General features: G+C 44.5%; 1 protein-coding gene across 2 annotated transcripts; it reads left to right on the top strand.

Moving 5' to 3' along the window:
• Nucleotides 1-1,205: 1,205 nt before the first annotated feature.
• Nucleotides 1,206-118,876, top strand: DOP1B (DOP1 leucine zipper like protein B). Of its 2 annotated transcripts, none has more exons than XM_073584644.1 (37): nucleotides 1,206-1,526; nucleotides 11,354-11,516; nucleotides 38,157-38,338; nucleotides 41,298-41,468; nucleotides 41,825-42,014; nucleotides 43,304-43,402; nucleotides 46,478-46,601; nucleotides 48,369-48,478; nucleotides 49,158-49,272; nucleotides 49,784-49,904; nucleotides 54,000-54,119; nucleotides 54,249-54,348; nucleotides 54,937-55,128; nucleotides 55,408-56,062; nucleotides 58,090-58,361; nucleotides 58,630-58,782; nucleotides 59,663-59,763; nucleotides 59,852-60,042; nucleotides 60,905-62,504; nucleotides 74,346-74,460; nucleotides 75,386-75,571; nucleotides 84,217-84,342; nucleotides 84,985-85,119; nucleotides 85,206-85,261; nucleotides 87,291-87,395; nucleotides 95,934-96,000; nucleotides 96,226-96,370; nucleotides 97,132-97,217; nucleotides 97,347-97,456; nucleotides 98,407-98,553; nucleotides 99,960-100,021; nucleotides 100,418-100,546; nucleotides 100,764-100,900; nucleotides 103,800-103,855; nucleotides 103,956-104,114; nucleotides 116,911-117,043; nucleotides 117,252-118,876. In XM_073584644.1, the coding sequence occupies exons 2-37, from the start codon at nucleotides 11,379-11,381 to the stop codon at nucleotides 117,504-117,506; spliced, it is 6,843 nt and encodes a 2,280-aa protein (XP_073440745.1). In that variant the 5' UTR covers nucleotides 1,206-1,526; nucleotides 11,354-11,378; the 3' UTR covers nucleotides 117,507-118,876. The 2 variants fall into 2 exon arrangements, with proteins under 2 accessions (XP_073440745.1, XP_073440746.1); XM_073584645.1 differs by having other exon boundaries at nucleotides 74,349-74,460.
• Nucleotides 118,877-144,179: the final 25,303 nt, after the last annotated feature.

Below are 144,179 nucleotides of genomic sequence, written 5' to 3' on the forward strand. Positions count from 1 at the left end.
GTGGAATAGCTTTGTAAGAAAAAAAAAATGATGACCGGGATACAAAAGAAATCATATATCTGTTACTGGCATTGAAATGGCTGACATAATAAAAGAGTAATACCCGATGGGTGCGGCCATACTGCTGAAAACATCTAGAAAACCAATACCCGGCACTCAAAAATAAACATTTACAAAAAAGTGAACACATATAAAATAGACAAATTAAAAAAAAATTAGAATAAAAACAATCAAAGCACTTTATGTAGAGTACATGACATGATCTTGTCATTTCTATGTATAAACACTAGGTGGCAGCATTGTACTTAGATTTTCAGGAATTCTCCCAGATGATGGGATTATATATATTCTAACCCCAGAAATTGCCTATTAATAAGTATAAAATAATGAACCTGAGTTTAGAAGGAGGCGAGGGGGATATCCCAATGCTTCTTACAGGGATTATGGAGCAAAAAAATCTCTAATTGCAATAATAGTGTTCACATAACCCTACAGCGCCTTCCTATATGTGTTTGTAATGTATGGAGGAGGCTCTGCTATATACAAAGCCCCAGGATGATAAATGGCACCTGGTAATTGGGGGAATATCTGGCATCGCCGCATGCGATATATATGTAAATATAAATTTATAGTATTTATTCTGAAAACATCATATAAAGAAAAAAAAAAAAAAAAAATATATATATATATATATATATAAATTGCTTTTGCTGCACCTCCCCCCCCCAAAAAAAATGCAATAAAAAAAAAAAAAGTTGTCACGCCGCTCCATCGACGGGAAAAAAATAAAAATGGATCTTGAAAAATGGTGACAAAAATAAATATATAAATAAAATATAATAATAATAAAAAATAATAAAAGTAATAAAAAATCTATAAAAAAAAAAAAGAAAAATCCTGGCTCATGGGAGAAGGGGAGGAAAAAGAAACCCTGAAAGCGCGGAAATTAAAATTTGCTCTGTCGTGGAGGGGTTAATCGATGATATTAAACTGAGTTTCCTGCAATGATTGGCTCTTCCAATCCTGATTCTGTAGCATGGCTTTATATGATTCTGGGCTCTCACCATTACAGCTGAGACTTGTAGTTCCCCAGCAGAAATGACAGTCGTGCCTGTGTGCCATCTGCAGGTCGCAAAACTTGCGGACAGGATGGAGTTAATAGAGGCGGGGTGACGTCACCAGCAGCCGCAGAACCTGAAGAACTCGCTGAGCTGTGCGACCGTACCAAGTGCTGAGTGGGGGGGAGAGCCGGGGACCTGCCTGCTCTATTCTGAGGACTGATATGTTTATTATTGTGGAGTATTAGGAGTCGCTAAATTGTAGAGAAGAAGTGAAGAGCTGAAGAGTCCAGGGGTGCGGCCCGGAGGAGACGGGGCAGGGTGTGGAGTGCGGGGCTCCCCCCTGGCGGGAGTGGTCGGGCCCGCTGGCTGCCAGCCCTGCACTGTCTGTCACAGGAGCGGTGGCCGCAGCTCCAGCACCAGGTGCCCGGAGAGGAGTTGATGCCGGAGGAGGAGCGGCCGAGACAGGTGGGCAGAGGCGGGAGAGCTCACTGTGGGGAGGGGGGACCCCCGCCATCACTGCCTGCATCCACCTGCCCTGCTACATGGTACAACTCGAGTATATGGGCGATATATAGAGACCCCCACATCTGTATCCCCCTCTATAGAGACCCCCCACATCTGTATCCCCCCTCTGTAGAGACCGCCCACATCTGTATCACCCTCTGTAGAGACCCCCCACATCTGTATCACCCTCTGTAGAGACCCCCCACATCTGTATCACCCTATGTAGAGACCCCCCACATCTGTATCCCCCTCTGTAGAGACCCCCCACATCTGTATCCCCCTCTGTAGAGACCCCCCACATCTGTATCCCCCTCTATAGAGACCCCCCCACATCTGTATCACCCTCGATAGAGACCCCCCCACATCTGTATCGCCCTCGATAGAGACCCCCCCACATCTGTGTCGCCCTCGATAGAGACCCCCACATCTGTATCACCATCTATAGTGACCCCATATCTGTATCACCCTCAATAGTGACCCCCACATCTGTATCACCCTCTATAGAGACCTCCCAAATCTGTATCGCCCTCTATACTGTAGTGATCCTTACATCTGTGCATTATCACCTCTATAGTGATCTCTACATCTGTGCATTATCACCTCTATACTGATCTCTACATCTGTGTATTATCACCTCTATACTGATCTCTACATCTGTGCATTATCACCTCTATAGTGATCTCTACATCTGTGCATTATCACCTCTATAGTGATCTCTACATCTGTGCATTATCACCTCTATAGTGATCTCTACATCTGTGCATTATCACCTCTATAGTGATCTCTACATCTGTGCATTATCACCTCTATACTGATCTCTACATCTGTGTATTATCACCTCTATACTGATCTCTACATCTGTGTATTATCACCTCTATACTGATCTCTACATCTGTGTATTATCACCTCTATACTGATCTCTACATCTGTGTATTATCACCTCTACGGTGATCTCTACATCTGTGCATTATCACCTCTACAGTGATCTCTACATCTGTGCATTATCACCTCTATAGTGATCTCTACATCTGTGCATTATCACCTCTATAGTGATCTCTACATCTGTGCATTATCACCTCTATAGTGATCTCTACATCTGTGCATTATCACCTCTATAGTGATCTCTACATCTGTGCATTATCACCTCTATAGTGATCTCTACATCTGTGCATTATCACCTCTATAGTGATCTCTACATCTGTGCATTATCACCTCTATAGTGATCTCTACATCTGTGCATTATCACCTCTATAGTGATCTCTACATCTGTGTATTATCACCTCTATACTGATCTCTACATCTGTGTATTATCACCTCTATACTGATCTCTACATCTGTGTATTATCACCTCTATACTGATCTCTACATCTGTGTATTATCACCTCTACGGTGATCTCTACATCTGTGTATTATCACCTCTACGGTGATCTCTACATCTGTGTATTATCACCTCTACGGTGATCTCTACATTTGTGCATTATCACCTCTACGGTGATCTCTACATTTGTGCATTATCACCTCTACGGTGATCTCTACATCTGTGCATTATCACCTCTACGGTGATCTCTACATCTATGCATTATCACCTCTACAGTGATCTCTACATCTGTGCATATCACCTCTATAGTCATCTCTACATCTGTGCATTATCACCTCTATAGTGATCTCTTCATCTTTGTATTATCACCTCTATACAGATCTCTACATCTATGCATTATCACCTCTATAGTGATCTCTACATCTGTGCATTATCACCTCTATAGTGATCTCTACATCTGTGTATTATCACCTCTATACTGATCTCTACATCTGTGTATTATCACCTCTACGGTGATCTCTACATCTGTGTATTATCACCTCTATAGTGATCTCTACATCTGTGTATTATCACCCTCTATAGTGATCTCTACATCTCTGCATTATCACCTCTATAGTGATCTCTACATCTGTGCATTATCACCTCTATAGTGATCTCTACATCTGTGCATTATCACCTCTATAGTGATCTCTACATCTGTGCATTATCACCTCTATAGTGATCTCTACATCTGTGCATTATCACCTCTATAGTGATCTCTACATCTGTGCATTATCACCTCTATAGTGATCTCTACATCTGTGCATTATCACCTCTATAGTGATCTCTACATCTGTGCATTATCACCACTATAGTGATCTCTACATCTGTGCATTATCACCTCTATAGTGATCTCTACATCTGTGCATTATCACCTCTATAGTGATCTCTACATCTGTGTATTATCACCTCTATACTGATCTCTACATCTGTGTATTATCACCTCTACGGTGATCTCTACATCTGTGTATTATCACCTCTATAGTGATCTCTACATCTGTGCATTATCACCTCTATAGTGATCTCTACATCTGTGCATTATCACCTCTATAGTGATCTCTACATCTGTTTATTATCACCTCTATAGTGATCTCTACATCTGTTTATTATCACCTCTATAGTGATCTCTACATCTCTGCATTATCACCTCTATAGTGATCTCTACATCTCTGCATTATCACCTCTATAGTGATCTCTACATCTGTGCATTATCACCTCTACGGTGATCTCTACATCTGTGCATTATCACCTCTACGGTGATCTCTACATCTATGCATTATCACCTCTATAGTGATCTCTACATCTGTGCATTATCACCTCTACGGTGATCTCTACATCTGTGCATTATCACCTCTATAGTCATCTCTACATCTGTGCATTATCACCTCTATAGTGATCTCTTCATCTTTGTATTATCACCTCTATACTGATCTCTACATCTGTGTATTATCACCTCTACGGTGATCTATACATCTGTGTATTATCACCTCTATAGTGATCTCTACATCTGTGTATTATCACCCTCTATAGTGATCTCTACATCTCTGCATTATCACCTCTATAGTGATCTCTACATCTCTGCATTATCACCTCTATAGTGATCTCTACATCTGTGCATTATCACCTCTATAGTGATCTCTACATCTGTGCATTATCACCTCTATAGTGATCTCTACATCTGTGCATTATCACCTCTATAGTGATCTCTACATCTGTGCATTATCACCTCTATAGTGATCTCTACATCTGTGCATTATCACCTCTATAGTGATCTCTACATCTGTGCATTATCACCTCTATAGTGATCTCTACATCTGTGCATTATCACCTCTATAGTGATCTCTACATCTGTGCATTATCACCTCTATAGTGATCTCTACATCTGTGCATTATCACCTCTATAGTGATCTCTACATCTGTGCATTATCACCTCTATAGTGATCTCTACATCTGTGCATTATCACCTCTATAGTGATCTCTACATCTGTGCATTATCACCTCTATAGTGATCTCTACATCTGTGCATTATCACCTCTATAGTGATCTCTACATCTGTGCATTATCACCTCTATAGTGATCTCTACATCTGTGTATTATCACCTCTATACTGATCTCTACATCTGTGTATTATCACCTCTATACTGATCTCTACATCTGTGTATTATCACCTCTATACTGATCTCTACATCTGTGTATTATCACCTCTACGGTGATCTCTACATCTGTGTATTATCACCTCTACGGTGATCTCTACATTTGTGCATTATCACCTCTACGGTGATCTCTACATTTGTGCATTATCACCTCTACGGTGATCTCTACATCTGTGCATTATCACCTCTACGGTGATCTCTACATCTATGCATTATCACCTCTACAGTGATCTCTACATCTGTGCATTATCACCTCTATAGTCATCTCTACATCTGTGCATTATCACCTCTATAGTGATCTCTTCATCTTTGTATTATCACCTCTATACAGATCTCTACATCTATGCATTATCACCTCTATAGTGATCTCTACATCTGTGCATTATCACCTCTATAGTGATCTCTACATCTGTGTATTATCACCTCTATACTGATCTCTACATCTGTGTATTATCACCTCTACGGTGATCTCTACATCTGTGTATTATCACCTCTATAGTGATCTCTACATCTGTGTATTATCACCCTCTATAGTGATCTCTACATCTCTGCATTATCACCTCTATAGTGATCTCTACATCTGTGCATTATCACCTCTATAGTGATCTCTACATCTGTGCATTATCACCTCTATAGTGATCTCTACATCTGTGCATTATCACCTCTATAGTGATCTCTACATCTGTGCATTATCACCTCTATAGTGATCTCTACATCTGTGCATTATCACCTCTATAGTGATCTCTACATCTGTGCATTATCACCTCTATAGTGATCTCTACATCTGTGCATTATCACCACTATAGTGATCTCTACATCTGTGCATTATCACCTCTATAGTGATCTCTACATCTGTGCATTATCACCTCTATAGTGATCTCTACATCTGTGTATTATCACCTCTATACTGATCTCTACATCTGTGTATTATCACCTCTACGGTGATCTCTACATCTGTGTATTATCACCTCTATAGTGATCTCTACATCTGTGCATTATCACCTCTATAGTGATCTCTACATCTGTGCATTATCACCTCTATAGTGATCTCTACATCTGTTTATTATCACCTCTATAGTGATCTCTACATCTGTTTATTATCACCTCTATAGTGATCTCTACATCTCTGCATTATCACCTCTATAGTGATCTCTACATCTCTGCATTATCACCTCTATAGTGATCTCTACATCTGTGCATTATCACCTCTACGGTGATCTCTACATCTGTGCATTATCACCTCTACGGTGATCTCTACATCTATGCATTATCACCTCTATAGTGATCTCTACATCTGTGCATTATCACCTCTACGGTGATCTCTACATCTGTGCATTATCACCTCTATAGTCATCTCTACATCTGTGCATTATCACCTCTATAGTGATCTCTTCATCTTTGTATTATCACCTCTATACAGATCTCTACATCTATGCATTATCACCTCTATAGTGATCTCTACATCTGTGCATTATCACCTCTATAGTGATCTCTACATCTGTGTATTATCACCTCTATACTGATCTCTACATCTGTGTATTATCACCTCTACGGTGATCTCTACATCTGTGTATTATCACCTCTATAGTGATCTCTACATCTGTGTATTATCACCCTCTATAGTGATCTCTACATCTCTGCATTATCACCTCTATAGTGATCTCTACATCTGTGCATTATCACCTCTATAGTGATCTCTACATCTGTGCATTATCACCTCTATAGTGATCTCTACATCTGTGCATTATCACCTCTATAGTGATCTCTACATCTGTGCATTATCACCTCTATACTGATCTCTACATCTGTGTATTATCACCTCTACGGTGATCTCTACATCTGTGCATTATCACCTCTATAGTGATCTCTTCATCTTTGTATTATCACCTCTATACAGATCTCTACATCTATGCATTATCACCTCTATAGTGATCTCTACATCTGTGCATTATCACCTCTATAGTGATCTCTACATCTGTGTATTATCACCTCTATACTGATCTCTACATCTGTGTATTATCACCTCTATACTGATCTCTACATCTGTGTATTATCACCTCTACGGTGATCTCTACATCTGTGTATTATCACCTCTATAGTGATCTCTACATCTGTGTATTATCACCCTCTATAGTGATCTCTACATCTCTGCATTATCACCTCTATAGTGATCTCTACATCTGTGCATTATCACCTCTATAGTGATCTCTACATCTGTGCATTATCACCTCTATAGTGATCTCTACATCTGTGTATTATCACCTCTATACTGATCTCTACATCTGTGTATTATCACCTCTACGGTGATCTCTACATCTGTGTATTATCACCTCTATAGTGATCTCTACATCTGTGCATTATCACCTCTATAGTGATCTCTACATCTGTGCATTATCACCTCTATAGTGATCTCTACATCTGTGCATTATCACCTCTATAGTGATCTCTACATCTGTGCATTATCACCTCTATAGTGATCTCTACATCTGTGCATTATCACCTCTATAGTGATCTCTACATCTGTGCATTATCACCTCTATAGTGATCTCTACATCTGTGCATTATCACCTCTATAGTTATTTTTTCCGTCTGTGGGTGTAGATTGTTTTTTTTTCTAGTTGTGCATTTGTTTGGATTTTTTGCGGTCGCTGCAATAATACTCACTGCAGTCGTAAGGTGTGATTGCAGCCCTACACAGGTTTCTGTTGAGTAGACTGGGAAAGCTGGGTGAGCTCTGTCATACAGGTCATCACTCAGCTTTCCCAGTTTCGGCCTGACACAGGAGGGCGGCTCAGTAGCCCGCATCTAGCGGTGATTATTTTGGACGCTGCGGCATTGTACGAGTGGAATGTCACGCATACAATCGATTGGCAGTGGTTTCAAAAGATGAACTCTCTGCATTATGTCCCCGCACATTACTGCTGTGCAGAGCTGAGCTTCTGCTGCTCTGTGTGTTTTTGCAGTCATTGAATTGGAAGTCTGTAAATATTTGTGCCCCGGCTCTCCTCTGTTTGTGCTTCACCTGGAGGATGTGGAAAATATAAATATACAGAAAGTCTATGTGAGCTAACCCTATGACAAACATTCCTGTCACTAGTAAAAAATGATGGAATGAGTTGTAGAAACCTACAGACGTTGTATTATACATATATAAAGTGTAAAGAGGTTTAGTGGCTGCACTGTCCGCTATTAAAATGCTTCCACGCCCCTATGACAACTCTTCCCCTTTAGTGATGGGAGAACCCCTGGATGTTTGGGTTTAGCAGAACAGTTTAAAAAAAAAAAAAGTTTGGGTTCCAGAGCAGTACCTGAACCCTGGACCCATATCCAGTGTTTGACATGCTGCCATGAGCCTGACAGCGCTGCAAACGCCACTTCTGATCGGCAGTAAGATCATTACCGCCGGTTAGAAAGCCGCTGTTTCCATGCTGTCATGGACAGAGTAAGCTTGCAGCTGTGACCGGAGGTAAAAAGTTTACCTCTGGTCACTGGCATCATCTGATGTGACTACTACTCCCATCAGCCTGCTGCTGCTAATAACAGTGAGAGCAGGCGGCGGCTGATGGGAGTATTCATCAGCCGGCGCCTGCACTCTAAATAAATAATTAAAAAATGGCGTGGGCTTCCCTGTGTTTTTGATAACCAGCCAGGCAAAACGCACAGCTGGGGGGCTACATCCCTCTGCTGTCAGCTTTAGCAAGACTGGTTTTCAAGAATAGAGGGGTCCGCACGCCGTTTATTTTTTTAAAAATTATTTATTTATAGCTCAATCGCTGGCTGATGAATACTCCCATCAGCCTCCGCCTGCCCTTGCTGTTATTAGCGGCAGCAGGCTTAGGCGCTGATGGGAGTAGTAGTCCCATCAGATGACGCCAGTGACCGGAGGTAAGCTTTTTACCTCCTGTCACAGCTGCGGGCTCACGCTGTCATTTGACAGTGTGAGAACTACAGCACTCTGACCGGTGGTATTACTCTTACCGCCAGTCAGAGTTGCGAGTGCACATGACAGCGCGATAAACTCACGGTGTTTGGGGGACTGAACCTGAACAGTAAAACGATCTTGCTGGTGAAGTCCGTATTCGGGGTCCGTGCCCAAACAGTAGTTGTTCGGTACGGACCCCATCTTTATTCCTGTTAACAGAATTAGTATTAGACGGCTTTTTAATGTATATTCAGCTGCTCTGACAACGCAGGAAATGAATATTCTAATGCTTTTATGTCCCTATGACAACTCTTCCTGTGTCATATACACAATAATGATATGGAGGTTATGCCGATCACCGTATTAGTCAGTCACTTCTGTGTCAGTAGAAGTAAGTAATTACCAATGTAATAAATGTCAAAGTCCGTTACATCTGCGTAGATTAGGGATTAGGACTTTACATCCTGCGGCCCGGAATTAGTCTCCTGCAATTACTACGTGAGCGACTGTGTTCTGTTATCTGCAGCGTCTGGCATCCTGGGAATTGTAGTGCGAGGAGTCATCCAGCAAATGGTTATGGGTGGTTTCACATGCAGCATTTTTGTGGTTTAAACATTTTTTTTTTTCCAATTATCATTTTTTTCCTTAAAAATATAAAAGAAAAAGCGGCCAGACGTTGCTTGGTCTGCACGTATAAATAAGTGTAATAATAAAAATATTAGCAAATACTTCCATTTACAAATGTATAGTTATTCTGATTAGCGATGTCGGTTACCCCATGTGCAGGACATTGCATTAGGCTAGGTATCCACAGTTACGACCACACATATCGTTACCGTAGTTATTTGTTAGTGGTCGTAACCATGGATACCTAAGCTACTGCATGCCCTACGTAAGCTAATCAGAAGAACTATACTACATTTCTAATTGGAGGTATTTGCTGATATTATTATTATACCTACTACATATTGGGATAGGATCTTGGAGATGGAATACCCTTTTACGTTCTGATGCAGTTTTTATTCCAAGCGTCATTTTTTGTTTATTTATGTTTTTTCAGTAAATACTTGCTTTTTTTGTGCTTCCTTCACTTTTTTATTTTTTTAACATCTTGTTTGGCTTAATAAAAAAAAAATTATATATATATATATTTGCACTTTTTTTTTTTTTTCTCCCAAGTTTCTTTAACTTTATTCATTGTTTTTTTGGCGCTTTTTCAGGTGGATTCAAGGCAGAATCCACCTGAAAAAAAAATGTCATGCGCACATACCCTTCAAAATGCCGACCAAATTGCCATGTGTGAATCTATTTTAACATGATAGGTTCATGAGAAAAATGGCAGAATATAAAAAAACTATAATATATTAGGCTATTTTTTTTTACAATATTAAATATAAAAAAAAATGATTTTTATATATCTATTATTCCATTTTATCTTTGCATAAAATAAATATATATCTATGGGAAAAATTGACCCACAAGAAATGTTGCCCGTCCCTTTGGGCCCTTACCGCTCGGCTGCTGTGTATCTGCTGCCATGACGAGACATATCCAATATTTATATCCGAGGCAGTGCATTGTGGGAGCTCAGATGAGAGATCACGTGACTTAAATAAGGGGTGGAGTTTGAAACATTTGTCTGTTCCGATGGGAAATGACCAATGACCTTTTCGAATCAATGTTTGTATACGATTCGAGAAAGCAGCATAAGAGAACCATAAAATAATAAAAAGGTCCATCAAAAAACTCCTAAAGTGATTTTTCTTTTTATATTTAATTTTTTTTTTTTTTTAAACACTTGATAGAAAAACTTTTATGGCCTTTTATTGCCGTTTCCGAAAATTCTTTACATTTGTAAGAAAATCCCTAAATTTTTGAATGATGGGCATGTCTAATTTTTTTTTTTCCAAGTGTCCTAATAAACCTAAAACAAAGACTGAAGCAACTTTCCAATAGATTTTAATTAAAAACGTCCTAACGTTCCGTGTATACGGCTCCTGCACTGACTGTGTATCTCCTTGGTAACAGACTACAACTGAGCCTTACGTAGTCTGTTACTATGGCGATACATAGTCTGCATTGGAGCTGCCGACTCAAAACGAAAGGAAATTGGAATTTTTTGGAAAGTTGCATCATTTTTTATCCATGTAAGGAATGTAGACGAGGCTGCGTACATCCACGACTCTCCCCCACTCAGTTTTATGGGGGGCACAATGCAGACGATCAGCTGCGTACCCGTTATTGGCATCGTGAGTAGTCGCTGACCAATGATAATAATGGCTGGCCTGATATATGGATGCGACCTTGGATTGCTTGTTTTGTTGGAGGCCGGCCTCACCTTGTATCTGTGTTGTAGGGCATCCCTCCGGAAAGGATGAAAAATGGACCCCGAAGAGCAAGAGCTGCTGGGAGATTACAGGTACAGGAATTATTCCTCCGTCATCGAGAAGGCGTTGCGAAACTTTGAGTCCTCCACCGAATGGGCCGATCTCATCTCATCCCTCGGGAAGCTCAATAAGGTAAGAAATGGCGCGGAACATCGTATCTGTATACCGGGACTATGGATTTCGACATTGGTGCCACTTTTCGAATGTATGAATGTCTTTGAAAATTTGACTTATTTATGGCAAACGTGTAGTCACTTTAATGCCCCCACTCATCAGTGATTCTGCCCTCGTTCGTCCGTGGCACAACATGATCGCCACAGTATGAAACTTCCCGGAAGACAGGGACACGCCCCTCTCCACTGGCCAATGGTGGACCAGCTCTTGATTTATCCCGCGGGAGTGGGCGTGTCTCAGACCGCCTTTGAGCACTTGGAATAGAGAAATCCTGCGCTCTGACGGCCACACAAGTAGTGATTATAGGGGGGAAAAAAGGTACAGTGACAGGAATCGGAGATATGAAAAATGGTATAAAAAAATGTTTTTCTCTCTCATCTTTCTGTTTTCACTGGTGGCCTTGGGCCCCCCCCCCAAAAAAAAAAAGTTTCAAGCTTTTGATCTCTTGCAGAGATGAGGTCCTTTTTATTTAGTGATTTCTGTACCATGTGGGCGTGGCTCACGGCGTAATAATGCAGAACAGCCTAAAGACCCGCCCCCGAGGAGCTCGCTGAACCACACCCCCTTGAGCGATAAAATTTGTACTACATGAAAAGGCCTCTATTTCTGGAGTCGTATGGCAGGTAAAAATAAAGCAAAAACTGGACATTTTGGCACCTGGTGACTGGTCCTAAAAGCCGATGTTCCACTTTCTGATATACGTTATGGTTTGGGAATGATTGCTGCCCGTTTCCATCCCGAGGTTGGAGCCCTGTATACTTGATGCATTGTTATCCAGTTTATTACAATTCTACCTTCCATCTGTATAAGTCAGATGTATCAGTCAGATTGCTCCCTGTGCCAGGACTTTTTTGGCCCGGTGCCTCCTGCATATTTGGGCTCCGTAGTAATTCGTACTGGAGAGGGGGGAAGCGTCCTGTAACGATGCGGAGACGCCTCTCGGGATCCTGTTTGCTCGCTGTCCCTTCCTGCTCACACTGTTTGTGTTTCCAGCCGTTTTTGCTCTGACCCCTTCCATCGTTATTCCTCGTGTAGGTTTTGTCTCTCTCCATTTCTTCTCATTATTATGCATTTTATGTAAATGTATGCTGTGATGTCACATAAGATTACGAGCTGCAGTCAGAATCCTGCAGTCTTGCAGCAACCCCATTGCAGTTGCTGGAGGCGGCGAGTCACAATAGCAGTAATTAGTTGGAATGACGGCGACACATGGCGGCGTGTGGCCCTGGCCTGACGCTTCGCACCGCGCCCGAATGACACATTTCTCTCCTGCTCCCTCCTGACATGTACGACGTATCCTAATAATAAACTGTAAATGTCTACATCCATGGTTTTTACCTAGGACTGCCTGGTTTATTATAAATCTGACCTATGTACAAAAAAAAACCACGCTGGTAAAACCTTTAGCTAATATTGATGCAGAATTACAAACTTCTGCAAATTTTGACTTCATGAACCATCACTTCTGCTACTCCTATTCCTTCAGCCAATGTGCCGAGAACACACGAGACTGAAAATGAGATTAAATGCTGGATCCGTTCCCAATATTCCCTGTAATCTGATGAAGGAAAAGCATTATATCATCTTATGTGTGTGCCAGCAGAATAGTGAGTGCAGCTCTGGGGAATAATACAGGATGTAACTCAGGATCAGTAATGTAATGTATGTACACAGTGACTGCACCAGCAGAATAGTGAGTGCAGCTCTGGGGTATAATACAAGATGTAACTCGGGATCAGTAATGTAATGTATGTACACAGTGACTGCACCAGCAGAATAGTGAGTGCAGCTCTGGAGTATAATACAGGAGGTAACTCAGGATCAGTAATGTAATGTATGTACACAGTGACTGCACCAGCCGAATAGTGAGTGCAGCTCTGGAGTATAATACAGGAGGTAACTCAGGATCAGTAATGTAATGTATGTACACAGTGACTGCACCAGCAGAATAGTGAGTGCAGCTCTGGGGTATAATACAGGATGTAACTCAGGATCAGTAATGTAATGTATGTACACAGTGACTGTGCCAGCAGAATAGAGAGTGCAGCTCTGGGGTATAATACAGGATGTAACTCAGGATCAGTAATGTATGTACACAGTGACTGTGCCAGCAGAATAGAGAGTGCAGCTCTGGGGTATAATACAGGATGTAACTCAGGATCAGTAATGTAATGTATGTACACAGTGACTGCACCAGCAGAATAGTGAGTGCAGCTCTGGGGTATAATACAGGATGTAACTCGGGATCAGTAATGTAATGTATGTACACAGTGACTGCACCAGCCGAATAGTGAGTGCAGCTCTGGAGTATAATACAGGAGGTAACTCAGGATCAGTAATGTAATGTATGTACACAGTGACTGCACCAGCAGAATAGTGAGTGCAGCTCTGGAGTATAATACAGGAGGTAACTCAGGATCAGTAATGTAATGTATGTACACAGTGACTGCACCAGCAGAATAGTGAGTGCAGCTCTGGAGTATAATACAGGAGGTAACTCAGGATCAGTAATGTAATGTATGTACACAGTGACTGCACCAGCAGAATAGTGAGTGCAGCTCTGGAGTATAATACAGGAGGTAACTCAGGATCAGTAATGTAATGTATGTACACAGTGACTGCACCAGCAGAATAGTGAGTGCAGCTCTGGGGTATAATACAGGATGTAACTCAGGATCAGTAATGTAATGTATGTACACAGTGACTGTGCCAGCAGAATAGAGAGTGCAGCTCTGGGGTATAATACAGGATGTAACTCAGGATCAGTAATGTATGTACACAGTGACTGTGCCAGCAGAATAGAGAGTGCAGCTCTGGAGTATAATGCAGGATGTAACTCAGGATCAGTAATGTAATGTATGTACACAGTGACTGCACCAGCAGAATAGTGAGTGCAGCTCTGGGGTATAATACAGGATGTAACTCAGGATCAGTAATGTAATGTATGCACATAGTGACTGCACCAGCAGAATAGTGATTGCAGCTCTGGAGTATAATACAAGATGTAACTCAGGATCAGTAATGTAATGTATGTACACAGTGACTGCACCATTAGAATAGTGAGTGCAGCTCTAAGGTATAATACAGGATGTAACTCAGGCTCAGTAATGTAATCTGTGTACACAGTGACTCCACCAGCAGAATAGTGAGTGCAGCTCTGGGGTATAAAACAGGATGTAGCTCAGTAATGTAATGTATGTACACAGTGACTGCACCAGCAGAATAGTGAGTGCAGCTCTAAGGTATAATACAGGATGTAACTCAGGCTTAGTAATGTAATCTGTGTACACAGTGACTCCACCAGCAGAATAGTGAGTGCAGCTCTGGGGTATAAAACAGGATGTAACTCAGTAATGTAATGTATGTACACAGTGACGGCACCAGCAGAATAGTGAGTGCAGCTCTGGAGAATCATACAGCTTGCAAACTTAGGCTCTTGAAAAAAAATGCAAAAAATTCTAGTTTCCCCAATAAAACTATTTTAATTTGGGGAAAAATAAGTGCCCCCAAAAAGCGAAACATATGTTGTGGCATTAAAACCAAACATATTAAAAGAAAGTTAAACAGAAATTTCTCTAATAATGACTGTCGTCCTGCACATCTTGTGTTCGGGGCTTCACCTGCGGTTCTTTACATGATGAGATCTCTTTAGATCCAGTGTATGTGAGCCACACGTGACACACATCATCCAGGAGGGCAGGCGCTTCTGCCCGGATCCAGTGACGGGAATAACTAGATTTGACCTCAAGGACTTTCTCACTCGCTGATTCACTGCTCGCTTTGTCCTCTCTTCTAGAGAGAGATTGATGCTGGCGGCTGTGCATGAACGCATCAGTGCCAGCGCAGGGAGAGGCTCGGGCTACATCTGCCAGTTCCCACTGCACGGCTGACTGATGCCCGCTGCATCCTGGATGTGGTCTGAACTGGTACATGGCACCTAAAATGTGTATCCTCCTGTAATGTCATTCCTGCTAAAGCCTGTATGGAAAGGCTGCTTGTCTGCATTACGGCTCATCACACCCTACACCGCAAATTCTGAGTGCATATACAGATGTAGCAGAGCTGGATGCGTCACTTCGCTGCAGTCCTATGTAAATCCACAGATTGTGAGATCTCAGTTAGTTTTTAATTTTTTTCTTTATTTTTTTAATTTTTGGATTCTATAAATTATGTTTGACATGCCCGTTCTATCATTTCATACACCTGGTATGTATCATTGTGTTTGCATCTTTTTTTTTTTTTTTTTTTTTTTAGTAAATTAATAGAAATATCTGATCGGTGGTTTTGGAGTGTATATGCAATCTGATCACCCGGCGATCAGCAGAGAAGCCTTACATTTGCCTCTTCTTTAACCAGACACAGCGCCATACCTCCCATAGTGGCTATACCTGGTACTGCAGCTGAGGAACATTGCTGTTCTAGGCTACAAAAATTACAGGACCGTGCTTTGAGGATGCAGGGATGCAGTACTTGGAGAACCGCCGCAGATCGCTGGTGGTGCTGACAGTCATACATACCCCCCCCCAACTAAATCCTACAGAAAGTTCTTCAATTTTATAGCTCTGGAAAACCCCTTTAATGATTGAGACCAAATGCTAGTAAATGAGCTAGTGTGAAACTAGCCTAACACACCTCTTCAACCTTTCAGTTACAAATGGTGTCTTTCCCTCATCCTTCAAACATGCCTCAATCACACCCATCCTCAAAAAGCCCTCCCTTGACCAATCCTCTGTGTCTAGCTATCGCCCAATATCTCTTCTCCCTTACGCCTCAAAACTACTGGAACAGCATGTATATCTTGAACTGTCCTCCCACCTCTCCTCCTGTTCCCTCTTTGACCGGTTACATTCTGGCTTCCGACCGCATCACTCAACTGAAACTGCCCTAACTAAAGTCACTAACGACTTACTAACCGCCAAGAGCAAGCGACACTACTCTGTCCTCCTCCTTCTGGACCTGTCCTCTGCCTTCGACACCGTAGACCATTCCCTCCTGCTACAGACTCTCTCATCTCTTGGCATCATAGACCTGGCCCTATCCTGGATCTCATCATACCTAACAGACCGAACATTTAGTGTCTCCCTCTCACACACCACCTCCTCACCTCGCCCCCTGTCTGTCGGTGTTCCCCAAGGCTCTGTCCTAGGACCCCTACTATTCTCCATCTACACCTTCGGCTAGGGACAGTTCATAGAATCCCACGGTTTGCAGTATCACCTCTACGCCGATGAAACGCAGATCTACCTATCTGGACCCGACCTCGCCTCCTTACTGACTGAAATCCCACAATGTCTGTCTGCTATCTCAGCCTTCTTCTCTGCTCGCTTTCTCAAACTGAACATGGACAAAACAGAATTCATCATCTTTCCCCCATCTCACTCTACCCCTCCACCAGACCTATCCATTAATGGCAACGGCTGCTCTCTTTCCCCAGTCCCGCATGCTTGGTGCCTTGGGGTGATCCTCGACTCTGCCCTCTCTTTCAAACCACATATCCAAGCCCTCGCCTCCTCCTGCCGCCTCAAACTCAAAAATATTTCCCGGATCCGCTCATTCCTCAACCACAAAAACACTAGTGCATGCTCTTATCTCCCGAAACAACTACTGCAACCTCCTACTCTCTGGCCTCCCCTCTAGCACTCTGACTCTGCTGCCCGACTAATCCACCTGTCTCCCCGCTATTCCCCAGCCTCCCCCCTATGCCAGGCCCTTCACTGGCTTCCTATCGCCCAGAGGCTCCAATTCAAAACCCTGACCATGACATACAAAGCCATCCACAACCGGTCTCCTCCATACATCTGTGACATGGTCTCCCGGTACCTACCCGCACGCAACCTTCGATCATCTCAAGATCTCCTTCTCTACTCCCCCCTTATCTCTTCTTCCCACAACCGCATACAAGACTTCTCCCGTGCTTCCCCCATACTCTGGAACTCCCTGCTGCAACACATCAGACTCTCACCATCAACGGAAACCTTCATGAAGAACCTGAAGACCCATCTGTTCCGACAAGCCTACAGCCTGCAATGATCCTCGGTCTACAGAACCACAGCACGACCTGCTCTACCCTCTCCTACTGTATCCTCACCCATCCCTGTAGACTGTGATCCCTCGCTGGCAGGGTCCCCTCTCCTTATGTACTTGTGTGTCCCTTGTCTTACACATGTTTACTATACTTGTCTATATTGCCCCTTTTCACATGTAAAGCGCCATGGAATAAATGGCGCTATATAAATGCATAATAATAAAATGCTGAGCCCATCATAACTGGCTGGATCTCCGTTGGATTGCATATTAACATGCCAGTATACGGAGTGTTATATTAGTTAGAAAAGCCCTTCAAAAATTGAAGCTACGCTTTCCCAGGGAAAACCAATGAATAGTGTGAGGAGCGGTCACAAAGAGCGTCTCCACTGCTGGAGGTCTCGACCTGTCCAGCCAATTCCAGTGATGTGAATGGACAGTGTGTAATACTTAGTTTCTCCTGTGGTGGTGCTGCAGGGAAATGCAACACTTATTCCAGCTGATCGCTGGAGGTCCCAGCCAAGGGAAACCTGAATCTGCCAAGTGGCACAGGACCTCTCTAACAAGTAGGGTTGTCCACGGGCTGAAGTTACCTGCAGTCACTATATTTTGCTTTGGGTGCCATGTGATATTTACTTTCTTCCACAGCTTTTGGAGAATAATGCTCGTCACTTGATTTCCAGGGTGTTTTGTCGTATCCTCTGTGTGCAGATTTAGCGTCAAAACGACCGTTCTTACTATTGCTGCCTTCTACGAGCTAGGGACAAGGTGTACAGGACATTGGCGGCCTCTCTGGGCACAGCTCAATCAGTGATCGAGGGTGGTGGGACAAATCCTGACATACTCCTCCTGCCCCTGTTTTTAGGGTACTAGGAAATCTTGGCTTGGAAACCTCCAAAAGGTTTTGGCTCAAAAGGGGGACATACCCTCAAAAATAGGGGTGCACTTATTTTTTTAGTCCATGGAATTACACAGTAATAAAGATCTGTCACACAATTTGATAATAGAAACTGTATATGGTATCAATGGATGTCTTTGACCTGATGAGGCTAGTGTACTTACATTTCAGGATGGCTAGGAAAAACTCTGATACTAAATTGAGCATTTTATGAGTCCAGCTATAGAATGAGTAAGCTCCCAAGTGTATTTAGTGTCCGCCCTCCAACCATAACTTACAGCTTCTGCTTGTATTGAGCAGTGTGAGATCTCTGCAGCAGCTGGGAGGAGGGACACTATGGAGCTGTCCATCAGGCAAGGAGGGTAGAGAGTCAGCAGCAACAAAGGAGCAGGGGAAATGAGGATCTGAGGACCAGTCCATCAGGCAAAGAGGATGGCGATTCAGCAGCAACAAAGGAGGGGGGACACTGAGGAGCTGTTCAGATGAGGAGGATGGCGATTCAGCAGCAACAGAAGAGGGGGGACCCTGAGGGGCTGTCAAGTAGGCGAGGAAGGTGACAATTCTGCAGCAACAGAAGAAGAGGAACACTGAGGAGCTGTCAATCAGGTGAGGAGGGTGGCGATTCTGCAGCAGCAGAGGAGGAGGGACACGGAGGAGCTGTCAATCAGATGAGGAGGATGGCGATTCAGCAGCAACAGAGAAGCTGTTCATCAGATGAGAAGGATGGCGATTCAGCAGCAACAGAGGAGGGGGGACCCTGAGGAGCTGTCAAGTAGGGGAGGAGGGTGACAATTCTGCAGCAACAGAAGAAGAGGAACACTGAGGAGCTGTCCATCAGGTGAGGAGGGTGGCGATTTCAGCAGCAACAGAGGAGGGGGGACACTGAGAAGCTGTTCATCAGATGGAGGATGGCGATTCAGCAGCAACAGAGGAGGGGGGACACTGAGAAGCTGTTCATCAGATGAGGAGGATGGCGATTCAGCAGCAACAGAGGAGGGGGGACACTGAGAAGCTGTTCATCAGATGAGGAGGATGGCGATTTCAGCAGCAACAGAGGAGAGGGGACCCTGAGGAGCTGTCAAGTAGGCGAGGAAGGTGACAATTCTGCAGCAACAGAAGAAGAGGAACACTGAGGAGCTGTCCATCAGGTGAGGAGGGTGGCGATTCTGCAGCAGCAGAGGAGGAGGGACACGGAGGAGCTATCCGGCTTAGTGAGCGTAGCTTCAGAAGCAAAGGAGAGGGGCGAGACTTTGAGCCTCTGTCAATCAGACTCGTATGGTGGAAATGAAGCAGCAGCATGAGAGGGTGCAGATTTTTTACGTCCTTCATGTGTCAGACAGACTAAGAGGGATTCAGATTCAGCAGCAAAGAAGAAATCACATTGGGGAGCCGTCAATCAGACTAGGTGGGTGGTGATTGATTTACACTTATAGAAAAGATTATACAGCCATTCTAATATGGATTTTCAAAATAAGTACACCACTCTCATCAGGTCTAAGATAATTTTAGTAATGTCTTCAGTTTGTACAGTGAAATCTGATGACAGATATGCTTCTTAGATGGCTGAAATAAAAGAAAAGTGGCATGAACTCACAGATATAATGTAATGTCCGATGTTTGCCCCCAACTAAAATCGTGCATCTGTTATTGAAGTTTGGCGCTCACACAAATGGTGAAGAATCAGATGGGCGGCCATTTGTCAGGAGCACTTAAAGAGGACTTGTCACGAGTGACCAGCTTTTACTGTTTTTTGATTCCTACTCGTCCCCTGAGTATTTTGTTTCTAAAAAGTCTCCATAGATATGGGTCTTTTTATTTAGTGCTAATTGTCAAGGTCTTTATTAAGAGGGTGTAGCTCGAGGGATCCTCAGGGGCGTGTCTTAAGGCTGACCTGCATAATTACACAATGAGCCTCACCCCCTCTTGGTAAACACTAAAAAAAAAATAGCACTAAATAAAAAGGCCCTTAACTCTGAAACCGTACGGTTGATTTAAGAAAAAAAAAACCTGACTACTCTAGGGGCAGAAAGCAAAAACTACCCATTTGGTCTGGTGACTGCAACACTCACGTAAATTTAGGATAATGAATTCTTTATGAAGGTTCGGCAGTCATACTTATGTGTTTCCGTTCAGACGGCCCTGAGTCACAGGTATTGATTAGATATTTTACATCTGACTACATCCAAATTGGAGAGACTCATCGTTTTTCTAAATGCATAAAATCAATAAAAGGTTAAATAGTTTTTTGGTTTTGTTTTGGGCCATGCGATAAAAAAAAATCTGATTCCTTAGAGTCTCCATTTTCAATTAATGGTGAATAAAAAAAAAGAGAAAAAATTACACCCACATAATTTTTGCATCCCCCACTTTTCCCAAAATGTAAAAAAAGTATTCATTTTACTCACTTTTTTATATATTATATTCCACAGCACTTTACAGACATTTACATAATTGTCCGCAGTAATAAAATATCAAAATATTTATCGCATATGGCGAATGTCGATATCACTAAGAAAAATAAACAAATTAGCGGAATTGCAGTTATTTTTGTCACATCACACCACCCCAACCTCCCCGAAAAGAAAAAAAAATGGGACAAATGGAGATCAGAAATTCATATAAACCACAAAATGGTAACAATAAAAACTACCACTCATACCTAAAAAAAAAAAAAAAAATGCAGTGATACCGATCAATTGACGGTAAACAAAAAAAACCTCTTGGAATACGGCGACTGAAGCCCAGTTTAGTTTTATTTTTATGGGTTTTTTTTGCTAGCTTATGGCTGTTTCACACGTTAGTGTGTCCGGTACGTGTTGTGACAGTTTTCACACGTACTGGAGAAACTTACACATGTAGACCCATGAGTTTGTTCACATGTCAGTGTGTTTCCACGAACCGTGTGTCCATGGGCAAAATAAACTGACATGTTCGTTGTTTAACAGCAGCACAGTACGCAAAACGTCCTGCACACGTGCACATTGATGACACACAGATAACATCCGTGTGTCATCATTACCGGCGCCTGGGAAGCAGTGGTACAGTAAGCGCTGTTCCCCAGCGCGGGGTGCTGAAAATGTCTCTCTTCATTCTCTGATCTCAGCGCGAGCAGAGGAGAATGTTGATAGTTGTAGTCAGCTGATAACAGCGAGAGCAGGTGGTGGCTGATGGGACTGCTACTTCCATCAGCCTGCATCTTCTGCTGCTAATAACAGTGAGAGCAGGCTGCAGCTGATGGGGAGTATTCAACAGTCGCCACCTGCGCCATAAATAAAACGGTGTGCGTTCCCCTGTATTTTTCATAAGCAGCCATGCAAAATTGACAGCTGCGGGCTGCAACTCTCAGCTGTCAGTTTCAGCAAGGCTGGTTATCAAGAATAGAGGGGTCCCCACGCTGTTTTTTTTATTTTTTAGTTATTTAAGTAAATCATTTAAAAAAACGGTGTTGGGTACCCCCTATTTTTGACAACCAGCCTTGCTAAAGCAGAGAGCTGGGGGCTGGTATTCTCAGGCTGGTAACGGGCCATGGATATTGCCCCCCACACCCAGCCTAAAAATAGCAGCGTGCAGCTGCCCAGAAAAGGCACATCTTTTAAATGCGCCAATTCTGGCGCTTTGCCCAGCTCTTCCCACTTGGCCTGTGGCGGTGGTAGGTGGGGTTCATATTTGTGGGGTTGATGTCACCTTTGTGTTTTCCGGTGACATCAAGCCCATGGATTAGTAATGGACAGGTGTCTATAAGACACCTATCCATTACTAATCCTATAGTTATATTGTAAATAAAGACAGCCAGAATAAAGTCTTTTATTTGAAATAAAAGCAAAACACACTTTTCGTTTTTTATTTAAAAATAACAAACAGGTATACTCATCTAAAGCCTAATTCCACCGAAGCCCTCATCTCCTGTAATAAAACAAAAATAAAAAAACAATATCCCTCACCTGTCCTTTGTTCTGTCCCACGCCCTAATTCATGTCTGGGGGATAAACAGTTTTCAACCTGGAGGGTGCCAAGATTCAATCATCCAGGCTGAGAACCACTGAGGAATGACCTGCTGCGAGCACACTGCTGGTCACTGAGGCCGCTTTCCCAGCCAGGCTGAACTGCGGTGACCTGAGCACCGTGAGAAAGAGTCACTGAGTTGACCGCAGTTCAGCTCAGTGAGTTCACCGCAGATCTTTGATCTGCGACATCTAATGGATGTGGCTTTTCTGCGTGCTGCTATTTTAATGGCTGGGGGGGTCCAGTATCCATGGTCTCTTTACCTGCCTGAGGAGAATATCAGCCCCCAGCGGTCTGCTTTAGTGAGGCTGGTTGTCACAAATAGGGGGGACACAACACCATTTTTAAAATCTATTTAAATAATTAAAAATATGGCATGGAGACCCCTGTATTTTTGATAACCAGTCTTGGTAAAGCTGACAGCTGAGGGTTGCAGCCTGCAGCTGTCAGTTTTGCCTGGCTGGTTATCAATAATATAGGGGAACCCACTCTGTTTTTCTTTTGTTTATTTATAGCGCTGGTGGCTGATAAATACTGTCATCAGCTGCCTGCTCTCGCTGTTATCTCAACATTCTGCCCTGCTAGTCCTGATCGCAGCGTGAGCAGGGGAGAATGATGTGAGCCGTCTTCAGCACCGCTGATCCCACGTGTCATCAGTGTGCAGGATGTTTTGCAGAATGTGCTGCTGTAAAAAAATGGACATGTCAGCGTATTTTGCTTGTGGAAACACACTGACATGTGCACAGACCCATGCACTTTAATGGGTCTACATGTGTGACTCCGGTATGTGTGAAAACTGTCACCACAGGTGCGGGACACACTGACATGTGAAAGAGCCCTAAAATGGGGCTGTTCCTGCAGTGGGTGTGTGGATTTCTGCAAGGAATTTACAAATGAATCGAACAGTCACATACATTTCTGCTACGAATCTGTGGATTCACTTAGAAGGGTGTGTTCACATTTTTGCTGCATATTTTATACAACATACAGGACCAGCAAAATCAATGTTATTTCTGAAATCTCGTGCTCATGCCTTTTTTTGGAGCCCTGCTGTGTCTTTGCCAAATATTTCAGCGTTTTTGTAGCACTTTTTACCCATTCAAATTAATGTTCCAAAAGATGTTGCAAAAAAAAAGTGTGTATTGCACAGCAGCATTTTTCTCGCCGAAAAATCCTCACCAGAAATCCTATGCGTAGTTTTTTTTTCTTTTTTTTTGTTTAGGCTTTGGAGCAGTAACTGAGCGGAAACTCTAAAGATCATCCTCAAAAATGCAAAACTCCACAAAAACTTAGAGGTTCTGCTCTGTGGCTATGTGTGCACAGAGATCTTTTATCGGAAACTCTCCAAATCCTCCTCCAAAAAAAAACAAAACATCAAAAATGTGGGATTTCTGCTCCAAAAACCCATGAGTAATATATATACAGTTAGGTCCATATATATTTGGACAGAGACAACATTTTTCTAATTTTGGTTCTAGACATTACCACAATGAATTTTAAACAAAACAATTCAGATGCAGTTGAAGTTCAGACTTTCAGCTTTCATTTTGAGGGTATCCACATTAAAATTGGATGAAGGGTTTAGGCGTTTCAGCTCCTTAACATGTGACACCCTGTTTTTAAAGGGACCAAAAGTAATTGGACAGATTAAATAATTGTAAATAAAATGTTCATTTCTAGTACTTGGTTGAAAACCCTTTGTTGGCAATGACTGCCTGAAGTCTTGAACTCATAGACATCACCAGACGCTGTGTTCCCTCCTTTTTGATGCTCTGCCAGGCCATCACTGCGGTGGTTTTCAGTTGCTGTTTGTTTGTGGGCCTTTCTGTCTAAAGTTTAGTCTTTAGCAAGTGAAATGCATGCTCAGTTGGGTTGAGATCAGGTGACTGACTTGGCCATTCAAGAATATTCCACTTCTTTGCTTTAAAAAACTCCAGGGTTGCTTTGGCTTTATGTTTTGGGTCATTGGTCGTCGTTTCATAGTACAGATAGACAAGCAGTTTGGCTGCATTTGGCTGGATCTGAGCACACAGTATGGCTCTGAATACCTCAGAATTAATTCGGCTGCTTCTGTCCTGTGTCACATCATCAATAAACACTAGTGACCCAGTGCCCCTGGCAGCCATGCATGCCCAAGCCATCACACTGCCTCCGCCGTGTTTTACAGATGATGTGGTATGCTTTGGATCATGAGCTGTACCACGCCTTCACCATACTTTTCTCTTTCCATCATTCTGGTAGAGGTTGACCTTGGTTTCATCTGTCCAAAGAATGTTCTTCCAGAACTGTGCTGGCTTTTTTAGATGTTTTTTAGCAAAGTCCAGTCTAGCCTTTTGATTCTTGATGCTTATGAGTGGCTTGCACCGTGCAGTGAACCCTCTGTATTTACTTTCATGCAGTCTTCTCTTTATGGTAGATTTGGATATTGATACGCCTACCTCCTGGAGAGTGTTGGTCACTTGGTTGGCTGTTGTGAAGGGGTTTCTCTTCACCATGGAGATTGTTCTGCGATCATCCACCACTGTTGTCTTCCGTGGGCGCCCAGGTCTTTTTGCATTGATGAGTTCACCAGTGCTTTCTTTCTTTCTTTTTCAGGATGTACCAAACTGTAGATTTTGCCACTCCTAATGTTGTAGCAATTTCTCGGATGGGTTTTTTCTGTTTTTGCAGCTTAAGGATGGCTTGTTTCACCTGCATGGAGAGCTCCTTTGACCGTATGTTTCCTTCACAGCAAAACCTTCCAAATGGAAGCACCACACCTCAAATCAACTCCAGGCCTTTTATCTACTTAATTGAGAATGACATAAAGGGATTGCCCACACCTGTCCATGAAATAGCCTTGGAGTCAATTGTCCAATTACTTTTGGTCCCTTTAAAAACAGGGTGGCACATGTTAAGGAGCTGAAACTCCTAAACCCTTCTTCCAATTTTAATGTGGATACCCTCAAATGAAATCTGAAAGTCTGAACTTCAACTGCATCTGAATTGTTTTATTTAAAATTCATTGTGATATGTCTAGAACCAAAATTAGAAAAATGTTGTCTCTGTCCAAATATATATGGACCTAACTGTATAGGCACGGTTAATGATCATGGGATGACTACATGGATTAGATCCAGTGGGTATGACGTGGCCTGATAACATAACACTCGGGGAAGTTACAGAAGTGAATGTTGACATAACATAAAAATGACTAAATGTGAAATTTTCCATCTTAACTCCTTAATGACCAGACCTGAAATCCGCTGGAAAGGTGATAACTTATTGAACAGTATCCGACCGCCTTCACATGCGCCATTTGGCAGAACTGGGCAGTTTGATGAAGCGACTTTGCAACCGCCTGACCACCGCTCCTTTCATTGCCTATCGGGCTGCCATAAGGAATTAATGGAGCTGCGGTCGGACATCCGTCTCTATTTTGTAACTGGATATAAGTTCCCCGTCGGAGGTAAAAATTAACCTTTCTGGCCATCGGCGCGGCTCACAGCAGTCAGACTCTCACCGATCATTAAGATACCACCCATCCTTTGAATATGTGATAATTTGATTTCACCGGACAATCCCTTTAATAAAAAAAAATCTTCCCAAAATTGTAATTTTTCAACAATTTTTTTGAAAACTTTTTCTAAGCAATACATTACTACTTGTACTGTTTTTGTATCAGCCCATACACCATGCAAGTCATACGAACCCCTCTAAATAATGGCCTAAAAATCAAAGTATACATTGGTGTTTCAACCCAACCTAGAGGAATAGAAGGATCAGACATGTTGATTTTCAACATGCCCCATCTTTGTTATTCGCCCTGTCGGAGTTCGGAGGAATAGCTGCTGGCTGAGTGAACCATACATGAACAGTTTGCATTAGTCTGCAGGCCCCTGTGACTTTCCGCCGGTCACAAATGTCTTCATGTATTGTTTCTTTTCCTGCGGACAATCCTCTAGTGCGGGTGTGTCAGTAAACATTGCCGAACAGGATGTGGACGGATCTAGTAATTACTAATGTGGCAGCTGTCGCAGGATGGCGTTATTATAGCTTTCTGCACGACCCCAACACGGGGGCAGCCGTTATCAGTACCATGACCAGTCATACGTATTAAAGGGGAACTCCAGCCCCTGGAAGCAACTGGTATTCTTTGAATAATGTAAAATTATATACAGTTTGCTGCATGTATCAATTCAAGATCTCTGCTTGCTGTCAGTTCTGTATAGTAATGAGTCGTAGATCGGTGTGTACTCTGTGTACTGAACGTTCTGGGTACCCTGATTATTGGAGGTGCAAAGTGCTGGACCCCCATCGATCTGGTATGGATGATTCTAGAACTCCTGGTCAATGATTTTAGACTTTATTTAAATTTTATATATAATAATAATAATAATAATAATAATAATAAAAGATAATTTTAATAAAAATAAGGTTCCAAAAAGTCACTAAAATATATATATATATATCTGTCTATCTATTGGTGACTTTTTGGAACCTTTTTTCATTTTAAAATTATCTCTTATGTGGGGCGGTTTGCTCTCCCAGCCATATAGGACCCAGTATAATTACTCAATGGTGCCATGATCAGATGGATGGTCCATTCCATTATTTTTTTTTTTTGCCCACAAATAATGCAGATTAGAACTAAATTGATCTGTTCTTATCAATTAATTATTTTTTTCAGGGATTTTGGAAATGAATTAACTTATGTAAACCCTCCAGTGATTGTAGTGACATGCACTTGTGCTCTTGGTAGGACGGTGCATTGCATTTTCCATTCTCTTATCAGTTAAGTATCTCACTTTGGCATCTACATTCTGGCAGCGTCCTTGCTTCTGTTCGGATGACGTAGCCGAGGAATAATTCCTTATTAAAGGGATTATCTAGTTATAGAACTCCTTTTTACATCCCGTACAAGGTATTTCTGAGTTGTAGGGGTTATCCTATCTTTTGTACAGGAGCGCACTGCTCCCCTGCATTTCAGCTTCCTCCTTGCAATGGTGACAGTGCACTCCTGGAGATTGACAGTTCGGGTTGGCGACATTTTGGAGCCGCCAGCCAGATCTATGAGTTCTTCTAATGCTCCAAATAGAGCCAGAACTTTCTCATGCTAGCGGTGACATCAGTGAGGTGAACAGAGTTTATTAGATATGAAACCCGCTCACTTTTTTCCCATCACTATATGACCCTGAGATGCGCAAATACACAAAGCTCATTGTCTCTGCTGCCTTGGCATGCTGAACACTGGTATGATGTATGTGTTTAGCATCCAAGTATATGTAGCAGTGGTAGAGTCCGTCTATGGACAAATGGATTATTATCTTCTCATCGGAAAGGTGAGGAGTATGGTTGTTTATTTTTTTAAACTCTTTTACAGAGGACATAGGCATTGGAGGATTATCTTAATGTCGGGGACAGGTGAGGATTATGTTGCTTTATTATTTTACTATTTTTAAAGGTGACATGGGCTTCAATAGATTGGGCGTAAAGGTGAAAATATATATATATATATAAAAAAAATTTATTTTTTTCTAATTCAATAAAGGTGTCGTTTCATTATTTCAAATAAAGGACTTTATTCATGATGCTTTTTATTTACTATATGACCATGGGGTTAGTAACGGAGGGGTGTCATAGATGCCTCTCCATTGCTAACCCCTGGGTTTGATTTCAGCTGCCAATACAAAGCTGACATCAAACCCTCTCCCCCCCAATTATACCCCACTTGCCACCACACCAAGGCAAGTGGGAAGAGCAAGGCTATGTGCCAGAATTTGCGCATCTTATGGATGTGCCATTTCTGGGGTGGCTGAGAGCGGATTTATTTTTTTTTCTAGTCTGGGAGTGGGCCAATATTCATGGCCCCTTACTAGCCTATTAATATCAGCCTGCAGCTGTCTGCCTAGCCTTTACTGGTTATTAATTATAGAAGGATCCCACGTCATTTTATTTCGGGGTCCCCCATTTTAATAACCAACAAAAAGCAAGTATACAGCTGTGAGCTGATATTAATAGCCTGGGAAGCTCCTTGGGTATTACCCGCTTCCCAGGCTATAAACATCTGCCCTCAGCTATCTGCTTTCCCTCTTCTGGTTAATAAAATGTCAGGGGATCCCACGCTATTTTTTTTTTTTAAAGAATTATTAATTTATTAATAAAAAACATGTACAGTAAGCTACACGCGCACTGTACTAATTATAGGTCACTGACATTTATCTATTTTATGTGTAAATATCTATTCTATTTTATTCTGACTTGTCAAGCTGTGATTTTACTGTACACGACAGATGAAATATCTGGTTCTCAAGATCATGGGTGTGTAAAATTCGGACGGCGCTCGCATGGTATGAGTGCTGTGCGATGTTTGTTGTTTTTTTTTTTAATAATTTTTTTTATCACACCCACTGTCATGCATTTACGACTCTCGTCTGAGATACAAGTACAATCGCAGCATGCCGCAATTTTTTTTTCGCAGATGAGCAGGGCTCGTAGATTAACATTGGTCAGAGTTCAATACGTTTTTTTTATCGGATTGCACTCATCCGCTTTTCTCGCAGATGAGTATGAGCCCTAAGGGTACCGTTACACTTAGCGATGCACCAGCGATCCCGACAACGATATTACCCTGTCAGGATCGCTAGTGCATCGCTAAGTGGTCGCTAATGAGCTGCCAAAAGGCAGATCGCACCAGCAACACAGCAGCGGTCGGCGGTCGCTATTTACCTGTCAGACGAGGCGATGAAGACGTCCTCCCGCCCGTGTCCACGCGTCGCTCGTCTCCACAGCAGGAAGCGGCCAACGAGAAATGGGCCAGGACGTTCTCGCGCGATCAGCGGGGGAGCCGGTCGGAGGTAAGTAAGTATCACATGTAGCGATATCGCTAGCAATATCGCTGCTGCGTCACAAAACCAGTGACGTTATAGCAATGTTGCTAGCGATATCGCTGTGTGTAACGGGCCCTTAACTCATTCAATACCATGAACCATCAGGGATGCATAAATTAAAACTTTATTTGCTCTAGGCCAACAGGGATTCTGGCCTTAACCCCGTCACTGCTTCTTTGATAATAGATTGTGCCAAAACCCCATTATCATACTTTTAACTAATTTTGGCAAAGAATTTGGCTCTTCACAGCAATAATTTCCAGTGTGTGGACCAATTTAGAAGAAACACCACCCAGGTCTTTACCTTCTTCCCTCATTACCTACAAGGAATTTGAGTGTTCATCCACTAGTTTGCACCTTTTATGTTCTTTAGAAGCTCCATGAGGAATGCAGGAATTTATAGATTTTTTTTTTTTTGTGCTGGTTTAACCCCTTGAGGTGCTCCGTGTATTTTTAGTTAATGTGTTAGACAGCAGGGTTGGACGGCCTTACCCTGTGTAGAGCTATGGTCATTTTGGAATGTAGATGTGACCATGGGCACAAAGTATTGTGTAAGCCAAGTGAAAAATTCCTCCGAGAGCTGTGAATCTTTGTGCACAAAACCTGGTGGGGGGGACATGTTACAGAGACGGATGAGAAGGTGGTAGGCTTTTTGGGCTATCCGTGCACCAGAAACCAATATCCATGATGGCTATGAGAATTTTTTTTTTTTTTTGCCATAAATTATAGTAATTAGGTTAGGACACTGTTGGCCACGCACCCATATTTTAGAAAATGTGCTGGGCTGGTGTGAAAAAAAAAAAAATGCAAAAAAGTTGCAAAAAGTTTTGCACAACTACTTGTTTGCAACCTTTTAAAGCCAGAAAAGTTGCAAGAAATGGGTTTCAGGTTCCTTTTAACCTTTTTAGGGTAAGTTCACATTAGGCGTTTTTCTAGGCGTTTTTTTGCTGCGGTTTTGACATGCTAGATTTGTCTCTTGTGCATGCTGATTAAAAGTGTAGTGTTGAAAAAATTAAAAAGTCCTGTTCCATAGAATCAGGTTTTGGGACAAAAAATGCAGCAAAACCTGATACCTGCATTTTTACTGCATTTTTTTTTCACCACCCATTCAAGTCAATGGGTGAAAAACGCTGAAAGAAGTGACATGCTGTATGTCCAAATAAAAAAACAAAACCAAGCAATGTACAAAATACTGATGACAAAAAGAAAACAATGCGTGCACGAGATTTCTGAAATCTCATAGGCTTTGTTGGTACTGAAAAATGCAGCTGATAATTAGCATAAAAAAGCAGCAGAAAAAAAAAACACAGCAAAAACGCCCAGTGTGAACTTAGCCGTAAGTTTTCAGCAACCGAAATTTGGAAGACCCTTTTACCACGGTCTTGACGCAAGCCAGTTTATACCAGCCGCACCCACTATCAAGGCAAGTAACATGACTTTGTTGCCAGAGTTGCTCACTAATTAACAGTACCAGCAATGTGACCACTATACTAGTGACACTAAAGGACCCCATGTGACATGTCAGAGTAGAGTTGCCCCAATGCTAAATGCTGCCTGCAGAGTGCCCCTTGATAAACCGTTCCACTGTAATGTCCCCTCACCCAGATGTAGAATGAAATGATAACGTTCTGCCAGCATTCTGCATCCACTAGGGGGCGCTCACTGCATACATCAGTATACAGTTTTTATTGAAGGCAACAGGAGCTATATTGGTACGTAAAAGCAGCAAGCTTCTCAAAGCTGGTGCCAGCAGCTGGCGAACCTTGGACATATGCCGGTGCCCGCTGCGCCGCAGGTTCCACTCTGCCCTACGTGCCCTTGCAAGTGTGGAGCGGGATCAGGAACTGAGCTTGCACCAATTGCAGCAGTTTAACCCCTTGGATGCCGCTGTCTTTTGTAACAGCGGCTTTTAAGAGGTTGGAAATAGGGCGCCTAAGCCACTGTACTGGCCACCTCAAGGCACCTGTGACTGCCATGTTTGCAGAGGTTTGAAGCTCAGGCTATGGCTGGCCTTCCTAGGAGATCGATGATTTTGTAATTTCCTGCAATAATGTAGTGTTTTGTACAAGTGTTCGCATTCGCAGGTTCAAGAGTGCTAGAAAGGAAAAAAAATAGTTAAAATCAGCTCAAATTTTCCCAGAATATAAATTAAATCTAAAAAAAAATAACATATTTTATATTGCCGAATGCGCAACTGTACGAACTAGAATTTTTTTTTTAATATTTATCCAATACACTGAATACTGAAGCAAAGTAAAAAAAAATAAAATGGCAGAATCGCTGTTGTTTGCTCACCTTGCCTCCCTTGAACAAGAATAACATGAGATCAGAAATTCGTATAGACCCCAAAATGGTCCCGCTAAAAACCACAAGCCAACGCTATAAGAAGTTGGAAGCCGAGGAGCCATTTATCCAGGAAATCACACTAGGCCTCAAGCGGTTACCCCTAGCAACCAATTAGATTTTAGCTTTCATCTCTCTGGTGCAAGTTTCCAAATGTAAGGAGTGACCTGATTGGTTGCTCTGGGCATCAGCTCCATTTGTATTTTCTTTGCAGGAGGTTGTGTATGTGAGACACCTGCCCTGTGGGACATGTAGAACGGGATGTGTCGACGGTGCTGACGGTCATGTGCCGTGTGATCTGTGTGACTTGTTTACATTGCACTGACACGTCGGCATTCTAAGTCATGTGGTGGAGCTCGGATTAAAGAGCTGCACCCTGCTCTACGCCATTGTCCAGTGTTGTCCTGCAGCACTCGCCCCCTCTTTTCTTTCCTGTCAATGTCCTCATTCATGATTTTTTTAGCAGGTCTTTTATATGATAAATGTTATTTCATTACGATGTTTGTAATAATAAATATAATTTTTGTTTATTAAAACTCTGTTCACACTGTGGTGTAGTGACCACTGTGTCCGCTAGGGGGCGCTGTGTGGGTGTCCCAGGACGGGTCTACAGTCATATCCATTGTGGTAATGGGTATAGGATGCTGAAGGATTGTTATGTATCTCAAGGTGGGTGGCCTTGAGATGAAGGCTTGCTTATGTGTTGATCAGCAGAGCTGATCTGTCGTTCCAATGTGTCAGGGAGAAGCCTTCAGATGATTGATGAGACGGGCGGGATCAGTCGTCTACAAATCCACCCAGGGGTGTGTTTAAGAGTGTCATAATAAAGTATATGTGTATGAATGCTTGAAGGCCCTGTGATGAGGTCATAGCCATGTGACCCGCTGGGCGTGGCTACGGACCATATAAGGTAACCAGAGTAGGTCACATGAGAGAGCGCATGGATCTGATTGGGCCATGTGGAAGGTCCCGGCAGGCCTATGTGGTGGAAGGTGTGCTACCCTCCTGAAGACCACGTGCTGAGGCTGCTGACCCGGGGAGGCCTATGGATATTGGCTGTATGTGAGGACAGATAAGCCTCCTGTGTTTTGCTGAGGCTCCAGGACTGCGCCTGAAATCATGGACGCTTATGCTTGCTTTCGCCTGAGCTAAAGGCTATTCCTTGTGTGTTATGTGCTGCTTTATGGGTTATGAAGCAATAAACCCTGTGAACTTTTAAAAGGAACGTGCCTCCTGGTTGTCTCCCGTCGCACCTAAGCGAGTAGAATCCCTACAACACCTAGCTGTTTTTTTCCATTGGGGATTTTACCATTTGCGATGCCTCTTATGAAGGGTTATGTTAGTTTCAGCATAAAAATGCTATTTGTCCCCACATAGTGTAAACGTTGCTTTTTGGGGGTTTTTTGTGTGCAAAAAAAATCTGCTTTGTTCAATATTTAAGCAAAGTGGTTGTGATTTTATGAAAACTCGTGCCCATCGTGCGTATAGAGGCTGATGGACTGTGCATTTTCTTTTTAATTTTTTTTTTCCAGTTCAGACCCACATCAACAAAAAAAGGTGCTTCAAATCTGCACCAAAAACACATCTAAAAAAAAAAAGCCCTGAAATAATCAGAACAGATTGCTATTGCAACAAGGTTTGATGCGGACACATCACAGCAGGAAAAAAAAACCTGTGGCACATACGCTGCTGAGGACACGATCTTAGGGGAACACATTGAGTTTTTAAAGCCTTGATTCATCAAGGTTTTTTTTTTTTGTCTACAAATCTGTTGTAAAATTGTTTTGCAATGATGCAAATCTTTGCGCAAAAAAAAATAACTACTGCCGCTGTTTTTACTCTAATCCCGGCCAACTCCGATAACTTTTTGAAAAGGGAGAAGAGCTGAACCTGGAAGGGCTCGGGTTGTGTGCAGCCAACAAATTCATCATATTTTACAGTAATAAATTGCAATTGGCGCTGTTTACTTCACGACTAGTTTGCAAAACGCCACTCCTGGTTAATTGGGTCCTAAGGCTGTGTGCACATGTTGCGGATCCGCAGCGTTTTTTTTTTTTTTAGTGCACGGAATTGCACCAAAAACGCAAAGGATTCCTAAAGCAAGGTTAATCAAGGAGAATCCAGAATTGTTGTGCACATGATGCGGAAATTTCCATCCTGATTTGCAGCGTTTTATTTTCCGCAGCACGTCAATTCTTTTTTGCGGACCTGCAGCGTTGATCACCCATTGATTTCCATTGAGTCACTCAAATCTGCAGCAAAAACACAGGTGTAAGGCTATGTGCACACGCTGCGGATTCCAGCGTTTTTGGCCCTGCGGAACTGCAGCAGTTCCGCAGACATGGTACAGTACCATGTTACCCTATGGGTTTTAAAAACCGCTGTGCTCACGCTGCGTTTTTTTCCGCGCGGTTTTGCTGCGGTTTATAAACCGCAAAATGTCAATTGTTTCTGCGGATTCCACTGCGGTTTCACACCTTTAACATAGTAGAGGTGGAAAACCGCAGGCCACTTTACATGCGGTTCCGCCCGGAAAAACCTGCAGGTGAATCCGCAGTGTGTGCACATAGCCTAAAAAGGTTTGCGGATTTGTAAAAGGGCACGATGTCAGAAGGAGGAATAGTGTATGGGCGGAGAATCTAGAATAGAGCCTATCTTGGTTGAAGCACATCCACAATGGAGGTTGGACTTGAAAATTACATTTTTTTTAATTTATTTTTTAAATTCTAATCTTTATTTCGCTTACAAATCCACAAACAAATCCAAATACAAATCCGCATGTAAATCCGCATCAAAAAGGCATGAAATCCGTACAAAAAGCGCACAGAATTTCCCCTGCATTTTCTGCCAAGAGATGCAGAAATTTCCGGAAGCAAATCCACAACGTGAGTCGTCACAGGACTGAAATTATGCAAAAAAAAAAAAAAAAATCTGCATGAGTTGCACTTAGATTCCTTCACTGATTTTTCTGCAGATTTGCCATGGGTTTATCTATGTATTACAAAGGGTGAAATCTGCTGTGAAAATCTGCAGCACAAACTGACGCACCGAGAATTAGAAACAGTTTTTTTTTTCCTGAGATTTTGTAAGATCACATCCACATTTCTGCTATTGAAATACACTGCAGATTTTCTTCCTGCCAATCCACAGTGCCTCTGTCCCATGTGAAAATACCCTAAAGCGTGTGTTTTACGTTATGTACTGCAATATTTGCAATTTAATGTAGGGGATAATTGAACTATGAAATGCTGAGATAGGAGATGCCACAGACATTTGGGGAAGTTGCACAATTACGTAATGTTATGAAACAGCAATTATCGTGACCACAATACATCTACACAGAGGGTTTACAGGCAGAAATAATATGGAGGCTGAAAGGGGTTTTCCAGGGAAAATGCAGGGTGGTTGATAATTGATTGGTGGGGCTCCAACCACTTTCACTTAGATCCAGAAGTATTTGGACTGTGACCGAATCGTCGTGATTTCAGCTCTGCAGCACTCTTTTTTGTTTAAAATGAAAGAACTGAGATGTAATTGAAGTGGAGACTTTCAGGTTTAATTAAAGAGATTAAACAAAAATATCCTGTGAAACATTTAGGAATTGCAACCCTTTTTTTTTTTTTTTTTTTTTACAAAGCCTCCTCATTTCTGGGGTTCAAAAGTAATTGGATAAATTAACTTCACCACAAATAAAATGTTGATTTTGAACACTTTGTAGAGAGTCCTTTGCAGCAATGACGGCCTGTAGTCTGGCGCCATGGACGTCAGCAGGCGCTGGGCCTCCTCCTATATCAGGCTTTGCCACCTTTACTGCAGTGACTTCAGTTGTTTGTGGCTCTTTCTGCCTTAAGCCTGTGAGATGTTGCTCAATGGGCTGAGATCTGGAAATGACTCGGCCATTGCAGAATATCCCACTTCTTTGCTTTCCCAGGATGTTTTGGGTCTTTGTCCATCTGTTTTGTGAAGCTCCATCCAATCAACCTTGCTGGTTGAATCTGAGCAGAAAGTCTGGCCCTGCACACACAGGATTCATCCGGCTGCTTCTGTCAGTCACATCAATAAACACTAGTGGCCCAGTGGCCATTGGAAGCCATGCATGCCCGCACCATCACACCGCTTCCGCCATGTGTCACAGAGTTTGTGGTGTAGTGAGGATCAAGAGCCGTTCCAAGCCTTCTCCAGACTTTCCTCTTCATTCTGGTCCAGGTTGATCTTAGTTTTGCTTGGTCGGCTTCCTTAGATGATTTTTGGCAAAGTCTAATCTGGCCGTTTTGTTTTACAGGCTAATGAATGGTTGGCACCTTGTGGTGAACAATCTGTATTTGTTCTTATGAAGTCTTCTCTTTGTGGTAGACTTAGATAATGTTGATTGGCCGCTCCTAACATTTCTGCTATCTCTGTGGTGGTTTTCTGCTTTTTTTCTCATCTTAAGGGGAATATCCAGGACTTCGTAAAAAAAAAAAAAAAAATGTGTCTAAGCACTAACAGTCAGATAGTTGCTACCTACAAGCCTATTGTGCTCGGCGTCATTCTTACCCGGCACAGAGGTGTCACAGACCGCTCCTGCTGGCAATTCAGCTGTTCCTGTCACTTTTCTTTTCCTTTCTCTTCTGTTGACAGGGCTGCACTGCCAATGTCATGCTACCTAACTGTGGGAGCTGGCTGTCAGTCAGCATGACGGCGGCAGTCATGCCTCGTCGACAGAGCAGCCTGGAGAAAGAAGAGCTGAGCTGTTGACATCGAGCAGCTGAATTACCAGCAGGAGCGGTCAATGACCACTCTGTGCCAGCTCCAGGTACAACCGGCAGGTAGTTGCCTCTGCTAGCAACTACCTTCTTGGTTTTTGTTTTTTTGTGTCAAAAAACGAAGTCCTGGACCACCCCTTTATTGATGGTCTGTTTCTCTTCCATTGAGAACTCCTTTGAGTTCATAGCAACTTCTCCCAAATGCAAACGCCACACCAGGAATCTGCTCCAGACCTTTTACCTGCTTAATTGATCACGACTTAATGAGGGAAAAGCCCATACGGTCCATTAAAGAGCTTTTGAGATGATTGTCCAATTACATATCTCCCTATGTCTCATATGTTGCTATTTCTTTTTTAAAAAGGGGCAGCTACATATTAAAGAGCTGTAATTCTTAAATCCGTACTCCAATTAGGATGTGACTACCCTCAAATTAAAGTTGACACTCAGCACTGTAAGCCCATATTAATTATATAACTGTATTTTGAATATGTTTTGGTAAACATCTAAATTGGCAAAACTTATGTCACTGTCCAAATATTTATGAACGTATTTGCAGAATGGGCAAGTTTTATCCCCAACGGGACACTTTTATTTTATCCCTAATTAGTGTGGCGCGGAAGGACAGAAACACCGGATCGTTGCTCCATTCATTCTCTATGGGACTACCGGAAAAAGCCGATCACAGCTCTCGGCAGTCCCATAGGGAATTGATGCCACCGAGGTCAAGCTTAGTCACTGCCACTCCATTTTTAATGGGGATAAAAGTGCCCCGTTCTGCCGATTGCTATTGGAGACAGTGGATGGACTCCCACCGATCAGTAAGTTAGATAACTCGTTTTCACCAGAGAACACTCTCAATTTCTTGAGCCGTGAAAAATCTGTTTTCCCCATCGAAGCCAAAAATGAACATCTCATAGTCCTCTTATGGGAACCTAGTGGTAGTGCGCATGGGTAACAACCTTTCCGTAAGGCCAATAGAAGTGAATGAAGCAATGCTCATGCATGCGCATTACCGCTTCATTCACACATGGGACTTTGGGTTCCTTGTTCTCAGAACCACTGGGATTGTACATTTAGTGGGAAAACACCTTTGAATTAAAGAAGCCCTCCTCGAATCACAGTATTCATCCTCTTAATTTATTGAGTCATCCTATTATACAGCACTGTGCACTTACAATTGCTCATTTTGCCTTTCTACCCAGGTATGTTCTTCTATTTTCCCTTCTCTATGTAGAAACAGGAAGTGTCTTGTCCCTGCATTTATCATTCCCCTCTCCAACTATTGACCCAGCTGCTCCCTCCTGCCTTTGACTTTTGCAGTGACTCATGAGTTATACAGGGAAAATTGATCTCCTGTTTCTGCACAGAACTTAGAAGGATTCAGCTGATCAGTTTTAATCACGTGATGTCATAGACCTAATGGAAAAGAGAAGAATTAGCTGGGTAGAAAGGCAAAATTAGCAATTGTAAGCACACAGTGCTGTAAGAAATAAAAACGAATCTACATGAATCTAGAAAACAGTCAATGCGGCAGAGAGTGATTGGCCGCAGCTGTGACAGGCCAACAGTCCTGGAAATGAAAAGATCAACAGCAGGACTGTAGGGACAGTATTTGGTGTTTCTTATTTGTTACCAGCTCTCTATATAACCAGCCCCTTCGCTGAGGACATCTGGTCAGTGTCGTATCACTAACATTAATTCTTATTTATTCCAGGCTCTGCAGAGTAATCTCAAGTACTGCTTATTACCAAGGAGACTGATCATTAGTAAGAGACTGGCACAATGCCTACACCCAGCTCTGCCAAGTGGGGTTCATTTAAAAGCTCTCGAAACGTATGAAATCATATTTAAGATCATTGGAACAAAATGGCTGTCCAGAGACCTTTTCTTATACAGGTAACCTATTGTTTTTGCCTTTGATGAAACTATAACGTTTTTTAATTAAACAAATTATCAGAGGTTCTAGAAAATATACTATACCTGTATGCGTCATGCCATCACGGCTCAGAAGTAACCATGTTTCACTTTCATTTTCTTGCTTAGACCTGTGCAGCACCTTTGTTTTCATGCTGCCCTCTGTGCAGCACCTTTACTTTAATGCTGCCTTCTGTGCAGCACCTTTGTCTTCATGCTGCCCTCTGTGCAGCACCTTTACTTTCATGCTGCCCTCTGTGCAGCACCTTTGTTTTCATGCTGCCCTCTGTGCAGCACCTTTGTTTTCATGCTGTCCTCTGTGCAGCACCTTTGTTTTCATGCTGCCCTCTGTGCAGCACCTTTGTTTTCATGCTGCCCTCTGTGCAGCACCTTTACTTTAATGCTGCCTTCTGTGCAGCACCTTTGTCTTCATGCTGCCCTCTGTGCAGCACCTTTGTCTTCATGCTGCCCTCTGTGCAGCACCTTTGTTTTCATGCTGCCCTCTGTGCAGCACCTTTGTTTTCATGCTGCCCTCTGTGCAGCACCTTTGTTTTCATGCTGCCCTCTGTGCAGCACCTTTTGTTTTCATGCTGCCCTCTGTGCAGCACCTTTTGTTTTCATGCTGCCCTCTGTTCAGCACCTTTTGTTTTCATGCTGCCCTCTGTGCAGCACCTTTTGTTTTCATGCTGCCCTCTGTGCAGCACCTTTTGTTTTCATGCTGCCCTCTGTGCAGCACCTTTGTTTTCATGCTACCCTCTGTGCAGCACCTTTTGTTTTCATGCTGCCCTCTGTGCAGCACCTTTGTTTTCATGCTGCCCTCTGTGCAGCACCTTTGTTTTCATGCTGCCCTCTGTGCAGCACCTTTGTTTTCATGCTGCCCTCTGTGCAGCACCTTTGTTTTCATGCTGCCCTCTGTGCAGCACCTTTACTTTAATGCTGCCTTCTGTGCAGCACCTTTGTTTTCATGCTGCCCTCTGTGCAGCACCTTTGTTTTCATGCTGCCCTCTGTGCAGCACCTTTTGTTTTCATGCTGCCCTCTGTGCAGCACCTTTTGTTTTCATGCTGCCCTCTGTGCAGCACCTTTTGTTTTCATGCTGCCCTCTGTGCAGCACCTTTTGTTTTCATGCTGCCCTCTGTGCAGCACCTTTTGTTTTCATGCTGCCCTCTGTGCAGCACCTTTTGTTTTCATGCTGCCCTCTGTGCAGCACCTTTGTTTTCATGCTACCCTCTGTGCAGCACCTTTTGTTTTCATGCTGCCCTCTGTGCAGCACCTTTTGTTTTCATGCTGCCCTCTGTGCAGCACCTTTGTTTTCATGCTGCCCTCTGTGCAGCACCTTTGTTTTCATGCTACCCTCTGTGCAGCACCTTTTGTTTTCATGCTGCCCTCTGTGCAGCACCTTTGTTTTCATGCTGCCCTCTGCATGGCAGCTGTGGATCGATTACTAATATAAATCAAGGTCTATAGTTCATATGATTATTTTTATAATTACTCACAGACAGATTTGTTCCTTAGACTTTGTTCTATTGTTCTGCTCAGTCCAGCATGTAACACCCACCCTCCCGACATGGGGAGGCAGGGCAGAGAGCAGTGGACCTATGTGATATGTGACCTTATTTAATTAAAAAAAAAAAAAAAAACGTGTTAAAATTACTGGCATTACAGATATGGGAGATAAACGCCCGGGGCCGTGCATGGTTATGTGACTGCATGTATAAGGTCGGTCATACCCCTTAGATGGCTGTCGGCTAAACGGTACTTCGGCCGATTGTTCATCGGACAACCGTCTCTGCCAACTCTCCCATACACTGGCTGCCATGAGAAAGCCGCCACCTGATACATCGCCTGGCGACTTATCTCCGATCGGCAGTCCGAAATCAAACATGTCCAATCGAGATGCCGCCTGATGAATCGAGCGGTGCCCCCTTACTCATTAGGCAGTCGGCTGAATGTGCATGGGGACCTTAAGACTTAAATTGGGTAAGCAGTAAAAACAAGTTATTACCTACCCGCAGTAAACATGATAAATTACTGTTTGGTTGGGGTCTGTCCACTTGGATCCACACTGATCGGCAGAACGGAGAGTTTTTATGGTCGGCAGGGCACTTTTATTCCCCTTAGAGTGAAGTGGCCTCTACATCCATTCTCTATGGGGCTGGCGATAAAAGCCGTGTTCAGTGCCAGGTAGTCAATAGAGCCCCATTCTGCTGATCGGTGTAGGTCCCAGCGGTCAGACCCTCAGCGATCCGTAACTTATTACCTATCCTGTGTATAGGTAATAGCTTAGACAACCCCTTTATTTTGTAAGCATCAAGTCCTCATCTTCCCTTTACAGAGCCATAGACTTAAAGGAACACTAAACCTAGGAATGAATGTGCCAGTTGTACAAGACAAATAGTCGTCTTTATTGTTAGTCTGCATCATTTCCTGCATGACCCTGAAAGTAGAGAACTCGGGGGTTAATCTGCGGCTCTGTTCCTTCTTCATCTGCTGGCTGATGTAAACCCAATTAGGGGGGGCTTAATCAGCTTTTGTCTTACTGTGCATAGGGCAGAGGGGGGAGGCATGTGCTGCAGCCACTTGTCTTACTGCCACTCACAGGACATTGATGTGGAGGGAGGAGGGTGAGAGGACATGTAGTTCAGCCTCTGATACACACAGACATTTTCTTGTTAAGTTTTTCAGTTTTAGTAAAGAAGGATATTGAGGGAGAAAGTACATGATTATTTTTTTAATATTCACTCTGAAGTTTGTGTTCCTTAATCGTTAAGATTCAGATTGCTGCAGCCACCACTAGGGGGAGCTCAATGTACACAGATTTTAGTATTGAGCTCAATGGCACCTGTTTAAATGCACCTTCCATTTGTTGCCCTCCATCTGGTAAATGGGGGTCTCTGATTCCTTTATACAATATATGATGTATATATATTTTTCTGTGTACAGTTCAGGTCTGTTCCCGCTGTTGTCACATGCAGCGATGTCAGTGAAGCCGCTGCTCCTAGGTCTGTACGAAACGTACTTCCTACCTCTCCAGAGGTCGCTGCTGCCCAGTCTCCAGGCGTTCATCACTGGATTACTACCGGGCCTGGAAGAAGGATCTGAGATTTACGACAGGTACAAAGAGAAACACATGTTTTTTTTTTTCTATCGTTTTGTGTATACAGCTTTCCTGCAGAGCGATGTGTTGTCATGATAAAAAAAAAGTATCGGGCAAGTGTATGACCGCAGGAGTTTTTTTTTTTCTTTGTCGGTTACAATGGAGATACATAGGTCTGCATTGGGGCTGCGTACACAGAGAGGTAGAGGACTTTTATCAAACCTATTTGCAAAGTTGCTTCTTTTTTTTCCACAATGGAGACTTTAAAGAAAAAAAAATTGCTTATCCCCACTCTTGTATTGTAAGATAAGAAGGCAGATTTGCTGTTCAGGATTCTGGGAAAGCTGAATGTTGTCCCTTTGTTTCTCCCCAGGACGGACGCTTTACTTCAGAAGCTGTCCATGGTGATCGGGCAGGAGGTCTTCTACAGCTCCCTGTGGGGCAGCGTCCTGGTCAGCAGCTCCGTCCGGCTCCCTGCTTCTCTGTTTGTCGTCAGTCACATCAACAGAGACGTCTCCGCTAAAGCGCAGAGCGCCATGCTCGGGAACGACAAGCAGTTGGCTGTGAGTATTTTTTTTTCAGCAAGGCCATGATGAGAGTTGTAGTTTCCACTAGTCGAAGACCACAAATCTATTAAGAATCATTTCCAATAACGTGCCATAACCGGGAGCACGTGGCGTCACCACTGCGGGTATATCCAGGCTTCATGGAGTCAAAGGGGTTCTCTCACGGAAAGGGTTTCCGAAAACCTCAGAGTATTGAGCCTTACTCACACTCCCCAGGTCCAGCGACTCTATTGCCTTCACATCAACAACGCTGCAGTCAGTCGATGAGCTCAGCAGCTCTTCTACTGCAGTCAACTAGGGCACAGCTTGAGGACTGGCTGCAGCGCTGTTAACGTGGCATTAACACCGCAGACAATAACAGACACCGGTAGAAGCAGTGGACACTTAGCGCTAGACCAGGGGAGGGTGACTACAGCCCTTTTTTCTGTTTTAAATAAATAGCAGCACAGGGAGAGGTTTTCCAAAACTGAAAAGCCCCTTTAAGACAGTCCCTTCCCATGTCGTGACTGCAGGCGAAAAAACCTGCTTGTCAGCATCTTCCGGCTGATTACGCTGGGGGTGGCGGAGGCCAGACATGGGGCAACCAGGGTCACTTTTTCAAAGACTGAGACAACTCCTCTGATGCCCAGGATTAGAGAAAACGGCTCGACTCTTGTATATGGGCTGTATACAGTATGGCATCACTTGAGTACATGGGGCCAAGCTGCAATACCGGACACGGCCTATGGACAAAGTGGCGCTGTTTCTTCTTAAAAAAAACAAACAATTATTTTCAGCTCCCTCACTGGTTGTCAGACAGCTTTCCCGGACATTTCAGTGTCAGGTCTGACTATGATCTTATGACCCATGTGCTGCCAGAACCCTCAACGGTGTCTAATAGCTGCGTGATTGGTAAAGATTTTTCCCCACAGTATCATGCAGTCATTGGTCACTGCGGGGGGCAGGGTGTCGACAGCCGGTCCATGGGGTCTTTCCCTTTAAATAGTTGTTCAGGATTGAGAATACATAGCAGCACACAACGCCGCACCTGTCTGCCGATTGGGTCCGGTATTTTTGATCGGCTATTTTGCAGTGAATAGAACTGAGTTGCAATACCACACACAACCTGTGGACGGGGGTGGAGCTGTTTTTGGAAGAAATGTTTTCCAATCTCGTTCTAATCTGCCCGGATGTGAACGCCACAGCTCTTTGGAGAATCAGGAACCGATCATTCATTTCTTGTCATTTTGCTGGCATCAGTTTACTCCGACCGGGTCACATTTCTCTTTTTTCTTTTTTCTCCGCAGATAAAATCTCTCTGCGTCTCAGTAATGGACTCAAATGTTCTCGTTCAGAGGAACACACTGGAAATTCTGCTTTTTTTCTTCCCCTTTCACAATTGTTTGGTAAGAATTAATGTACCTGGTATAGGAAAGGATGTGTCCACTGTAGATGAGAGATATAAGGCAGGATCAGATATGGTAGTGAGTGCAGCTCTGGAGTATAATGCAGGACGTAACTCAGGATCAGTAATGTATGTACACAGTGACTGCACCAGCAGAATAGTGAGTGCAGCTCTGGAGTATAATACAGGATGTAACTCAGGATCAGTAATGTAATGTATGTACACAGTGACTGCACCAGCAGAATAGTGAGTGCAGCTCTGGGGTATAATACAGGATGTAACTCAGGATCAGTAATGTAATGTATGTACACAGTGACAGCACCAGCAGAATAGTGAGTGCAGCTCTGGGGTATAATACAGGATATAAGTCAGGATCAGTAATGTATGTACACAGTGACTGCACCAGCAGAATAGTGAGTGCAGCTCTGGGGTATAATACAGGATGTAACTCAGGATCAGTAATGTAATGTATGTACACAGTGACTGCACCAGCAGAATAGTGAGTGCAGATCTGGAGTATAATACAGGATGTAACTCAGGATCAGTAATGTATGTACACAGTGACTGCACCAGCAGAATAGTGAGTGCAGCTCTGGGTTATAATACAGGATGTAACTCAGGATCAGTAATGTAATGTATGTACACAGTGACTGCACCAGCAGAATAGTGAGTGCAGCTCAGGAGTATAATACAGGATGTAACTCAGGATCAGTATTGTAATGTATGTACACAGTGACTACACCAGCAGAATAGTGAGTGCAGCTCTGGAGTATAATACAGGATGTAACTCAGGATCAGTAATGTAATGTATGTACACAGTGACTCCACCAGCAGAATAGTGAGTTCAGCTCTGGAGTATAATACAGGATGTAACTCAGGATCAGTAATGTAATATATGTACACAGTGACTCCACCAGCAGAATAGTGAGTGCAGCTCTGGAGTATAATACAGGATGTAACTCAGGATCAGTATTGTAATGTATGTACACAGTGACTGCACCAGCAGAATAGTGAGTGCAGCTCTGGAGTATAATACAGGATGTAACTCAGGATCAGTAATGTAATGTATGTACACAGTGACTCCACCAGCAGAATAGTGAGTGCAGCTCTGGGTTATAATACAGGATGTAACTCAGGATCAGTAATGTATGTACACAGTGACTGCACCAGCAGAATAGTGAGTATAGCTCTGGGTTATAATACAGGATGTAACTCAGGATCAGTAATGTAATGTATGTACACAGTGACTGCACCAGTAGAATAGCGAGTGCAGCTCTGGGTTATAATACAGGATGTAACTCAGGATCAGTATTGTAATGTATGTACACAGTGACTGCACCAGCAGAATAGTGAGTGCAGCTCTGGGTTATAATACAGGATGTAACTCAGGATCAGTAATGTATGTACACAGTGACTGCACCAGCAGAATAGTGAGTGCAGCTCTGGAGTATAATACAGGATGTAACTCGGGATCAGTAATGTAATGTATGTACACAGTGACTGCACCAGCAGAATAGTGAGTGCAGCTCTGGAGTATAATACAGGATGTAACTCAGGATCAGTAATGTAATGTATGTACACAGTGACTACACCAGCAGAATAGTGAGTGCAGCTCTGGAGTATAATACAGGATGTAACTCAGGATCAGTATTGTAATGTATGTACACAGTGACTACACCAGCAGAATAGTGAGTGCAGCTCTGGAGTATAATACAGGATGTAACTCAGGATCAGTAATGTAATGTATGTACACAGTGACTCCACCAGCAGAATAGTGAGTGCAGCTCTGGAGTATAATACAGGATGTAACTCAGGATCAGTAATGTAATATATGTACACAGTGACTACACCAGCAGAATAGTGAGTGCAGCTCTGGAGTATGATACAGGATGTAACTCAGGATCAGTAATGTAATGTATGTACACAGTGACTCCACCAGCAGAATAGTGAGTGCAGCTCTGGGGTATAATACAGGATGTAACTCAGGATCAGTAATGTAATGTATGTACACAGTGACTCCACCAGCAGAATAGTGAGTGCAGCTCTGGGTTATAATACAGGATGTAACTCAGGATCAGTAATGTATGTACACAGTGACTGCACCAGCAGAATAGTGAGTGCAGCTCTGGAGTATAATACAGGATGTAACTCAGGATCAGTAATCTAATGTATGTACACAGTGACTCCACCAGCAGAATAGTGAGTGCAGCTCTGGAGTATAATACAGGATGTAACTCAGGATCAGTAATGTAATGTATGTACACAGTGACTGCACCAGCAGAATAGTGAGTGCAGCTCTGGAGTATAATACAGGATGTAACTCAGGATCAGTATTGTAATGTATGTACACAGTGACTGCACCAGAAGAATAGTGAGTGCAGCTCTGGAGTATAATACAGGATGTAACTCAGGATCAGTATTGTAATGTATGTACACAGTGACTGCACCAGCAGAATAGTGAGTGCAGCTCTGGAGTATAATACAGGATGTAACTCAGGATCAGTAATGTAATGTATGTACACAGTGACTGCACCAGCAGAATAGTGAGTGCAGCTCTGGAGTATAATACAGGATGTAACTCAGGATCAGTATTGTAATGTATGTACACAGTGACTGCACCAGCAGAATAGTGAGTGCAGCTCTGGGGTATAATACAGGATGTAACTCTGGATCAGTAATGTAATGTATGTACACAGTGACTGCACCAGCAGAATAGTTGGTGCAGCTCTGGAGTATAATACAGGATGTAACTCAGGATCAGTATTGTAATGTATGTACACAGTGACTGCACCAGCAGAATAGTGAGTGCAGCTCTGGAGTATAATACAGGATGTAACTCAGGATCAGTAATGTAATGTATGTACACAGTGACTGCACCAGCAGAATAGTGAGTGCAGCTCTGGAGTATAATACAGGATGTAACTCAGGATCAGTATTGTAATGTATGTACACAGTGACTGCACCAGCAGAATAGTGAGTGCAGCTCTGGAGACTAATACAAGATTGACAAGTCTATATATGAAAAAAAAATCACATTTTCTGTACTTTGTTGTTGTTTTGTGACATTTCTGTGCAGAATCCTGGGGACTGCCCCATGTCGCTGCTTCGGACAGACGTCATTCACATCCTCTCCTGCGCCATCCAGACTGTGCTGAGGCGAGACATGTCGCTGAACAGAAGGTTATACGCCTGGTTACTCGGTAGGTTACAGCATTTGCATGGCTGAGATGTGCTGAAACCAAAATATCCCCAAAATAATGCAAAAAGGAGAAGCGTAAGCGAAACATGAGGTGGAGGATGCGCAGCCCCTGAGGATTGCAGGGGGCTTCTTCTTTCGCTGTTCCTAGTTTGGCCGGATGCGGCGTCCGTCACTGATTATTGGGGTTTACGTGGAATCTTCGCCATTGAGCCCGTTGTCCGGATTACGTTGGATTCTCACCGTACTGGCTTCTGTGTAATCCCTTCCTGCTCTGCTCCCTCCTCCTATTCCTCTTTCTAGTGTTTGTCATACATTTGTAATAACTTTGTGTCCGACTAATCGTGGGTAGAAATGAGTTTTGTATTATTTTGTGTTCTGTTTCCGTCCGTCTGGGCCATGGCGGTGTAGGTCAGTTGCATCCCTTATTCTGTATCACATATTTTTCCTTTCTTTTGGTCGTCCCTCCGGTTGTAGACCCTGATGCCAAAAGACATAGTATAAATGGTAATCACTGGGTGAGCTGCAGTACCGCACACAGCCTGTAAATAGGAGGGGGGCGCTGGAAGAAAGCAGCCATGTTCTTCTAACCCACCGTAGGAATTAGATGTTGCACTGTAGCTATAATGCATGTCTTATCTTAAAGGGTTTTTCCAATTTCGGGAAAAAAAAAAAAACTTTACTGAATCTGGGCCGCTGCTCCCGATGTGTGTAATTGTCTGCAGCGCAGATTCCACATCCACAACGCTGCAGCCAATCCAGGAGCTCAGCCTGTGCCGTCAACTTTGTCAGCAAAGCAGACAATAACAGAGACTGGGAGCAGCGGCGGAGACTCAGGGATGGACCCGGGGAGGGTGAGGAAGGCACATTTTGAGCAATACTGGTATAGACTGCAGCGGTCTAGTTTACACTTCTAATTAACCTTGTAACTTTATTGTCCCCCCCCACCCTATATACAAACATTCCAGTTCCCTACCCTCTTAACCCCTTCCTGACATCCGCTCTACATGTCTGTGGACTGGGTTTAATAGTGAAGTATGAAAATATGGTATTTTTTAAGTGACGGCACCTTATATTCCAGAACATCCTGTAATCCGGCACTTCTTCCGGTCACAGAAATAAAAAATATAGATCACAGAGTAGGAGAACTAATTAGGGGCTCAAAGGAATTGTCCACAGCACCAATTTTATTCATGGCCTGTGCCGGTTTTTAAGTGACTCCCCATTTACCTAAATACTGCAGTACCAGATACAGCCAAAGGACAAGAGGGGCGCCACCTCCAAGTGGTCAGTAGATGACTGCTTTCAAAGTTTGTGGAGTGATAGAGGGGCAAGTGACTCCATAACTTACCTGTACTACTGTACTGTTGTGAATAAAACCTTTTAGTATTACCTTCTCCAAGATCCTATCCTAATATGTAGTTGGTGTAATAATAATATTAGTAAATCCCTCCAATTAGAAATGTAGTATAGTTCTTCTGATTCGCTATGTCACTTACTTCATGTGCAGGGCATTGCAGTAGCTTAGGTATCCATGGTTACGGCCATTAACTAACTAACTAACTGTCACTATATGATTGGTTATAACCATGGATACCTAAGTTACTGCAATTCCCCGCACATGGGTTAGGCGACATAGCGAATCAGAAGAACTATACTAAATTTCTAATTGGAGGTACTTGCTAATATTATTATTAATACACCTACTACATATTGGGATGAGATTTTGGAGATCGGAATATTCCTTTTGAACTGTTTTTCTTCCTTTCAGGGTCTGATATAAAAGGCAGCTTTGTGGCTCCAGAGCTGAAAGCCAAATCGGGGGAAGAGGAATACGGCTCCTGCTTCTTTGCGAAATACTCCAAAGATTTATTAGTCAAGGTAGGTGCGACACAGACCATGGAGCAGGGAGTGCCTTTTACTACACCTACGACTGTGCGGGCACCTTCATTGTATGAGCCTCTTCTACAGGCGAGACCCCTGAGTATTAGAGGAGGGTCCCCCCCTACTCCCCGATCAGGAGTCAGATGGTAGAAAATAACTGCGTTGGGGATCTTTTATTCCTAAGGGTGCAATGCATCAATTACTACATTCATTTCAGTAGGAACTATGTAATGCCTTATTTCTCCTGCGGGGGGAGCTATAGTGAAAATGATCGGTAGCAGATTCCCCTGCAAATTACAGCTTGTCGTTGGGCAACTTTTAACCACAGAAGATGATGAGAAAACACTTTTTTAAATTTTTAGATGAAAATAAGTAAAATTATTTTCGTATTTTCCTGACACCCCGGAGTTCAGAAGACCCATAAAATTCCAACATTTCACAATCCACATTCCATTTATTTTTTTTGCCATTTATTTTCTTGTTTAGTGCTCCCCCTGGTGGAGAAATATGGAACAGCACTGCGATATGATAATGCTTTCAATATTCTTTATATAGAGAGATTAATGGTGTATTGATAAATTAGAGCAGAAATAATGGGGACGGATCTTGTAGTGTCCTGTACAGGAGGAATGAGCCGTGCTGTATCATAGTAATGTCTGTTTTTGTCTTTCTCCAGGCCCTAATGCAGATTTTGCACCAGAATCTCCTGTTTTCAGACACCGAACAAGGCCTGCAGGTCTATCTGAAGCCTTTCCGGATCCTCATCAGTCTTCTAGACAAGCCGGAGATAGGTAATGTGAGTGGCGGTGACATAAACGACATCACTTTTTATGACCGCTCCTGTAACCCTCCCCCCCCATGATGGAAAAGGAGTAAAACGTAAACAAGCTGTGCTCCCATAGATGTTATGGCCGGCCTCCATTTTTTCATCTTGTCTTCCCTTTGACGCTTCAATAATCACCTCCCTATCGATATCCAATCTGTGTTATAACTTTAATGTTGATGACTATTTTGATATCAGATCGGTGGGGGTCCGACTGCCCTCGATCAGATGATTAGATTAATTGATATGGAACAGCGCCGTACTTCTTATAGTGGCCATGAATGGTACTGCACTTGTAATACCACTCGCAGCCACCACACACCACATGGCACTGTGCCACTTTCTGTGCTTCACGGCTCTTCAATCAGGTGATTGGTGGACGCTGCAAAGCTATTCACCACCACCCCCGCGCGGCCCCCTTCGTTCTTAGGATCGGTGGTGCATTATATGTGATGAAGCAATATGTTGTATGCCCGTAGGTCCTCCGCTGGTGGGAGATTTGTTCCTGGACGTGATCCGAGCTTTCTATGCCTACTGCAGAGATGCCCTTGGGACAGACATAAAGCTGAGCTATGCCCAGACTGGCAGCCAGCTCATAAGGTATTAATGGCCACCTAGAGAATCGCCAAAATCACGCTCTTTGTGTATTGTGTGCGGCCGCAGTAGCTGCTAACATGGTCCTTTATGTATCCAGATCTTCATCGTTCTTCTTGGATTATCTCCAGAATTAACTTAAATATTCATAAATAAACTTCTAATTTGACAACAAACTAACATAGAACATTTATGCATTTATGCCATTTTCGCCCGGTGGTCAATTGTCCTCTCTTGCCCTAATGTTAGTAGCTCAATCATCGATTCTGTGTCTAACACCAGAGAGCGTTTTCTGTGATGGCACATGACCATCACTATGTGCGAAGGCTCATTTCGATGGCTAAGCCAGCCCCCTCCATATATGCATCGGCCGTAAAAAAAAAAAAAAGGGGGCTGGCTTAGGTATCGAAACGAGAATATCACTCAGCTAGCGTTTTGTTGAGAACCGGAAATTGAGCCTCTAAAACCAAAACTGGAAAAAGTACCTGGAAAAATTATTGGTTTTGGTTTTTTTTGGACAACTAACTTTGTGACCGTTTTTTTTTTTTGACTTGCAGGGCTTTTTTTTTTTTGTATCCATTTTGAGATGTCATATGTATAGTTCCGTGTTTTGTTTGTTTTCTTTTTTGTGTGTTTTCGCTTTTATTTTTTATATTGTGTATATATACTATTATAAGACGTAATAGTTTACACTTGTGGGGTTTTTTTTTTTGCATGTTACCAAGGCATCCACAGGCACCACTAAGAGAGAATGTCACTGACAGACCTCTGAAACAGAAGGGAGCAGATAAGAAGGCATACATACAATTGTTAGAGGAAGTATATTTGAGCTAAAAGTATTTGCATGAAACCAGTGAAAAAGGTTCAGTACACAGAGGGAACATAAACCTACAAAGAAAATATGCTAAGGGAACCATAAAAAAAGGTAAATATTTATTAGAAAATAACAACATACACTTTATACAGTTTAACACAAGTAGGTGGGCTAAAAACTCTCATTTACAGGATGTAGATATAAAGGTATATACATAGCCTGGGAACAAATAGAGCAACAGAACTGATGTAAGATCTGTGTTACCAGGACCTGTACACGTAAAGTCATGTGTAGTCAGCGACCCATGCAGAATATTGTGTGTGTGGTTCTGGCACATACAGTTACAGACTATGAGTATCAAACATCATACTGATAGAAAATAGAAGACAAAAAAGTTAGATATATTGATAATTGCCTCCTGAAGAGTGTGGTGCCAGACCCCGACGCGCGTTTCACCAAATAACCTTCTTCTGGAAGTGGCATCACGCATCCAGGGGTATCTCTTTTTATCGTATCATAGTCAATCTCATCTTGACAAATAAAATATATGAAAATGACTGATATTAGCCGGATGAGGATAGGTTAGACAGAGATCTGAATAATTAGAGGAGGGACCACCTGAAGGTAGAAATCCCTCCTACCATTCTCTTAAAGAATGATATCAGACCTTGCATGTCTCTTAAGATGTACCCATAGTGAGGATAGGCGCATGTTGCGGTGATTAAACAGGAGCGGAATCATCCCCTTGGCACGTTAAGGATGATGGTCCGGCACTGGACCCAGGTCGCCGGCTACGCAACCAGGTGAGCGCAAACCACCATGGGCGCAAGCCGGGTCATATGACTGGAGCATCAATCAGATAGACACACCAGAAGATGCGGCCGGCCGTGCTAGAAACACGCGTGAACACTTGCACTGGGATGTATAGAATGGATGTCGGGTACATAGTAAGTGTATATCCCTGGACACAGATAAAGAAATAATAAATACAGACATAACATACTCAGGTTACAGAAAAGAAACAGACAGTGCTAGAATAAAACAAATATGTGGATGAATCAATACAAATAAAGAAAGTGTCAGTAATGACTGGTGCGGTGAAAGTGAATTGAGGCATAAAATGTATGTGATGTAGATTATAGTTGATCTCTGGGGATATATACTTAATATGTACCTGATATCCATTCTATACATCCCTGTGCAAGTGCGCATGCATATTGCCAGCATGGTCGGCCGCATCCTCTTGTCTGTCTATCTGGTTGATGCTCCGGTCATGTGACACGACTTGCGCTCGCAGTTCGCGCTCATGTGATTACGTGGGCAGCGACCTCAGTCCCATGGCCGGATTGTCACAAATAGCTCGCCTGGGGGAGGACTCTGCCCCTGTTTTGTTACTGCAACGTACTCCTATCCTCACTATAGATTCATCTTAGAGACATGCAAGGTCTAATTTCATTGGTTAGGAGGGATTTCTGCCTTTGAGTGGCCCCTCCTCTAAATATTCAGATCTCTGTCTAACCTCTCCTCATCTTGGTTATATCACTCATTTTTATATTTTTTATTTCCTATTATGTGATTGACTATGATACGATATAAAGAGGTGTCCTTGTAGGTGTTATGCCAACCCCAGAAGAAAGCTATTCACCGAAACGCGCGTCGGGGTCTGGCACCACACTCTGCAGGACGTAATTATCAATACATCGAATATATTTGTCTTCTACTTTTTATCAGTATGATTTTACTACTGAAAGTCTGTAACTGTATGTGCCAGAACCACATACATTATTCTGCATGGGTCACTGACTACACAATTTATTTACGGATTTAGATCCTGGTAATACAGACATTACATCAGTTCTGTTTCTCTATTTGTTCAGAGACCATGGAAATACCTTAATGTTCACCTTCTGCAAATGATAGTTGTGGTGCCAAGCATTGGTTCCCCACTTTTTACCTTTTATTATGGTTCGCTTAGCACATTTTCTTTGTAGGGTTACTGACAGACCTCAGTACACTAAGTAACCGGGGGTGGACCTATCGAGATAAGGGGGTCACTACCACCACCAAAGCAGGTGCAATTGTGCATTATGAGGTGCTGCTGGACTGCTAAGGGGCCAAGGTCAGTTGTGTATAGACTTGAAGCCGCCATACTTGTTCAGCTGAGCTGCACCTCCATATAGATGGAGCAGTTTCATGAGCTCAATTTAACGGAGTCTGTAAAAACTTATTTTTAACATTATAAGGAGTCAATTACTGCCAGTGCGTCTATTACGTGTCGACGCATTGAGGCTGTGTGCACACGTAGCGATTTTTAAGCGTTTTTGCCGCGATTTTCGGCGCGAAAACGCTTAAAAATCGTGTACAGAACGCCCCCCATGCATTCCTATGGCATTCCGCACATGCTGTGCTAATGCTGCGCTTTTTTCCGCGGCGGAATCGCATCGCGGAAAAAATCGCAGCATGCTCATTCTTTGTGCGGAATCGCAAAGAATTGCCGCGATTCCTCACCCATAGGAATGCATGAGAATCGCTTACCTCCCGCATGTGGCTATGCCCACCATGCGGGAAGTTAAGCGTCTCATGTGCGGTTGGTACCCACGGTGTGGAGGAGAGGAGACTGTCCTCCAGGCCCTGGGCACCATACCCCTGTAAAAAAAGAATAAAAAATAAAAAATCGGGGTATATTTACCTTCCGGCGTCCCACGCTGCATTCCCGGCCTAAGCGTTCCCAGTAATGCCTTGCGGCAAGGTCCTGTGATGACGTAGTCTCGCGTGACTCTAGCGGTCTCGCTAGATCGCTATAGCAACGCGAGACTACCTCATCACAGGTCTCGCAAGGCATTACTGGGAACGCTGAGGCCCGGGAATGCAGCGCGGGACGCCGGAAGGTAAATATACCCCGATTTTTTTATTTTTTTTTTAGCATTTTAACATTCTATCTTTTACTATTGATGCCGCATAGGCGGCCTCAATAGTAAAAATCTGGTCACACTTGTCAAACACTATATTTGACGAGTGTGACCAACCTGTCAATCACTTTCCAAGCGATGCTTCAAATCGCTTGGAAAGTGCTTGAATATCGCACGCGAAAATCGCGCGGAAAAAAACGCGCGATTTCTGGGAAGGAGTCCGGTTTTTAGTAAGCGTTTTAAAACGCTACGTGTGCACATAGCCTAAATCAGAAAAAAAATGAAAGATGCAATTGCTCCATTTTCCGGTGCACTCTTTTTTTTTTTTTTTTTTTTTTTTTTTTTTTTATGTGTCACCTTTTGTCTTCTGTTTTCCAGTGCAATTAAAGAAAATAAAACTGCCTCAGAAATCGTGAAAACAGTCAACCTCCTCATCACCTCGCTGAGCTCGGACTTCCTGTGGGATTACATGACTGTGTGCTTTGAGCAAAGCTTCAGGTATGTGTCTGTAGATCCACCCATACCAATGTCATTGTTGATCTAGACCGCTGTTCAAACCAAGATCTTTTTATAAAATGGAGAATGCTTTAACATGAATCAGACATTTCTTTTACTATTTCATCACAGAAAAATTGGGGATACCAGTGACCCTAAGTACGTGGGACGAGCTCCCAGTGTGTGTGAGATCTGCACTCTCCTGGTCTTCCTTCTTGATGTCATTCCTCTGGTAAGATTCAGACATCTTAAAGGGGACCTGTCACCTGTTTGTTTTTTTACCTGATGTAAATGCCTCTGTTCTCCTGAATCCGACACTGTTTCTCTTTTTTTCTTGCGCCTCTCCGTTCTTGAGATATGGCCCTTTTCTTCACTGTACATAAATCTGGTCTTTCAAGCCCTGTGGGCGGGTCTTGGTGGACACTCCCACAGAGAGGAGTTGAGGACCACGCCCACTTAACAGACAAGACTTGATTTACATACAGAGAAGAAGGGGCCATATCTCAGGAACGGAGAGGAGCAGGAACAAAAGAAAAACCTCGCCGGATTCAGGAGAACAGCAGCATTTACAGGAGGTAAAAAAATATATATTTTTATGGCACCTGACAGTTCCCTTTTAAAGTTCATGTCACGTCTTGTGAGTAAATTACATATTATATATAGATATACTGGATATGATTTTCAAAGCCCACTTTCCTGACAGTCCACTAAACATAACGGTAGCAACAAGCCTCAGTTCTGGACTCCAGAAGTGATGTCATATATTTATTATTAGATGATGTATTCCTGTACGGTGATGAATTTCACTTTTAACGATCAGGAACTCTACTCTGAAGTCCAGACTCAGTACCTACCTCAGATGCTCAGCTACATGGCTCAGTCTCTATCGGAGAACATGGACGCGCTCAGCCTGTCGGAGCTGACCCAGGCGCTGAAGACATGTTTCAAGGTCCTCAGTAAGGTGCAGATGCCTCCGGCGTACCTGGACATGGACCCAGTGAGCCCGGACAGTGTAAGTAATCTGTTCTAATGAAGTCACTATTACTTATTACAATGGGCCACTTTCCATTAAAATCAGTCCTTGCCAGCTTGCTACTTTTCCCGCCTTGGATCACGTGACCTACCTTTCATACGTGATCTGTGCCTTTTTGTATTTTTACCTGCCTATAGTGCTCCAGGGACCGCTCCCCTGATCTCCCAGCACAATAATGTCATTCACGTGACCGCTGCAGCCGATCATCTGCAACTGTAAGCTTTCATGTGCATCTATAGTCTTTTTTTTTTATTACAGAGTCCATCCAAAGAGCCACTGAAACTAAAAAGCATCGGTGAAACCGAGGTGGAGGTTGGAGAAGATCCGATATTCCCTCCCTTAAAATCCGAAGACAGCGGAATTGGCCTGAGCACCTCATCCCCGGAGCTGTCCGGATACCTCCGAATGCCCAAAGTTTGCCCAGAAAAGGATGACGTCTGGAAGAAGGGAGGCAGCGTCCAGAAGACCCTGCACTGCATACAGGACCTGGTGGCCAACTTTGCCAGCAGATATCTGTTCGGCTTGCAACTGAGCAACGGGATCAGCTCCCAGAATAAAGAGGAGTCCATCAAGAGGAAGGGTCACTGGGACCCCAAGCAGATGACCGCACCACAGTTCAAGCAGATGGTGACGGATTTCTTCACTCCGCGGCCTCCGGTATCGAAACTTTCGAAACTGAAGAGCGATAAGGTGGAGCTTTCTCCATCCCGCAGCCCCAGTAAGAGAGGTAATAAAGGGTTAGACGAGGAGTGGGACATTGACCGCTACATCCAGAACATGGGCCAGATGTCTGAAGACTGCCGGGAGGCTTTTGCTGCCGCCTGTCACTTCCTGCTGGATTGTGCCACCTTCCCGGTCTATCTGTCAGAAGATGAGATGGAACAGATATACTCATCCCTGATCCAAGTGCCAGGTAAGAGGACAGTAGTCAGAATTCTCTGTCACGTGCCATTGTTAACTCTTCCTACCTCTTACAATTGCTTTGTGCTGCAGATGCCAATAGTGTTATTCAGCCAGCGCCTGCCTCTAACTGCAGCGATCAGAGCTAGCTCTGATCTCTGCTCTTTAACCATTTAATTGTCGCTATCAATCTGCCTTTGTACAACCCCATCAACAGTATAAAATGAAGATACAGGTCTCAGACAATGACAAAAAGAAAAAAATGTTTACTTTTTTCAGCTGCATCTACTATATAATTGTCTAATTCTGTCTGTCTGTTTGAAACGGAAATCTCGTGACGCTGATTGGTCGCGCCCGGCCGGGCGCGACCAATCAGTGACAGGCGCAGTCCGGCCACGAATTGGAGCGGAATTCGAACGACGCACGCCACCGCTACCGTCGGGAGATCTACGGCGCTAGTCACAGGTCATCTCCCACCGCACAGAGGTCAGCGGTGACGCAGCCGGGAGATGACCGGCGCTAGCCGGTACCCAGGGTCCGGAGGAGAGGAGACTCTCCTCCGGACCCTGGGTACCATAAACCTGTAAAAAATAGAATTAAAATAAAAAATAGTGATATACTCACCTTCCGACGGCCCCCCCCCGGGACTCTTTCCCTCCTCTCACCACGCGCCCGGCATCTTCCGGTCCCAGTAATGCTTTGCGCAAAAGACCGCTGATGACCTCGCGCTCTCGCGAGAGTAACGTCATCTCCGGTCCTTCGCGCTAAGCATTACTGGGACCGGAAGATGCCGGGAGCGTGGAGAGGAGATCGGGGGCCGTCGGAAGGTGAGAATAACCTTTCTTTTAATTTTTTTTTTATTCTTTTTTACATTCGATCTTTTACTATTGATGCTGCATAGTCAGCATGCACTTGAATTCCGCACTCGAAAATTGCGTGAAAAACGCATGTTTTCCGCGGGAAAACGCATGCGAATTCGCATGTGTTTTTCCCGCGGCAGGCGTTGCGGAAATGCTGCCGAAATTTCCGCAGTATTTCCGCAACGTGGGTACTTGGCCTTAGTGTAACAAGCAGCAGCGACCAGGCCCCCGCTGTGAGATCGCCGATCGTGGTGGATCGTCCTGGATCATCTTTTGAACGTCGGTCTCTCGCTGGCCATATTCTAGAATACCCGATGCGTTAGAATCGGGCCACCATCTAGTATATATATAATTGTATAGGAGATATAGATATAGATATCGATATACCGTGTATATATATATATATCTATAATTAGACTTATACCTACCTTTACGAGCTTGGTATCCCTGCAGTCGCATTCACCTGGAGAATTTTGATTCCAGGTCATTCTCACTGCAATTTTTTTAACCACAATAAACACCATAAAAACAGTGGCCGTAGTGTGTGTTTTTTACATTTTGACTTCACTTGGAATTGTTTTTCTCCAAGTTTTTTCATTACATGTTTTGACGAAGCTAATGGTGTCATTCTAAGCCACAATTCATCCTGCTATAAAAAAAATTAAAATAAAATAATCTGTCGTAAAAAAAAACAGATACGTTATGGCTCTTAGATGAAGGGGAGAAAAAAAAAACACGAAAGAGCAAAAAATAAAAATTTACCGTGGGCTTAAAGGAACACTTCACTTCTGCCTGACATACCGTATTTGCATTTCCCAGTTTAATTTTACATGTAGGGTTGAAAATCGCTGCAGTCACTGCCACATTGAGACAGAAAAAGATACATTTTTCTTGTAACCCAGCTAAACCCTGGTTTCCTGTTTCCACCAATGAAGAAGCAATCAAGAAACTAAATGTATCATTCTGCGGGAATCTACAGGACAGTGTACTAAGGGAGTTTAGTTGTGCAGGTCACATGACTGTCTGCAGAGAACTGATGGGCAATATTCAGTTCTTTTCTTTCTCTTTGGATGTGAACAGCGAATAAAACTGCATAAATCTGAATTTGGTGCTAGACGTGTTCTGACTTTATTATTTAGAAGAGGTGTGGATTTGGTGACACTTGCATTTGTACTACCAGGGTCTGGCGATACCGGGTTCCCGCTGTGGTTCAAGTCCCTAATGACGGTCTGCTGCTGCGTGAAGGATTGCTACATTCAGAACGTGGCCATTTCCACCCTTTTGGAAGTCGTGAATCATTCGCAGTCCCTCTCGCTGGTCATGGAAGACCGGATAAAGCGCTCAAAAATGGCCGGCTACAGCGAGGTGTTTGGAAAGTTGCAGATGGTCACCGTTCCACCCGTCCCTCCGGGAGTCCTCAAACTTATAGCAGAGAAGACAGACTTTTACCCTGTAAGTCTCCTTAAGGTTAAATGAAAGTCTTTTGTTTGTAGCCAATCATTTTTTTTCATCCAAAAACAAACACGTTACCGTTTGGCGGTGACTGTGGCGATACATTGGAGCTGCGGACATAAAACGGTAGCAGGTTTTTAACCAAAACTATTTGCAAAGTTACTTTATCTTTTCATAGCAATAAAAAAAATTGTATCAAAATGCACAAAGTGAATATATAATATAAAAGAGACGTTAAGGATTCGGTGTGGCCTCTGTCGTACCCCAGAGTGTGGCTCACGTGTTGTGGAACCAGCTGAACATGGAGACCAGAGAACATCACATCACCTGCGTGGAGCTGTTCTACCGGCTGCACTGCCTGGCACCGTCCGCCAATATGTGCGAGGAGATCATCTGCCAGACCCTGCTGGATAACAATAAGGTGAGGCCGGCCAGCCGGGGGGGATACTCATGTATTTCGGGGTTTTACCTTCATAGGTCTGAAGGTAAATTTTTCCTTTTGTTATTTTAAGTCAAAATAATAAATGAGTGCGTCATTAAGGCCCAAACAGGCTGGGATTAACTTGGTTGAAGACTCATCTGTTGATGGGGGGGCTCTGGGTGATGTGCAGCCACCAAAGGTTTTCCAGGGGGCAGAAATGAGACCTCATCTGCAATTATCTCCATGTGCCATCGTCCTTTGTGACCCCTCTGATAAAAGCAAAGGTAACACCAAGATTAATGCCTCCTTCAGATGGCCAGAATGCGGCAAGTCCTGACACAACCACAAGTCTCATACAAGGCCAAGAATTGCCTACCCCCGATTGAGGCATTAAGTTTGCGTTGTCCCGGCCACTCGTGAGAATGCGGCCGTCAATCACAGCTGTTGTGCCCTTCATACAGACGTCCATTTTTCAGGTACATCTTCTACCTGTGTGTTCTACAGATAGAAGATGTACCCATTAAAATCCATGGTGTCGTTCATGTCTTTTTTTTTTTTTTTTCTTCTTCCACCAAGCGTCCTATAAAAGGATTTTAAAAATGGCCACGTCTTTAGTTTGAGTCGTGTATCAATGCAAGTCAATGGGTCTGTAAAAAAGCCGGATATCGCACGGACGCCATCTCTGTTTCGTCCGTGTGCCGTCTGTTTTCTTGGCCAGGAGAAAAATTGTTGCCCCTTTTGGACCTACTGTTCAAAAATGGCTGAATAATCCAGATCACTGATGTAAAGGGATCTGTGTCTTCTCATATGCATACGGTGTAAATGAGGCCTTAAGCATGGATTCTGGATCCCACAGTTCAACATGTCTCATACTTTGCAGGTGATCAGACTGGAGGCGCTGTTCCGCTTCTCTGTGATTTGGCACCTGACCAGGGAGATACAAGGCAGCCGTGTGTCATCCCATAACAGATCCTTCGACAGGTGACGGAGATATTTTGCCTTACAGACATGGCGGCTGTGACTCTCCGCTCTTTTATCTGATGCGTTGTTCATGCTTTGCGTTCTGCAGGTCTCTCTTTGTGGTTCTGGACAGTCTGAACTGCACGGATGGAGCCATCGGTGCCGCCGCTCAGGGCTGGTTGGTACGGGCGCTCTCTTTAAATGATGTCGCCAGGATCCTCGAACCCGTCCTGTTGCTTCTGCTGCATCCTAAGACCCAAAGGACGTCCATTCAGTGCATTAAGCAGAAAAACTCCTCAGGTACGACAGACGCTTATCACTCTGCGTCGGCCATACTTTCCTTGATGATATATAACACACTGACATACTGGTTTATATCACGGTGGATACTCCTTTTTCACTACTTTAGTAGGGCACGTTCCGATATTAGTGGGGCCACCTCCTTAACCATCAAGGGCTGCAGCGGTTAAGATCTTTAAATCGGTTCTCCATAAACAACATATCAAGTGCTGGGGCCCTCCATTGATACGAAGAACGTAGATCACACAGTCCCCAGTGTGAATGGAGCGGTAGTAACTATGTGCGACCGCAGCTTCTTTCACGGTCTATAGTTCTGATGGTCACGTCTACTCTCCACTACCTCATTCACATGGGGGTCTTTGAGGAGGATTGTTTGGTGTCTCAGCAGTCGGACCCCCAACAATCATCTTGTGGATAGGTGATAATTGGCCCACAGGACCATTTACCACTTCCCTGCTATTACTTTTCTCGGGATGGTAACATAACCCCCTTTAAGGAGTCATTCCCTATTCATAAGATAACTTGGTGGTCTGACCACTGGGGCTTTCAGTCTTCCAAGAAGATCAAATGCACCTTCTCTACATTCATTCTATCACTGATCAGTAAGTCATCCCTTATATTATAGGTAGGGGAATACTTTGAAAGCAGCTTGTCCTATAATTGGCGGGTTGCTTTAGGTCCGTCTGCTGAAACCCTTAGTGATTGGGTAGGATGGACTGAAGAGCCTCCATTTTCAGGACTCCATCAGTAGCTTTCCACTGATAGGAAGAGAAACATAATGGATGTGCATATAATATACAGTTGTTTCCATGCCGATATTTCCATATCTTCATCGTTATGTATGTTCCTTTTTTATATACAGAAGAAATCAGCTACTGGTGCAGACGGAAGAGATCTTCCTTGAAAGACAGCGCAACATGTCCAGACTATCCCGAGAGTAATTCAGATGAGAATCTCCCTCAGTTTAACACAGTGGACAGAGAGGCTATCTGGGCTGAGGTGGAAAAGGATCCCGAGAAGATGAAAAATGAGTTGACTGATCACCGCATTTCAGAGAGCGCTGTGCCTCCATTCTGCGAGGACGACGACAAGGAGGACAGTGAGCACACAGAATCCGCGGACACCAGCATGGGGCAGAGTGCCAGTGAAAACACGTCTTCTTTTAACCCCAGCTCTGTTGACTCAAGTAACGAGCAACGCTGGAGTAACGGAGACAACATCGACGGGCAGGGGTCTTCTAGGCCCTTTTGTCAGCCCCATATGTCCTGTATGGATGTGGCCAGACCTGCCGCGTTGCTACACTTGGTACGTACAGAATCCGATGTCACGCAGACCTCAGAGTCACTTTCTAGTGATGACGAGGCAGAGCTGGAGCTTCAGGCCATCAGGACATCCAAGCTTGTCAAGCAGCAGAAAGAAAAAGAAGAATTAATCGAAGCTCTTTTCAAACACATCCTCCTATATCTGCAGCCTTATGACTCCAAGAGGGTGTTGTATGCTATCTCAGTGTTGGAGGCTGTTCTAAAAACCAACCCTAAAGAGTTTATTGAAGCCGTCGCCAGCACCAGTATGGACACCAGCTCCACCGCCCACCTCAACCTAATATACAACCTTCTCGCACGCCACCAAGAAGCTCTGGTCGGGCAAAGCTTCTATGGCAAGCTTCAGACTCAGTCGCCGTCCGTGTGCCCTCATTCTCTTTTGATTGAACTCCTGACGTACCTGTGCCTAAGCTTTTTGCGTTCTTATTACCCGTGCTACCTGAAGGTGAGTCACAGGGACGTGCTGGGCAATCGGGACGTCCAAGTGAAAAGCGTAGAAGTCCTCATAAGGGTGATATCACAGCTGGCGGCTATAGCCAAGAACTCGGAGGGGAAGAACGTGGACTTCATCCACCACTTACTAGAGAGATGCAAAGTTCAGGAGTTTGTGCTTTTGTCCTTGTCGGCTTCCATGTATACGAGTCAGAAGAAATATGAGCTTGTGTCTCACAACAGCAACAGAGCCCTGACCGATGACGGCTTGTTCGAGGAGAGCGTCATTAATTTTGGTCAAGACCAGATCTGGAGCGAGCATCCTCTTCAGATTGAGCTGCTGAAGCTTCTCCAGGTTTTGATTGTCCTGGAGCATCACTTGCGGCAATTACAAGAAGACCCTGATTCTCCGGTAGACCTTTCTAAGGAATGGCATCGGGGGCTGAATTTTCAGCAGTCTATTAACGCCATGCAGTACGTACAGTCACACGCCATAACCTCACAAGGATTGTTTGTGTCCGCGGTCGTCAGAGCATTACGCCCAGAGTACGGCTACGGCATGCACCCTCCATGGGTGGCTTTGGTCACATCATCTTTGCCTTATTTTGGCAAATCTCTAGGACTGACCGTCGCCCCATTTGTGGCACAAATATGTAAGAATTTGGATGAACTCGTGAAGCAATATGAAAATGAATCCGTCAAAATGAGGTAAGTTCACCCCAAAAGGGTGACAGCTGTAGACGATCAGACACTTATTTTAAGCAATTTTATACTTTCTCCTTCGTCTCATTGGGGGACACAGAGACTGTGGGTGTGTGCTACTGCCGTCTGGAGGCTGACACTAGGCATACAAAAAACAAGTTAGCTCCTCCTCCACCGCATACACCCTCGCCCCTATAGCGGGCGGAAACCAGTTTTTTGCTTAGTGTCTTTGGAGGCACACGCAGTCTGGTTTCTCCAGACTAGGTTTCTTTTTCGGTTCTCACTATGAAGAGGAGATAGGGGCGACGGATCCTATAGAAAGGGTCCGATCTCCCCAAACCATCAACGGGCGAGCACGCGTTGAGCATCGCTCCGCGTTTCCTTTCCTGCACCGAGGGACACCTCTGGGACTTTTCCCCAGACATCTATTTTTCGTGTTTGTTATTTTTTGAAGACGAGAAGGGGCAACGCATCCTATAGAAAGGATCCGATTTCCCCAAACCAGCAACGGGCGACTACGTGCGAGAGTCCCTCCACGTCTCCTCTCCCGCGACGTGGGACACTATGCCAGACTTAGCCCTGTCCACCCCTAGGTATGGAAACCATGGGCTTGCACACGGGCACAAGACTAGTCTGTGCGCCCCCACTGCTCCACCATCGCTTGACGGCGGTGCTGCACGGCGGCGGACGGTCCCTCTCCTCGCCCCTACAGGGCAGACGGAGTTAGGGTGCCTGCACCGTCCAAGAAGGAGACTAGCAGGTGCGGAGGGCCCTGGGCGCAGAGTCAGGTGGACCACCCCCCCAAACCCCCCCCCCCCCCCCAATACCTCCCCCAATACCTGGGGCAGAGCGGGCAGTGGCTGCACAGGAGGTGGAGGAGAGGACGTCGCTGGGGCCCGGCGTTTGGACCCCAGGTGGGTAGCGCCATTAATTTAGCCCGCGGCTTCGGCCTAGGCCGCGGGCGGAAGTGGGCGGCAGCGCTCCGGCCGCGTCTTAGGCGTCGTCGCTTCGGCGCCCCCCTTCCCCGGTATCGGCGTTACAGGATCTGGGGCGGGGGGGTATCGTAATTTAGGCCGCGGCTCCGGCCTGATCCGCGGGCGGAAGTCCCGCCCTCAGTGCGGCGTCCGTCGGCGTCACTTCCGGCGCCGCCCCCCTCCTGGCAGGGCGGGCGCCGGATAAAATGGAGTCCCCGACGGCAGTCCGGGGTAGGCCGCAGGAGCTTACCGCAAAGCGCGGCTGTCCCCGGAGACCGCCACCAACGCAGCTGGAGGGGCCTCCCACGGCAGGAGCCGGGAAAAGGACTACAGAGGGGTAAGTGTGACCCCGGCCTGAAGGCCACGCTAGGGCATATAGGGCTCCCCTCTCCTCCGCATTCGCCCTCCTTGAAAAAAGGAAAAAAAAAATATATATATATTTTTTTTTTCCTTTTTTCAAGGAGGGCGAATGCGGAGGAGAGGGGAGCCCTATATGCCCTAGCGTGGCCTTCAGGCCGGGGTCACACTTACCCCTCTGTAGTCCTTTTCCCGGCTCCTGCCGTGGGAGGCCCCTCCAGCATATATATATTTGTGTATATGAGAATCTATTTATCTATTTATTTTTCTGGCCTTTTTCCAGCAGTATGTCTGGAAAAGGTAAAGCGCACGCATCCTTCTATGCCGCATGCGTTTCCTGTGGGGTTAGATTCCCACGAGCGCAGACCAGTAAATTATGTGAAACCTGTGTCACCGAACGCGCCCAGGAGCCCTCCCCCGCAGCAGAGCCCAGGGGTCCGGAACCCCCAGAGTGGGCGGTATCCCTCTCTCGGTCTATGGTATCATTAACAAAGGCAATTGAGACCCTTCAGGCCCCGGATAGGGGTAGAGATGATGGCTCGCCTGGTTGGGAGGGTTCTGCCTCCTCACATGAGCCGCCGGCCTGCAGGGGCCGCACTCTCTCTAGGCAGGCACATATGAAGGGAACCCATACTGTGTCGCCAGGCCCCTCCGGTGCTTCAGCATCTGCGAGTGTGGCATCACGCTCGCCGTCACCCCTTTCAGGGAGTGAGCAGAGCTCAGTAGAGGATGTGGAAGAATCCTTGGACCTGGACACCCCAGGGTGCCGGGAGACGGTGGACAGTCTCATTGAGGCTGTCAACCAGACTCTGGGTATTGATGATGAGGTCACCCTAACCGCAGGGCATAAGGTGTCTTTTAAAAAGGCCCGGAAGCCGCGGAGAGTGTTCAGCACTCATCCTGAGTTCGAGGATATAGTGCAGCGGCACCGGGAACGGCCAGACAAGCGTTTTTCAGGACAGAAGACGCTAGGATCAAGATATCCATTTGCGCCAGAGCTCTGTAAAAAATGGGCAGAGTCTCCGGCGGTGGATCCCCCGGTATCCCGCCTGGCCTCGAGATCCCTGTTATCAGTGCCTAGTGGTTCGGCCATCAAGGACCCCACGGATCGGCTCATAGAGGGATTAGCGCGCTCGGTATACGAAGCATCAGGATCAGCACTCTTCCCTTCCTTTGCGGCAACATGGGTAGCCAAAGCCATGATGTCCTGGTCGGACTCTTTAAATGAGATCCTGCAGGATAGGGAGTTGCCAGCAGAGGTGGCTGAGATAACAAGTCAGATCGCAATGGCGGGTGACTATCTAATTAATGCATCCTTGGATGCAGCTAATAGCGCAGCACTTGCAGCAGCAAACGCAATCGCCATTAGGAGAGCCTTGTGGTTAAGGCTGTGGCGGGCTGATTCGGTGTCTAAAAAATCCTTGACTTCCCTGCCCTTTCAGGGTAACCGACTATTTGGGGAAGAATTGGATAGACTCATTTCGGACGCAACAGGGGGTAAAAGTAGTTTTCTCCCACAACAGAAGACAAGGACGCCATTTCGTCAGCCTCAGGCGCGTTTTTGGGCATTTCGCGCACCCGCGTGGACGGCAACGGCCAGTACCCCCGCTCCTGCGCGCTATAACCATGACAAAGAGCGTCAGGTCACCTACAGCAGGGGTCCCCAACCGCCGGTCCGCGGCCCAGCACCGGGCCGTTGCAGTGCCCTTGCCGGTCCGCGGACACAAGGGGAGCCGGGGGGCGGTGCAGCAGCTGATACTCACCCTGCATCCCGCGGCGGCTTCATCCAGCAGCGGCTTCATCCAGCGCTGAGCGGTCACGTGCTACCGCTCATTTAAGGTCATGAATATGGACGCCACATAGGCGTGGCGTCCATATTCATGGACCTTAATGAGCGGTAGCACGTGACCGCTCCGCACAGGAAGAAGCTGAAGCGCCGCGAGATGCAGGGACGTGCAGCGACGTGCAGCGACGGGAAGGAAGTTCAGCGACGTGAGGGTAAGTATGATGGGGAGGATGGGGGAGCCATAAATATAAGGGAGAGAGAGTGGGAGCGGAGCCATATACACAGGGGAGGGAGAATGGGAGCGGAGCCATATACACAGGGGAGGGAGAATGGGAGCGGAGCCCTATATACAGGGGAGGGAGAGTGGGAGAAGAGCCATATATACAGGGGAGGGAGAATGGGAGCGGAGCCATATACACAGGAGGGAGAATGGGAGCGGAGCCAAATACACGGAAGGGAGAATGGGAGCGGAGCCATGTATACTAGGGAGGGAGAATGGGAGCAGAGCCATATATACAAGGGAGGGAGAGTGGGAGCGGAGCCATATACACAGGGGAGGGAGAATGGGAGCGGAGCCATATATACAGGGGAGGGAGAATGGGAGCGGAGCCATATACACAGGGGAGGGAGAATGGGAGCGGAGCCATATACACAGGGGAGGCTGAATGGGAGCGGAGCCATATACACAGGGGAGGGAGAATGGGAGCGGAGCCATATACACAGGGGAGGGAGAATGGGAGCGGAGCCATATACACAGGGGAGGGAGAATGGGAGCGGAGCCATATACACAGGGGAGGGAGAATGGGAGCGGAGCCATATACACAGGGGAGGGAGAATTGGAGCGGAGCCATATACACAGGGGAGGGAGAATGGGAGCGGAGCCATATACACAGGGGAGGGAGAATGGGAGCGGAGCCATATACACAGGGGAGGGAGAATGGGAGCGGAGCCATATACACAGGGGAGGGAGAATGGGAGCGGAGCCATATACACAGGGGAGGGAGAATGGGAGCGGAGCCATATATACAAGGGAGGGAGAATGGGAGCGGAGCCATATATACAAGGGAGGGAGAGTGGGAGCGGAGCCATATATACTAGGGAGGGAGAATGGGAGCGGAGCCATATTTACAAGGGAGGGAGGGAGACTGGAAGCGGAGCCATATATACAAGGGAGACTGGGAGCGGAGCCATATATACAAGGGAGGGAGAATGGAGCCATGTATACAGGATGGGAGAGTGGAAGCAGAGCCAGGTATACAAGGGTGAGAGCAGAGCCATGCATACACCATGATTAAAAAATAATCAGCATGTATACAGTACTCCAGTACAATTTTTTCTAAGTGCTCAATGCTCCATTTCCTTGTAGGTTCCAATCATTATTAGCAGTGACAGTCATCAGTAGAAGTATCCATCTTTCAGCGTTAGGGGCCCACTACGCCTCCAACTCTTGTAAAATGAGTAAAAAACAAACATTGCTAGAGAGCTTCTTTGAAAAGGGAGAAAGACCTAATGATGAGACAGATGAAGACTCCATGACTGCAAAAAAAAAGAAAGCTGCATTTAAAAGAAAATACAATGAGTCCTACTTAAATTATGGGTTCATCGCAACAGGCGATTCAAACGCCCCAAGCCCACTCTGTGTGATATGTGGTGACCAGCTATCTAATGAGGCCATGAAGCCTTCAAAACTGGCTCGCCACTTACAGACCAAGCACCCTGCATCAAAAGACAAGCCTTTGGAGTTTTTTGAAAGAAAAAAGCGTGAACATGAAGGACAGAAGAAATTATTGAAGGCCACCACATCAACAAATGTGTCTGCACTGAGAGCATCATTTTTGGTGGCTAACCGCATTGCTAAGGCTAAGAAGCCCTTCACTATTGGTGAAGAGTTGATCCTGCCTGCTGCTAAGGACATTTGCCACGAACTTTTTGGAGAGGCTGCAGTTAAAAATGTGGCACAGGTTCCTCTTTCAGCGACCACTGTCACTAGACGAATTAATGAAATAGCAGAAGACGTCGAGGGACAGTTGTTAGAGAGGATTAATATGTCACCATGGTATGCAATCCAGGTTGATGAGTCTACTGATGTTGACAACAAAGCAATGATGCTTGTTTATGTGCGATATATTTTCCAGGAGGATGTGCATGAGGATATGTTATGTGCATTATTGTTGGCAGCCAACACCACAGGTGCAGAACTATTCAAGTCTTTGGATGATTACATATCAGGAAAATTAAACTGGTCGTTTTGTGTAGGTATATGCACGGACGGAGCAGCTGCCATGACTGGACGGTTTTCTGGTTTAACTACTAGGGTCAAACAGGTTGCATCTGAATGCGAGTCTACGCACTGTGTCATCCATAGAGAAATGCTGGCAAGCCGAAAAATGTCACCTGAACTTAACACCGTTTTGCAAGATGTGATTAAAGTTATTAATCACATCAAAGCATACGCCCTTAACTCACGTCTGTTTGAGCAGCTCTGTGAGGAGATGGATGCGGAGCACAAGCGTCTTCTCTTACACACTGAAGTCAGATGGCTTTCTAAAGGTAAAGCACTGGCCAGAGTTTTTGAATTACGAGAACCGCTTCATAGATTTCTTTTAGAAAAAGAATCACCACTTGCAGCACATTTCAGTAGTAAGGAATGGGTCACAAAACTTGCTTACTTATCTGACATATTCAACTTGTTGAACGAACTTAATCTGTCACTTCAGGGGAGAATGACAACTGCCTTCAAGTTGGCAGATAAAGTGGCTTTAAATGCAGCAAAACTAGAAGTGTGGGGACGGCGAGTGAGAACAGGAATATTTGATATGTTTCAAATATTAGCAGGGATTTTGGAAGAGAGCGAGCCTGAACCTTCATTCTCCCAGCTAGTGCATGATCATCTATCTCAGCTTTCAGTACAGTTTGAGCATTACTTTCCAACCACAAAAGACCCACGAACTAGGAACGAATGGATTCGCAACCCATTTGTGAACAAGCCAGGTGAATCGACCTTGTCCGTGCTTGAAGAAGACCAACTGCTTGAAATTGCAAATGATGGTAGCCTTAAAAGTATGTTTGAGATGTCAAATCTCCCAACGTTCTGGATTAAAGTCAAGGCAGAATATCCTGAGATCGCCACAAAAGCACTGAAAACTCTGCTTCCATTTCCAACATCCTATCTGTGTGAAACTGGATTTTCTGCAATGACAGCAGCAAAAACGAGATTACGGAGTAGACTGGACATAAGGAACAGACTTCGGGTGTCGCTGTCTCCCATCACCCCTAGATGGGACCGTCTTGTTGGAGAAAAACAAGCCCAGTGCTCCCACTGATACATGGAAACAAGCCCAGTGCTCCCACTTCAAAACCTATGGTGAGTTGAGTCTCATTCACATTATAAATGTTATATTATGATAAGTATGCACTGACTACTAAACCTGTCCATAGCCCCGCCCCCTTATGACCAAAGCCCCACCCCTGACACGCCTCCATTCTCTCCCTGCCGGGCCATGGAAGAATGGTCTTGCTTGAAGCCGGTCCCTGGTGCAAAAAAGGTTGGGGACCCCTGACCTACAGGACCAACCCGCTGGGTAGGATGCGAGGGCGTCCGCCCAGATCAAGGGGGGCCAGGTCCCAGAGGCCCTCTACAAAATGACTCGAGAAGTGCGGTACCCGAGGACAGCAGGATTGGCGGTCGTCTGCAACGGTTCTGTCACATATGGGCTGCGGTGGCACGCGACGCATGGGTGACGGAGCTGATATCTTCCGGGTACAAGATAGAGTTTATAAAAAGTCCGCCAACACGATTTTTTCCCTCCCGGCTTCCCAAGTCAAGGTCTCGGGCAGAGGCATTACGGGGGGCCATCGAAGTGCTGCAGCACAAAGGGGTCATCGTTCTGGTGCCAAGGAGCGAAAGAACCCAAGGGTTTTATTCCAACCTGTTCGCAGTGCCCAAAAAGGATGGAGCGGTAAGGCCGATTCTGGACCTAAAGCTACTAAACAGGTTCATCAGGGTCAGGCATTTTCGCATGGAGTCCCTCCGGTCGGTTATATCCTCCATGGAGAAGGGAGAATACCTGGCCTCAATCGATGTTCAGGATGCATATTTACACATCCCTATTTTTCCCCCCGCATCAGAGATTCCTACGGTTTGGGGTCGAGGGACGGCACTTCCAGTTTGTGGCGCTGCCTTTCGGTTTGGCCACGGCCCCCAGAATATTCACGAAGGTGATGGCGGTCGCCATGGCCACTCTTCACTCCCGGGGCATTGTGGTGTTGCCATACCTGGACGACCTTCTGGTAAAGGGCCCGTCCCGTCCAGCGTGCGAGGAGAGTGTCACCATCACACTGGATACCTTGTCTCGTCTAGGATGGATGATCAACAGGAAGAAATCATTCCTCACGCCGGCCCAGAGGATTGTTTTCCTAGGGATGATATTCGATACCTCCCAGGGATTGGTAATTCTCCCTCAGGACAAGGCTCGGGCACTCCGACAGGGAGCTCGAAGACTTCAACAGCCAGGCCTCCATACTATCCGATTCGGGATGGGGGTCCTGGGCAGGATGGTGGCAGCGATGGAAGCAATCCCGTTTGCTCAGTTTCATCTCCGCCCCCTGCAGCATGCCCTGTTAGCGGCTTGGGACAGGAACCCGTTCTCACTCGATCACCCGTGCAGGTTGTCCTCTCAGGTCCGACAGACCCTTCGATGGTGGACACTCGATCGGTCGCTTCTGCAGGGAAAGCTCTTTCCTCCGGATCATTGGTTAGTGATCACGACCGATGCGAGTCTCTCCGGTTGGGGAGCAATCTTCTGCCACCACACGGCACAGGGGCAGTGGTTGCCTCAGGAAGCTCGTCTCCCTATCAATCTGTTGGAAATTCGAGCAATACGGTTGGCGTTGCAGCAGTTCCAACACGTGCTAGCAGGATACCCGATTCGGATTCAGTCGGACAACCCCACGGCAGTGGCGTACGGGAATCACCAGTGGGGCACACGCAGCAGGGCAACCATGCGCGAGGTGGAACATGTGCTCCGCTGGGCCGAGAGGACCCACTCGATGATCTCAGTGGTTCACATTCCAGGCGTCGAGAATTGGGCAGCGGATTTCCTAAGCCGCCAGGACATCACGGCCGGGGAGTGGTCACTACATCCCGAGGTGTTCCAGCAGATTTGCCAGCGCTGGGGAACACCAGACGTGGACTTGATGGCCTCCAGGAAGAACGCCAAAGTGGGCGTGTTTGTCGCCCGGTCTCAGGATCCGCAAGCAATCGCAGCGGACGCATTGGTGATACCCTGGAACCAATTTCGGCTCCCATACTTGTTCCCGCCGCTGCCACTTCTCCCCAGGGTTATCAGGAAGATCAAGACAGAGGGGGTTCCGGCAATTCTGCTGGCCCCGGATTGGCCCCGACGGGCATGGTACGCGGATCTGGTACAGCTCATCGCAGACGTACCATGGCGGCTACCGGAACGACCAGATTTACTGTCCCAGGGACCGATCTGCCACCCGAACTTAGGGGCCCTGCGTTTGATGGCGTGGCCATTGAATCTTGGGTGCTGACCCAGGCGGGGTTTGGGCGCGAGGTAGTCGCGACAATGGTAAGGGCCCGAAAGCCAGCCTCGGCAAGGATCTATTATAACACTTGGAAGGTTTTCTTCCATTGGTGTCGGGAACACGGGGTTCCGCCATTGTCCTTCTCTGTGCCCAACATACTGGCTTTCCTTCAGTCTGGCCTAGACGCAGGTTTGGCGCCAAGTTCCCTTAGAAGACAGATATCGGCCCTGTCGGTCCTGTTTCAGCGAAAGATCGTTACCAATTTGCAGGTCAGAACGTTCCTGCAGGGGGTCGTTCATTTAGTACCTCCCTTCAGAGCACCATTGGAGGCCTGGGATCTTAATCTGGTCCTGTCGGTACTACAGGAGGCTCCGTTTGAGCCACTACAGGATGTTTCATTGGCATATCTATCCAGAAAGGTTGTGTTCCTGGTAGCCATAACATCCATTAGGCGAGTATCGGAGTTGGGAGCGTTATCTTGTAGAGCCCCTTTCCTGACCTTTTTTAAGGACAAGGTAGTCCTTAGGCCTCCGCCACCTTTTTTACCAAAGGTGGTGTCCTCGTTCCATATTAATGAGGACATTGTGCTGCCTTCTTTCTGTCCAGCGCCAGTTCACAGGGTGGAAAAGGCGCTCCACACATTGGATCTGGTAAGAGCTCTCAGGAGATACGTGTCGAGGACAGCACCTTTCCGCCAGACGGATTTGTTGTTTGTGATCCCCGAAGGGCGCAGGAAGGGCCTCGCAGCCTCACGGTCAACCATAGCCAGATGGATTCGCCTAACCATTCAGGAGGCTTAACGTATTAGAGCCACGCCAGTTCCAGCTGGAGTAAGGGCGCATTCTACTCGGGCAGTGGGCGCCTCGTGGGCGCTTCGGCACCAGGCTTCGGCAGAACAGGTATGCAAGGCAGCAACCTGGGCCAGCCTGCACACTTTTTGTAAACATTACAGTGTGCATACTCAGGCTTCGTCAGATGCGAGCCTGGGCAGAAAAATTCTCCAAGCAGCAGTGGCACACCTTTAAACAGGAAAGCATGCGGCTTGGATCGGTGAGTGTTATCCCACCCAGGGACTGCTTTAGGACGTCCCACAGTCTCTGTGTCCCCCAATGAGACGAAGGAGAAACATGGATTTTTGTGAGTACTCACCGTAAAATCCTTTTCTCCGAGACGCTCATTGGGGGACACAGCACCCACCCTGATAGCCGGTTGGCTCATACTTATTATTTAACATATTTTCTTGTTTAAGACAGGGTGATCCTTTTTTCAGACATATGATTTATTGCATTAAGGCTAATTTTTGTATGTCCTCCTACTGCTTTTGCACTAAACTGGTTTCCGCCCGCTATAGGGGCGAGGGTGTATGCGGTGGAGGAGGAGCTAACTTGTTTTTTGTATGCCTAGTGTCAGCCTCCAGACGGCAGTAGCACACACCCACAGTCTCTGTGTCCCCCAATGAGCGTCTCGGAGAAAAGGATTTTACGGTGAGTACTCACAAAAATCCATGTTTTATTAATTTAATGGTCCCAACTTTTAATTTGTGGTGTGGTGACTGTTTATGTTTTGGCTTGGGTGGTGTAATTTCTTTTATCTTTTTTTGTGTTTTAGAATTTTTTTCTATTTTTCAAGAGCAACTTCACTTTTGTTGCTTTTTTTATTTTTTTATCATAAACTCCCTGCAGATCAGTGGAGGTTCTGTTCGCTCAATGGATCATTTAGAAATGTGAGGCTCAGGAGACACAACTGCATGGAACAGGAGTATGGATTTAATACAGAGTTTATTGGCGTCCAATATTTTATTAGGCCATTTTCCACTGTAACTGGGGCTCCATAGAAGCCCTAGTTACAGTGGAAAAAGTCCCACTGTAGTGACATTTGTCACTGTCAGCACAGATCAGAAACAGATAAGATGTAGCAAACTACGCCATGCTGGGGAAACCCTGAAACATGATTGTTGGGTTCATTGCTGCCCCCTTCACACATTGTATTGAATCTGTCCTCTGCTCTTGGCAAGTGTTGTGCTCTTTTGCCTCCTGAGCAGTATTTTGATCAAATAGTGGGGTTTACAGGGCTTGGACCCTCATTGATCTACATATAATTAAAGGGCGTAAAATATTTAGAAAGTTTAGTCACTTTAATATTTTACTTTACCATTTTCCACTGTAATTCGGCATCCATATGAGGCCCCAGTTACAGAGGAAAGTAGCCCACTGTAGTGACATTAGTCACTGGTATAGCTGATCAAGTACCGATTATTATTATTATTATTTATTGTTATAGCGCCATTTATTCCATGGCGCTTTACATGTGAGGGGGGTATACATAAAAACAAGTACAATAATCTTAAACAATACAAGTCATAACTGGTACAGGAGGAGAGAGGACCCTGCCCGCGAGGGCTCACAATCTTCAAGGGATGGGTGATAATACAGTAGGCGAGGGTAGAGCTGGTCGTGCAGCGGTTTGGTCGATCGGTGGTTACTGCAGGTTATAGGCTTGTCGGAAGAGGTGGGTCTTCAGGCTCTTTTTGAAGGTTTCGATGGTAGGTGAGAGTCTGATATGTTGTGGTAGAGAGTTCCAGAGTAGGGGTGATGCGCGAGAGAAATCTTGTATGCGATTGTGGGAAGAGGAGATAAGAGGGGAGTAGAGAAGGAGATCTTGTGAGGATCGGAGGTTGCGTGCAGGAAAGTACCGGGAGACGAGGTCACAGATGTATGGAGGAGACAAGTTGTGGATGGCTTTGTATGTCATGGTTAGGGTTTTGTAATGGAGTCTCTGGGCAATTGGGAGCCAGTGAAGGGATTGACAGAGGGGAGAATCTGGGGAATAGCGGGGGGACATGTAATGGAGTCTCTGGGCAATTGGGAGCCAGTGAAGGGATTGACAGAGGGGAGAAGCTGGGGAATACCGATGAGACCTAGCAGTTACACCATATTAGTGGGTTCTAACAATGATGTCATCACTAGCTGGATTCATTGCATAGCGCAAGGTAGGCTGCAAATGAGAAGACAGAAGTGGTTATTAACTTTGTTTGTCTTCTCGAGGTCATATTACATATAGATCAGTGAATGGATGGATGCACAGATCAGGTATATAGATGTATGTACTGATAGAGGGGTAAGTGGATGGATGGAATCCAAAAAATGTGTAAAATCAGAAAATCTCATGGTGGATTTCTCCCAGCAGCTCGGCTTGCAAAAAAGAGAACATCTCCCCAGATTACCCCCTCACCCTCTTGGAGGGACTCACCACTATTGGTCATTTTTGCCTCTTGGATCATCCCACACACAAAAAGAAGGTATGTTTTATACTTTCAAGTTGATTTCCTTTTGGTGCCATCAGTTTAAACACTGACTAGTGGATGTCACAGTTACACAGGTTTCCTCTGTCCCCATTGTAAATTCCAACGTTCTTAAAAACAAATAATCGAAAGAATTCCGGACTTACATAGTAGTATTTGCCGAAAAAAATGAAGAGATCCAGAGATATATATTAAAATAACATATTTATTAATTACACATAAAAATAGAAAAATGCCCAGTAGGAGGCGCTCGTATGCCCTAACAATAATAATGATAATGAGGCATATAAAGGTAATAAAAGTCGGATATGAAAAGCATTTGAAGAGCCATAATTAACTCCATGAACCCTCAAAAAATAAATGAGGCCAATGTGTACAGCGGCAACATAACAACTAAGTTTAAGTCCCTGTACCAATGAAAGTGTACAATCAAAATAAATTAATAAGGTACAGTGGAAAACATGACATCTAAGTCTAAGTCCCTATACCAATAAAAAGATCAACTAGTAACCCAGTGAGCCAAATGAGGATAAATAAGCTATAAATGACATTACCTAAATGCTATGAACACAAGTAGCGGTGGGCGCTGCAGCCTCCTCAACCCCAACGCGCGTTTCGCAATAAGCTTCTTCCGGGGGCGTGTCCCAATGACGGGCGGGCGGTGTTTAAATAGTGCCAATGTCCAATCACAGAGCACATTGTATAAAGCGCTTGATTCAATAATATCTCTGCGTGATCAAAATGGAGCATGCGCTGTCGGACACCGCCGTATGAGCGTCCCTTCCGGTGACGCGCTCACTGAGACCGCAGGCAAAAAGCTCTTAAAAACAAGCAACTTTGAACTTTTACCTCTTAGTAAAATTCTCAAGAACAAATGGATTTTTAATGTTCTAGAATATTTTATTTTATTTCTTGCCCGCAGTCGTCCTCTTCTGATCCATCTAATCTTAAGAACGCCCGGCACGCTCTCCTGGAAGAACTGCCACGCATCGTTAACAGCTTGTCTCAACTATGGAGCGTCATTACCAGACAGGAGAGGGAGCGGAGACCCTCCGATCTGCTGGCGACAATAAAAGGCTCGTCCTCTGTCTATTTCAAAACCACAAAAGTAAGAGACGAGATCTCTGAGCGTAAGGCTGCATTGACGTGTGATCGCCTCTTATAGGGAACGTGTTTTTAACATACAGGAGTTATTTGAAAACTCAAAAAAGTGCAAAAAGAAGTGTATTTATAATATTCAGCAAATTGTAACTACCTTACACTACACTAATCTGTAACGGGGCCCCCTGCTGTGTCTCCAATGGCTGCAGTGTAGTGCCCCCGCCAGTGCTGAACGCACATGTTCAGAGATCTGACAGCGAGGAGGCGAAAATGTGGCAATGAATGGAAACCTACATAGATATAGATGTAGATGAGGGTTAGGAGGGGTATGTCAGTGACTGGAGGACCAATATCACCTCACAGAGACTGACCATGTACCTGAGTCTACAGAGAGACTACAGACTGGCTCCATATCTGGAGAAACTCCCGGACCCCAGAGACCGCCAGATCCTGAGCCGGTATAGACTCACTGCCCACAATCTGGCCATACAGTCATGGCCAAAAGTTTTGAGAATGACACAAATATTAATTTTTACAAAGTCTACTGCTTCATTTTTTGTAATGGCAATTTGCATATACTCCAGAATGTTATAAAGAGTGATCAGCTTAACAGCAATTACTTGCAAAGTCAATATTTGCCTAGAAAATGAACTTTATCCCCCAAAACACATTTCAACATCATTGCAGCCCTGCCTTAAAAGGACCAGCTAACATCGTTTCAGTGATTGCTCCATTAACACAGGTGTGGGTGTTGATGAGGACAGGGCTGGAGATCAATCTGTCATGATTAAGTAAGAATGACACCACTGGACACTTTAAAAGGAGGCTGGTGCTTGGCATCATTGTTTCTCTTCTGTTAACCATGGTTATCTCTAAAGAAACACATGCAGTCATCATTGCACTGCACAAAAATGGCCTAACAGGGAAGAGTATCGCAGCTAGAAAGATTGCACCTCAGTCAACAATCTATCGCATCATCAAGAACTTTTTTTTTTTTTTTATCCAATAAATTTTTATTGAAATTTTCAAAGACAGAAATGATCTTACAGAATGAAAACCAAGGATCATAATATAGACAGACAAAAATGCAAACAACAATAACAATATCAGACAATGAGACCGTAGGAAAAGGAAGGGAGGGGGGGGGGGATCCGGTAAGACTCAAGAAATCCTAATCCGATCCGATGTATAGACTAAGTACTAAACTTTATGGGAGATGCCAAGGGGTGGGAAACCCAACCCGCCCAGTTCTTCATTACCCTGTCTCTGACCCCTGCATCTAGTGAAAGAAAGTACTCATGATGAAATGTTGAGTTAAGTCTGACCACCAACTCCGCGAGGGTAGGCGGGAGCGGGGCCTTCCATTTAGCAGCGAGGCTAATCCTAGCAGCCATCAATATATTCGAGACCAAGGGTACGAATTCTAGGGGAAGTGTTTCGATCCCAATGTTTAGAACTGCCAGTTGAGGAGATAGAGGGAAATCAATACCCGTCACAGATTTAAGTAAGTTTGAGACAACTAACCAAAAGGGAGTCAACCTAGGACATTTCCACCACATGTGAGCCAAAGTACCTCTTCCTCCACACTGTCTCCAGCACAAAGGGGAGAAATTCTTTCCAAATTTAGATAAAGTAATCGGGGGGATAGTACCATCTAAGATGAATCTTTTTTAGTGTCTCAAGGTGGTTGATACATTTAGATGCCCGCTGTATTGCTTTTATTCCCGCTCTCCACTCTTCATCCGAGGCGTGAAAAGATAAATCCTCCTCCCAACGCGACATATAAGTTGGTCTTATAGGAAATAAAAGGTTATTACAAGCTTTATATATAGCAGATAAGCCCTTGTACTGGTGAGGGTTGGCTAGGAGAAATTTTTGAAAAGAAGAGGGGCATACAGGTAATAAGGGGAAGGAGAGGCGGTGTATTGATGATAATAAATGTTTCACTTGGAAGTGTTGGAAAACCGTTTTCTCTATACCAGAGAAGTTCGAGCATAATTTGGAAAAGGACGAGAAGGTACCCTCCCACAACATATCTCCCAGTGAGTGGATACCAGCCTTCATCCAGGGAAGGAGATCAATATAGGGTATGTGAAAGGACAGGGCATTGATATTTATCAGGCTCGGCGGCAGTGAGATCCAATCTCCCACCACTCGCCTCCAACCTACAAGGGTGGCCTGCATTGTAATTAGCGGAGGGGAATAAGGCGTCGGCCGGAGCGATTCTGCCTCTAGTAGGCACCGTAATGAGGACCCTTCGACAAAGCTCGATTCTATCTGTATCCAGCCCAAATTCTCAAGCGGGGTTGACCACCACTTTTTCACCGCTTCTAAAACAGCAGCCTTATAATACCCGGCTATGTAGGGAACTCCCATGCCACCTTCCGTATATGGAAGATACATAATTTTACCCGCTACTCTAGGTTTTTTATTAGCCCAGATATATCGGTTAGTAATATTTTGGAGTTTAGTGAGGAATTTGGAAGGAATTACAATAGGGAGGGAACTAAAATAATAAAGAATTTTAGGGAGAAGAAACATTTTAAAGGCTTGGACGCGGGCTATCCACGAAAAACCATGTAAAGGGTGTCTAGAGATTTCGGAATTTAGAGCTGAGACCAAGTTTCCCATGTTAGTTGAGGCGATATATTTTGAGCGGGTAAGGGTTATTCCTAAGTATGGAATTCCGTCATCCCGCCATGTAAAGGGGAGTTCTGTTTTCAGTCTCTCTTGAAGCGGCGAAGGGACTGCTATGGGAAAAATAAGAGACTTAGTCGCATTAAGTTTATAAAAGGAAATTGCTGAGAATAAGGACAGAGAAGTTATAACAGCCGGTAAAGATTTATGCAAGTCAGTACAAGTGATAATAATGTCATCTGCATATAAGCCAATCAAATGGTGGTGTGAACCTATATGATAACCTGAAATATTTTTGTTAGATCTTATGGACTCAGCCAGGGGTTCTATAGCCAAAGAAAATATAATCGGTGACAGGGGGCAACCCTGACGGGTTCCGTTAGTGATCTGGAAGGGGGAGGACAAAAAACCTGAAGATAGCACCCTAGCATTAGGGTTAGAGTATAACGACAGAATAGCCGACAGTATTGGGCCATCAAAACCGAACTTTTTAAGGACAGAGCTAAGGTATCCCCAATGTACCCTGTCAAAAGCCTTCTCTGCGTCCAATGAGAGAAGCACACCGGGGACACCCATCTTTTCAGCCACATCAATAACGTCAATCATACGTCTAGTGCCATCTCCAGCCCTCCTACCGGCCACAAAACCCACCTGGTCTGGATGAACCAGGGACGGGGTAATTACATTCAATCTAGATGCCAATAATTTAGAAAAAAATTTTACATCACAGTTCAGTAATGAGATGGGACGATAATTTCCCGGGTCCTCTGTAGATTTACCTGGCTTGGGTATAGTGACAATGGTAGCCTGAAGGGAGATAGCAGAGACCGACCCAGACCTTTGCCACGAGGAGAAAGTACGGAGGAGGTATGGGGCAAGGACAGAAGAAAAACGTCTATAATAATCGTTAGGAAGTCCATCTGGACCTGGGGTGGAATGAAGTTTAGTAGTTTTTATAACCTGCTTTATTTCAGATAAAGAGAAAGGAGAGTTAAGGGCCTCAAGTTGGGTCTGCGACAATTTTGGGAGAGAGATGGAATCCAGATAGGTTTGGATATCTGTCTGTGATGGAAGCGGGGTATTCACATCTCCCTCTAAGTTATATAATTTAGAATAAAATTGTGCAAATACCTCAGCTATAGCGATGGGGTTACGTATAAGGGTTCCGGAATGATCTCGCAAGGCCTTAATATGAGCTAACCTTTCCCTCTTTTTGATACGTTTAGCAAGTAATGAGCCCGCTCTGTCCCCCATTGCATAAAAAGAAGTTTTCATTTTCCTCAAATACTTCTCATGCTGATCTAATAGAAAGGACCTGAGTTGTGAACGGGTTAAGGCCAGTTGTTTAGAGACCAAAGGGGACGGGTTAAGCTTGTTAATGCGTTCCAACCGTTGCAAATCAGCCACTAAGGTCGCTCTAGTGTGCTCGCGCTCTCTTTTAAGTTGGGATGCTCTTTGTATAAAAAGGCCTCTAACAAAAGCCTTGTGGGCTTCCCATATAGTTTCATCAGAAACTGACTGATTATCATTGATGGAGAAGTATTCCGCCAGCTGCGCCTCCACATCCGTCCCCACCTCCTGCCTAGTTAAAAGAGCAGCATTTAGTTTCCATTGCCAGGGAGTCCGTGGCCGAAACCCCACAGATATTTCCAAACTGACAGGAGCATGGTCTGACCAGGAGATTGTTCCCACCTCCGCCGAAACACATGCCGGGAGAGTTCCGCTGTCAACTAGGAAGTAGTCAATTCTGGAGTAGGAGCTGTGTCTATGGGAAAAGAAAGAGAAATCCCTCTCTGTAGCATGTAAGTATCTCCAGACATCATGTAAATGTTTTTCCAAACAGAGAGAGCTCAGTTCACCTCGACCCACTTTTGAGCGCGGTGAACAGTCTAAAGCCCTTGAAGAGACAACATTAAAGTCACCACATATAATAACTCCGCCTCTAGCCTCCACCTCCACAACTTTTAACAATTCTCTCATAAATTTCACAGGGGAGAGGTTAGGGGCATACACATTAACAATAGAATATGCTGAACCATCTATAACACAATTTAGAATAATAAATCTCCCTCCCGGGTCCGCAATCTCATTGAGGAGTTGAAAAGGAGTATCCTTTTTAACAAAGATAGACACCAGCTTTTTTTGAAGTATTATTGGCAAAGAAGGCCGGACCCGGTGGTTGTCCCCTTCGAGCATATGGGACTCCTGTATACACAATACATCTGCTTTATTTCGGCGAGCCTCCTCCCACAACATAGAGCGTTTAAACGGCGAGTTAAGCCCCCTGACATTTAAAGAAACAAGTTTCACTGTCATGTGTAAAAAAGGTTTCGAAACTGTGGAGAACACGTCTCACCAGACACACCCAGGGACGACAAAAAGGGATACACATCAAAATGAGGGAAACAAGTAAACAGACAATAAAGAGAACATCTATGTAAACGTAACAGGCAGTATGAATACTGCAATGGGGCAGATAAGCAGCATCAGGAGAGGGAAAAAAGGGAAAACCAGGTCCCTTTGAATACACCATTCTCCCACGCTGCATCAGGGAAAGAAAAGCCATCTGCAGACAGAGGCCACAAGAAGAATTTAAGGCTGTGTGCCACCTAGAGTAGTTTTAGGAAGGTCAACCTGCCGTCTCCCAGTCCGCTCTTACTCTTCTCGAAGGCTGTACTCGGCCAGGTTGTGGACTACCCCTCTCTGGGGAGACCAGTAGGTTCCAATCACGAAGCGCTTGTTCCAGCTTTTTAGGTGAGTGAAAAACGTATCTTGTCTCCATATGCACAAATCGGATCTTCACCGGAAAACCCCAGTTATAAGGAATGCTATTTTCTCTTAACACCTTACACAGGGGCGCAAACTCTCTTCTTCTGGCCAAGGTCCCTGCCGAGAGATCCGGAAAAACAGCAATTTTTGAAAAGGGCTCCGGAAGGGTTCTCTGATCTCTCATTGCATGCATGAAATCTTCCTTTACCCTAAAAGATTGGAGACAGGCCAGCACATCCCTGGGACGAGATTGATTAATGTGGGAGGGTTTGGGCAAACGGTGAATCCTTTCTATTCCCAGGGGCCTGGATTGAGCATCAGGGAGAACCTCTTTGAGAAAGGCCGTAAAGTGATCAGACAGATCAGCCTCTTTAACAGTCTCAGGAATACCACGAAGTCTTATGTTACATCTGCGGGATCTGTCCTCCAAATCCCATAGTTTAAGTTGCTGGGTCGAAAAACGTTCCTCTAGGGCAGAGTAATCATCAGCCAGGACATTATGAGCAGTCGCATATTCCACCATTTTCTGCTCAATATGGTCTGTGCGGTCACCCAGGGAAACAATGTCTTGCCTAAGCTCCCCAATCATACCTTTCATATCGTCATGGAGAGCCTTCCTGAGGGAGGACAAGAGGCGCTGCATTGTGGCCTGGGTAAGAGGAATATCTTCTGTTTCCATCGCCACTCTCTCTCTGATGTCCCTAGAGGAGGGATGGGAGGATGCAGAGCCTGAGTGAGATGCCGGCGCCATCTTGGATTGCTGCAGCCCTTCCCTGCTGTAGAAATCTGTAAGCTTTGCCGGGTTACTGCGCAGTTTTGGGGGTCCTCGCGGCATGCTATGTGCTCCCTGGGTCCTCTAGTAGACAAAGGTGACAAAATCAGCCTGTTTGAGCCGCTTGAAGCCAAGTGGTAGCTCGTGTCTGCAGGAGCTCCCTGACTATGCAGCCTGCACCATGAGCTTCCAGGCCACGCCCCATCATCAATAACTTCAAGGAGAGAGGTTCCCTTGTTGCCAAAAAGGCTCCAGGGCGCCCAAGAAAGACCAGCAAGCGCCAGGACCGTCTCTTAAAAGTGTTTTTGTTTCAGCTGCGGGATCGGGCTACCAGCAGTGCAGAGCTTGCTCAGGAATGGCAGCAGGCAGGTGTGAGTGCATCTGCACGCACTGTGAGGCGGAGACTCTTGGAGCAAGGCCTGGTCTCAAGGAGGGCAGCAAAGAAGCCACTTCTCTCCCGGAAAAACATCATGGACAGACTGATATTCTGCAAGAGGTACAGGGAGTGGACTGCTGAGGACTGGGGTAAAGTCATTTTCTCTGATGAATCCCCTTTTCGATTGTTTGGGACATCTGGAAAACGGCTTATTCGGAGAAGACCAGGTGAGCGCTACCACCAGTCTTGTCTCATGCCAACTGTCAAGCATCCTGAAACCATTCATGTGTGGGGTTGCTTCTCAGCCAAGGGAATGGGCTCTCTCTCAGTCTTGCCTAAAAACACAGACATGAATAAAGAATGGTACCAGAATGTCCTCCAAGAGCAACTTCTCCCAACCGTCCAAGAGCAGTTTGGCGATCAACAATGCCTTTTTCAACATGATGGAGCACCTTGCCATAAAGCAAAGGTGATAACTAAATGGCTCAGGGAACAAAACAGAGATTTTGGGACCATGGCCTGGAAACTCCCCAGATCTTAATCCCATTGAGAACTTGTGGTCAATCATCAAGAGACGGGTGGACAAACAAAAACCTTCAAATTCAGACAAAATAAAAGCATTGATTTTGCAAGAACGGACTGCTATCAGTCAGGATTTGATCCAGAAGTTGATTGAGAGCATGCCAGGGAGAATTGCTGAGGTCCTGAAGAAGAAGGGTCAACACTGCAAATATTGACTTGCTGCATTAACTCATTCTAACTGTCAATATAACCTTTTGTTACTCATAATATGATTGCAATTATATTTCTGTATGTGATAAAAACATCTGACAAACACACATAAAAACCAGAGGGCAGCAGATCATGTGAAAATATAATATTTGTGTCATTCTCAAAACTTTTGGCCATGACTGTAGAGTCTGGCTGGCTCAGACAGAGCTACAAGCCAGGGAGGAAAGACTGTTCCCACACTGTGACCTGGAGGATGAGATCCACCTCCTGCTACACTGCACCAAATACTCAGCAGGGAGGGACTCGAGTGAGTGAGTCAGGAGACTCTCTGATCTCTTCCCGGATTTAAGCTCCATGAAAAAGGAAGAGAAAACATTTATCCTGCTGGGGGAAGAAGAGAGCGCGGGAGAGAGAGCAGCGCAGTATGTGAGCACGGGGTGAGAGCAGCGCAGTATAAGAACACTGAGGAGAGAGCAGCGCAGTATAAGAGCACTGAGGAGAGAGCAGTGCAGTATAAGAGCACTGAGGAGAGAGCAGTGCAGTATAAGAGCACTGAGGAGAGAGCAGCGCAGTATAAGAGCGCTGAGGAGAGAGCAGCACAGTATGTGAGAATGGGGGAGAGAGCAGCGCAGTATGTGAGTGTTAAGGAGAGAGCAGCACAGTATGTGAGCGCGGGGGGAGAGAGCAGCGCAGTATGTGAGAATGGGGTAGAGAGTAGCACAGTATGTGAGTGAGCGTGGGGGAGAGAGCAGTGCAGTATGCGCATATCATAGGCTGCGAGAACCCCCACCCGCGATGTCCCCATCCATCATCCCCACAGTCCCTATTCCCTAATATACGCTTGCTTTGGCAAAACTAAAGCTTACTTGAATTGATATGAGATCGATAAATAGAAGTAAAACCATCTTTATGATATATTCAGGACTTGCACACAGGCACCGAGATGGGATAATACAGAACCCCACTTTTTTGCCCATGTGACTTGGAGTGCTCCATATATTTTTTTCTTTACAGATATACACAGTGTATTTATTGATACATGAAGTAGAGGGATATGAGAAGGATAGATATATAGATGGTCATTTTCCCGTCTCATGAGTCCGCTGCCCCAGTGTAAGTCTTGTCTGTCGTCAGTACAGTGCAGGACACTGATTAGCCCGATGAGACGCTCGTCACTTGCCTCTTGGGAGAACCTGGCAAAGAGCAGATGACTCCAGGATTTAGGGCTCATTATTGGAGACAGTTTAGTCCACATGTTGTGTTAGAGGTTAACAGCAAATGTGTAGCCATACAGCCATGTGTAGCTGATTTCTCAGGGTAAGACATTTGTGGTCGCATCTTGATGACGTTATCTTATTCGTTACAGACGCTGAAGCAGAAAATCTTAGACTTTCTGAACCCGCTGACAGCACACCTCGGGGTGCAGCTCATTGCGGCTGTCGCTGCCGTGTGGAAGAGGAAAAGATTCCACAAGGCTCAGAGTAAAGCCAAGGTGAGACCCTCGCTATGTTCCATGGTTGTGTATTAGGATATTTTTCATTAATGCAACCATATTTCTTTTCCAATGACCGGGGTCAGAGGGATCTCTGTTCCTGGCTGCTTAACCAAAGTGACTCCAGCATGATAAAAGGAGGCTTATCCCATTGATCTGGTCTTGGTGACACTGTTTGATAATGCGAGACCCCTGTGTACTCTCAGCCCCCAAACTTAGAGTGTCAGCACATATTTAAGTCTTACCCTAAGAGCCCGTGTCATGGCGACACCGATCATATTGTATTTTTCCCGTCTCCCATTATGGCACACACGATATACAGGTGCCGTCGTGGGCTCCAGAAAAACCGGCTACCGGTTAGTAACCTTGGTGTTTCTTGTAATGGAATTTATGACCTGGAAATGTGGAAAGTTGCAGAAAACTTGGGGTAAAAACAGAATAAGTGTCCCCTAATATGATACTACACCCTAAAGAAGTCGTAGTAACCCCTTATTGGGATTTAAATAATAAATAATAAAAAAGTCATAAATAAAAATGTAAAAAATAAAAAAAATGATCGGGTTATTAAGGGGTGATTTTGGGGTACCCCCTAACAACCGGATCGTCCGATAAATGTCACCGGCGTCTGCTTCATCCCTGCAGATCATCCCGGTGCCCAGCGAGTCTCAGCTGACGCTGGTCGACCTGGTGTTCGCCCTGAAGACGCTGAGGACGGACACCATTTTGCAGCTTGTGAAGGAGGTGGTGAAGAAGCCTCCTCAGATAAAAGGAGATGAGGTATTGGCGGGACTTGTCTTCACTTTCAGGTTTTGGATGACAACTCTCATCGTTTTCTAATTGCGATTCTTCTCCGATTTCTCTAGAAGACGTCACTGGTCGACATCCCGATGCTCCAGTTCAGCTTTGCGTTTATACAGAGGTAGGCGTTGTGGGGTGTTTAGTGGCCATGTCTGACCGCTGGTCCTCGTTTTATTGCCACCTCCACAGATTTGTGCATGATGTGCAGTACACACGTATAGCCTGTAGGTGGCGATCGGGTCTTTATTGTCATCTAGTCACATGCTCGTCTGTCTACAGCGGCCATATATTAGAGAGTTTGGGCAGCTGACGAGCTCCCAAAAAAACTGTGCTCGCCCTCCCTGGGTCCTGTGCTGCTTCTATGCACCTAGTATCTGATATTAGCTGCAACGCTGACGTCACGTCGACAGACCGGCTGCCAATCACTGAGCGCAGCGGCTCTGCCGGTGTAGACGGAGCGCTCCTCGAAGGGCTGCCGAGCTCACTGATTGGCTGATTTATGAGGTATCGTGAACAGGAGCGGAGATTCGCCGGTGGACCCGGGAAGGGTGAGTAAATGACTATATATAAAAATGCAACTCCATCATTGTTTTTTGGCTTTTATTTTGAAAGTTTTCATTGTATGGTAAAAAGGACCTGGAAATACGATGCCCCGGTTGAGTACATGTATAATGATGTCAAACTCGCATAGACGTTTCATTATTATTTAAAGGGACCGTCCCAGGAAATATTGGTCGTCGGGGGTATATATGTAAGTTTTGGTAAGAGGAGGAGTGTTCTGTCTCCATTGGAGATCGATCTTATATTGATTCTCTTTATATAATGGAGGGTTTGGCTGCTTTGTCCCAACATTGTGAGGACCGCTCCTTCCCAAGGCGAGAATCCCATTGACTCATAGGGGGGGTTTCTTCGGAGGATCCTCCTGAGGAGCGTTTACAACCCCTTAGTTGACGGCACCTTCCACATAACTTCCCAAACTCAGCTGGTCGGGAGACATTCATTGAGCCAAGTAGTGAAGATGCTCAGAGTTTTAATCTGCATGAATAGGAAGAAATCTCTATTGGTTACAGAGAATTTAGATTTAATAAGGTTAAACAAGAGAATTTCCAATGTGTCCTTGTCAACCAAGTCCGCGAATCTGAAAAGCAAATCCACCAACATCAACCGGACCAGCCGACCACCTGATATTTATGGCGGCCTTCTGATTTTTGCGTGACACGTGATGGCTCAGTGGTTAGCACTGTACATCATGCAGCATGGTGGCTCAGTGGTTAGCACTGTACAGAGGGCTGCATGGTGGCTCAGTGGTTAGCACTGTACAACGGGCAGCGCGGTGGTTCAGTTAACCACTCAACCACAGTGTGCTGCCCATTGCACAGTGCTAACACTGTATAGTGAGCAGTACAGTGGCTCAGTGGTTAGCACTGTACATCATTCAGCACAGCGACTTAGTGGTTAGCACTGTACAGTGGGCAGCATGGCAGCTCAGTGGTTAACACTGTAAAACAGGCAGCTCAGTGGTTAACACTGTATAGTGAGCAGTATAGTGGCTCAGTGGCTAGCACTTTGCAGCGGCAGCACAGTGTCTCAGGGTTTAACACTGTACAACAGGCAGCATGGTGGTTCAGTGGTTAGCACTGTACAGAGGGCAGCACGGCCGATCAGTGGTTAGCACTGTACAATGGGCAGCACGGTGGCTCAGTGGTTAGCACAGTTGCTTTTTAACACTGGATTCCTGGGTTGAAATCCCACCAAGGACAACATCAGCAAGGCATTTGTCTGCTCTCCCCGTGTTTGTGTGGGTTTCCTCCCACTACTGATAGGGAGTTTAGATTGTGAGCCCCAATGGGGACAGTGAGGATGTTATCTGGAATTAATGGCACTGTATAAGCGAGTAATATAAATAATTGTCCAGGGGAGAGATGGATTTGGAATTTCAACATTTGATGCATTTTCATGGGAGATAAGCCGATGGCAGAGGAGTTGGCAGAAGTTTTCTCCCGATTGAAAACTCATGAACGCTCAGCTTGACCGAGCGTCCATGAGTATGGGGAAGTCTGGAGAGACAGCTGTCTGAGGAATGACTGTGTATTCCACGGATCTCTCGTGCATGGCCGGCTTTACATTGTCCTTTCCTTTCTCATTTCTAGGCTCTCACCATCCGACATGCAGGAAAACTTCCAGTCATTGCTGATTCTGTTGAAAGAATCTGTCCCTTTAAATCTGGCTCCTCCAGGATTCTTCCTGCTCTTGAGGTAAGTGGAGTATGACCAGGGATCGTCTCTAGATTACTGACTGCTTGTGATATAGAAATAGCCTGCAACGATAAAGCCTTCCTATATTTAGTGCAAAGGTGCAAAGGTACAAAGTTAATTCTTAAATGGATATTCCTATTTCCAACATCTTATCCCAATATGTAGTAGTTCTAATAATATTAACAAATACCTCCATATAGAAATGTAGTTTAGTTCTTCTGATTCGCTGTCGTTTACACCGTGTACAGGGCACTGTAGTAGGTTAGGTGTCCATGGTTACGACCACTCATATCGTGACAGTTAGTTGCTAGTGGTCGTAACTATGGATACCTAAGCTACTGCAATGCCCTTCACATAGTGTAAGCGACATAGCAAATCATAAGAACTATACTACATTTCTAATTATAGGTATTTGCTAATATTATTACTATTATTATACCTACTATGTATTGGGATAGGATCCTGAAGATGGGGATATACCTTTAACCATCGGGTCTCTAATATTCAGTTGGTGCTCCTTTTTCTTTTTATATTTTTACAACCTCTGCGAATTACTTAAATGGGTAGTCTAGAGAAAACAAATTATCAACCTTCTGCAGGCGACTTGTGACCTTGTGACATAAGATCGCGGTGGCGGCACACTGCTATGTGGCAGCTGTTGATGGTAAATGTGGTCGTATTGTGACCCACAAGTTACAGGGGGTAAAAATCAAACACCTTGGACTTCAGCCCAACTTCATTCACTGTCCTGCATTGCAGTTTGGATTTCTAACCGTATTCCCTTCTCGCAGTGGAGAACACATGCACGCTCAGCAAAGTCAAGCGTGCATACATATGAATAGCTGTTAGGCTAACAGCTGGAGGGCCGTAGGTTGGAGACCACCGCTCTAATAGCATCAGGAAGCAGCGGTTGGTGACATTTTCCATTCTGCTGATGGACATCTCCCAGCAGTAACGAGTAATGTAGTAGATGAGCGGATTTGGTATAATTGTTTCTGCCTCTTATCACACAAGATAAGATAAGAATTCCTGTAAAAGCAGTCGCTCCCCGTGGAGGAATTTCTCTATATACGATGTACATTATGAACATAAGCTTGTATGGTACAGAACATATAGGATAATATAAGATGTGTGATATAGGACACATCGGATAATATAAGATGTGTGTGACACAGGACATATGATAATATAAGACGTGTGATACAGGACATATAGGATAATATAAGATGTGTGATACAGGACATATAGGATATATAAGACGTGTGATATAGGACAAAGGATAATGTAAGACGTGTGATACTGGACATATAGGATAATATAAGACGTGTGATACTGGACATATAGGATAATATAAGATGTGTGATACTGGACATATAGGATAATATAAGATGTGTGATACTGGACATATAGGATAATATAAGATGTGTGATACTGGACATATAGGATAATATAAGATGTGTGATACTGGACATATAGGATAATATAAGATGTGTGATACTGGACATATAGGATAATATAAGATGTGTGATACTGGACATATAGGATAATATAAGATGTGTGATACTGGACATATAGGATAATATACGACGTGTGATACTGGACATATAGGATAATATAAGATGTGTGATACTGGACATATAGGATAATATAAGATGTGTGATACAGGACATATAGGATAATATAAGCCGTGTGATACTGGACATATAGGATAATATAAGACGTGTGATACTGGACATATAGGATAATATAAGACGTGTGATACAGGGCATATAGGATAATATAAGATGTGTGATACAGGACATATAGGATAATATACGACGTGTGATACTGGACATATAGGATAATATAAGACGTGTGATACTGGACATATAGGATAATATAAGATGTGTGATACTGGACATATAGGATAATATACGACGTGTGATACAGGACATATAGGATAATATAAGGTGTGTGATACTGGACATATAGGATAATATGTGTGATACAGGACATATAGGATAATATAAGACGTGTGATACAGGACATATAGGATAATATAAGACGTGTGATACTGGACATATAGGATAATATGTGTGATACAGGACATATAGGATAATATAAGACGTGTGATACAGGACATATAGGATAATATAAGACGTGTGATACTGGACATATAGGATAATATAAGATGTGTGATACAGGACATATAGGATAATATAAGACGTGTGATACTGGACATATAGGATAATATAAGACGTGTGATACTGGACATATAGGATAATATAAGACGTGTGATACTGGACATATAGGATAATATAAGATGTGTGATACAGGACATATAGGATAATATAAGACGTGTGATACTGGACATATAGGATAATATAAGACGTGTGATACTGGACATATAGGATAATATAAGATGTGTGATACAGGACATATAGGATAATATAAGACGTGTGATACTGGACATATAGGATAATATAAGACGTGTGATACTGGACATATAGGATAATATAAGACGTGTGATACAGGACATATAGGATAATATAAGACGTGTGATACAGGACATATAGGATAATATAAGACGTGTGATACTGGACATATAGGATAATATAAGATGTGTGATACAGGACATATAGGATAATATAAGACGTGTGATACTGGACATATAGGATAATATAAGACGTGTGATACTGGACATATAGGATAATATAAGATGTGTGATACAGGACATATAGGATAATATAAGACGTGTGATACTGGACATATAGGATAATATAAGACGTGTGATACTGGACATATAGGATAATATAAGACGTGTGATACAGGACATATAGGATAATATAAGACGTGTGATACTGGACATATAGGATAATATAAGATGTGTGATACAGGACATATAGGATAATATAAGATGTGTGATACTGGACATATAGGATAATATAAGACGTGTGATACTGGACATATAGGATAATATACGACGTGTGATACAGGACATATAGGATAATATAAGACGTGTGATACTGGACATATAGGATAATATAAGATGTGTGATACAGGACATATAGGATAATATAAGACGTGTGATACTGGACATATAGGATAATATAAGACGTGTGATACTGGACATATAGGATAATATACGACGTGTGATACAGGACATATAGGATAATATGTGTGATACTGGACATATAGGATAATATAAGATGTGTGATACAGGACATATAGGATAATATACGACGTGTGATACTGGACCTATAGGATAATGTAAGACGTGTGATACAGGACATATAGGATAATATAAGACGTGTGATATAGTATAATATAAGACGTGTAATACAGGACACAGGGTAATATAAGACATGCGATACAGGATATATAGGATAATATAAAACGTGTGTGATACAGGACATATAGGATAATAGAAGACGTGTGATACAGGATATATAGGATAATATAAGGCGTGTGATATAGGATAATATAAGACGTGTAATACAGGACACAGGGTAATATAGGACATGTGATACAGGACATATAAGATGTGTGATATACAGTCATGTCTGAAAGTGTTGGCACCTTTAAATTGTTCCAGAAAATGATATTTTTTCTCCAAGAAAATTATTGCAATTACACGCTTTGTTATGCACATGTTTATTTCCTATATGTGTGTTTGAACAACGTAAAAAAAAAAAAACAGATAAAAGACGGCAAATTGGACATCATTTCACACACAACCTCAAAAATGGGCCGGACAAAATTGTGGGTACATATCCAAAATTGTGGGTAAACCATTTTGTTTCAAGCATGTGATGCGTGTTCAAACTCACCTGTGGCAAGTAACAGGTGTAGGCAATATGAAAACTACACCTGAAACCAGATAAAAAAGGGGAGAAGTTAACTCAACTCAATCTTTGCATTGTGTGCCTAAGCATGGAGAACAGAAAGAGGAGAAGAGAACTGTCTGATGACTTGAGAACCCAATTGTTGAACAATATCAACAATCTCAAGATTACAATCCCATCTCCAGAGATCTTGATCTTACTCTGTCTGTGGTGTGTAGCATACTGAAGAAGTTTACAACCTATTGGCACTGTAGCTAATCTTCCTGGACGCAGCAGAGAAAAATTGATGAAAGGTTGCAACGCAGGATAGTCCGGATGGTTGATAAGCAGCCCCTATCAAGTTCCAAAGAAATTCAGGCTGTCCTTCAGGCAGAGGGTGCGTCAGTGTCAGCACAAACTATCCGTCCACATTTGAATTAAATGAAATGCTACGGCCAGAGTTCCAGGAGGATTGTCAAAATGTACGCGAGTAAGCTAAAGCCATTCTAGGAAAGCATCTTGTGGACAGATGAGACCAAGATGGAGCTTTTTGGTAAAGCACATCATTCTGTTGTCCAGAAACGACAAAATGAGGCCTATAAAGAAAATAACACAGTACCTACAGTTAAATATGGTGGTGGTTTGTAATGTTTTGAGGTTCTTTTGCTGCCTCTGTCACTAGGTTCTTTGACTGTGTAAGGCATCATGAAATCTGAAGATTACCAACGGATTTTGGGTTGCAATGTAGTGTCAGAAAGCTAGGTTTGCGTCCTAGGTCTTCCAGAAGGACAGTGAATCCAAACATACTTCAAGAAGTCCCTAGAAATTGAGAGTTCTGAAGTGGCCAGCAATGAGTCCAGATCTAAATCCCATTGAACACCTGTGGAAAGATCTTAAAATTGATGTTGTGAGAAGATAGCTTCAAATATGAGAGACCTGGAGCAGTTTTCTAAAGAAGAGTGGTTCCAAAATTCCAGCTGAGAGGAGTAAGAAGCTTGTTGATGGTTACAGGAAACGATTGATTGCAGTTATTTATTCCAAACGGTGTGCAATCAAATATTAAGTTGAGGGTGTCAAAACTTTTGTCCGATCCATTTTGGGGGTTTTGTGTGAAATAATGTCTTAATTTATCTTTTTTTTCTGTTTGTTTTTTTTTGAGTTGTTCCAATACACACAAAGGAAAATAAACATGTGTATAACGTAGCATAAGTGATGGGCGAGTACACTCGTTGCTCGTGTTTTCTTGATCATTCTCGGGTGTCCTCCAAGTATTTTGGCGTGCTCGGAGATTTAGTTTCTGTCGATGCAGCTGCATGATTTGTGGCTGCTAGACAGCCTGAATACGTGTGTGGAATGCCTGTTTGTTAGGGAATTCCCTCATGTATTCAGGCTGTCTAGCAGCCGCAAATCATGCAGCTGCGTCGACAGAAACTAAATCTCCGAGCACACCAAAATACTCGGAGATCACCTGAGCAACGAGTATACTCGCTCATCACTACAGAACATGCCTTTATTCCTATAAGTTTCCTATAAGTTTTTTTATTGTTACTACAAAGTGACATTGCACTATGGAAAACCATAAGAGGACCTGGACCTTTGATGGACTTTTTACCTTGTTTTTACTTGGATCTATTGTGTTGGGAAATCCAGGAACTGAACAAGACCCTATTGTCTACTCCAGAGAAGCTATACTGCTGCTTAGGGATACAGCAAGGCAGCATGCTGCTAATAGACCAGAGGACATTCCACCAGAAATAAGGAAGACTAAGAGAAGAGGTTGCAGAGCTGGAGCCCTCAGGAAAGCTAGAAGAAGGCGCTATAGACCTGCTCTTCCCTCCGTATTATGGGCAATGTGAGATCACTCGGGAATAAGATGGACGAACTGTCGGCGCTGACCAGACATCATCGGGAATTAAGGGAGTGCAGCAAGTTGCTGTTTACAGAGACCTGGCTCACCGAAGGTACTCCAGACACTGTTGTCTCGTTGGATGGCTTTAAACTCATTCGCGCGGACAGGACAAGGGAGAGCGGTAAGAGGAAAGGCGGAGGGCTGGCGATATTTGTGAATGATAGATGGTGTGACTCTAGGCACATCGTGGTCAAAGAGCAAACATGCTGTAAGGACATTGAGCTATTAGCTGTGGGCATGAGACCTTTTTATTTACCGAGGGAACTATCGCATGTAATCATGATAGCTGCATATGTCCCCCCTTCTGCGAAAGCTGAGCCGCCACTGAGGTCCTACAATCCACAGTGAGCATGATGCAGTCCCTTCACCCCCAAGCACTCCTTCTGGTTTCGGGAGACTTCAATCATGTGTCTCCAGCATCCATACTACCCAGTTGCACACAGTATGTTACCTGCCTCACTAGAGACAACAAAACATTGGACTTGTTCTTTGCCAGTGTGAGAGGGGCATATGCCTCGTCAGCCCTACCGCCCCTTGGAAGATCGGATCACAACCTAGTGCACCTCCAACCCGTGTACAAGCCACTTGTACAGAGAGAACCTGCTGTCACTCGCACAGTGAGGATATGGACTGAGGAGAGTGATGATGCTCTGAGAGACTGCTTTGAAACAACCACTTGGGAAGTGGTGCAAGATTCCTATGGTGATGACATGGATGGTTTCACACACTGTATAACGGACTACATTAATTTCTGTGTAGACAACACGGTACCCACAAAAGTAGTGAGGTGCTTCTCTAACAACAAACCATGGATCAGCCCCGGAATAAAGGCTCTTCTCAAAGAGAAGAAGTTGGCCTTCAGATCAGGTGACAAGGGCAGGCTGAGAGAGGTGCAGAAAGATCTGAAGAATCTAATCAGGTAGGGAAAGGCTAATTATAAGAGAAAAATTGAACTGAAACTGACACAGAAAAGGATCCATGAAGTCTGGGAGGGTCTAAAGTCTATATCTGGGCATAGACAGACTGTCTCTAGGATGGTTGTAGATAAAGAGGGGCTTAATGAACTTAATCTATTCTTTAACAGATTTAATCACATACTGGCTGCTCCTGCCCCTGCATACCATTCACACCTCTCTGCTACAATAACCTCACCCCCTGCTGCAACTTGTCAACTGAGCCAGGGTCTGTTCTTCACAAGTACCCAGGTTGCAAAAGAACTGAATAAGATCAAAGTTTTGAAGGCTGCAAGTCCTGACGGCATCAGTGCAAGACTAATCAAAACCTGCGGGCACCAGCTGAGTGAGATCATTACATATCTGTTCAATATGAGCCTGAGAATGGGTATAGTACCACAACTGTGGAAATTATCGTGTGTGGTACCGGTTCCGAAGAAACCTTATCCGAAAGACCTTAATGACTATAGACCTGTAGCATTGACATCACACCTGATGAAGGTATTAGAGAGATTGGTTCTCACACGTCTCCGTCCTCTAGTGAGCTCGGATATGGACCCTCTCCAGTTTGCCTACAGGCCGGGCATTGGTGTGGATGATGCCATTATCCACCTTCTAGATAGGACTCTCTCTCACCTGGAGAAACCTGGGAACACTGTGAGAATAATGTTCTTCGATTTCTCTAGTGCTTTTAACACCATACAGCCAGGTCTACTGAGAGACAAGCTGGATCTTGTTGGTGTGGACCTCCAACTCTCCACCTGGATCTTTAACTACCTCACGAACCGACCTCAGTTTGTAAAGGTTCGGGACAGTGTGTCAGACACGGTGATCTGCAATACAGGGGCACCTCAAGGTACAGTTCTTGCCCCTTTTCTCTTCACACTGTACACTGCGGATTTTAGGTGCAACTCATCTAGCTGCTACTTGCAGAAGTATTCTGATGACTCTGCAATAGTAGGCCTCATCACAGGAGGTGATGAAAGAGAGTACAGAGAAACTAACCAAGCTTTTGTGGAGTGGTGTCAGAGGAACCACCTTAGGATTAATTCCGGGAAGACCAAGGAATTGGTGGTGGACTTTCGCAAGGGCAAAAATCCACCAGTAGTGGTGAACATTCAGGGAAATGACATTGAGATAGTCGACACCTATAAGTACCTTGGTGTGATCCTCAATAATAAGCTTGACTGGGCCCATCACTTGGATGCAGTGTACAGGAAGAGCCAAAGCAGGCATTATCTGCTCGGAAGGCTGAGAGCCTTCGGAGTTAGAGGGGCACTCCTTGCATCCTTCTTCAACTCTGTTGTGGCATCAGTCATCTTCTTTGGTGTGGCGTGCTGGGGTAGTGGCATATCAACCAGGGACAGGAATAGGCTGGACAAACTGATTAGAAGGGCCAGCTCTGTCCTGGGATGCCCCCTTGACCCAGTTCAGGAAGTAGGCGACAGGAGGATACTGGCCAAGGTGAGCTACATGGTGCAGAATGATTCCCATCCCATGCATGAGACCGTGACAAAGATGTGCAGTACTCTCAGTGACTGGCTACTTCATCCTAAATGTGAGCGGGAGCGCTATCGAAAGTCCTTCCTTCCTGCTGCAGTTAGGCTGTATAACCAGCACTGTCCAAAACGGAGAACGACCCAAACAGTGAACTGATAGATCCAAAGTTGTGACAGTTCGGTTACATTTTATTTTTATTTTTTTTCGTATATGTACCTACCTACTGTCAATGTAATGCCTTTATGCATCTGTATCTGTACTTGTTCCTGCCTTGCTGCTGTAATGCTCGGAATTTCCCCATGGTGGGACGATTAAAGGATTATCTTATCTTATCTTATCTTACAAGTTTCCATACGTGTCCTTGTTTCCGTAGTATACTGAATGACTTTGTGACCAGGACCCCAAACTTGGAGAACAAGAAAGACCAAAAGGATCTGCAGGTAAAATGGCATTTTCATGTCTTAAATTATTGATTGATAGTGTCATACCATCTGTGACTACCAACTTTGGGCCCCTGATGCTTAAGGGCCCTCAAGAAACCCCTTGGATCAGTGGGGCCCTATAGATTAATTTTGGCAAATACTGAATGTACAGGAAAAAAAAACCCATGATGTTGTGAGCTCCGCCTCACTCCACATACAGCAAACACTCTATTTACATCGCAGGACGTGACACAGAAGATCCTGGAGGCAGTGGGGAACGTGGCCGGGTCATCCTTGGAGCAGACGAGCTGGCTGAGCAGAAATTTGGAAGTTAAGGCTCAACCACAGGTGTCTCTGGATGAAGCGGAAGCTGATGGGGAGCCGTGTGGTAAGAATATGGATGGAACATCTTCAGTTCAGAAAAAAATCAAAACAAAAAAGTTGAAAATAACTTTAATTACCACACTTGAGATAATATTACAACCACCAGAATCCTGGGATTGTAAGATCCTTACCATTAACGCTGTACTGTGTCTCAGTCTCCAAGCTCCTATCCGAATATGTAGTAGGTGTAATAATAATAATAGAAAATCCCTCCAATTAGAAATGTAGAGTAGTTCTTCTGATTCACTTTGTCTCTTTCCTCATGTGCAGGCATTGCAGAAGCTTAGGTATCCATGGTTACGACCACTAGGTAACTAACTGTCACTGTATGAGTGGCAGTAACCACAGATACCTAAGCTACTGCAGTGCCCTGCACATTGGGTAAGCGGCATATCGAATCAGAAGAACTATACTACGTATTTAATTGGACATGTTTGTTAATATTATTCATATTATTACACCTACTATATATTGGGATATGAACTTGAAGATGGAAATGGCCCTTTAATCCTCAGGAACCTTTAAAGGCAAGTCCTGGCGGTCATAAGCAGAAGTGAGCGGAGCCAGATTAGCCCCTTTAAATGATAAAATGCTCTCTGATTGCAGCCATCACCAGCTCCCACTGATCTCACTGATAAATCATTATGCAGTCCCCCCCTACTGGTCACAGGAAGAATTGAGTGTTCCCCTACAGACGCATGCACCATAGCACAGACTAGCAGGAAGATGACGCCGCTACTATGCCGAATTGTGTTCTCCCTACAGATGATAATGCTGCCGCTCAGTCATCCATGGTCTCCGCATCCGCCCCATCGGTCTATAGTGTCCATGCTCTGTCACTGCTTGCAGAGGTGAGTGTCGCTCTATTTCTGGTTCTGGTATCCCCTGATCTATGACCCTGGTGATTGCATTGTTGGGTCTGAAAGTAGTCACTATAGAGCTGGTGGGGTTCAACTCCTCTTTTCTGCTTTTTGGTAAAGGTTCTGGCCACCCTTTTGGATATGGTTTACAGAAGTGATGAGAAGGAGAAAGCTGTGCCCTTAATATCCCGGCTCCTGTACTTTGTCTTTCCCTATCTGCGAAATCACAAGTATGTACTAATTTATAAGTCGTATCCTTCAAGCATAAGATGGATTGCAGATGTCAAAAACTAAAAAAAACTATGCAAAATGCATTGCAAGAATCGTCAACCATCCTCTGTAGTGGTGAGATTTATGGATTTTAACGGATAATTAAAAAAAAAAAAAGGAACTTAGGTGTCCAAGTGATCAGCAGGTGATGTCTCGGTGAATAATTATGTTAATGCTTGTATATAATTAAAATGAAAATTAATGTCTGAGTGAAGTGAACACACCTGCAACCAAATGTCTGATAGCAGCACAGATGCACAAGTATAAATCACAGCATATAAATGGAGAACAGATCTCTGGTGTCAGGATATTGACAGTCTCAGAGTAGCGTCACAATATAACACTTGTGATTTATTATTGTTACTTTTGTCTGTACAAAATTACTTAAATTTCTCTTTCATTACCTTGTTCAGCTTCGTGGTGTATATTTGTTTTACTGCCGCCAGTTCAACTTTGTGCATCACATTTGTTTTAATCCTGGTTTCTCGCATTGTTTCCATTTATTGCTGCCTTCATGCCCCGGTATTACATGGTGTAAGGCAGTCATGTGATTATTCCCTGTTCACTCTGCTCTTCCCCTAATGACTGGATGCTACGGCTGCCCAGCATGTGAAACCCAATCTTTCCAGAGAGAAAGGGACATATGATGTGTAAACGTTCATAATCCGGGGAGTAGGAGACGAACAGTAGCCACATCTTCTGTGTGCCTAATGTTCCTCTGACACGAGCTCTACAGCAGGATGATGGTGGTGTGACCGCACACGAGGCCTCGGTGTATTACTGATGATGGCTCTCACAGCATGCAATCCATATTTAACATGGAGGAAAATAAAAGGAAATAAATTGATGAACTAGTAATGCAATAGTTCAGAGAAGTACATTAACAGGTACATATCGTCTCCATTTCCAGCTCATACAATGCCCCCAGTTTCCGTGCCGGTGCCCAGCTCCTCAGCAGCCTCAGCGGGTACGCCTACACCAAACGAGCTTGGAAGAAGGAAGTTTTGGACTTGTACATGGATCCCGGCTTTTTCCAGATGGATACGTCTTGCACACAGTAAGGACGCGCACTAGCCTCAGTATCAGCGTTATATGTCAGCGATGGGAGGAAATGTTCTGTAGTATCAGGACGGCACTGGAAGGGTTATCCCGGGAATCAGTCGGCAGCGTTCAGATGTACTGTACGTTTCGGTTCTTCACCGTTGTCCGGATCTCTGGTTTGTGCCGCAGATTTGCAGTTTGGACCGCCACGAGTTCATGTGCTGATTAGCCACAAATGGGGCTGACCTGGAGGCCTCTGCTCGCTGCGGTTACTGCCATCACTGGTCTTGGACAGAATTTAACATGGAAACCTGTCCAGTCCAATAGCGCTATTAGTCTGCAGATATCTGGTTAATCTGCAAGATATTAGCGTTATGAAGGTGCCCGGCCGCTGTACTGAAAGGAGAAAATGAACTTTATTTCTTCCAGGAGCCGCCGGCTTTCAGTCATGGGGGCGTGTCAGAGCAATGACAGTCACCACTCACAGCACTGAGAGCAGCAGCTGTAGCCACACCCCCGGCACTGACTGACAGCCAGCTCTACAGTTCATCAGTACAGAGTGGCTGTCAGTCAGTGTCGGGGAGCAGTAGCCATTCCTTCTCAGTGCTATTAACTCCATATCTGGAGGGTAATAGTGTTATGGGACGTGAAAGGTTCCCTTGAAATCACGTGTCACTTATTGAAGCACATGGAAAGAAAATCTATGAAAAACAGCATATGAAAGACATCTAACCACTACACACAGAGACCTGGGAGATGGAGTGACATAATAGATGGTTATGTGAATCTTCACATACACTATATTATATTAAAATATTAGGAATAAAAGACGCTGATCAATCACAGGACTCTGGTTAAATATGTAAATATAACATATAAAGAACATCCACATTGGAACACACAGGTAGAATATATATAAACCAGGTTAATGAAAATATACTGGAAATATAAGGGAAATTGCAGAATAGCCCAGGAACAAAAGTGAAAGTGTCTGGCGTTTCGCATTCGCTTCTTCAGGGGGGAAGGGTTAAAGAGCCTGGTCACATAACTTAGGCTATAAAGCCAAACCAGAATCTTCTCTAATAAGTATGACCTCCATTTGCAGAGAGCTAGGTTTCGCTCACGCGTCCTTGCGTTGACTGATACATTGTAACGACTACATCAGCTCAATGTGGTGAGAAAATGAATGTGATATCATCCTGTCCCCACCGGAGCCGTGCAGCCTGATGGTGCACCATATTGTTCATATGGATGGCTTTTCCTCCATTGCATTTGGCCGGTCATCCCTAGAGACACCTGTCTCTCCTACATGTTATCTGCACCCATTTTATGGTGTTTTATCTCTTTATTACCTGCTTTGTGTAATTATGGATGTGCTTCACCTGGAATTATATACTTACCGTCTTTGCTCTTGATACATAGTTGGAAATCCATCATCGACCACCTGTTAACTCACGAGAAGACCATGTTTAAAGATCTAATGAGTAAGTCCATTTAGAAGTCCCCTCCCCCATTATATGGACTGCCCGGGAAATTGTGGAGCAACTGTTGATTGTGGACTTTACACTGTGCGTTATTTTATTAGGTCTAACTTTTCTTTATGGGGCGTAAAAGCTCTGCTTTCCTGTTCCATATCTTATCCCCCCCCTTACCTTTACACAGCTAGTTACATGATAAATTGTCTGCCTGCAGCCACCACTAGAGGGAGCTCATGGCATACAGAATTGTGCAGCTCCCATATTAATACAGTAAGGCATCGCCCTCTAGTGGCGGTAAAAGAAAAGTTCATTAATTTCAAGAAGTATTTCATTAGGATATGCTGCTACTTTATAATGGATGGGGAACTATTCTGCTCACATGACCTGTTCACTCTTTTGCAGACATGCCGAGCAGTTCCCTGAAGCTTTACCCCAGCAGCGAGCAGAAAGCCATGTTATTGAAACGCCAAGGCTTTGCCGTATTCAGCGGAGAATTGGATCAGTATCATCTCTACCTGCCCCTGATACAAGGTGACCATAGAATGAAAATCCTATTAACAAGTACTCTTATTCTGAGGGTCTCCACCATTCTGGAGTGGAGAGGGTCGCTTGTAGTAGAGCAGAGCATTGGAGCTTGCGGAGTCCTGGACCCTTCCCTCCATGGTCTCTCTATGGCATACTGCTGCGGTATATACTGTGATGTTACACATTAGTAATGACTATTTAACCGGCTTTTTTTTTTTTTCAGAGCGTCTGACAGATAACATCCGTGTGGGGCAGACGCCCATAATGGCGGCACAGATGTTCCTGTTTTTCCGTGTCTTGTTATTGAGGATTGCTCCACAGCATCTCACCTCATTGTGGCCGATTATGGTGACAGAGCTGGTGAGTGGAGAGCGGAAATACGTCATTATGCTGCAAAGCAAAACCAAATTGTGGGTATTTTTCCTGCAGAGAAAAAAAAAATAGCGAGGAGCAAGCATAGCTAAACCAGATCAGACCCCCACAGTCATAACGTGATGGCAAATCCTTGTGTTTTACCATCACCAAAAGCCAAATTTGTAATTCACCATTATTCTAGCCGATCACATCATGGCCGATGATCAGCTGAAAGGGACAATATGAACATAGTGGTGTAGGGGGATATAGTCCCTATAAGAATGGCTCCTTCGGTTTCTACACAAAAATGGACTCAAAAATGCTAATTTGACTGCGCAGTGCACCCTAGGTGTGACCGAGAGGCTCCATGAATCACTGATTGTGCATGTCCCCACCACCCTCACTGGCTTGCCTGGAAGGAGCACTGTATGCAAAGAGATCTCAGGCGAGTCAGCACTGTCATTCACCAGTAAGGTAGGTGGGGACCTGGAAAACCAGTGGGTGGAGTGATGCATTAAGCCTTTTGGCCACACTCTGGGTGCACCGAGCACCCTGATAGGCATATTTGTATGAAACTTCAGTTTCCCTTGAACGGAGCTAGTGACTAAATCTTAAATCCTAAAAATGTCTACATCCCCTACAGTGCTATGTGCTTAGTTTATACTGCAAGTTTGGGCCGAAAGACTCCTCTTTAATGGCAAATTTTGTGTTTTCCATCAATAAATATGCCAGGAGATGACATCATAAACTCTGTAGAAGTGTTTTGCCACTGAAATGAATAGGAAACTTACAAGCTGCCGAAACCAAGTGTCAGGGAACAGCCAGGGGATCTCGCAGAAATCCCACAGCTGTCACAATTTGTCACGAACCAAACACTCCGCTGCCTCCAATTGTCCGGACAATCACGCAACTGATTGACGATTGATGGACGAAGCCACAGCTGGTTTCGCTTCTAGGCAGGTCACTGTGCGCTACCCAGAGACCGTATAATATATACATATGCAATTTATACATACACACACACATATATATATATATATATATATATATATATGTATGTATGTAAACTTCGGTACGGTCACCGTCAAGCACACCGCGATAACCGAGGAGAAAATACTTACAATTATCAATTGTTTATATAAGCCGAATGGACACCCATTACCAATAACGTATAGCATCAGGCTTCAGGGGTGCGGTTTATAGAACAAGAGGAACTAAGCTATTAAATGTTATATATTTAATCTGAGTAGGCAGTGTTTAGAAAACTATACAAAAGATATTACAAAAGGGGACAAAATAATACAGTATATACAGCTACATAAAATAAAAATGAATAACAAAAGAAAATTACTCAACTTCATGTCACGGAAATGGCGCCAGATCTTTATGGAGGGGAGCTCTCTGGTTGAAATATGGGACAATCCTACAGCAAGCTGTATCTCTCAGCACTGAACAATTATTATAATTCAGAATTTGCTTTAATCAGATAGGAGTCCCTCCCACATACCTTCCCTTACATGGGGCAGGTCAATGGGATGCAGTTAAGTCCCAAAAAATTAGGAAATCCCCAATCTTCAGGAAATCTGCCTCCCTGGAGGTCCCAGGTGGAAGATATTAATACCATATTTCCTATCATGATTTTAGCTTTCGATAGATAGGAGACATGGCAAATATATGTAACGTTAATCTTACCAAGTGATGGGTTAGCAAAGCATTGGCTTATCAAAAAAAAATCCTCTCTAAAATGTCACATTTATTTAAATAATTTAAAATAGTCAAAAATAGAAGATGAAAAAAAGAAAAGAATTTCAAATATAGTAAACCTTACGGTTTAAAGTACATGTGGAAAAAATCTTTTGCACTGTAGATGCCCTGATTTACACCCCTTCCTGGCTGCGGAGGTTGGCACCCTAGCTTGGACGCAATGTGGCGCCTCCGCTCACCGACGGCTGCGACCTACAGTTAGGCCACAATTTATCACAGATGTAATATGGACAGTGGTTACTTCATGAGCCTCCTAAGAAACTGTAAGACGGAGGGGAAACGCGTCGGGGCTGCGTATATGATAGAGTTACAGATAAGTAACATACAATCTGATGCCTCCTTACAATACCCTCCCTGTTCATGTTCCTTGGGATTTGAATGACCCTTGATTTGAATGACCTATGGGTAGCCATTTATAATTAATCTGACGTCCCCAGCGGTGAGGGGACACTATACCCTGCATCTATATATGGGAATATAAATACTCTGCATGATGGAAATGTTTTGGACATCATTGATTTAGATCTACCAGTGGTGCATCGGAACATTGTAATGAATGGTTTTGGTCTAGACTCTATAGGTGTGGTACTTTTAGATTTTTATTTTTCTATATGCGAAGATTTTACCCCTGGCTGTATAACGGTCTGGCTTTGCTCCTTAACGCATTTAATTATTCTTTGAGTGACATCTTTGTTAGAGAGACCTGGTCCACTGTGGACAAACTTTAGTATAGAATTTTACCAGGTTGATGCAGCTCTGGTATGTGTGCTACAATTTTGCTCCTGTGTTAGTTGAGACACAGGTCACAGGAGGTGTGTTTCTACAGACAGTAGCCCTTCCTGACACATGACTAGGACAGGCTACGGATTATATTACTTGTCAGTGACTATTTTATTACATTCTTGTAGAACCCCTTTAATGTAGTAATAATGGCTATATCAATGCCCTCACCTTAACAATGCCCACATCAGTGTGCCAGTCTCCGCGACAGTCTCCTGTATACTCAACACTTGTTTAAAATGGATTTGTGGAGCCAGGAACTTCATAAAAAAGCTGCATGTGGCTACCATGGCTGTATGGGTATGTAATACATATTAATAATGGATGTACTCTCTGTATGACATGATCTTTTACTCTTCAGATCCACACGTTTGTCCAACTACAAGATGATTTAACGGAAGAGGAGACCACAACAAAGTAAGATCGCATTGATTTCTCACTTGCTCATCTGCAATGCTCTCATGGATGTGACGATTCCCATTTACATCCTTTGGTTGTGTATTATTATTTCTTGCAGGAACAGTAAAGCAAATAAGCAGAAGGCGGCACCGACTGAGAGCAATGGCCCCGTGTATGTGGAAATCCAGCAGAACTGCCTGGACTTATACTTATCTGCTTGCAAGTTCCTGGACACAGCGCTGTCATTCCCTCCAGATAAGATGCCTCTATTCCAGATGTAGGTTCCCGAATGCTATGATGTGTCACTTTTAAGGTTCTTTTTTAGACTTTTTTTTTTGTTTTTAATATTCAAATTGGTTGAAAACTTTAATGCATTATCAGCAGCATGTCTGAGCATGCTCATTCAGCTCCATTTCCATATCTGCATCCTTTATAGGTATTGAAAAACAATGTTACCATATAGAAATGAACATTTCTGCACAGCTCAGGGGACCCGACATCTTCATTCTTAGTCCTGACCAATCAGACGTTTATCCCATGAGAATGTCAAAAGTCACATTTTATCGAAGATCTTAATGCAGAAATGGTGAAATCCAAGCAATTGGCATCTGCTACAACAGGGCTGGTACTATACATGCCGCCAATTCTAATTACCTGATATTAGGATAGTACCTCGGGGCTGCAGCCTGATACTCATTTGTACAGTGTAAATGTTCTATATCTACAAGGGACATTCTGTACGTGTGGAGCAAAGGCGATTCCAGCAGCTAAACAGGGAAGGGTTCCTCACAGTTAGAGCAGCCAGACCGTGGAATGTCCGAGCGCAAGAGGTAATAATGGCAGACAGTATAGAAGTTTTTTACTCTGTCGCCTCATTGGGGGACACAGAACCATGGGTGTTATGCTGCTGTCCACTAGGAGGCGACACTATGCATAATCTGAAAAAGATTAACTTTGGCTCCTCCTCTGCAGTATACACCCCTGGACGGCATCAGCCTTCTCCAGTTTTTGCTTAGTGTCGCATAGGAGGCACACCTAAAGATTTTTTTCCTTTTTATTTTTTTTTTCCGTTTTTTTCCTGACGGACTACAGATGAAGAAAAGCGGGTATGGCTCCTTCCTTGGCCCCTATTATAGGGTGCCCAGTTGAAGTTGAGGTGGCTATTCCCCATGTCGCTCCTTCCCTAGTCCTTCGGGTACTGGTTTGAAGTCAAGACCCCCCTCCTTCCCCAATTCCCTTGGGTTCTGGGTTGAGGTCGAGGCAAGGATGAAGCCCCCTGATGGTGACAGCAGCACCCTCCCTAATCCCCCTCTGGGAGCATTAGGTTGAGACCCCTCAGGTAGAGCCTGTACAAGGCAGCATTCTGCGGCTTCAAAGCCAGGGACCTCCAGCCCAGCTGCGGGCTCGTGTAGGGGCCGGGGGAGAGTGCACGCAGGCATAGCTCACACAGACAGACACAGGGCTCCTATGCCCCTGTCTCTGCGGTAGCGCCAGCTCCATAGCGCTTCAGAGGGACCCCTCACAGGGCCCCGCTCCTGTTACCAGCCCCACCGCTATCCTGCCTTTAGATCCGGGGGGGGGGGGTCTGGTTCAGATGCGACCCCCTCCCGGACAACCGCGCCAGTCTGGAGCCCTCCTGGGCATCAGACTTCAAATTTAGACCGCGGCTTCGGCCTAGCTGAAGCCGCCGCCTCCTCCCCGCCCCCCGGATGACAAATATGACACATTACAGAAGGGGCGGATCGAGACAGGGCGAGTTTTTACATAGCTCTGTGCGCCCTTTTCAGCTCTCCTCCCCCCTTCCTCTTCCTCCTCGTCCTCTCAGCAGCCATTTCTGGGCTGAATTGCTGCAGGAGAAGGCATTGTGACATCAACAGCATGTCAGTCAGTCTCCGGGGGGGCACAGGACTGTGAATCTACGGCGCTGGACCTAGGGACACACTGATGGGGTAAGATCACAGCTGGGTTTTCTTACTCGGCTGTGAATCCATATTCCCTATAAGGCTCCCCTATAGGTTTCCTCTGCATAGCCACCCCTGTAGAGCCCTCTGCATAGCCAGCCCTTCTGCACTCGGTGCACTATGCTGGGCTCAAGGTACAAGAGAACCAGGCAGGACTGCTTTTATGCATTCTGCACAGCCTGTAAAACCACTCTCCCCAGTGGCAGCACGTACCCGCACTGCCGGGATTGTATCCAAAATACTGGGTCAGAACCCCAAGAGGCTCCTACCAATGCTTCAGCGTCTGCTACCACGCCGGAATGGGCTACTCAAATGTCGCAGTCTATGACGCAGTCCATAGATAACCTGACCTCCACATTGCTTCAGGCTCTGCAGGGTCATGTCTCGGCTATGAACGTTACCCAGCAAAGGGACAGCTCCACTCAGGGACAGGCTGTTTCTGGCTCTCCCAGACGTAAGCGGACCCACAGGTCGCGTTCATCTGCGTCATCCCATAGCACACGGTCATCCCCCTCTAGGGAGAGACACCGTAGTTCCAGGTCACCTAGACCGTCCCCTACTAGGGGCAGACAACGCAGATCTCCACAGCGATCCCCAACCACAGGAGACCTCCTCCCCAGTTCGCCCACCAGGGAACGCCTCAGACAACGAAACGGAGAGGTCTCTGGTCCCCGATACCCCTAGCAATGCAGCACTAGTTGAGGACATTATCTCTTCCATCCATCGGGTGCTGGACATTTCTGATCCACCCCCGTAACGCAAAATTTGCTTTGAAAGTGTCCTGAAACCGCCTAAGGTCTTCTCTAATCATCCGGAATTTCAGACGATACTTACTAAGCAGTTTTCGCAGCCCGAGAAGAAATTCACCAATCGCAAATATTTGGAGGCAAGGTACCCTTTCCCACAGAAGAACACCAAGGAGTGGACAGATCCGCCCGAAGTGGACCCTCCAGTCTCTAGGTTAGCAGCACAGACCCTCCTGTCACTGCCAGATAGCTCAACCCTTAGAGACGCAGCAGACCTGCCGGTAGAACGTATGGCTCGTTAAATTTTCGAAGCGGCAGGGGCCTCCCTGACTCCCGCGTTCACTTCAGTCTGGGCAGCCAAAGCCATTCTGGCTTGGGCCAAAAATTTGCAGGATGGCCTCCAAGCTTCCAATCCTGAGCTGTCGGACCAAGCGGTTCAAATAGCAGTGGTAGCAGATTACATGCTTCATGCAGCTCTGGATTCCGCAAGAGGTGTAGCGGGAATAGCATCAAACGCCATCACAATCCGGTGTATCCTTTGGCAACGGGAATGGAAAGCAGACGCGGCCTCGAAAAAGTCCCTCACACACCTCCCGTACACCAGTGGGCGACTTTTCGGTGAAAAGTTGGACACAATGATATCCAATGCCACTGGGGGGAAGAGTACCTCTCTCCCTCAACTAAAACCTAAACGCACGTTCAAAAGGCGTAACCAAACACGATTCCGATCCTTTCGGAATTCTTCAGGCTGGTCCGTCTCGCGTCCAGCACAAAATCGTAACCGCTCTCCACGCAGGGACAAATCACGGGCGGCGCAGAGGCCGGACAGGACCTGGCAGCCGAAAGCAGGCCAGGCAAAGCCCAAAGGAGGAAAACCTCAGACTTTCTCCTCATCATGACTCACGAACTTCGGAAGACACCCCACCCGTAGGCGGACGACTTTTACACTTTCAGCAAGTCTGGCTGCCTATTACAGAAGACGGGTGGGTCAGGGAAATAGTGTCTTCCGGATACAAGAGAGAGTTCACTTCCAGCCCACCGAACCGGTTCTTCCTCTCTGTTCCCCCAAAGCCGCCAGACAAGGCTCATGCCTTGCGCCACGCGGTTTCCTCCCTCCTTCAAGCAGGAGTCATAGTACCGGTTCCCGCAACCGAGCGCTTCTGAGGGTTCTACTCCAATCTATTTGTAGTCCCCAGGAAAGGAGGCAGCGTACGGCCCATACTGAACCTGAAACAACTCAACAAATATGTACGGGTTCGTCATTTCCGCATGGAGTCCCTTCGGTCCATCGTTGCATCCATGGAGCAGGGAGAATTTCTCGCCTCCATAGACATACAGGACGCATACCTGCACATACCGATTGCTCCCGCCCATCAAAGGTTTCTCAGGTTCGCTATCGACCAGGATCACTACCAGTTCGTGGCCCTCCCGTTCGGACTCGCCACGGCTTCCAGGACATTTACAAAAATCATGGCAGCCACCATGGACGTTCTACACTCCAGAGGCATAGTAGTCGTTCCATACCTGGACGACCTTCTTATCAAGGTTCCCACCTTCAAAGACTGCGAGATCAGCGTCTCAATCACAATCAACACTCTGAGTCGCCTGGGCTGGTTAGTCAACTTGCAAAAGTCATCGACTACCCCGAGTCAGTCTCTGACATTCCTGGGGATGCTATTCGACACCTCCAGGGGTCTGGTGCTCCTACCCAGGGACAAGGCACTGGCTCTCCGTCTGGGAGTTCGCATACTCCTCCGCGATCCCCCCCCCCCGATCTCTCCGGTTTGCCATGAGAGTCCTCGGCAGGATGGCAGCAGCAATGGAGACGGTACCGTTTGCCCAGTTTCACCTCAGACCCCTTCAACTAGCCATCCTCAAGTACTGGGACAGGAATCCTTTCTCACTCGACAGGGAGTTCCGGCTAACATCGAAAACCAGAAGGTCCCTGCACTGGTGGCTCAAGCCAACCTCGCTTGCAAGGGGAAAATTTTTTCTCTCAGGTCAATGGAAGGTTCTGACCACCGACGCAAGCCTGACAGGTTGGGGTGCGGTGCACCTACATCACAGGGCACAAGGCAAGTGGTCAACACAGGAAGCGACCATGCCCATCAACGTCCTGGAGATTCGGGCCATCTTCTTGGCACTGAGAGCCTTTCATCACTTGCTGGCAGCCTCTCATATCAGAATACAGTCCGACAATGCTACGGCGGTGGCATATGTGAATCACCAAGGCGGAACCCGCAGTACCCAGGCGATGAAGGAAGTGGCACATATCCTCCACTGGGCAGAAGACACGAGGTCGGTACTCTCTGCGGTCTACGTTCCGGGTGTGGACAACTGGGAAGCCGGCTTCTTCAGCAGACAAGGAATGGACTCGGGGGAGTGGTCTCTCCATCCCGACATTTTTCACCAGATCTGTCGTCGCTGGGGGACCCCGGACGTGGACCTAATGGCATCCCATCTCAATGCCAAGGTCTCCAACTTCATGGCCAGGACACACGATCCTTGGCCGCTCGGAGCAGATGCCCTGGTTCAGGACTGGACCCAGCTCCAGCTTCTGTACATTTTTCCACCCCTCCCTCTGATCTCCAGAGTCGTGAGGAAGATCAAACAAGAGGGAGTTCCAACCATCCTGATCGCGCCAGACTGGCCCAGACGTACATGGTACGCCAACATTGTACAACTTACAGCAGACGCCCCCTGGCGTCTCCCCGACCGTCCCGATCTTCTGTCACAATGCCCGTTCTACTACCAGAACTCAGAGGCCCTCAATTTGATGGCGTGGCCCTTGAGACCTGGGTTCTAACCCAGGCAGGCCTCTCACCGGACGTCATTAAGACCATGGTCAGGGCACGGAAGCCAGCCTCCGCCAAGACTTATTACCGTACCTGGAGAGCTTTCTTTACCTGGTGCGAATCTCACGGCCAGATTCCACTCTGGCGCATTGCTAACGAGCCACAAGTAAGGACTTTTCTCCAGGGAGTTTCCCGATTTAGTTCCCCCCTACAAACGTCCACTGGAAACGTGGGGCCTCAACCTGGTCCTAACAGCATTGCAGGCACCACTGTTGTGAGTTCATTTTCCCCTTCACCGTCGATGTCTGATGAACTCCCTCTTCTGGTGAAGGAAGGTAGTGAGGCTGATTACCAAACACCTGATCTTGTAGATGATGACTGGGTAACAGGAAATTCTGACTGGATATAAGGCAGCCGACGCCCTTCTGAGTCGCTGGTGATTTCTCTGCTGGATTCTTAGAGACCAGTCTGATTCCTGCTTCCCAAAGATAAGTTTTTGCTCTGCTATTGAACTTATTAGTTTTGTTTTGTTTACCTTGTTTTTTGGAGTTCAGCCATCCACGGTCGGGGGTGTGCTGAGTTCCATTTTTGTCTCTTATCAGTTTGTCTCTTTGCTCTGTCTTCAGAATTTACCTGAGTGCTGATATAGTCTTTTTGAAGTCCTAGCGACTTCAGGGCCTGTTTTTCCTATCAGACGGTTGGGACATTTTTTGGTAGGGTTTTTTACGGATTGCAGACAGCAGCTTTTCTATCCTGTCCTTTTTAGTTAGCTTGGGCCCCATCATTTGCTCAACCTATCTTTCTATCTGTGTTAGTGTTTTCATCTTGCTTCACCGTCATTATTTGTTGGGGGCTGCCTATTGCTTTGGGGTCTGCTCTGGGGCAGTTTAGATTTCCCCTTTTCTTTCTTTAGGCCTATTTAGTTCTCCGGCTGTGATCGAGGGGTCTAGAGCATCGTAGGAACCCCCCACAGCTACTGTTAGTTGTTGTGGATAGGATCAGGGGTCTGCAATCCGATAGCTTCCAACCTCTCCGGTTTTCTGGACTTAGCTTGTATTTTTGTTTTTTCCTCCTTCGGTGACTCATTCATAACAGAATCACCAGCCATACCGCAGATCCTAGGGTACTCAATAGCAGGAAAGAATTGTAAAGAAAAAAAAAAAAAGTTTGTCAATTTTTTTTTTTTTTTTTTTTTTTTTGTGTATATTTTTTCCTCTATGTCTCTGAGGCCGTAGGGGGAATTTTTTTTTCTTTTTCTTTCTTAATGGAGATGAATCAATTGTCTGATCGTGTGGAGCAGCTCACTGCTGAAGTGCGGGGAATTTCCGCCTATCTTTCTCATTCACATGCTGCTGAACCAAAGATCCCTACTCCTGATGTGTTTTTTGGGGATCAGTCTAAATTTTTTAATTTCAAGAATAATTGTAAATTATTTTTTGCCTTGAAGCCTAACTCGTCGGGGAGCTCCGCGCAGCAGGTTAAAATTGTCATCTCTTTGCTGCGCGGCGATCCCCAGGATTGGGCGTTTTCTTTGAAACCTGATGATCCCATTCTTACTAATGTGAACGCATTTTTTCAAGCCTTGGGGTTGTTGTATGATGAACCTAATGCTATTGATCAGGCTGAAAAGGCCCTGTTGGCATTGAGCCAGGGTCGGGATTCGGCAGAGTTGTACTGTCAAAAATTCCGAAAGTGGGCGGTCTTTACTACCTGGAATGATGGTGCCTTGGCAGCTCTCTTTCGGAAGGGTTTGTCTGAAACCGTAAAAGATACTATGGTGGGATTTCCTGTTCCCTCTGGTCTTGACGATTCTATGTCATTAGCCATTCAGGTTGATCGGCGTTTGCGTGAACGCAAAACCGCACGAGAGGTGTTGCCACCTGTCGAACAAATGTCTGAACCTATGAAATGTGATAGAGTTTTGTCTAGGGCGCAACGTCAGGAGTTCAGAAGGCGTAATAAGCTGTGTTTCTTCTGTGGTGATGCCTCGCATATTATTTCTGTCTGCCCTAAACGAGAGAAACATTTTGCACACACATTTGCTGTGGGTAGTGTTCAACCTAAGTTTCTTCTGGCAATTACTCTGATCTGCTCCCTGTCCACATTTTCCGCTAAGGCTTTTGTGGATTCGGGAGCAGCTCTGAACCTGATGGACTTGGATTTTGCTAAACGTTGTGGATTTCCTATGACACCTCTGCGGACGCCTATCCCTTTGAGGGGTATTGATGCTACTCCTTTGGCAAAGAATAAACCTCAGTTTTGGACCCAGGTGGTAATGCGGGTCGCCCCAGACCATCAAGAGAATTGCAGATTTTTGGTGTTGCATAATTTGCATGATACCATTGTTCTGGGGTTTCCCTGGTTGCAAATCCATAATCCAGTTTTGGATTGGAAATCTGTGTCTGTGGTGAGTTGGGGCTGTCGGTGTGCCCTTAGTGATGCTCCTGTTTTCTCCACCTCTCCCCAGTCGCATGATGTTCCTGACTATTTGGCTGATTATTATGATGTATTTAGTGAGAATGAGTCTGCGTCTTTGCCTCCTCATAGGAGTTATGACTGTGCAATTGAGCTGAGCCCGGGGTGTAAATTTCCCAAGGGTCAACTTTTCAATTTATCTGTACCCGAGCACGAGGCTAAGCGATCCTATATTAAGGAGTCGTTGGAGAAGGGTCATATTAGACCATCCTCTTCACCCTTAGGTGCTGGGGGTTTTTTTCGTGGCTAAGAAAGATGGGTCTTTAAGGCATTGTATTGACTATCGTTCCCTCAACAAAATTACTGTTGAATATCAGTATCCGTTACCCCTGATTTCTGATCTATTCTCCAGAGTTAAAGGTGCTTGCTGGTTTACAAAGCTTGACCTCAGGGGGGCGTATAATCTTATTCGCATTAAGCATGGGGATGAATGGAAGACGGCGTTTAATACTCCGGAGGGACATTTTGAGTACCTGGTGATGCCTTTTGGGCTCACTAATGCCCCTTCTGTCTTCCAGTGCTTCATGAATTATATTTTCCGAGACTTGGTGGATAAAGTTTTGATCATCTGTCTGGATGATATTTTGATCTTTTCCAAGGATTGGGACTCTCATGTGGAACATGTTCGGACTGTGTTCCGGATTTTGAGGGAGAATTCCCTGTATGTCAAGGGTTCGAAATGCCTTTTTGGGGTACAGAGGATTTCATTTTTGGGATTCATTTTGTCTCCGTCAACTATTGAAATGGACCCGGCCAAGGTACAGACCATTTATGATTTGGTTCAGCCCACTTCTTTGAAGGCCCTCCAGAAGTTTTTGGGTTTTGCTAATTTTTATCGGAAATTTATAGCTAATTTTTCTAGTATTGCCAAGCCATTGACTGATTTGACTAAGAAGGGTGCTGATGTGCTGAATTGGTCTCCGGAGGCTGTTTCTTCCTTTCAGGAGCTGAAGCGAAGATTCACTTCTGCTCCGGTTCTGAGGCAACCTGATGTCTCTCACTCCCGTTTCAGGTAGAGGTGGACGCTTCTGAGATTGGTGCAGGAGCTGTTTTGTCCCAAAAAGATCCTGTAACATCTAAAATGAATCCCTGTACTTTCTTTTCCCGAAAGTTCTCCCCATCCGAACGTAACTAAGATGTGGGGAATCGGGAACTGTTAGCCATGAAATGGGCATTTGAGGAGTGGAGACATTGGTTGGAGGGAGCTAAACATCAAGTCGTGGTCCTTACTGACCACATGAATTTGATTTACCTGGTGTCGGCCAAACGCTTGAATCCTAGACAGGCTAGGTGGGCCTTGTTTTTCACACGTTTTGATTTTGTGGTCTCTTTTCTTCCGGGCACTAAGAATGTCAAGGCAGACACCCTCTCTAGGAGTTTCTTTGCTGATTCTCCTGTTGTGGCCAAGCCTGCTACCATCTTAGGTGAGGGGGTAGTTCTTTCTGCCATCTCGCCCGATTTGAGACGTGCTCTGGAAGAGTTTCAGGAGGACAAACCTGAGCGTTGTCCCATTGGAAAATTGTATGTTCCTGACCAGTGGAGGAAGAGAGTGATGTCTGAAGTTCATTGCTCTGCATTGGCTGGTCATCCAGGTATTTTTGGTACTAGAGATTTGGTGAGTCGGTCTTTTTGGTGGCCCGCCTTGTCTCGTGATATCAGGAATTTTGTGCAGTCCTGTGGGACTTGCTCTCGGTCTAAACCTTGTTCTCGCTCTAGTGGGTTGTTGATGCCTTTGCCGGTGCCCAGGAGGCCATGGACCCATATTTCAATGGATTTTATCTCTGATATGCCTGTCTCTCAGAGAATGACTGTTATTTGGGTGATTTGTGATAGATTCTCTAAGATGGTCCATCTTGTACCACTCCCTAAGTTGCCATCTTCCTCAGAGCTGGTGCCCTTCTTTTTGCAACAGGTGGTTCGCTTGCACGGGATTCCTGAGAACATTGTATCTGACAGAGGAGTTCAGTTTGTGTCTAGATTTTGGAGGACTTTCTGTTCCAAGCTGGGAATTCAGTTGTCCTTCTCCTCTGCGTTTCACCCTCAGACCAATGGGCAGACGGAGAAAACAAACCAGACTTTGGAGTCGTATTTGAGATGTTTTATTTCTGCTCATCAGGATGATTGGGTTTCATTTTTGCCCTTGGCCGAATTTGCTTTAAATAATAGAGCTAGTTCTGCCACTTTGATGTCACCTTTTTTTTTGTAACTTTGGGTTTCATCCTCGATTCTCTTCAGGGCAGGTGGAGCCTTCTGCCTGCCCAGGTGTTGACACTGTGGTGGAGAGAATGCACCAGATCTGGGACCAAGTGGTGGATAAGTTGTCTCTCTCCCAGGAAAAGGCCCAGCGGTTTTCCAACCGGCATAGGACCATTGGTCCCCAGTTTAAGGTGGGTGATATGGTTTGGTTGTCATCAAAGAATATCGCTATGAAGGTGGCTTCTCCAAAGTTTAAACCTAGATTTATTGGACCTTACAAGATTTTGGAGATTCTTAATCCAGTCTCTTTTCGATTGGCTCTTCCTGTTACATTTAAGATCCATAACGTGTTTCATAAGTCTCTGTTAAAGAGGTTTGTTGAGCCAGTAGTTCCTGTGGTGGCACCTCCTGACCCGGTATTGGTTGAAGGTAATGTGGAATATGAGGTTGAGAAGATACTGGATTCTCGCCTGGCTAGACGGAGACTCCAGTATTTGGTTAAATGGAAGGGTTATGGCCAGGAGGATAATTCTTGGGTCCCTGCATCCGATATTCATGCCGAAAGATTGGTTTGTGCCTTTCATCGGGCCCATCCTGATCACCCTGGTGGCGTGGATGAGGGTTCGGTGACCCCTCCTCAAGGGGGAGGTACTGTTGTGAGTTCATTTTCCCCTTCACCGTCGATGTCTGCTGAACTCCCTCTTCTGGTGAAGGAAGGTAGTGAGGCTGATTACCAAACACCTGATCTTGTAGATGATGACTGGGTAACAGGAAATTCTGACTGGATATAAGGCAGCCGACGCCCTTCTGAGTCGCTGGTGATTTCTCTGCTGAATTCTTAGAAACCAGTCTGATTCCTGCTTCCCAAAGATAAGTTTTTGCTCTGCTATTGAACTTATTAGTTTTGTTTTGTTTACCTTGTTTTTTGGAGTTCAGCCATCCCCGGTCGGGGGTGTGCTGAGTTCCATTTTTGTCTCTTATCAGTTTGTCTCTTTGCTCTGTCTTCAGAATTTACCTGAGTGCTGATATAGTCTTTTTGAAGTCCTAGCGACTTCAGGGCCTGTTTTTCCTATCAGACGGTTGGGACATTTTTTGGTAGGGTTTTTTACGGATTGCAGACAGCAGCTTTTCTATCCTGTCCTTTTTAGTTAGCTTGGGCCCCATCGTTTGCTCAACCTATCTTTCTATCTGTGTTAGTGTTTTCATCTTGCTTCACCGTCATTATTTGTTGGGGGCTGCCTATTGCTTTGGGGTCTGCTCTGGGGCAGTTTAGATTTCCCCTTTCTTTCTTTAGGCCTATTTAGTTCTCCGGCTGTGATCGAGGGGTCTAGGGCATCGTAGGAACCCCCCACGGCTACTGTTAGTTGTTGTGGATAGGATCAGGGGTCTGCAATCCGATAGCTGCTTTACATCAGCACCATTTGTAAAATGTTTTATTTTGTTAGCATTTTAGGGGGTTTAAAAATGTAGCAGAAATTTTTTCATTTTTTCAAGGAAATTTACAAAATGTAGTTTTTTAGGTACCTATCAGGTTTGAAGTGTCTTTAAGGACCCTATATATTGGAAGATTCCAAAAGTGATACTGTTTTAAAAACAGCACCCCCTGACATACTGAAAACTTCTTTTAGGTAGTTCACGAACCCTTCAGGTGCTTTTCAGGAATTAAAGTAAAGTGGCATAACAGGAATGACAAATTTTATTTTTACCATCTAAATGCCGCTAACTTCTGAACAGGCCGCTGTAACCGGCAGACTCTAAGGCCGCCACTTGGCCGTGAATTGCCATAACAAACATCAGGACCACACAATCATGATCTCAGGGTGCAGTGGGGTTAAAGAGGTAGCCCCCTCACACTCTGTTAACCATTTACATGATGTAATCACTTTTGACAGCAGCATCTAAGAGGTTAAACAGATATGGATGGTGCAAACACTGATCGTGGCTGATAAAGCAAGTTGTCAGCTATAGTGGACAGCCGACAGCTGCTGGATTGTCACCTGTATGGGGATGCTATTCTCTTTGGTCTCAGGTCAGTAAAAAGACGGGCAAGCGGTCATTAAGGGGTTAAACAATCTTTCTTGTATGGGCATCCAACCCACGATTTGGGCATTTTAAGCACCATTCTAACCAACTGAGCTAACCAGAAATGTCTTTTTTTTTTTTTTTTTTTTTTTGTTCTTCTTTTCGGTGCATCGAACCCATGACCTACATCATTGCAGGTTGCAGCTAAAGCTATGAGCCACAGCCTGCAATAAAGAATGTACAACTGGTGGAAACAGATTGAACTTGATGGACCTGTGTCTTTTTTCACCTATGTGACTACGCAGCTCATCCTTACGGCTGGCTGTGACTGCTGGAACGGCCGATCTTTTCATTCATGTGTCTGGAGCCACGAGCCGGAGATTAGACCCCCTATTGATCTTATGGATGAGCCATAATGTTTTAAAGGTGTAGCTATGGACATCAGATCTGTTTACAGGACAGGTGATATAAGTCAGAACCTTGGGGGCCACACAATTCAGTCCAGCAGCAATCGCTACAAGGTGGGTCCCTTGTCCCCCCATTTCTCGCTGCACAATCACAGTAAGGAGAACTTTGAAGTCAGCGGTGGTCGAGCATGCTCAGTACCGCTTCATTCAAAGTCTATGGGACTGATGTAGAAAGCAAAGTACCGCACCAAGGAATACTACATGTCCTCGACCATCGCTTCTCCTCACTGCAGTTCTCAATTAGTGAATGGTAGGTGTCCCGGCGGTGGAGTATCTATATGGAATTGTCTACTATGATAAATGCCCTTGAAGACCCAGGGGACCCTCTTAATAGATGTTTGCAGAATAGTGATGGATAGTAATCTGATGTCTGAAACTGACACAATTGGTGATTTCTGTTTTGTACATCAGGTACAGATGGGCTTTCGTTCCAGAAGTGGACGCAGAGTCGTGTGCGGTTCCAGCAGCGGACGTGGTGGAAAATCACCAGGAATGTAAACCTCATGTAGTCCGCATCCTCGAGCTGATGAGAGTGAGGTTCGGGGTAGGTAACTGCCTATCTATTACCAGTCTAGAGCAAAGTCAGAATGATGGGTTATCCTTGCATGGTAGATGTGGGTCCGACCCCTGAGATCCTCACTGATCCCTAGAACGAGAGTCACAAAGTATTGCCTATCCTATACATAAGTGGTAACTTGATGTCCCAGTTTACGGAAGTCTTTGTACTTAATACAGTCTAACTTATTCCTCAGGAAATCAGACCAGAAAGCTCAAGTGTCAAGAAAACCGAATTCCCACTTCTCAGCCTGCGCTCTATATCCAAGATCACGCAGCTGATGCCATTTTTCAGGACTCTCAGCTTCGTATTCAAAGCAAAAGGAAGGGGATTGGGCCAAACTCCGGATCTGGACGTCTCGGTGGAATACCCAGCAGAAGACACCACAAGAGTCCTTAGGGAACTCGAAGAAAACGTGGAATCTGATTTCCTGGAGAGCATGTCAAGTTAATGTTTCCGATGTCCACACTGCCGCTATATGAAGGAGGAAAAGACAGTATAAATATATATATATAACATAAAAATCCTTCTGTAGGAAATTGCAATGAAATTGTAATTATATTTTATGTGAAATATTCCAAAGTAAGATAGATTGGCCAATAACTAATTTTTCCTTTGTGCCGTACAAAGAGCACAGAAGCAAAGGGGAAGATTACTGTACAGTAATGCAAAGGAAACATGTCAACCGCTGATGGGTTACCAAAGCAAATGTGTAATATGCATGTAAAGGCATTGTAGTGAAAATGTCTTATTAATCAGGTAATTGATTGGTTGAGGTCTGGGACCCCCACCAGTGACAAGAATGAAGGTGCCACAGTTTTCATTATAGCACAGTGGCTCCTTCATCTTTGCTTCCAAGAAAACCCCATTTCCAGCCAAGTATTTTCCCTGTTCAAGTGATTTGGGTTGCATCGTGTAACGCTACGCCCGGTCAGAGGAGGTGCTACTGCCACTTCATTCAGGGCAACGGATGGAGATGAAGGGGAGCCGTCGTCTGATCCCCACTCATCGTGCATTGAAAATATATCGTATCCAAATGTCAAAAATGCATTTATTGCATCTTATTTTCCTAAAGCGGTCCTCTACCGCAGTGAGGTTTTTGGAAAACTCGAATAACAATGCAAGTAACATGATATAAGTTTTGTCAGACATCGTGTATCTACCAACCACACTCAGTTGTCAGGCATCATGTCCTTAACGAGTAATATAAGGTTGTCAGGCATCGTGTATCTACCAACCAGCACACTGTTGTCAGACATCATGTTCGTAATGAGTAATGTAATGAGTAATATACTGTTGTTAGGCATCATAAGTGTAATGATAAATAATATACAGTTGTCAGGCACCGTGTCCGTAACGAGTAATACACAGTTGTCGGGCATCATGTCCCCAGCAAACCAAACAGATCTTCTGTACTCTGCTTTCTCCGGCAGTACCATAGACAATGAATGGAGGACAAGCGTGCAACCTCTGCTCCATTCAAGATGGGGCGCAGCGGAGACCCATTTTTGAGATTGCTGGGGATCACGAGCGACACGCAGCAATGAACAAGTTATCCACTATCAATAGGATAGGGGATGACTTGCCAATTTGGATATAACTCTATAAAAACTGCTAGCCGTTTCTAAGCTATGGGATATATTACTGTTATTGTAGATATTTAAGTCATAAAGGTACATACAGGACTCTCCTGACTCCCCTGTACACAAGATAACCGGCAGATTCTGACAACTTTTCTGTAACATACACTCCCTGACAGAAGTTATATCGCTTATCCATGTTATGTAAATAAAAGTTTATAATAACCTGACGTTAAATTCATCCATTGGTTGTATAAATTATTCTTTTGAAAGCTGAAACCCTCCAAACTGTGGTTTAGGTTAAGAAAATAAATTGGCATCAATGGTGAATGAAGTTGTGGTGCTATTAGGGTCATATTTAATATTTTGTGTGACTTCCATGAGCTTGAAGGACTGCATCCATGCGGTTCAACAATGATTCATACAATTAATGAAGTCATCAGGAATAGCAAAGAATGCAGTCTTACATGCCTCCCAGAGTTCATCTAGATTCTTTGGTTTTGTCTTCCAAGCTTCCTCTTTCATCCTACCCCAAACATGCTCAATGATGTTCATGTCTGGTGACTGGGCTGGCCTGTCCTTGAGCACCTTGATCTTTTTTACCTGGAGGAACTTTGTTGTAGAGATGGATGTATGAGATGGAGCACCATCCTGCTGCAGAATTTGACCCCTTTTATGATTTGGAATATAAGAGGTAGCTAATACTTCTTGATATTTTAGGCTATTAATATTGCCTTCCACCTTGCAAATGTTTCGCACACCCCCATACTGATTGTAACCCCAGACCATGATCTTTCCACCACCAATTTAACTGTGTTCTGGGTGTATTTTGGATCCATACGGGCTCCAGTAGGTCTCCTGCAGTATTTGCGGTGGCTGTGGTGTAATTCTATTGAAGATTCATCAGAGAAATCCACCTGCCACTTTTCCAGCATCCATCTGTTTAGCAGGCTGTGGGACTTTGCAAATGCCACACGGTTTTTTTTTTATTTGCCTTTTGTTTAGTGCTGGCTTCTGGGCACTGATTCGACCATGGAGGCCATTTCGAGACAGAATCCTACAAAGTGTTCTAGTTGACACAGGGACTTGAGGTGACCAGGCCTATTGGAGCTCTGCTGCAGTGGAAGAGGGGCTTGGATTGGTTGGATTTTCTAACCAACAAACGTTCCTCCTGGGCAGTTGTCTTGCGGGGTCTGCCGGACCTGGGCTTGTCAAACACATCTCCAGTCTCTTTTGAATCTTTTTTTTAATTCTTTGTACTTGACGCTGAGACACATTAAGGCTGTGTGCCCACGTAGCGATTTTTAAGCGTTTTTGCCCCGACTTTCGGCGCGAAAACGCTGCGAAAACGTTTAAAAATCGTGTACAGAACGCCCCCGTGCATTCCTATGGCATTCCGCACATGCTGTGCTAATGCTGCGCTTTTTTCCGCGGCGAAATCGCATCGCGGAAAAAATCGCAGCATGCTCATTCTTTTGTGCGGAATCGAAAGAATTGCCGCGATTCCGCACCCATAGGAATGCATGAGAATCGCTTACTTCCCGCATGTGGCTATGCCCACCATGCGGGAAGTTAAGCGTCTCATGTGCGGTTGGTACCCACGGTGTGGAGGAGAGGAGACTGTCCTCCAGGCCCTGGGTACCATACCCCTGTAAAAAAAAGAATAAAAAATCGGGGTATATTTACCTTCCGGTGTCCCACGCTGCATTCCCGGCCTAAGCGTTCCCAGTAATGCCTTGCGGCAAGGCCCTGTAATGACGTAGTCTCGCGTGACTCTAGCGGTCTCGGGAGATCACTATAGTAACGCGAGACTACGTCATCACAGGTCTGGCAAGGCATTACTGGGAACGCTGTGGCCCGGGATGGCAGCGCGGGACGCCGGAAGGTAAATATACCCCGATATTTTTTTTTTAGCATTTTAACATCCTATCTTTTACTATTGAGGCCGCATAGGCGGCCTCAATAGTAAACACCTGGTCACACTTGTCAAACACTATGTTTGACGAGAGTGACCAACCTGTCAATCACTTTCCAAGCGATGCTTCAAATCGCTTGGAAAGTGCTTGAATATCGCACGCGAATATCGCGGTAAAATCGCGCGGGAAAAAAACGCACGATTTCTGGGAAGGAGTCTGGTTTTTTTGTGAGCGTTTTAAAACGCTACGTGGGCACATAGCCTAAAGGTGCCAGCCACCTCTGCAGTGGATCTGGTCTTCAGCCTCTTGATAACCCAGGCTTTGGTCGCAGGGTGGATTTTTGACATGTTGTCAGAGCTCAAGTTGCAGCTCAAGTGAAGGTCTGGGGTGCTGGGTTTCTTTTTATACACACCCTCTAATTAACCGATCATTTACTGAGCACAGTGGAGGATGTAAACTAGGATTGGGTGCATTATATGACCAGGCGACAAAACTTTTGTCTTGCCAAAATCTGACCATTCTGTGTCCATTAAATGATCAATATTTCTTCATTGATGCCAATTTATTTTCTTAAACAAAACCACATTTCGGAGGTTTTCAGCTTTCAAAAGAATAATTTATACAGCCAATGGTTGAATTTAACATCAGGTTATAAGCTTTTATCAACATGGATAAGCGACATAACTTCTGTCAGGGAGTGTATATGGGCACCTCAACCAGTTCCAGTGGCCGCCATTTACAACTTCATAACCGGTCCCGACACTTACACTGATGTTCAACCTTAAAACTTAGATATCGCCTTATGGTTAATAGACATGATCAACGTCATGACTTCCCAGGAGAAGAATCAAGATGTCCTTACCACAGAATTCCAAATAACGAATTCCTGACATTGCACAGTCACTAGCATTCAATACTTTTAGAATAAGATGCTTTTCTGCTGGTTTCCATGAATAAGTTTATATATAGTACATGGTCGTCAGATCGCACCGTGCACCGCTCAGCTTTGCTCCTACATAGCACAAATGCTGCATTTTTTCCCTCTTAAGTTTTTTGTGCAAAAATATCCAATGCGTTTAACAGCTCAACAAAGTGGGAGTGATTTCTTGAGAAATCGGGGCCCATTGTGCATTTAAGGACTGTGTTGATCTCTGCGTTTTTGGCATCTTTATCAGTATTTCTGCTCTTAGATCAGCGTCACTCAACTCTATGCAAGTCGATCGTCACTCGTGTAATGGCTTATGCACACAAATGACCCAACAGTCCCTCTGTCCCCATACAACATGTCTGACACCGACCGATAAACAAGTGGTCGCCTATCCTGTGGATTTTTTATTTTTGCCTGGATGTTTTCACCTAGACAAACCCCATAATTTTTTTTTTTCCATGTTACATCCTCCTGAAACTTACAAACTTTTTCTTTTTTCCCCTGTCATTTGCACCAAAGACAATGAACGACGGCAGTAAAAACTTTCCAGACTATTTAAGAAAAAAGTGGGGAAAAAAAATCCCAAAGAGATCATTATTATTACCTGTGTAGTATTTATTATGCTGACGTAATTAGTCATAATAAATAGCTGAAAATAAGATTTTACATTGTAATATTAATAAATATTAAAAAATAGCAATGCCACAGTGGTGAAGCTACTGGATGATCTTGGCCCCAAGAATGACTTAAAAAAAAAATAAATCTGTGCTTGCCCCCCAGGCCAGCGTCTCTTCTCCATTCTCAGCCCAGTGTCCTCCGCAGGGATTCTTCCACTAAGACGTAATTATTTTAATGGGGGGACACAGCACTGAGAGTGGAGTATCTGCGTTCATCTTGGAGGGGTACGTATAGAATTTTATAAAAATGTATGTATCTCTCAGGGGCCACTAATATGGAGTTGTCCAATAGGAAAGAACCAGTGGTGCTCAGTAATTGTGGAACTACAAGTCTCAGCATGTAGAGAATGTGCAGATTATCCGGCATTGTGGATAAGATTTTCCGAAATATCATCCACACACGGGGAAAAAAAAAAACCTGTATCCATTATTTTTACACTGCAAAGGGTCAAATCCACATTTTCTGTGACAAAATCCACAAGAGGAAACCGATTGCAGATTTCACGGCTTATACGTCCCGCGGGGATGTGTCCTTCCTAACCATCGCCCTTAAGTGACAGCAAGCGGAGATCTTGAAAGCTGTGATGATTTGATATTGGAAAATTATATATACAGATATTAACTATTTATTTGCTGGGCTCACGATCCCTCATTGTTTCCGGCTGTAATTATTTCTGTGCTAATTTCTATAATGTAGAAGGCAGGATGCCAAATAAAAGCATAAGTTAGATTTTATCTTAGATTTGTAAGAAAAAACAAAAATTGGACTTGAGGTAAAAAAAAAATATGTCCTCAATGCCTATAACAAACAGTCCCAACTCAGCTTTCATGTTGTGGCCTGGACAGTATGAAAATAAAAGATGGCCGCTGCTTGGTTGCTATGGACAACGAGGCCTTGTCCTCTCTGAGGCCTGTACACCGGACTCCTTATTCCTGATAATGATTTTTAATTTTCCGCTGGAATGTGAATTGTGTTTTATTATGAATGTAATCCGATGTCTGGATCTTTTACTTTTGCGCGGTTGTGGGTTTGTGGAAACCGAATCTACACGACCGAGAATTGTGTAAAGCGTTTAATAAAAGTTGAATATTTTCCGAATATTTCTGTACAGCGGTTTATTGTCTGGAGAAAAGCGAATGAATGTTGGTTATTACAGTGTATATGGCTCAGTATTTATCCATAATTTATATCTGGGCATTACGTGTTGGATACACGGAATTTATCAGAAGGGCCCTAACAGATAATCAGGGCTTATAGTCCGTGACAACCAATCAGAGCTCAGCTTACGTTTACTAAAGTGCTCTGGAAAAATGAAAGCTGTGCTGTGATTGGCTGCTATAGCTTACCTTTTTAAAGAGAAGCTGATCGCCATTGATCGGGCTTCGCTAATCGCGGTGGAAAACTGGTATGGAAAGTCGCTTCTGGCCATATATTTATTCTCCAGCTACATTAAATTACACTAATGGTAATGACCAAAAATGTTATACTGCAGTACAGAAGTAAATCACTTTGGGCCGATTCATTAAAACCAGAAAAACACAGTGGGTACGGAAAGTATTCAGACCCCTTTAAATGTTTCACTCTTTGTTTCATTGCAGCCTTTTGGTAAATTCAAAAAAGTTCATTTTTTTCTCATTACTGTACACTCTGCACCCCATCTTGACTGAAGAAAAAAATAGAAATGTAGAAATTTTTGCAAATTTATTAAAGAAAAACTGATCTCACATGGTCATAAGTATTCAGACCCTTTGCTCAGTATTGAGGAGAAGCATCTTTTGAGCTAGTACAGCCATGAGTCTTCTTGGGAATGATGCAACAAGTTTTTCACCCCTGGATTTGGGAATCCTCTGCCATTCTTCCTTGCAGATCCTCTCCAGTTCCGTCAGGTTGGATGGTGAACGTTGTTGGACAGCCATTTTCAGGTCTCTCCAGAGATGCTTAATTGAGTTGAGGTCAGTGCTCTGGCTGGGCCAGTCAAGAATGGTCACAGAGTTGTTGTGAAGCCACTCCTTTGTTATTTTAGCTGTGTGCTTAGGGTTATTGTCTTGTTGGAAGGTGAACCTTCGGCCAAGTCTGAGGTCCAGAGCACTCTGGAAGAGGTTTTCATCCAGGATATCTCTGTACTTGGCCGCATTCATGTTTCCTGCATTTCCAAAGAGTCGTCGTGTCCCTGCAGCTGAAAAACACCCTTGTTGTGAGTTCATTTTCTGGTCCAGTTGTGAGTTCTCCTTCCAGGCTCCCTCTGGTGGTAACAGGAGGTAGTGAGGCTGGTTTGGTCAGTGGAGATCTGCCACCTGAGAATGAGGATGACGATTGGACCTCAGGAATCTCAGATTGGATTTAAGTCAGCCGACGCCCTACTCTGGTGCTGGTGATTCCTTCTGCTTGTCAGGTCTTGGTTCTCAGCTCTGTTCCAGTCATCTAAAGCTAAGTTTCTCTTCTAATGTTCACACTTGATTTTGTTGTTCTATTGAGTTTTTTGTGTGGTCAGTCAGCCCCGGCTTGGGCTGTGCTGAATTTCCACTCTTATTTATCTATATTTGCCAATTTGCTTTTTGTCCCTTATTAGATTGGCCTCTTTTTGCTGTCTCCGAATATTTGAGTGCTGATATAGTGGGAGAAGTCTAGTGACTTCAGGGTTAATTTTGTTATCAGAAGTGTTGGACATTATTTTGTAGGGTTTTGGGTAGATTGCAGACAGTGTCTTTCCTTTCCTCTCTAGTTAGTTTAGGCCCCATCGTTTGCTCAGCCTATTTTCCTCCCTGTGTTTGTGTTTTCATTTTGTTTCACCGTCAATACATGTGTGGGGGCTGTCTATTCCTTTGGGGTCTGTTCTGTGGCAGTTGGTTTTCCCTTTTCTTGCTTTAGGCTTATTTAGTCCTCCGGCCGTGATGAGGCGTCTAGGTTCATCGTAGGCACACTCCACGGCTGCTGCTACTTGTGTGGTAGGATCAGGGATCTGCAATCTGCATAGTTACCAACCTCTCTGTTTTTTCTGGACTTAGCATGTTTAGGTTTTTTCCTCCTCGGTGACCCATTCATAACAGATTCACCAGCCATACCGCAGATTCTAGGGTACTCAAAAGCAGGAAAAAAAAAATTGTAAAAAAAAAGTGTCAGAATTTTTTTTATGTGTTTTTTCCTCTTTTTCTCTGGGGCCGTAGGAGGATTTTTTCCTTAATGGAGATTAAGCAATTGTCTGATCGTGTGGAGCAGCTCGCTGCTGAAGTGCGGGGAATTTCCGTCTATCTCGCTCAATCACATGCTGTTGAACCAAAAATCCCTACTCCTGATGTGTTTTCTGGGGATCGGTCTAAATTTTTGAATTTTAAGAATAATTGTAAATTATTTCTTGCCTTGAAGCCTAACTCATCGGGGAGCTCTGCGCAGGTTAAAATTGTCATCTCCTTGCTACGCGGCGATCCCCAGGATTGGGCTTTTTCTCTGACACCTGAAAATCCTATTCTGACTAATGTGGATGCATTTTTTCAAGCCTTGGGTTTGTTGTATGATGAACCTAATGCTGTTGCTCAAGCTGAGAATGCCCTACTGGCATTGAACCAGGGTCAGGATTCTGCAGAGTTATACTGTCAAAAATTCCGAAAGTGGGCGGTCCTTACTACATGGAATGATAGTGCATTGGCAGCCCTCTTTCGGAAAGGTTTATCAGAGACCGTAAAAGATGCTATGGTGGGATTTCCTGTTCCCTCTGGTCTGGATGATTCTATGTCATTAGCCATTCAAGTTGATCGGCGTTTACGTGAACGTAAAACTACACGGGAGGCGCTGCCACCTTTAGAACAAACGTCTCAACCTATGCAATGTGATGGGGTTTTGTCTAGGGCGCAGCGTCAGGAGTTTAGAAGGCGTAATAAGCTGTGTTTTTTCTGTGGAGACATCTCATACTATTTCTGTCTGCCCTAAACGAGAGAAACGTTTTGCACACACATTTGCTGTAGGCAGTGTACAACCTAAGTTTCTTTTGGCAATTACTCTGATCTGCTCCTTATCCACGTTTTCCACGAAGGCTTTTGTGAATTCAGGAGCAGCGTTGAATCTGATGGATTTGGACTTTGCTAAACGTTGTGGTTTTTCCATGACGCCTCTGCGGACGCCTACTCCTTTGAGGGGTATTGATGCTTCTCCTTTTGCGGAGAATAAACCCCAGTTTTGGACCCAGGTGACAATGCGAGTTGCCTCAGACCACCAGGAAAATTGTACATTTTTGGTGCTGCATAATTTGCATAATACTATTGTTCTGGGTTTTCCCTGGTTGCAAACTCATAATCCAGTTTTGGATTGGAACTCTGGGTCTGTGGTGAGTTGGGGTTGTCAGTGTGTTCTTAGGGACGCTCCTGTTTTCTCCACCTCTCCTCAGTCTCATGATATTCCTGATTATCTGGCCGATTTTTCTGATGTATTTAGTGAGAGTAAGTCTGCATCTTTGCCTCCTCATAGGAGTTATGACTGTGCAATTGAGTTGATGCCTGGGTGTAAATTTCCCAAGGGTCGGCTTTTCAACTTATCAGTACCCGAACATGATGCTCTGCGATCCTATATTAAGGAGTCGTTGGAGAAGGGTCATATTAGACCATCCTCGTCACCTTTGGGTGCTGGTTTTTTTTTTGTGGCCAAGAAAGATGGTTCATTAAGACCGTGTATTGATTATCATTCCCTTAACAAGATGACTGTTAAATATCAGTACCCGTTACCTCTGATCTCTGATTTATTCTCCAGAGTTAAGAGTGCCTGCTGGTTTACTAAGCTTGATCTCAGGGGGCGTATAATCTTATTCGCATCAAGCACGGGGATGAATTTAAGACGGCGTTTAATACTCCGAAGGGACATTTTGAGTACCTGGTGATGCCTTTTGGGCTCACTAATGCCCCTTCTGTCTTCCAGTCCTTTAGGAATGATATTTTCCGTGACTTTGTGGATACGTTTTTGATCATCTATCTGGATGATATTTTGATCTTTTCTAGTGATTGGGATTCTCATGTGGAACACGTCCGAACTGTGTCCCGGATTTTGAGGGAGAACTCCCTGTTTGTTAAGGGATCGAAATGCCTCTTTGGTGTACAGAGGATTTCATTTTTGGGATTTATCTTGTCTCCATCGACTATTGAAATGGACCCGGCCAAGGTACAGGCCATTTATGATTGGGTTCAGCCCACTTCTTTGAAGGCCCTCCAGAAGTTTTTGGGTTTTGCTAATTTCTATTGTAAATTTATAGGTAATTTTTCTGGTATTGTCAAACCACTGACTGATCTGACCAAGAAGGGCGCTGATGTGCTGAATTGGTCTCCTGAGGCTGTCTCAGCATTTCAGGAGATTAAGCGGAGATTTACTTCTGCTCCGGTTTTACGGCAACCTGATGTCTCACTTCCATTTCAGGTGGAGGTAGATGCTTCTGAGATTGGTGCAGGAGCTGTTTTGTCCCAAAAGGACCCTGTGACTTCTAAGATGAATCCCTGTGCCTTCTTTTCTCGAAAGTTCTCCCCATATGAACGCAACTATGATGTGGGGAATCGGGAATTGTTGGCCATGAAATGGGCATTTGAGGAGTGGAGACATTGGTTGGAGGGAGCTAGACATCAAGTTGTGGTCCTCACCGATCACAAGAATTTGATTTATCTGGAGTCGGCCAAACGGTTGAATCCTAGACAGGCTAGATGGGCCTTGTTTTTCACGCGTTTTAATTTTGTGGTCTCTTTTCTTCCGGGCACTAAGAATGTTAAGGCAGACGCCCTTTCTAGGAGTTTCTTTGCCGATTCTCTTAGTGTGACTGAGCCTACTACCATCCTAGGTGAGGGGGTAGTTCTTTCTGCCATTTCACCCGATTTGAGTCGCGCCATGGAATTTCAGGAGGATAAACCTGAGCGTTGCCCTATGGGAAAATTGTATGTTCCTGACCAGTGGTGAAAGAGAGTGATGTCTGAGGTTCATTGCTCCGCATTGGCTGGTCATCCAGGCATTTTTGGTACCAGAGATTTGGTGAGTCAGTCTTTTTGGTGGCCTGCCTTATCTCGTGACGTCAGGAATTTTGTACAGTCCTGTGGGACTTGTTCTCGGTCTAAACCCTGTTCTCGTTCTGGTGGGTTGCTGATGCCCCTGCCGGTGCCCAAGAGGCCATGGACCCATATCTCAAGGGATTTTATTTCTGATCTTCCTGTCTCTCAGAGAATGACTGTTATCTGGGTGATTTGTGATAGATTTTCGAAGATGGTCCATCTTGTACCACTCCCAAAGTTGCCATCTTCCGCTGAGTTGGTGCCCTTGTTTTTACAACAGGTGGTTCGGTTACATGGGATTCATGAGAACATTGTGTCCGATAGAAGAGTCCAGTTTGTTTCCAGATTCTGGAAAGCCTTTTGTTCCAATCTGGGAATTCAGTTATCCTTCTCCTCTGCGTTTCATCCCCAGACCAATGGACAGACTGAGAGAACAAACCAGACCTTGGAGTCTTATTTAAAATGTTTTATATCTGCTGATCAGGATGATTGGGTCTCATTTTTGCCCTTGGCCGAATTCGCGCTGAACAATAGAGCTAGTTCTGCCACTTTGATGTCACCTTTTTTCTGTAATTTTGGGTTTCATCCTCGATTCTCTTCAGGGCAAGTGGAATCTTCGTCCTGCCCAGGTGTGGACACTGTGGTTGAGAGAATGCAGCAGATATGGGACCAAGTGGTGGATAAGTTGTCACTCTCTCAGGAAAAGGCACAGCGATTTTCCAACCGGCATAGGACCATTGGTCCCCGGTTTAAAGTGGGTGTTATGGTTTGGTTATCGTCTATGAATATTCCTATGAAGGTTGCATCTCCAAAATTTAGGCCAAGATTTATTGGACCGTATAAGATTTTGGAGATTCTTAATCCTGTTTCTTTTCGATTGGCTCTTCCAGTTACGTTCAAGATCCATAATGTATTTCACAAATCTCTGTTGAAGAGGTTTGTTGAGCCAGTGGTGCCTACGGCAGCACCTCCTGGCCCTGTGTTGGTTGAAGGCAATGTGGAATATGAGGTAGAGAAAATATTGGATTCTCGTTTGGTTAGACAGAGACTCATGTATTTGGTCAAATGGAAGGGTTATGGCCAGGAGGATAATTCTTGGGTCTCTGCCTCTGATATTCATGCCAATAGATTGGTTCGTGCTTTTCACCGGGCCCATCCTGATCGGCCTGGTGGCGTGGATGAGGATTCGGTGACCCCTCCTCAAAGGGGGGGGTATTATTGTGAGTTCATTTTCTGGTCCAGTTGTGAGTTCTTCCAGGCTCCCTCTGGTGGTAACAGGAGGTAGTGAGGCTGGTTTGGTCAGTGGAGATCTGCCACCTGAGAATGAGGATGACGATTGGACCTCAGGAATCTCAGATTGGATTTAAGTCAGCCGACGCCCTACTCTGGTGCTGGTGAATCCTTCTGCTTGTCAGGTCTTGGTTCTCAGCTCTGTTTCAGTCATCTAAAGCTAAGTTTCTCTTCTAATGTTCACACTTGATTTTGTTGTTCTATTGAGTTTTTTGTGTGGTCAGTCAGCTCCGGCTTGGGCTGTGCTGAATTTCCACTCTTATTTATCTATATTTGCCAATTTGCTTTTTGTCCCTTATTAGATTGGCCTCTTTTTGCTCTGTCTCCGAATATTTCAGAGTGCTGATATAGTGGGAGAAGTCTAGTGACTTCAGGGTTAATTTTGTTATCAGAAGTGTTGGACATTATTTTGTAGGGTTTTGGGCAGATTGCAGACAGTGTCTTTTCTTTCCTTTCCTCTCTAGTTAGTTTGGGCCCCATCGTTTGCTCAGCCTATTTTCCTACCTGTGTTTGTGTTTTCATCTTGTTTCACCATTAATACATGTGTGGGGGCTGTCTATTCCTTTGGGGTCTGTTCTGGGGCAGTTGGTTTTCCCTTTTCTTGCTTTAGGCTTATTTAGTCCTCCGGCCGTGACGAGGCGTCTAGGTTCATCATAGGCACGCTCCACGGCTGCTGCTAGTTGTGTGGTAGGATCAGGGATCTGAATTCTGCATAGTTACCAACCTCTCTGTTTTTTCTGGACTTAGCATGTTTAGGTTTTTTCCTCCTGGGTGACCCATTCATAACACACCCCCATAGAATGATGCTGCCACCACCATGTTTCACTGTTGGTATTGTATTGGGCAGGTAATGAGCAGTGCCTGGTTTTCTCCACACATGCCGCTTAGAATTATCACCAAAAAGTTCACTCTTCGTCTCATCCGACCAGAGAATCTTATTTCTCATAGTCTGGGAGTCCTTCATGTGTTTTTTAGCAAACTATGCAGGCTTTCATATGTCTGGCACTGAGGAGAGACTTCCATCGGTCAACTCTGCCATAAAAGCCCAACTGGTAGAGGGCTGCAGTGATAGTTGACTTTGTGGAACTTTCCCCTATCTCCCTACTGCATCTGTGAAGCTCGCCACAGTGATCTTGGGGTTCTTCTTTACCTCTCTCACCAAGCCTCTTCTCCCACGATTGCTCAGTTTGTCTGGATGGCCAGGTCTAGGAAGACTTCTGGTGGTCCCAAACTTCTCTTTAAGGATTATGGAGGCCAATGTCCTCTAAGGAACATTGAGTACTGCTGAAATTCATTTGTAACCTTGGCCAGATGTGTGCCTTGCCACAATTCTGTCTCTGAGCTCCTTGGACAGTTCCTTTGACCTCATGATTCTCATGGTCTGACATGCACTGTGAGGTCTTATATAGACAGGTGTGCGCCTTTACAAATCAAATCCTATCAGTTTAATTAAACACAGCTGGACTCCAATAATGGAGTAGAACCATCTCAAGGAGGATCACAAGGAAATGGACAGCATGTGACTTAAACATGAGTGTCTGAGCAAAGGGTCTGCTGAATACTTATGACCATGTGATATTTCAGTTATTCTTTTTTAATAAATCTGCAAAAATTTCAACATTTCTGTTTTTTTCAGTCAAGATGGGGTGCAGAGTGTACATTAATGAGAAAAAAATGAACTTTTTTGAATTTACCAAATGGCTGCAATGAAACAGAGTGAAAAATTTAAGGGGGTCTGAATACTTTCCATACCCACTGTATGTGCCAGAAAATGAAGTAATAACTCTGGAATGCTTCAACGGATCCCACTGATTCTAAGATTTGTATTTTTTGTGACATTGTACTTCATGAGAGTTGTATAATTTGATCTCTATGACTTGCGTTTATTTGTGAAAATATCAGAAATTTGGCAAAAATTTTGCAATTTTTAAACTTAATTCTTATGCCCTTAAATCAGAGAGTCATATCACATTAACAGTTAATAAATATAATAAATAACATTTCCCACATGTTTACTTTACATCAGCACAATTTTTGAAAGATAATTTTTTTTTTGTTAGGAAGTTATAAGGGTTAAAAGTTGACCAGCAATTTCTCATTTTTACAACAAAAATTACAAAACCATTTTTTTTTTAGGGACCGCCTCACGTTTGAAGCAACTTTGAGGGCCTATATGATAGAAAATACCCTAAAGTGACACCATTCTAAAAACTGCACCATTCGAGGTGCTGAAAACCACATTCAAGAAGTTTATTAACCCTTCAGGTGCTTCACAGGAACTAAAGAAATGTTGAAGGAAAAATAAATGTTCCTTTTTTTTTTTTTTACAAAAATGTTTCTTTAGCCTCAATTTTTTTTATTTTCACAAGGTTAACAGGAGAAAATGGACCCCAAAAGTTGTTGTGCAATTTCTCCTGAGTACGCTCATATTGTTTGGGCGCATGGCCGGGTTTGGAAGAGAAGGAGCACGATTTGACTTTTTGAACATAAAACTGTCTGGAATCGAGAGAGGACGCCATGTCGCGTTTGGAGAGCCCCTGATGTGCTTAAACAGTGGAAACCCCCCACAAGTGACCCCATTTTGGAAACTACGACCCTCAAGGAATGTATATAGATGTGTAGTGAGCAAGTTAAACCCCTAGCTGTTTCACAGAAGTTTGTATCGTAGAGCTGTGAAAATAAGAAAATCAAATTTTTCCCACAAAAATGTACTTTTAACCCGACATTTTGTTATTTTCACAAGGGTAACAGGAGAAATTACACAACACATTTTAGGGTCCATTTTATCCTGAGTACGCAGATCGGATAGGAAGGAGCGCTACTTGGCTTTTTGGAAAGCAGATTCCGTTTGAATAGATTGTGGGCTCCATTAGCTGAGCCCCTGACGTGCCAGATCAACAGAACCCCCCCCCCCCCCCGCCGCCCAGGTGACCAAATATTGGAAACATAAAAAAAATAAAAAATCCCACAAGCGCTTACCCGACAATAAAGAGCTGCGTCCTCAGCTGCTAAGGTCAAATAAGGGTCGGTGCCAGCCCAAACTAAAATGAAAATGTGCAAATTGACCTGCGTATATTGGAAACATCACTGTCTAAGGAATTCATCTTGGAGTGTAGTGAGTATTATGAACCCATAAGTGCCTCACAGAATTTTATAACATTGAGACGTGGAAATATGACATTTTAGTAGTAAAAATGTAATTATTGTATTTGCTGCAGTGTTAATAGGTGAAACTGAAACATGGTGCTACCCCACATGTCAGAAATTACTGTTACACATCAGGGCTGAGAAGGAAGGAGCGCCATTTGGCTTTTGGAGCACAGATTTTGCTAGAATAGTTTATGGGTGACATTTGCTGAGCCCCTAAGTCCAAAAGTGACCCAATTGTAGAAACTGCACCTCATAATTAATTCATCTACGGCTGCAGTGACTATTTTGTAACCTCCACACCGGGCTTTTTTTTCTGGAGAATTGCAAGTATGCCAGTTTAGTTCCCATACATTGTGCCCCCAAACAGTGTAGAGCCCCCATATATATTGTGCTCAACTTGCACTTCTGGAGACACGCACTCGTAAATTGTTAAGTGCACTCTCCCGCTACAATAATGCCAAACGTGGCTGTTTACTGTGGTTTAGGCACAGTGGGGCTCAGAAGGAGGAGGGCATTTGGATCTGGGAGCGCAGAATTGACTGGATTTTATTTGAAGAGGTGGGAACCATGGCAGTTTTTCAGAGTGTATGTTCTACCAGTAACATGGGAATCCCCTAAAGTTCCAGTGACAGATGACGGACCTGAGTGGGGGCTGGTTTTGTGTGGGATAAATTAGGGTTTTTATTGGTAACCTTTTGGGGTACATAACATTTTTTCATCACTTCCAGTAAAAGACAGGATCACATTCTTGTGTTCTACCATGAGCACTTAAGTAGGGTTTCCATGTAAATCACATGGGCCGGGTTGTGGGATGTTCTCAGGCCTTCAGGATTTTATGAAATTCCCAACAATAACAATATCTTCACTCCTGATGACCGCAGAAGTACAAGATTGCCACCATATTTTTTATCAGGATTTTACCTTTCCATAGACGGTAAACATTACATGGCTGGTGTCCGCGATCTGACTACTATTGATTTGGAGCCTATAGGCAGGTGTCACAGTTATGAGAAAAGATGCATAATCTTCTCTGATTAGACCTGAAGTTGAAGACATACAGTGCCTTGCGAAAGTATTCGGCCCCCTGGCAATTTTCAACTTTTTCCCACATGTCATGCTTCAAACATAAAGATACCAAATGTAAATTTTTTGTGAATAATCAACAACAAGTGGAACACAATTGTGAAGTTGAACAAAATTTATTGGTTATTTTAAATTTTTGTGGAAATTCAAAAACTGAAAAGTGGGGCGTGCAATATTATTCGGCCCCTTTACTTTCAGTGCAGCAAACTCACTCCAGAAGTTCATTGTGGATCTCTGAATGATCCAATGTTGTCCTAACTGACTAATCATGATACATATAATCCACCTGTGTGTAATCAAGTCTCCGTATAAAGGCACCTGCTCTGTGATAATAATCTTTACATAGCGCCAACGTATTCCGCAGCGCTTTACAGTTTAACAGTTTCAAAACACAAGTCATAAGTAACAACTTTAACAATAATACAATAATTAAAGCAAAATAAGACGACCCTGCTCGTGAGAGCTTACAATCTACAATGAGGTGGGGGAGATACAAAGTACAGGGGTGTATTTACAATGATGGTCCAGCCATCTTGAGGGAGTGAGGGATGAATGGAGATAGTGAATGGGCTACTCATGCACACTTACACATAGAATGATTGTTGTTATGAATGAGTCACCGAAGGTGGAAAAAACAAAAATAATAGCTAAGTCCAGAAAACCAGAGAAGTTGGCAGCTATCGGATTGCAGACCCCTGAACCTATCCACAACAACTAGCAGTAGACGTGGGGGGTTCCTACGGTGCCCTAGACCCCTCGATCACAGCCGGAGGACTAAATTAGCCTAAAGACAGAAAGGTGAAATCTAAACTGCCCCAGAGCAGACCCCAAAGCAATAGGCAGCTCCCAACATATAATGACTGTGAAGCAAGATGAAAAACACTAACACAGATAGAAAGATAGGTTGAGCAAATGATGGGGCCCAAGCTAACTAAATAGGACAGGATAGAAAAGCTGCTGTCTGCAATCCGCAAAAACCCTATCCAAAAATGTACCAACAGACTGATAGGAAAAACAGGCCCTGAAGTCGCTAGGCTTCAAAAAGACTATATCAGCACTCAGGTATATTCTGAAGACAGAGCCAGAGATCAACTGATCAGAGACAAAAATGGAATTCAGCTCACCCCCGGCCGGAGATGGCTGAACTCCAAAAAACAAGGCAAACAAAACCAAAACTAAAGTGTACAAAAAGCAGAGAAAAACTTAGCTTTGAGAAGCAGAAATCAGACTGGTCTCCAAGAATCCAGCAGGAAAATCACCAGCAAGGCAGCAGGGCATCGGCTGCCTTATATCCAGTCATCAGTTCCTGTGACCCAGTCATCATCTACCTGCCCAGCTGTTTGGTAATCAGCCTCACTACCTTCCTTCGCCAGAAGAGGGAGTTCATCAGACCTCACTGGTGAAGGGAAAAATGAACTCACAACAGTACCTCCCCCTTGAGGAGGGGTCACCGAACCCTCATCCATGCCACCAGGGCGATCAGGGTGAGCCCGATGAAAGGCACGCACCAATCTTTCGGCATGAATATCAGAGGCAGAGACCCAGGAATTATCCTCCTGACCATAACCCTTCCACTTAACCAAATACTGGAGTCTCCGTCTAGCCAGACGGGAATCCAGTATCTTCTCTACCTCATACTCCATGTTACCTTCAACCAATACAGGGTCAGGAGGTGCCACCCCAGGAACTACTGGTTCAACAAACCTCTTCAACAAGGACTTATGGAACACATTATGAATCTTAAATGTGACAGGAAGAGCCAACTGAAAAGAGACCGGATTAATAATCTCCAAAATCTTGTAAGGTCCAATAAATCTAGGCTTAAACTTAGGAGAAGCTGTAAGAAAATGTTCTTATCGAGAGAGGTGGAAGAGCCGGATAAAATTGCAGACAATCCTTCTCGAAGCTGAGGTTGAAGTTTATTCGGAGATACACGGCATAACAGATACAGAATAACAGAGGAGTTGGAATATGCGGGCAAAAACAGGAATTCAGACAGGCAGAGATTTGCTAGGAGGTCTAGCGGTGATAAGGCTCTGTGCCCTGGCCATGGTGAGGCACAGTGGCATGATGGCGATGGAATGGCCCCGATCGACAGTAACAGGGGCTTCTTATACATTATCAGAACAAAGAAAGCTGCATTTTGCCGCAGAGGGCGTTAACATTATAATTCTAAGGCGTTTTCATGGTAATCTACAGAAACGTGGTTTAGAACAGAGAATATAATGACCTAATACGAAGATATTAATTAACATTTCTCCAAGCAACACTAAAACCCATAAGTCATTGGTATCTATGACTACTGTCTTAAAATCTTATCACTACTTTCAGATTTGATCCATAAATTCATGCATTTGACATTTTAATGATTCTTCTCTCTACCAACAATATCACATAAACACACACTGACCATATATTTGGTGACCCTATTCCCATATTGATCCAGTCTTCCTCTATGCACATCTACTGAAGTTGGTAAGAGACATGATCTCATTTTCCATCCTCCATTTAGTACATTTTATTAGCTCTTTTGTAAAAGTTGAATCTTCTCTAACTTTCAACAAAATGGCTGCTAGAGACAACATGGCCGCTCAGTATATTATGGTTGACCATTCTCTTACAAGTCCCCCTCTTGTACTCTATCCAGAGTACAACATACAGGACTGTAATATTCATGGGTGAATTACTGAAAATAAGAATATTGAGGTAATTCAGCACTTTATGCACGTGTGTGTAAGGCAAAAGTCCCTAAAAATAGCACAAACACATAATAAAAAAATAATTCAAATAGTCCCCGAAAAAAATAAGTTGCACAATAGTCAAGTCTTTTGGTCTTTTTCTTCTCATTCTTTGTCTTCTGGATTTTCCTGATCTTCTCCCCCTCTCACACTATCAGAGTCCCACTGTATAGTGTGAAACATCTTCTCCTGATCATTCAATAGGTTCATGGTCCCAGGAGTCGAATATGAAAGTCTTCAGCGGACCTGGAGAAAATAGAAAAAAAAGAATGGAGTATCAGTCCTTACCAGAAATCTCAGTAAAATAATTAAGAAGTCTACACTGATTGATATGAACCATTTTAATCACCTTTTTAGCTTGAAAATTTGAGCAAAGACTTAATCATTGTTGTTGGGATGTAAAGCACTAGTCCGTCCCCTTCAATGGGCAGGGACTCAAGGGAATTGAACAGGGATGAGTCTCCATCCTTCTCCTGTGTCTCTACAAGATCTTGAAGAGGAGAAACAATAAGGGGGGCTCTCGGGGTTTTTTAGTGATTGCAGCGATGACTTCTTGGGGATATTTGTCATCGCCCGTAAGTGCAGCTTCCTTGGCTGCGTTGTCTACATATGCATTGCCAAGGATGTGGGGGTCAGGAATCAACCTCTGATGTCCCTTGATTTTACAGAAGGACCATAATTTTGGGAATTCTTTACCCCTTTGCTCAATTTGTTTTAGAATGTCTGCATGCTGCAAGGGCTTGTTCTGAGAATCAACCATCCCCCTAAGGGCCCATACATTAAGATATAGAGTGAGTGACGACACGACATATGCGCTATCACTGAAGATATTCATTGGCTCTGAACACACGAGAATGACCTGTAGAGCTGCTTCCCACTCAGCTCTTTGAGCGGAGCAATGACCAGGGAGTTTATACTGCAGCAGCAATGGCTTAGCTGGAAACCACACAGCGAAGCCTGTGACGTAATGCCCCTCATGCCAATATCGAGCTCCGTCAATATAGGCACAGGGGATTCCCTCTTGAAAGTCTGCTCGGAAGGGAGAGGGAGTAACATTAGCCTGTTCAATTTGACAATCGTGACTTTTTCCTGCATACTGCATCATCTGGGCTAAGTGATATTTCTCACCCACTTCAACTTGTAAGTCTCTAGTCTCAAAATCAATGATCCATTGGGCCATTCTCTGTGAATTAATACCTGAAGCTTTTCCCTTCAGCAAAGTTTTTAGAGTGACATGCGGGGTTTGTAGAATTAAAGGAGCAAATCTCACTATATGCTTCACTTGATTCATAGTCCAGTGCACGCCCAATAGGTGCTTCATGCACTGAGTGAATCCTTTTTCCACGGGGGTCAGCAACCTGGAGTAATAACCTACGGCATACAACTGACTAGACACTTCTGGGCTTTCTTTAGGCTATTTTTGTAGGAGCACAGAAGAAATAGATGTCACCGGTGTGAGTCTGAATGTAGAAAGGCTGGGAAGGGTCAGGGTTAAACAATGCAGTAGCTGCCGTAAGGGCGCGCTTTAATCCCTCAAAAGCCTGTAAGGCGGTTCCCTCTACATTAACAGGGTCAAAGTCATTATCAACATTTTTCTATAAATCATACAGTGGTTTGGCCAAATAAGCAAAATCTTCAATGAATTCTCTGGAAAAATTAATAAGACCCAAAAATTTTCTGAGTTCAGTAATATTAGTTGGTATGGGGACAGCCTGAATAGCTTTAACCCTATCATGCATGGGCTTCTTTCCTTCTGCTGAGACAGACACACCCAGAAATTTAACCTCTGATTTCATCAATTGTACTTTATCTAGACTCATTTTGAGTCCTGCCTCTTGTAAAGCCTGACAAACATTTTCAAGGGTTTCTCTGTGTTCACCTTCATCGACAGTTTGAATCAATAAATCATCCACATACTGTAAGACTTTGTCTCCATACCCGAGGGGTTCTAACATCTGAGCCAATGCCTGATGGAAATACACAGGAGAACTGTGAAATCCCATGGGCAGCCGCGTGAACAAGTATTGCACATTTTCAAAAGTGAATGCGAAGCGGAGTGCAGATTCAGGTGTTAGGGGTACTGAGAAAAAGCCATTTGCAATATCCAAACAAGAAAATACTTTACAATCACTCCTCAGCTGCGACATAACTTCAGGGACAGATGCAACAAGGTGAGCAGCTGAGGGAGTGTACTTATTTACAAGTCTCAGGTCTACCACCATTCGAAAACTGCCATCTTCCTTTTTTACAGGTAGAATAGGACTGTTACATGGAGAATTACCTTTCACAACAACACCTTGTTTCTCCAATTCACTGACTGCTACCCTTATGTAAGGGATTGCGTCCTCCGGAATACGGTACTGACGCTGGAAAGGTGGCAGTTTTTCACCATCAATTTTAACCTGAGTTTGCATTAACCCACAATCAGTTTTCTTTGAGATCCACAATTCAGGGAACTTTTGCTTCAATTCATTCTTTAAAGCATCATTGTCGGCATTTTCAACATTCTCACTATTACATATTCCGAAACTAGCAATGGGTAATTTATGACTCTCCTCCTCCTCCTCCACAGGAACAATTACAGAACAGATAGTGGCTTCTTTGTTCCGCCACAAGACTTTGTTACATAAATCAACAACAATTCCCATTGCTCCCAGAACATCAGTTCCCAAAATAGTGTGCCGTAACTGTGGGTTTAACCAAAAAGCGCATCGAAGACCCCTTTGCTTCGATCCCCCTGTGTCCTGAAATCTCAGGTTTACTGGACGACTTTTTACTGCGTGAATACAGGAGCCTCCCAAATTCTACCCAAAATGGTAGTCTCAGGCAGTCCAGGGGGTGACTGCAATTTGTGTCGTGTTATTGAAACTGAGGCTCCTGTATCGATGAGGATGTCTTCCCAAGGCAGCCCCTCTATTCTCCCTCTGACATAAGGTCTACCGTCTCTGCCCAGGGAAAGGGGAGCAAGGAGGGTGAGGGGAACAGGGGGAGCACTCCATCAGTGTTACCTGCCGTGGGAAGCCCGAAAAATCCATCATCCCCATTTAGACACGGCTTCCGTCCAACAGCTGCCACCTCCGACCCAAAGAGATCCTTAGTCAGGGTCCGGTCATCATGTTCCCGTAGCTCCTTAATCAGCGAAGCATAGGGTCGAGGAGGAGTGACCCCTCCCTGAATAGCCTGGATCTCCGGGTGCGGATGAGTGAAAGCTATTGGGGAAGGAGCAGGAGCAGAAGGCTCCTGTGAGACTGGGTTAACCATTTGAAGACCGTTATACTGCTGATACTGCCTAGGGTCATTCACTGCTGGATACGGAGGTCTAACTCCGAAAGGTGGTCTAGAGAACTCCCTGGGATGTTGGGAGTTAAATGGCTCCCGGGGTTCTCGGGGTATAGTCCTGGCACAAAGTTGGGACAAAAACGGTTAAAGTGTCCCAACTGTCCTCAAAAAATAACACAAGGGAGGACCTCTCATGGGATCCCGTGGGGGCTCTGCCAAACGGGACCTGCCCATTCTCGGCAGCTGCGCATACCCCCCCGGGACTCCTGGCCTCCCGGAATCAGCAGATACACCCCGAGGTGAATGGTACGCAAAAACATTAGACTCATCACCCTTCACCTCGGACTGCACCGTCCTAGCAAAACACTTTCCTCCCAATTAGGCAACATTTTTTTTTTTAATAAATTTAAGATGGATCAGGAACATTTGGCCTGGGATATTTTTCTCTCGGGAATAAAGCAGCATCACACCTAACCTAGGATCTGCATGTGCTGGAGCTGTTGGGACAATATATCTTTCCTCAACTGTGTCTGCATAAGCTGGAGCTGTTGGGACACTGTATTATATGTACTACTTCACCCATTCTCCTAACTCTCTACTCCTGTCTACAACTGTATTTACATCAGCACTGTGTCTCGAAGCTGCAGTGTCCATCTGTGACATAACTGCTCTCAGCTGCTGCTGCTGCTCGCACCCCTCCTCTCTGTGCTTCCGTGCTAGCTCCAGCATCTCACTCAGCTTTTCTAATCTCTCCCTATACGCTGCCCCTCCCCGGGTGATCATGTTAACATATTGCTGTGTAAGCTACCTATCAACAGCCTGATCAAAAGTTATGACTGTCTTACACAAAGCCGATACCCGGCTGTTATTTTTCCCTAGCGAATTCTTTCTATCTAGTTCCCTGTTCTCTGTGGTAAACCATCGCATACAATTTAGCCATGTGGTTTCCACATTAACCCCCTCCAGCTGGGGTGTGCCAGCATATTTCTCTGCCTGCTTCCGTAACCACTCCATATTTACAGTGGTCTACAAGGACGAGTTTTACTCTGTTCTAGTATCAACAAATGCAATTTAAGCAATGTTAGATACTCACACCTCTCTCGAATGGAAGACCTCCTGCCGGCTGTTTGGGGGTCGACCAGATATCAAAAGAGGTGCAGCCGTGATTCCAGCCTCACTTGTTAGCTTTCCAGGCGTCTCCCCACGCCCTTTTAAAGCTTCTTGCTACCGGGCACACAAAAAAATTCTCACGTCCTTGTAGATAGCTTATTCTTAGTTACTCATCTTTTTATAGTCTTTTTTTTTTTTGTCCATGGTTTTCTTATAAAAAAAATCGGGCAGGCGGTCTCGGAGCGATCACGAGAGGTTCTCCTTCAGGCTGGCTTACTTTGATCGGTTTCACGTGTGGCCACATGCGTTTCTTTTATTTTTTCTCTTCCTCTTCCCACCTCAAACTCTCATCTGCAACTTCTTCCACAAAGGTTCTTCTGGAGGCCACTCTCCGGAGCTGCTCCTCCCGGCTGGCAATCGCCACTTGTAAGAAAAAGTTCTACTGAGAGCTGGAAGAGTCGGGAAGAAGTTCCACAGACGATCTCTTATCAAGCTGAGGTTGAAGGTTATTCGGAGATACACGGCAAAACAGATACAGAATAACAGAGGAGTTGGAATATGCGGGCAAAAACAGGAATACAGACAGGCAGAGATTTGCTAGGAGGTCTAGCGGTGATAAAGCTCTGTGCCCTGGCCATGGTGAGGCACAGTGGCATGATGGCGATGGAATGGCCCCGATCGACAGTAACAGGGGCTTCTTATACATTATCAGAACAAAGAAAGCTGCATTTTGCCGCAGAGGGCGTTAACATTATAATTCTAAGGCGTTTTCATGGTAATCTACAGAAACGTGGTTTAGAACAGAGAATATAATGACATAATATGAAGATATTAATTAACATTTCTCCAAGCAACACTAAAACCCATAAGTCATTGGTATCTATGACTACTGTCTTAAAATCTTATCACTACTTTCAGATTTGATCCATAAATTCATGCATTTGACATTTTAATGATTCTTCTCTCTACCAACAATATCACATAAACACACACTGACCATATATTTGGTGACCCTATTCCCCTATTGATCCAATCTTCCTCTATGCACATCTACTGAAGTTGGTAAGAGACATGATCTCATTTTCCATCCTCCATTTAGTACATTTTATTAGCTCTTTTGTAAAAGTTGAATCTTCTCTAACTTTCAACAAAATGGCTGCTAGAGACAACATGGCCGCTCAGTATATTATGGTTGACCATTCTCTTACAAAGCCACCTTCATAGCGATATTTTTTGATGACAACCAAACCATATCACCCACCTTAAAATGGGGACCAATGGTCCTATGCCGGTAGGAAAACCACTGGGCCTTTTCCTGGGAGAGAGACAACTTATCCACCACTTGGTCCCAGATCTGGTGCATTCTCTCCACCACAGTGTCAACACCTGGGCAGGCAGAAGGCTCCACCTGCCCTGAAGAAAATCGAGGATGAAACCCAAAGTTACAAAAAAAAATGTGACATCAAAGTGGCAGAACTAGCTCTATTATTTAAAGCAAATTCGGCCAAGGGCAAAAATGAAACCCAATCATCCTGATCAGCTGAAATAAAACATCTCAAATATGACTCCAAAGTCTGGTTTGTTCTCTCTGTCTGCCCATTGGTCTGAGGGTGAAACGCAGAGGAGAAGGACAACTGAATTCTCAGCTTGGAACAGAAAGTCCTCCAAAATCTAGACACAAACTGAACTCCTCTGTCAGACACAATGTTCTCAGGAATCCCGTGCAAGCGAACTACCTGCTGCAAAAACAAGGGCACCAACTCAGAGGAAGATGGCAACTTAGGGAGTGGTACAAGATGGACCATCTTAGAGAATCTATCACAAATCACCCAAATAACAGTTATTCTCTGAGAGACAGGCATATCAGAGATAAAATCCATTGAAATATGGGTCCATGGCCTCTTGGGCACCGGCAAAGGCATCAACAACCCACTAGAGCGAGAACAAGGTTTAGACCGGGAGCAAGTCCCACAGGACTGCACAAAATTCCTGACATCACGAGACAAGGCGGGCCACCAAAAAGACCGACTCACCAGATCTCTAGTACCAAAAATACCTGGATGACCAGCCAATGCAGAGCAATGAACTTCAGACATCACTCTCTTCCTCCACTGGTCAGGAACATACAACTTTCCACTGGGACAATGCTCAGGTTTGTCCTCCTGAAACTCTTCCATAGCACGTCTCAAATCGGGCGAGATGGCAGAAAGAACTACCCCCTCGCCTAAGATGGTAGCAGGCTTGGTCACAACAGGAGAATCAGCAAAGAAACTCCTAGAGAGGGCGTCTGCCTTGACATTCTTAGTGCCAGGAAGAAAAGAGACCACAAAATTAAAACGTGTGAAAAACAAGGCCCACCTAGCCTGTCTAGGATTCAAGCGTTTGGCCGACTCCAGGTAAATCAAATTCTTGTGGTCAGTAAGGACCACGACCTGGTGTTTATCTCCCTCCAACCAATGTCTCCACTCCTCAAATGCCCATTTCATGGCCAACAGTTCCCGATTCCCCACATCATAGTTACGTTCGGATGGGGAGAACTTTCGGGAAAAGAAAGCACAGGGATTCATTTTAGATGTCACAGGATCTTTTTGGGACAAAACAGCTCCTGCACCAATCTCAGAGGCGTCCACCTCTACCTGAAGTGAATCTTCGCTTCAGCTCCTGAAAGGAAGAAACAGCCTCCGGAGACCAATTCAGCACATCAGCACCCTTCTTAGTCAAATCAGTCAATGGCTTGGCAATACTAGAAAAATTAGCTATAAATTTCCTCGATAAAAATTAGCAAAACACAAAAACTTCTGGAGGGCCTTCAAAGAAGTGGGCTGAACCAAATCATAAATGGCCTGTACCTTGGCCGGGTCCATTTCAATAGTTGACGGAGACAAAATGAATCCCAAAAATGAAATCCTCTGTACCCCAAAAAGGCATTTCGATCCCTTGACATACAGGGAATTCTCCCTCAAAATCCGGAACACAGTCTGAACATGTTCCACATGAGAGTCCCAATCCTTGGAAAAGATCAAAATATCATCCAGATAGATAATCAAAAATTTATCCACAAAGTCTCGTAAAATATCGCTCATGAAGGATTGGAAGACAGAAGGGGCATTAGTGAGCCCAATGAGCATCACCAGGTACTCAAAATGTCCCTCCGGAGTATTAAACGCCGTCTTCCATTCATCCCCATGCTTAATGCGAATAAGATTATACGCCCCCTGAGGTCAAGCGTGGTAAACCAGCAAGCACCTTTAACTCTGGAGAGTAGATCAGATTATTTAACAGTAATTTTGTTGAGGGCACGATAGTCAATACAAGGCCTTAATGAACCATCTTTTTTAGCCACAAAAAGAAACCCAGCACC

This window comes from Dendrobates tinctorius, unplaced genomic scaffold (assembly GCF_039654945.1).
Source record: "Dendrobates tinctorius isolate UK_male_01 unplaced genomic scaffold, ASM3965494v1 ptg000084l, whole genome shotgun sequence".
Classification (NCBI taxonomy): domain Eukaryota; kingdom Metazoa; phylum Chordata; class Amphibia; order Anura; family Dendrobatidae; genus Dendrobates; species Dendrobates tinctorius.

Excerpts from the sequence above, each read along its gene's own strand:
- DOP1B (XM_073584644.1), top strand. The coding sequence starts at position 11,379 with ATGGACCCCGAAGAGCAAGAGCTGCTGGGAGATTACAGGTACAGGAAT. Across the intron at positions 38,339-41,297 it reads AGAGACCTTTTCTTATACAG|TTCAGGTCTGTTCCCGCTGT; the intron begins GTAACCTATTGT and ends TTCTGTGTACAG. Across the intron at positions 58,783-59,662 it reads CCCTGCTGGATAACAATAAG|GTGATCAGACTGGAGGCGCT; the intron begins GTGAGGCCGGCC and ends CATACTTTGCAG.